Source organism: Spermophilus citellus (genome assembly GCF_964194105.1).
Source record: "Spermophilus citellus genome assembly, chromosome: 3".
Lineage (NCBI taxonomy): Eukaryota > Metazoa > Chordata > Mammalia > Rodentia > Sciuridae > Spermophilus > Spermophilus citellus.
Genome location: NC_138184.1, coordinates 8,962,440 through 9,102,600, shown reverse-complemented (window position 1 = coordinate 9,102,600; position 140,161 = coordinate 8,962,440). Strand labels below are relative to the sequence as shown.

The following is a 140,161-nucleotide window of genomic DNA, read 5'->3' as shown; positions in this document are numbered from 1 at the left end:
ATAGAACCCGGGCCGCACGCATGCCAGGCGAGCGCACTACCGCTTGAGCCACATCCCCAGCCCCTCAGTTGTATTCTTCAAAGGGAAATGAAATTACATTTCCATAAAAGCAATAATAAGAATGCAAGCCACCAAGATACCAAGTGGGTGCATGTCTCATTTCCAGCCAGGGGCTCAAAGGGCAGTACGCAATGGCTGGGAGGCATCTCAAACCCAGCCAACCGCAACCTGAACCCCTGACCTTTCATCTGCCCTATGGCCTTCCTGTCTCAGGTGCCAGAAACAACCCACGGTGCCTTGGGGACTCCTGATGGCCCATATTAAAGTGCTCAGAACAACCCATCCCACACTCTCCAGCTTGGCTGATAAGAGCAGTCTTACTCCTAGGCCAGGTGATTGCATGGTTACATGATCTGAGCAGGGCCAATGAATTCAGTACTGGGCACTTGGATGTCAGTTTGCTCTTGGTTGCTGAGTCAGAATAATGGATCCCTATTGACACCCAAAGAGAAACTTCATGGCTAAGCCAAGAGACAGCAACTTAGATTCCTGGAGACCTTGGAAATGTGTGCTGTTTGTGTGTGTGTGTGTGTGTGTGTGTGTGTGTATGTGCATGCGCGCCTGCACATGGAGGGCCACACCCAGAGTGTTGCACATGCTAGAGAAGCTCTTCCACTTCCACCGCAAATCACATTGGAACTTCTTCCTTTTCTTTTTTCTTTTTGTACCTGGGATTAAATCCAGAGGTGCTCTACTACAGAGCTACACCCTAGCCCCTTTTTAATTTTTAGTTTGAGACATTATCTCCCCTAAATTGGCCAAGCTGGCCTTGAACTTGCAATCCTCCTGTCTCAGTCTCCAGAGTATCTGGGATGACAGGCATGTGCCACTGTGCCCAGCTTCAGTTTTGGTTTTTTTTTTAATTTTTTCTTTTTACTTTATTTGTTTATTTATATGTGGTGCTGAGGACCGAACCCAGGGCCTCACACATGCCAGGCAAGTGCTCTACCACTGAGCCACAGCCTCAGTTCACTTTATTTATACACACACACACACACACACACACACACACACACAAATATTTGTAGTTGAACACAATACCTTTATTTTATTTATTTATTTATTTTAATGTGCTGCTGAGGATTGAATCCAGTGCATCACACATGCTAGGCAAGCGCTCTACCACTGAGTCACAAACCCAGCCCCAAGTTTTTTTTCTTTTTAATGAATTAACTCAATTGTTTAGCTGTTTTTGTTTTTTTACTCTTTCAACTAAACAAAACCCTATAAACGCAGCTCCTACTTTATACCAGACATTACATTAAAGAGTTGATATGAGGGCTGGGGCTGGGGCTCAGTGGTAGAGGGCTCGCCTAGCATGTGTGAGGCACTGGGTTTGATCCTCAGCACCATATAAAAATGAATAAATAAGATAAAGGTATTGTGTCCATTGACAACTAAAAAAAAAATTAAAGAAAGAGTTGATATGAATTGTCTCCTCCCTGAATCCACTGAGAAAGGGAATAATTGCAATTCTTATTTAACTGATAAAGAACTGAAGCTCACACCGGCAAATCCCCCTATCCAAATAATCAGAACCAGGGTTCCAAGTCACATCTGGCTGAGCCCAAAGCCTATCTGTCCTGAGCACCTGGAGCAGAGCACTGGCCAGACTTACCCATTCAGAGACAACACTGAGGGGACTGAGGGTGCGGACAAAAGCCAGACGACCTAGGCTGCTTGAGCTTTCTTTAGAGCACACCTGGGAACTTGGAGGGTTGTGAACAGGGGAGGACAGGAAGAAGAATGGATTGCAATGTAGACAGTGTAATAAATATTTTTTTTAAAAAGAGAGAATGTGAGAGAGAGAGAGAGAGGGAGAGAGAGAGAATTTTTTTTTAATATTTATCTTTTAGTTTTCGGCAGACAACATCTTTGTTTGTATGTGGTGCTGAGGATCGAACCTGGGCCGCACGCATGCCAGGCGAGCGCGCTACCGCTTGAGCCACATCCCCAGCCCCCAGTGTAATAAATAATAAAAACAGTAGCCATATGTGGTGGTGACCACTTGTAATTCTAGCTACTCAGAAGGTCAAGGTCAGGGATCACTGGAGCCTAGGAATTTGAGGCCCACCAGGGCAACATGGGGAGACCCCATTGCAAAACCAACAACAACAATGATAATAGTAACAGAAAATAGTAACTATTTAAAGCACAGTGAGATATTATCTCATACCCACTGGACGGCTACAACTGAAAAAAAAAAAAAAAAAACAGAAAATAACAAATGTTGGGAAAATGTGCAGAAATTTGAACCTTTTTATACTGCTAGTGGAAATATAAGAGACTGTGGATGCTTTGGAAAGCAACTCCTCCAGATGTTCAACACAGAAGTATAGAGTGCTTGCCCAGCACTCAGTGATAAAGTGCTTGCCTATCACTCATGAAGCCCTGGGTTCCATTTCTATATTCCTAGCCCCCCTCCCCCACCAAAAAAAAAAAAAAAAAAAAGCCAGATACAGTGGCACAAGTCTGTAATCCCAATGAATTGGGAGGCAGGAAGATTGCAAGTTCAGACCACCCTCCTGAGCAACTTAACAAGATCCTGTCTTGAAATAAAATATTAAAAGGACTAGAGATGTCCATCAGTGGAAAAGTACCCCTGGGGTCAGTCACCATTACCAAAGTTAAACATAGTTGCCATATGACCCAATAATTTTACTCCTAGGTATATAAGCAATAGAAGTGAAAAACATGCACACACATATGCATATACAAATATACACAAGTGTACGAAGGAGCATTATTCAAGATAGGCAAAAAGTAAGAACAACCCAAATGTTCATCAGCTCCCGAATGAATAAACAAAATGTGTGACATCCATCCATACAATGGAATATTATTCAACCAAAAAAGGAATAAAAATTCCAGCTACTCAGAGGCTGAGAAGGAGGGTCTCAAGTTTGTGACCAGCCTAGGTAACTTAAAAGACTCTGTCTAAAGCCAGGTGTGGAGGTGCACACCTGTACTCCCAGTGACTGGAGAGGCTGAGGTAGGAGGATTGCAAATTCAAAGCCAGCCTCAGCAATTTAGCAAGGACCTAAGCAACTCAGTAAAACCCTGTCTCTAAGTAAATTACAAAAAAGGGCTGGGGATGTGGCTCTCGGTGGTTAAGGCTCTTGGGCCCTGATTAAAAAAAAAGAAAAAAAAAACTGTCTCAAAAAAAAAAATTAAAATTAAAATTCAACTCAGGTTTTTATAAAAGAATGAAGTACTTATTCATGCAATAAGGATAAACCTTGAAAACATCCAGCTCAGTGAAAGAAGCCAGACACAAAGGCCATGTATTGCATGATTTCATTTCTAGGCAATGTCCAGAACAGGCAAATCCATCAAGATAAAGCAAAGGAGTGGTTCCCAGGAAAATGTTGGGGGTGGGGTGAGAGTGACTAGCTAGCTGAGTACAGGGTTTGATTTTGCAGTGATGAACTTGTTTTCAAATTCATCATGGCAATGGTTGTCTGACTCTCGGGATACACGAAAAACTATAGAATTGTATATGTTAAATATATGCATCTTTTTCTTTGTTGTTATTGCTTCATTTGTTGTTGTTGTTGTTTTGTGGTGTGGGGGATTGAACCTAGAGCCTTACATATGCTAGGCAGGTGGTCTACCACTGAGCCGCATTCCTAGACCACAATGTGCAAATTGTATGGTATGTGAATTATTATTATTATTATTATTATTATTATTATTATTATTGGTATGTGAATTATATTGCAACAGAGCTGATAAACTGTAGCAATGTTAGCTGGGCACCATGACACCTGTCTATAATCCCAGCTATTCCTAAGGCAGGAAGATGACAAGTTCAAGGCCAGCCTGGACAATTTAGGGAGACCTTGTCTCAAAAGAAAAGTTAAGATGGAATCCATCTCAGTGGTAGAGCATGTGTTTAACATGTGCGAGGTCCTGGGTTCTATCCTCAGTACTGTAAAAATAATAATATTAACTTTTATTTTATTTTATTTTATTTTATTTTATTTTATTTTATTTTATTTTAAGAGAGAGTGAGAGAGAGAGAGAATTTTTTTAATTTTTTTTTTTTAGTTTTCGGCGGACACAACATCTTTGTTGGTATGTGGTGCTGAGGATCGAACCCAGGCCGCACGCATGCCAGGCGAGCGCTACCGCTTGAGCCACGTCCCCAGCCCCTAATATTAACTTTTAAAATGTAATATTTGAAAAAAAAATTTAAAAAAATAAAATGTAATATTTGATCTTGTGGTTAGTTCTCAGCCAGTCAATGTGCAGAAGTTTTTAACCAATGAGCACATTCCTACTAAGATCACTGGGAGAAAGAAAGGGGCATTCATGTCTCTATTTTTCAGGTGAGGAAGCAGAGATCAGAGAGATTTAGCAAGTTGTCCATGGTTAGCAGTTACGACTTGGCCAGATTCCAGGGGCCTGGCTTTCAAGACCCCACCAATCCTTACCCTTATTCCATCCCAAACCTCACTTTTTCTTTTCTTTTTTCTTTTTTTTTTTTTTTTGGTACCAGGGATTAAACCCAGGGGCACTAAACCACTGAGCCACACTCCAACCCTTTTTATATTTTATTTAGAGACAGGGTCTTGCTGAGTTGCTTAGGGCCTCCCTAAGTTGCTGAGGCTGGCTTTGCACTCACATCCTCCTGCTTCAGCCTCCTGAGCTGGTATTACAGGCCTGCACCACTGCGCCCAGCCCAAGTTTACTTTTGTTCCTATTTCTTCTTCACCCTAAGCCAAGCTCATATGAGGCCCAACTGATTTCAGGATCTTCAATTAAAGGCCCCAGGCCTCAGCACGTGCTGATCCAATCTCTTGGCTGCCGTTTCCCTCTCCAAATTGTGAAATGAAGTGAGAAGGAGCAAGAAAGAAGGAGGAAGTGACTCCAGGGTTTCAAACCTAGAACCTGAGAGGTAAGGGATTACAGAGGGTCCCCTGAGGAGGGGATGCCTGAGGGAGCAAGGAGGGCACGGTCCTCTCCCTCCTGAGGGCCTGGCCCCAGAGCCACTTCCACGTTTGGAGCTCTCTCTATTCCTTGGCCTGGTTTAACCCAAGCTGGAATTGAGGACACTTGTGGGCGGATGAGGTCAGATTTTTCCCTGAGGAGTTTTCCAGGCCTGCAGGTGAATAGGTGGGAGCAGAAAGGAAGGCCCCACCCTAGGACCACCCAGCACCTGGGAGAAGGTGGATTCCCCAGTAGCACCCTACCTTCTCTTCCCTCCCCCTCCTAAACAAAGCTTATTTGAGGGAGCCCGCTGGGCTGGGGGTGTACATCGGTGACTGTACTTGCCCAGCCTGTGAGAGACTCTGGCTTGGATCCCTAGCACCACAAGAACAAACAAAACAAAACATTGCTGTGCTGGATTATGATTCAACCATAAAAAGAAAGGAAGACTTGACGGGGCTGGGGCTATAGCTCAGTTGGTAGAGTGCTTACCTTGCACGCACAAGGCCCTGGGTTCAATCCCCTGCACCACCAGAAAAGAAAAGGAAATGAAAACTTAAATCATGCGACAAAGGTGAACAACACCCAAAACACAAAAGACCACACAACATATGACTCTATTTCTCCAGGTGAGTAGAAGCTGGGTGCTATGGTGCACATCTATAATCTATCTCAGGAGGCTGAGACAGGAGGATTGTCAGGTAAGCCTCAGTAATTTAGCAAGACTCTCAGGAACATAGTAACACCTTGTCTCAATAAAAACCAAAAAGGGTCGGGGTCGGGGTTGTGTATTTGCCTAGATTTGCCTAGCATGAGAGAGGTCCTTGGTTCAATCTCCAGCACCAAGAGGGGGTTTGGGGGGAAAACAGGTAAATACACAGAGACAGAAAGCAGATTTGAGCCAGGTACAAGGGCACTACCTGTAATCCCAGCAGCCCAGGAGGCTGAGATAGGAGGATCAAGAGTTCAAAGCCAGCCACTAAGCAACTCAGTGAGACCCTGTCTCTAAATAAAATACAAAATGGGCTGGGGTAGGGGTTGGGGCTGTGGCTCAGTGGTAAACAGCTTGTCTCGCACATGTGAGGCACTGGCTTTGATCCTCAGCACCTCATAAAAATAAACAAAGGTTCTTTGACAACTAAAAAATATTTTTAAAAAATAGGGATGGGGTGTGGCTCAGTGGTGGAGTGCCCCTGGGTTCAATTCCCAGTATCCCACACACACACAAAAAGAAGATGAAGGAGAAGGAGAAGAAGAAGAAAGCAGATTTGGTGATTGCCAGCGGCCCAGGGAGGAAGCAATAGGGAAGAACCCCTTAATGGGTGTGGGGTTTTCTGGAGGGTGATGGTTGTAAATGCATTACATCCAATGCATTACCCTGAATTGTTTCTTGAAGAGAGAATTTTATGTTATCTTTAAAAATAAGACAGAAGGAAACGGGCCTGGCCTTTGCCAGTGCGGAGTCCACTGTAGGAACACCCTCTCCTCTCTTCCCTCTGCATGCTTTCTTTTTTTTGTATTGGGGATTGAACCCAAGGGTGCTCTACCACTGCACTATATACCCCATCCTTCTCATTTTATTTTGAGACAGGGTCTCACTAAATTGCTGGCCTCAACTCTGCAATTCTCCTGCCTCAGGCTCCCAAGTAGCTGGAATTACAAGTGTGCACCCCCAGATTAAACTTTATTCATTATTTATTGTTGTCGCTATTTTGGTTCTGGGGATTAAACCCAGGGGGGCTTTACCATTGAGCTACATCCCTCAGCCTTCCAAGTTGCTGGAATTACTGGCGTGCGCCGCGGTGCCCAGCTAAACTTTGTTTTTATTTTTGGTAAGGGGGATTGAACCCAGGAGTACTCAACCATTGAACCACATCCCCAGCCCTTTTTTTATACTTTTGTTTAGAGACAGGGTTTTGCTGAGTTGCTCAGTTTCTCACTGAGTTGCTGAGGCTGGCTTTGAATTCAGGATCCTCCCGCCTCAGCCTCCGGAGCCTCTGGGATTACAGGCTTGTGCCACGGTGACAGCTTTCCTTTATCTCTTCACACATGTATCCCCATATACACACAATGTTATGGTTTGTGTGAAGTTCAGGGTTGATCCCCAGTGCAACAATGCTCAGAGGTGGGACTTGCTTGGATCATGAGGGCTATTAGGTGGTGGGGCCCAGTTGGAGGAAGTAGATCACTGGGGTGTTAGCTTTGGAAGGTTGTATCTTGTACCTGCCCCCCTACTCCTCCTCCTCCCTCCCTTTCTCTCTCTTTCCCTTGTATACTGCCATGAACTGAGCAGCTGTCCTTCACCTCACCCCTTTGCCATGAAGTTCTGCCTCATCTCAAGCCCAGAGCCATGGAGCCTGCTGACTATGGACTGAAACCTCTACAACTGTGAGTCAAAATAAATCTTTACACTTTAAGTTGACTTTCTCAAGTACTTTGTTACAGTGATGAAAAACTAACATACACAGCCTTCCTCACTGAACATCCCCACCACGGTGGTACCTGTGTTAGTCAATGAACCTCCATTGATTCCTCAGTGATTTGGAACATAATTCACAAAGTCCATAGTTCACTTTAGGGGTCCTTCTTGGGTATATAGTCAGTGGTTTTTGGCAAATGTAGAATGACATGCATCCACCATTGGAGTTTCATACAGAATATTATTTCTGCCCCCCAAATTCTGAGTCCTCTCTCCTTCTCTGCTAATCTCTAGAAACCACTAATCCTTTTCCTGTCTGCATAACTTGTCTTTACAAAATGAATATAGTTGGGATCGTGTGGTGTGTAGCCTTTTCAGATTGGTTTCTCTCACATAGGTATGTACATTTAACCTTATTTCATGTCATCTTATGTCCTGAGACATCATTTCCTTTTTGCACTGGATAAAATTCCACTGTCTTTATGTATCACAGTTTATTCATTCACCTACTAAAGGTCATCCAGGTTGCTTCCATGTTTTTGTAATGTATTATTTTTTAAAAAATATTTATTTATTTATTTATTTACTCATTTTAGGTGGACACAATATCTTTATTTTATTTTTACGTGGTGCTGAGAATCGAACCCAGTGCCTCACGAGTGCCAGGCAAGAGTGCTACCGCTTGAGCCACATCCCCAGCCCCTGTAATGTATTATTATTATCATTATTATTATTAGATTTTTCTAGTTATACATAGTAGTTGGGTTCACACATGCATGGAAACTCATTTCAGTTCTTGTTCCCCTTCTCCCCAACATCTTGGCAATTATAAGTAAAGCTCCTACAAATATCAATTGTTTTCTTTTCTTTTCTTTTTTTTTTTTTTGAGAGAGAATTTCAATATTTATTTTTCAGTTTTCGGCAGACACAACATCTTTTGTTCGTATGTGGTGCTGAGGATCAAACCTGGGCCGCATGCATGCCAGGCGAGCGCGCTACCACTTGAGCCACATCCCCAGCTTGCTCCTACAAATATCTATATTAGTGTTTGTGTAGACCATATTCAGTTCTTTGGAAGTAAGGCACTCCAATCAAGAATGGTAGCACACGCCTGTAATCCCAGCAACTTGGGAAAGAGGAGGATTGCAAATTCCAGGCCAGCCTCAGCAATTTAGTGAGACTCTCAGCAACTTACGGAGAAACCATTTCAAATTAAAAAGGACTGGGGATATAGCTCAGTAAAGTGCTGGGGATTCAATCCCCAGTATAAAAAAGGAGGAGGAGGAGACACTGAGTCCTCAGAAGACGGGAACTGAGCTCCATCCTCTAGAGGGAGGAGTATCAAAGTATTTGTGGGCAAAAACATTAATCACCAAGGTGATTAATAAATGTTATAGGAGAATCTTTGAAGTAATGCAAATATCTTGCTAAAGTTTTTCTTTTTTTTTTTTTTAAGAGAGAGAGAGAGAGAGAGAGAGAGAGAGAGAGAGAGAGAATTTTTTTTATTGTTTATTTTTCAGTTTTCGGTGGACACAACATCTTTATTTTTATTTTATGTGGTGCTGAGGATTGAACCAGGGCCCTGCGCATGCCAGATGAGTGCATTACCACTTGAGCCACATCACCAGCCCCAGGTTTTTTAAATATGTATTTTTTTCTTAGTTGTCAATGGACTTTATTTATTTATTTTTATGCTGTGCTGAGAATCGAACCCAGTGCCTCTCACATGCTAGGCAAAAGTGCTCTACCTCTGAGCCACAACTCCAGCCCCAAATATTTTGCTGAAGTTTTGACAACCAATTTTATTTTTTAAAATTTATACTTATTGGGCTGGGGTTGTGGCTCAGTGGTAGAGTGCTCGCCTAGCATGCATGAGGCACTGGGTTCGATCCTCAGCACCACATAAATGTAAATTAAAGATATTGGGGCTGGGGATGTGGCTCAAGCGGTAGTGCGCTCGCCTGGCATGTGTGCAGCCCGGGTTCGATCCTCAGCACCACATACAAAGATGTTGTGTCCGCCGAAAACTAAAAAATAAATATTAAAAAAAAGTTCTCTCTCTCTCTCTCTCTCAAAATAAATAAATAAATAAAGATATTGTGTCCACCAAAAACTAAAAAATATTTTTTAAAAATTATACTTATTTATTTGTTTGTTTGTTTTGGTACCAGTGATTGAATCCAGAGGTGCTTAACCACTATGCCACATCCCCAGTCCTTTTTTCTGTTTGTTTGTTTTTTGTGGTACTGGGGATTGGACCCAGGGCCTTGTGCATGGGAGGCAAGCAGTCTACCCAGCTATATCCCCAGCCCCATAGTCCTTTTTTCTTTTTCTTTTTTACTTTTAATTTTGAGACAGGGTCTTGCTAGGTTGCTGAGGCTGACCCTTACCATCCTCCTGCTGGAATAACAAGCATGCTCCACTGACTCAGCCTAAAATAAAGTACTTTCGAGCAATGAAAGATGCTTCAGGCTCATTTTGTGTGTGTGTGTGTGTGTGTGTACATGTTTTTCTTTTCTTTTTTTTTTTTTTTTTTAAGAGAGAGTGAGAGAGGAGGGAGAGAGAGAGAGGGAGAATTTTTAATATTTATTTTTTAATTCTCGGCGGACACAACATCTTTGTTGGTATGTGGTGCTGAGGATCGAACCCGGGCCGCACGCATGCCAGGCGAGCACGCCACCGCCTGAGCCACATCCCCAGCCCCGTGTACATGTTTTTCTGCTCAACCTCTAGAATTAACCATTTCCCCGAGGAGAGCTGGTTCCTTACATCAGAAAATGGTACTTAGAAACCAAGATCAGGGTGCTGGGTGTAAACATTGCTCTTGGGGTGCCATTACATTGGATTCTCAGCAGAACTGGGAAGTATGTGTGTTTATGTGTGTGTGGTGTGGTTTAATCTATTTTATTTTGAAAATAACACAATATCACAGACTAGGTAATTTATAAAGAAGTCTATTTTGGGGCTGGGGATGTGGCTCAAGCGGTAGCGCGCTCGCCTGGCATGTGTGCGGCCCGGGTTCGATCCTCAGCACCACATACCAACAAAGATGTTGTGTCCACCGAGAACTAAAAAATAAAAAAAATAAAAAAAATAAAGAAGTCTATTTTGACTCATGGTTCTGGTCCAAGGTCAAGGGGCCCCTCTGATGATGGCGTTGCAGAGTCTCAAGGTAGTGCATGATAAAATGTGGCAAGAGACCTGGGGCTCTGAAGAAATGTAGCCAAACTGACTTTTATAGCAGACCCATTCTCAAGATAATTAATGGATTAGTCCATTAATCCATTAATTAATCTACTCATGAGAGAAGATCCCAATCACCTCTTATAGGTCCCACCTGATTCCAACTCTTAATATTTCACAAGTGGGAATGAATTTCAACGTGAGTTTTGGAGAGGACAAACCATAGCAGTGTCTCTGTATGTATGTACCAACCCATGTATACACAGGTATCTACATTTATTTTCTTCTGTATTAAGAGAAACATGATATACTGATAACTCCAGTCCAGCACCACATTGCTTATTTGTAACTTATTTGTAACCTTCCTTCTCCAATAGCATAAAACCTGGCTCCAATATCTACAACATAATTGTACTTGTTCAACTCTAGCATGCAAATATCTTTAGAATTGTTAAGTTGTACATCTGTGAGAAACAAATTTACTGACAAGAATACAGTTTTTCTGACTGCTGTTTGAGAGGGAAATCTGACTGAGCTGAACATATCGGCTTGTGGGTAGGAGCCAAAGTTGGTCCTCTGGCCTCCAGTTTGAGACCACCCCCCCACAAACCCTGTGGCTCTGATTTCTGGCCATGGGAAAGTTGTCAGTTCACACCTTCCTGCTGTCAAGTTCAAGTGTCAGGATTTCGTGGAGGAGGGGTGGGAATAGGAAGCTCTGAAGCTTCCTGCTGAAGCAGCCTACTGGCTCCCAGGGTGGGTCAGGGGTGTGAAGGGGCCATGCAAGACATAGACCCTGCTCTGCCAGAGAGTGGGCACAGACTGGGCGAGGCAGCCCCTGTGGGCGAGGGCCCAGCAGAACCTGCTGGGCAGGTGTGCTGGCCCAGGCAAGCCTTAGGCAGGCAGGCTGCAGCAGGATCAGGGAGGCCAAGGGTGAAACCTGACTGCCTGGTGAGTGGGAGTGGGGATGGGGTGGGGGTGGTGGTGCCCTGGACAGATGGGGCCTGAACCCTGATCCTTCCTAATTTGTCTGAGGGTTGGGGATATAGTGGCAATCAATGCTAACCTATACTAATATTTATGGAGCTCTCATAGTACACCCAATCTTTATTAAAACTCTTCATGCTGGGGGGGGGCACTGGGGTTGTGGCTCAGTGGTAGAGCGCTTGCCTAGCAAGTTTGAGGCCCTGGGTTCTATTCTCAGCACCACATAAAAAACAAAAAACAAACAAACAACAGCAACAACAACAACAAAACTTTTCATGCTCCACAGCCCTGGGAGTGGGCACTGTGATTATCTCAATTTTACAGATAAAACCACTATTTTACATATGAAACCACTAAGGCTCAGAGGGGTCCTTCCCAGTGTTCTAAATCACCAAGTGGCTGACCTGACTCCAGACTCTGAACCATTAACCTTTCCACATCTGGATAGCTGGACGGGCAGGGATCCCTGCCTTCTTGGAACTGAGTCTCTAGGGCAGAGACACACAGATGAACAAATGAACAAATTAACTGTAGATATGCCAACTGCCATTTGAGAATGGGGAGGAGAGGGACAGATTAGGGAAGGCCTCCCTGAGGAGATGTCTGCTGGGAAAAGCTTGGGGAAGGACATTCCAGGTAGATTGATCTTCAAATTCAAAGCTTTTGAGGTGTCTGAGGACCAAGAAGGCCAGTGGGGCTGGAACTAAGTGCGTGATGTGGCTGGGGTGTATAGAAGGGACAAGTAAAGAATTGTGGGCTCTCGGAGGACAGTTTACTCTGAGCAACCATGAGAGGATTTAGAGCTGGAGAGAGCCCAGTCTGTATATTAAGAACTGTGGCTTCATGGTGGAGCAGACATTAGGGATGGGAGCATCGTATCTCCAGGGGACTCCTGACATCTGCCCCATATGCCGCCGGAGTCCCCAGGGTCCCATTCCGTGGGAAAGAGGCACAAAAGGGAGGAGGCCAGAGTGGAGGGTGCTAAGCCTGGGGCCCACTGCCGGAAGAGCACCACTCTGCCCCACAGGGAGGTGAGATTGCCGCCTGGGAGGTGTGAAGGGGCCACCTCACTCCCCTGGGGTGCTGTTTCCCCTTGAAGAAGGAGGTCTTTTATTTATCGGGCACCTATTTGGTGCTAGGAGAGGCCACCACGGCCTTGGGGGATCTTCCGCTCTCATTTCGGCTGGTTAGGAGTCCAGGGCTTAGTTTTCGGGCCGAAGGACCTGGGTACTGAAGGGTTAACGCCCCTCCCCCAGGGATCCTATTGGTTGCACTGCCCCCGCGCGTGTCTATGATTGGCCTGAGCAAACAGGAGCTGTTCTGCCCACTCGGGAACAGTGGGGGCGGAAGCCGCCAGGATTCCCTAGGGAACACACCAGGGCGCGATCTGCGAGGATTCCTAAAGGGTTATATAGGGGACCTGACCTGGGCGACCTCATGATTCCTCCCACAGGGACACTGCTGGACCCATCCTCATCCTCGACTTCTGTCACCCCACCTGCTGCCAGCAGTGCCTGGAGAGACCAGGCAAAGGGCATGTCCCAAGCAAGGACAGACCCAGGCCCCTTCCCGGCTGTGGCCTCTGGTCTGAGGGCTGGGGAGCTGGGCCCTCCAGGAAGCTCCGGGAACTGAGGGGAGGACTGGTGTGTGGCCAGCTGGGACTGGCGGGTTGGAGGAGGTACGGCCTGGGAGAGGCGTGGGAGAGCGACACAGAGATGGGGAGAGGGAGAACAGAGACTTTGAGAGAATCGAGGAGAGACACAGAGGAAGTGAAGGAAACATTCATTCATTCACACTCCTCAGTGGGTACTTACTGGCTGTCTCTACAGTACCGATGACAGTACCAACCCTGCTCCCATGGAGGCCACTGGCTGACAGTACAGTGGGGACAGAGCCCAGAACAGTACAGTGGGGACAGAGCCCAGATTTATAAGTAAATCACCTCTTCAGGAGCGACAAGAATGTGTGCGGGGAATGCAGGAACCAGGAGGCTAGACGATTCACACCCTCCTTATTCCGGGACCGGGAAGTTCCCATTTGAATCCTGCCTGTGTCAGCCCCTCCCCCATTCTCCCCGAGCGGGGAGTTGGAGGGAAATGGGGAGGGGCCTCTGCTTGGGAGCAGTAGGGACTTATCCGCAACAGCAAGAGGACACAAGCTCGAGGACCTCCGCCCCTGCTCAAGACCCCTGCTAATCTGCGCTGCCTGGTCCTCCGTTAACGATCGGTCCTAGGGGCGCAACCCAGGAGGGTGTGGAAAGTGAGGAGTGGCGGTGCTGAGGCTCTAGAGGATCTCTTTGATGGGAGTGGGTTAAAGCTCTTTAGGTTGGGGCCGCCCGCGCTGAAGAAACCTTCCCTAAGCAGGGCTCCAGGTTCTCTCACCGCGACGGAGCGTCCCTGGGAGCGCAGCCCAGCCCCCGAGCGGGAAGCTGAGGGCTCGCCGGTGCCAGTCGCCGCCGGGGCGCTCTCCGGTGCCGCGGCGGGTGGCACAGGCTGGCAGCCACGGGCTGAGTGCCCAGGTCCCAACGGGAGGGGTAACCGCTTGCGATCACTGTCCCTCCCCGCCTGGGACCCGCCCCCTAGACTGCCAGCCCCAGACCCGCCCCCGAGCTGCACTTTCGGCTGTAGGCAGCACACTACCTGGGCACACTGGTGAGTATCCAGCATTAGACCCTTGAGGGCACCGGGCTCTGCATGCCTTGCCCACTCTGGGGCCTGGAACCGCACAGGGCTCCTTGCTGGGCTTTCCGGATCCTTTTCCCGAGGCTTCTGGGGAGGGAAAGCCGACGACTCCCTGGCGAGGTTCAGGGTCCGAGATGGGACTGGGGGCTTTCGGAAAACCTTGCCCTCTCCCTTTCCTGGACAGACTACTCCAAGTTCCGCTATTTCAGTCCTGGTCAAGGGGTTTGGTGCAGAAGCTAGGCGCCTCTGCGCGCCGTACGGGTCAGACACTGCGTAACCCGCGTCTCTGTGTATTTGGAGCCTCCCCCGCCCCCAGGGAGGCTGAATCAGTGACTCCCCGTGTGTTTGGCGGGTGGCTCCCGGTATGCGACTGAAGCTTTCTGAGATGCACTTATCCCTGGCGGTGTGCAAAAAATTCTGTTCCCCAGCCTTGGATTTCTTGTCTGTTAAGTAGGAGCCGCGAGACTGTGAAACCATTTCTGTGTGACTGTTTTGTGTTTTTTTCCCCTTATATTTAATTTTTATTTTTATGTGTTGCTGAGGATCGAACTCAGGGCCTCACTTGTGGTAGGTGCCCGCTCTACCGCTGAGCCACAATCCCAGCCCATCTCCGTGACTGTGTTTATGTGAGAGTCAGAAAACCTCTGCACCAGCGTCCATGTGAATTATTTCTTTTGAGCCTCAGTTTCCTCATCTGGAAATTGGGACTTAGTATAGAATTGTCAAAAGGATTAAAGGGCACACTCCTTAGTGCGAAGTATTATTTTGATTTAATGACATGTGGGTCTCTCTGCAAAAGCCTGTCTATGCTAAGGATTCTGACCACTGCCCTTGAGCTCTGCCTCTGACAAATGGGTGGGTAGAATTAGGTTTCTCACTGTCTTTTTTTTTTTTTTTCTCCAGGAAAGAACCTTGTGTGTAGCAGGGCGTGTGGAGTGTGGGGCTCTGAGTTGCAGGCTGGGTGTGGGTGGATGGAGGTTGTGAATTTGTGGCCTGTGCTACAGTGTGAGCCCTGTCTTCATGAGATTGAATTTTGTGTTCTTGCTTATCTCTCTCTGCTTTTGTCACTAGTCCCATGTCTAAATGTATTTTCGCTTTTTTTTCTGTTTGGTGGGGCAAAACTATTTTTGCCCTTGTCTGTGAACGTGTGTGCACACGTACTCCTGTTACTGTGTTTGTGTGTCTCTTTCTGCATGTCTCTTGTGTTTTGGGGTGTTCCTGTCATGATTAAATATGCCTCTGGATATTCCTGCTTGTGTTATTAGTGTTCCTTTTATAGAGAATTGTGCGTCATCCTGTCCCCTCCTGATATTATGCGTATCTTCTCCATAGATACTCCCCTCCCATCTCGAACGCTCTTTGAACCTCTCCTGAGCGAGTGTGAGAGAGTAGTGGGTTGGGGTTAGGGACCCTTTCCCTGGGCCTTCTAGACCTTGTCTGTTCCTACCTTGCTGGCTTTGGGACAGTCCTCAGAGAGAACAGCCCTACTGACACTGCCCTGTCTTCTTCGCAGCCTTGGGGCAGCAGCCCATGGAGTCAGGGCTGCTGCGACCAGCGCCGGTGAGCGAGGTCATTGTCCTGCATTACAATTACACCGGCAAGCTACGCGGAGCGCGCTACCAGCCCGGCGCAGGATTGCGTGCAGACGCTGTGGTGTGCCTGGCGGTATGCGCATTTATCGTGCTGGAGAACTTGGCGGTGTTGTTCGTGCTCGGGCGCCATCCGCGCTTCCATGCGCCCATGTTCCTGCTCCTGGGCAGCCTCACACTGTCTGACATGCTAGCAGGTGCTGCCTACGCCATTAACATCCTACTGTCCGGGCCACTCACGCTTCGATTGTCACCTGCTCTCTGGTTCGCTCGTGAAGGAGGCGTCTTTGTGGCGCTTGCCGCGTCGGTGCTGAGCCTCCTGGCCATTGCACTCGAGCGCCATCTCACCATGGCGCGCCGGGGACCCGCGCCCGCAGCCAGTCGAGGGCGCACACTGGCGATGGCCATCGCAGCTTGGAGCGTGTCGCTGCTCCTCGGGTTACTGCCCGCGCTCGGCTGGAACTGTCTGGGTCGCCTGGAGGCTTGCTCCACTGTCCTGCCGCTCTACGCCAAGGCCTACGTGCTCTTCTGCGTCCTCGCCTTCGTGGGCATCCTGGCGGCCATCTGTGCACTCTATACGCGCATCTACTGCCAGGTACGAGCCAATGCGCGGCGACTGCGAGCACGACCAGGGGCTAGCAAAGGCACCTCCACCCGCTCGCGCCGCACACCACGATCCCTGGCGCTGCTGCGCACACTCAGCGTGGTACTCCTGGCCTTCGTGGTGTGTTGGGGCCCTCTCTTTCTGCTGCTGTTACTAGACGTGGCATGCCCCGCCCGCGCCTGTCCTGTGCTCCTGCAGGCCGACCCCTTCCTGGGCCTGGCCATGGCCAACTCGCTTCTGAACCCCATCATCTACACCCTCACCAACCGTGACCTGCGTCATGCGCTCCTGCGCCTTGTCTGCTGCGGCCGCCGTCCCTGCAGCCGAGGCCCGAGCAGTGTCCAGTTATCTGAAAGCGCTCCTGGGGCTTCAGGCGGCCTTCGCCGCTGTCTACCCCAGGACTTGGACCCCAGCTCCAGCCGCTCTGAGCGCTCATCGCCCCAGAGAGATGGACTGGACTCCAGCGGCTCCACCGGCAGCCCCAATGTGCCCACAGCTCCTCGGACCCTGGTACCCGAACCGGTAGCAGATTGACGCCGTCAATCTGTCATTGACTTTCCCAAGAGTTCTTTTTCAGACTTTTTTTTTTTTTTTAAAGAGAGAGTGAGAGAGGAGAAAGAGAGAGAGAGAGAGAGAGAGAGAGAGAGAGAGAGAGAGAGAGAGAATTTTTATTTTTATTTTTTATTTTTTAGTTCTTGGCAGACACAACATCTTTGTTGGTATGTGGTACTGAGGATCGAACCCGGGCCGCACGCATGCCAGGCGAGCGCACTACCGCTTGAGCCATATCCCCAGCCCCAGACTTTTTCTTTTTTAAAAGAGAAATTTGTAGGAGACACAGCCAAAGACGGTGGAGACAGAAGAGACAAAGGGAAAATATAAACTCCCCAAAAAGAACAGACAAAAATTTTCCACCCTTGTGGAATTGACGTTCTGGTAGGGGAACGGACAACACAGTGATGTAATAATAATGGAGATAATTCCAGTGACCTTACAGGGACGGTATGAAACAGTGTAGAGGTGATGACACATAATGTGAGCTGAGATGTCATTGTCCTGGGGAACACCTGAAGGAAGAGTATTTCAGGATGAGAAAACAGCAAGTGCAAAGATCCCGAGGTTGGAATGTGCCCATGTATTCTATGAAAAGCTAGGATCTCCATGTGGGCAGAGCAGCAGATAGAGGGAGAGAATGGGAGGAAACAAGAACAGGAAGTGACTGGGCAGAATGTAGAAGACCCTGTGGATCCTGGAATTTTGCTCTAAAGGAAGTTAGAGTCAGGAGGGGTTCTATGCAAAGAAAGGACTGGCTCTGATTCAGGTGTTCACAGGCACCTTATGGCCAGTGTGGAGGGCAAAGGTGGAAGGCAGAAACAGGCGAAGGGACAGCACTGACCCATAGGAGTAATGAGGGAGACCCCCACTATGCTCACACATGGTGAATTCTAGATAGATTTTGGAGGTAGCAGACAGAATTCCTGAAAAATTGGGTGTGAGAAAGAGGGAAAGAAAGCTGTCAGGAGCAATGCCAAGAGCAGGGCATCCCAAAATTTGATTCTGGGAGACTCAGCCAAATCCTGACAACAAAATTTCTTTGAGTGTAGTGTCAGATAATTCATTAAAAATAAAATTGCAATAAAATGAGTGATTACAGTTTATAATGCTTGGCTAGTCCCCTCCACTGTGCTATGCCCGGGAATCACTTATTTTTTCACCCTATTGTAACCTTGTAAACTAGTTGTCCTTTTCCCCATTTTACAGATAAAGAAACTCCAAGCAGTGAGCACCTCTCCCCAGTGTCCTGACCAGATTATTAGCCCAGGCTGTCTGGCCCCCAGGCGGGAGGAGGCCAACCCCATTATCTGGCCCCTGGATGGGTCTGGCAAGACCAGGCCAATGCGCCCCCGCCCTAGGGTCGACATTCTTGCTTGGGGGAGATACAGGGCCCCGTTTGTGTCCATAAAAGGCTGTAGGCGCTCTGACCCTGGCCCCGGCTAGTCCCCAGGCACATTCCTGACCGCTGCATTGAGGGGGTTGGCCCCGGGGCGGAGAGGGGGCGTCTGGCTTGGAGTTTAGATTCACGTGCGCCATCTTCCGGGAGGCCTTGGTATTGCAGGCAGCCACAGAGACCCGTGATGTAGGGGTCGCTGACTGTCTTGAGGAGCATTTCTTTTTCCTTTTTTCTTTTCTTTTTTTTAAAGAGAGAGAGAGAATCTTTAATTTAATATTCGTTTTTTAGTTTTTGGCGGACACAACATCTTTGTATGTGGTGCTGAGGATCAAACCCGGGCCGCTCGCATGCCCGGCGAGCGCGCTACAGCTTGAGCCACATCCCCAGCCCTTGAGGAGCATTTCTGCCAGCCCTGCTCAGGCTGCTTCTTCAGGCCATATGCGTGTACAACTAACATGTTTCCTGGAACACGAGTATACCCCAAACCGAGGTCACAGTCCTAGGTCTCTCCCAGAACTCCTACCCGTAGGCTTCTCTAATCTTCAAGGAGAATCCAAGACCTCCTTGGACACCCCACCCTGGTTCCCTTTGTTGGTGGTATGATGATAGGGGATTTATAAATTAAAAAACAACCCCCCCAAAAAAAATACATTAGAAAAGCACTCAGCTCCCCTTCCGGGTTACCATCACTGTTGATCACTGTTGGGATTCCTGGGGAAATTTCAGACCTAGTCTGTGGATAAAAGAACTGAAATGCAAACATCTCTCTTCTCTCTCTTACACCAATTTATCACTCTTCAGTGCCGCCGTCTGGCTGTGCACAAATAACCGAGCTGCCACAAAGCCTTGTAGATTCAAACAGCAACTCTTTATTCCCCAACTCTCACCGGCACTGCACACACCACTCAGGAACACACTCCCTCCACCAGGCTCCATCCAGTCTCTCCGAACTCCCCCCACCCCCCCTCCCCCGCAGAACTGCCTGGGAACTCCAAAGTAGCGAGAGCCTAGGCAGCAAGAGCCGCCCTATTGCCCTACAGTAAAGGTCAAATATACAATTCAATCAATCCAGCATCACAGCAAAATTATATATAGCTTAATTCAAATCATCATCTCAATGGTTCTCTGGCAGTCACCTTTCAACCATTCCCTCTGGCAAATGTCAGGCGTCATTCTGACTGGGCTGTGGCTCTCAACACTTCTACATCTTGCTTTGTTCACTTAATAGCATGTCTTGGAAACATCATTTAACTATTTATTTTGAGACCAGTTCTTGATATGTTGCCCAGGCTAGCCCTGAACTGCTGGGATCAAGCAACCTTCCCACCTTAGCCTCCCCAGTGCTGGAGCTACAGGCTCTCATTGCTGCACCCCATGATCCACACATGTGGATCTTGCTGTTTTAGTCTGCTTGAACTGCCATAGCAAACACATAACAAATCCATAACAAACTGGATGGCTTAAATAACACATATTTATTTCTCTCAGTTCTGGAAGTTAGGAAGTTCAAGATCAGGGTGCTAGCATGGTTGAGTTCTGGTGAGAGCTCTCTTGGTTTGCAAATCAGTACATCCTCACCACATCTTCACATGGCAGAGACAGCAAGATCTCTCTCTGCAAGATCTGTTCTTAGAAGGGCACCCATCCACCAAACACAGTGGCACAGGGCTGTAATCCCAGAAAGATCATAAATCTGAGGCCAGCCTGAGCAACTTAGCAAGAACTTGTCTTCAACCCCCTTCCCCCAACAACAACAACAATAACTAAAAGGCAATAATCTAATCCCATCATGAGGGTGTCCCATCTTCATGACCTCATCAAAACCAAATTACCTTTCAAAAGCCCTATCTCAAAGTATCAAAATATCATTCCACTGGGTTAACACATGAATGGGCAGAGAGTGTGTAATTCAGTCCATGATACTTGGGTCTTTTCTTACATTTCCTTAAATAGGGATAAATGTCCATATAGTAAATGTTTTACTTCTTTTAAATGGCTGTGTACTAAGACTCAGCATGGATGTGTCATCTTCTATTAAGTCATTGTTCTGAAGGTACATAGAGGTTGAGTTCAATCCTGATACATTATACTGAAAATGTTTGTGCACATACAGTACTGGTAGACAAATGTCTACCGCTGGTTCACAGGGCTGTAGGTTTGATTTTTGAGTGATAACAAGATGTCCTGGTGGATGTGCCAGGAGCCTGCAGGTTCCAACTCCTGCCACTCGGCGCATCCGCTAGGTCTCCCCCTCTGTATATGTCAGGAACTGCAGCTTCACACAAGGAGTGTGCGATGGGGTGTGCAGGAGGTGGGACTCCACCCTAACCCCTGGGTAGTTTAGAGGTAGTCTCCGGGAGTACAGACAAATTGTGAGTCCACCAGATTCCCCCAGATGCTCCAGGAATACTTTTTTTTAAAATTTAAATCAGCATCTCTTATTCCATCTAACGTTTCCTTTTATTATTCTCTTCGTTTACATGATCTCTTTTAAGATAAATTCAAGTACTTTTATTACAAGTTAACTTTATAAGGATGGCCAATTGGCTCAGGGTAGCCCCATAAACGGCTACCATAATCCAGAATCTCTCACCATAAAAATATCAACCGTTCATATTTATTGGGCCTTAGCATTCTCACTTAGCCGATAGGTGCTATTATTAGTATCCTTTTATTAGGGAAGAAACTGAAGCACAGAGAGGTTAAGGAACGGGCGAAAGGCACCGAGCTGTGGAGAGGCAGATCTAGGGTAGACGACAAAAACCCAACAAGGTAGATAATTCTAGGTGGATCATGAGGCTCCCGGACTCAGGCCTGGGCTGTGTGGAGTACAAAGGAGAAGAGCAGGTGGTGGAGTTGCCCTGGGACGAATCTGGACGGATGGAAAGGACAACACGAAGTGGGCATAAGCCAGGCCAGCTTAGCTCGATGCCCGGCTCCTGGAGGACCGGCACCTGCGGGGAAGGCGGGGAATCGCCTCTTCTACCCCGCCGCGCCCTTTCCGCCCTCTCCCCGCCTCCTTCCCGCGCTTCGGGTGGATACCCCCCACCCGACGGCCACTGTGGAGTGGTTCCAGGACCTGGGTCCTGGAACCGAGGTCCCCCGACAGTTGGTCCCACACTGAGAAGTTAAGCTGGAGTCGCCACCGACCAGGCCTCGGACCCTCGGGTTTCCCGGAAACGCTGCGTGTGGGTGGCACCACTGTGCCCAGAGCCTCCGCCTGGCCTTGGGCATCCCTATTCCGAGGACATCTACGGAGGCGACACCGGGGGTAAGGTGGGCGAGCTGGCGGGGGCGGCGGAGAGGGGTGTCCACGGAGAGGGTAGGGCGCACCGGGCCTCGAACCCGGGGCTCTGACTCCAGGCACGCGGGTGGGTGCCAGTCTCTCCGAGGTCTCCCGCCCCGCCGCGTCGCAATGGCGGGCGCTGTGGTCGCAGCTCTGGGGCCGCGTAGCTTGGCGACAGCGGGCGGGGCGGGGGAGTGGGGAGAGGCCCCCTCCTGTCCCCGCCGCCCGAGGCCCGGGGCCGTGGGGGACTTTTATTGTGAAACGGCGTGCGCCCGGCTCTGCTTAGTCATGGTGACCTGCGCGCGCTCCGCGCCTCCCCCCGGCGCGCAGCGATGGAGGCGCTTGGGCCCGGGCGGCGGAGGCGGAGCCCGAGCGCGGCCATGGCGGGGTGAGTGAGGCGGCCTGGGCTCCGGCTGCGGCCACCGTGGGCGGCACACGCCCCTGCGGTCGTGCTGGGGAGTCGGGGAACCCAGCGCCGCGGCCACGGGCGCCCCCGAGTTCGCGCGGCCCCGCGCAGGGCCAGGAGGGCGCGGCCCGGATCTGATCGTTTTGTTGGACGGCGAGACTCGCGGGGTGGCCAGGGAGCCACTGAAACCCCGCGAGAGGCTCAGGGGGCGCCGCCTGGACGGAGGCCTGGGGACCCCGCGGCGTTAGGGGGCTGGATCTGCGCTTTGGGGTTGGCAGCCCTAGAGGCTGCGGCGGGGTCACTTCCTCCCGTCTCCAGGCCTTGGTGGCTGGGCTCAGGCGGGACATGCGCAATCCCCCACTTGTCGCTTAGTTGAGGAAAGTGTCCAGCGCCCAGGGGTCACCGTTGACCGATTGGCCAAAGGTTGAGAGGCAAGCCCGGGCCCTTGGCACGGGAAAGGAGGCCGAGAGGCACCCTGGGCCCTGTGGATGAGGGCGCTCTGGCAGACACAGTGGAGTGGGCAGCCGGCCAGCCACCCGCTTACAGGCTCCAGAGCAGTGCCAGGCCCGGGGCGGGACGCACAGAACCGCGTCGGGGGTGGGAGGACAATGCTGACCTACGCGGGTCTCCCTGCCTCTGAACCGCTGGGACTGGGGCAGAGGGACCGTCCGTCCTCGACAAACCAGCAAAGAAAAGCATTTCATTTCCTGACACGTGCTGTAATGGAAATAAAACAGGGAGGAGGTGACTGTGGGCTGAGCCCCAGAAAGATGAGATCCAGAACCCAGGAAACCTCTTGCAGATTCTACCCCTCCCTAACCCCCTTTCAAAACATAACTCTTTCCCTGGCTCTAGTCTTGAGGCATCTCCACGAATCCCTCTCTCTCCTACACCGGTCCTTGATTCTCCAGGCTGTCTCTTATCTGCCCCTGGGCCTTTGCATTGGCTTTCTTCTGCCTGGAACTTCTCCCTCCTCTTTCTATGTGCATTCTTGTCTCAGCTCCAGCCTCATCTTCTCAGGCCTGATTCATGGACAGAGTCACATAGTCACAGTGCTGTTGTAATTTTCTTCCCGACCCTGATTTCTGCTCAGAACTTGCTTGTTTTCTTTATGGTCCTTCCCTCCCTAAATGTCAACTCCATGAAGGTCGGGTTCTTGTCTGTCTTGCTCAGTGCTGTGTCCTCAGTGCTCAGAACAGTGCCTGGCACATAGTTGGTGCTCCATAAATGTTGGAGAGGTGAATGAAAGAATGATCTTGACCTGTTCCAGGCGGGGGAGGGCCACCAGCTGGCTGCAGAGTGGCTAAAGGGAAGCCGTGGGTAAGGACAGGCTGTATAGGGTCTTGCGGGCCATTGAGGAGTTTGGTTTTACTCTTTAGGGCACAGGAAGTGTAGAGGATTCCGAGTGGGGGAAGGACATCTAATCTGTTTTTAGAGGGGCCTTTGGGCCCTGAGGTTGGAGGAAGTTAGAGTACAAATGGACCCTGCTTCACCCAGTTTACTTGGCTAGGAGGCCCGGCAGGTGCTGGCCCAGCCCGACCTTGCCCCCAGCTGCTGTACTCTCCCTCCTCCAGGCCCCTGACTGCCAGCGGTGGTATTGCCCCTTGTCACCTGGAACCCCATGCAGCCAGAACCTGGGCCTAGCAGGGCTGGGGCCTGCAGCCGATTCCTGCCCCTGTGTTCACAGTGCCCCAAGGGGGCAGGGGACGCGGTGATGTACGCTTCCACTGAGTGCAAGGCTGAGGTGACACCCTCCCAGCATGGCAACCGCACCTTCAGCTACACGCTGGAGGATCACACCAAACAGGCCTTCGGCATCATGAATGAACTGCGGCTCAGCCAGCAGCTCTGCGACGTCACGCTGCAAGTCAAGTACAAGGACATCCCGGCTGCCCAGTTCATGGCCCACAAGGTGGTGCTGGCCTCATCTAGCCCTGTCTTCAAGGCCATGTTCACTAACGGGCTTCGAGAGCAGGGCATGGAGGTGGTGTCCATCGAGGGCATCCACCCCCAGGTCATGGAGCGGCTCATCGAGTTCGCCTACACAGCTTCCATCTCCATGGGTGAGAAGTGTGTGCTCCACGTCATGAATGGCGCCGTCATGTACCAGATCGACAGTGTGGTCCGCGCCTGCAGCGACTTCCTGGTGCAGCAGCTGGACCCCAGCAATGCCATTGGCATTGCCAACTTTGCCGAGCAGATTGGCTGTGCTGAACTGCATCAGCGGGCCCGGGAGTACATCTACATGCACTTTGGGGAGGTGAGCACAGAGTGGGCTGCGGGACAGTTGTCAGGAGACCAGGATGGATGGGTGGTCCTCACCATCTCCCTTTGAAATGGGAAGGGTCAGACTTTGCGGTACTTCCTGGCAATGTTCAAGTTCCTCCTGTAGTGGTTGGGACCAACTGAGATCTGGAGCAAAACTAGCTTCTGAGTTTTTTTCTTTTTGGTACCGGGAATTGAACTCAGGAGCACTAACCACTGAACCACATCCCTAGCCCTTTTTTTGTATTTTATATAGAGACGGGGTCTCCCTGAGTTGCTTAGGGCCTCATTAAGTTGCCCAAGCTGGCTTGAACTCTCGTTTCTCCTGCCTCAGTCTCCTGAGCTGATGGGATTTCAGGCATTCATCACCATGTCCAGTGTTTCTGAGCTCTTAATGCACACATCTGGAAAGACCCTGGTGAACAGCTCTGGGAGATACAGTGCATCTTTGTGGGTGTCTACGTTTCCTGATTTCTCTGGGGTCAAAGGTGGGGACAGAGGGTGGTGACTATGACAAGAGCCTATCCCCAGAGTGGGCTGAGCAGGCAGTCAGCAAATATTTATTGAAAACCCATGACAGGTGGCAGACTGCAGGTTTGACCCTTAGCTGTATTTTCTGGGTCCACGCAATGTTGTCGCTACAATTTTTGGTTTCATTTTCATTTTTTTAGTGCAGGAAGTTGTCAAGAAAAAATAATAGGAGAGTTCTCTTTAAAAAAAAATCACAAGCATGAGCCCTGATTCTTGGGTAGCAGTAATTAGAGAGATTTTACCCAGGAGACAATAATACATATTGAGCATCTGTAGTGTGAAAATCCCAAGCCCAATATGCTTAAAATCTAAAATCTTTTGAGCACTGACACCACCAGTGGAAAATTCCACACCTGACCTCATTCAATGGTTCACAGAACACAGGTGTACTAAACATAGTATGCAAAAGCCCTTCGGGCCATGTATATGAGGTGTAAGTATTTTATTATTTTTCTTAATTGTTTTTGCAGTGTTAGGGACCAAATCTAGGGCTCATGCATGACCTGAACTACTATATCCCCAGCCTTTTTTTTTTTTTTCTGCAGTGAGGGAAGGGTTGAACCCAGGGGTGCTTTACCACTGAGCTGCATCCCCAGTCTTTTTATTTTGAGACAAGGTCTCACTAAATTGTTGAGGGTCTCCCTAAGTTGCTGAGACTGTCTTGAAACTTGTGATCCTCCTGCCTCAGCCTCGTGAGTTGCTGGTATTACAAGTGTGTGCCACCACACCCGGCTGCAGCTCTTTTAATTTTTTTTTTTTTTTTTTTTTTTTTTTTTTTGAGACAGGGTTTCACTAAATTTCCCAGATTGGTTTTGAATTTTCCATTCTCCTGCCTCAGCTTCTGGAGTCACTGCAATTACAGGCATGAGCCACCATGCCTGGTGCTAAGCACAAGGAGTATTTATTGAACACTTACTTGCTGGGGGCTGGCCTCTGTTCTAGGTGACTTACATCCTTTAAATTATTGAGTCATCTTCTGAGGAAATACCCACCTTCTGTGCCCCAGGCTCTAAACCTTAAGAAGTCCTGTATTTTGAGGTGCTACCTGGAAGTTTTTGAGTTCCTCCTCCAGTAGTTGGAACTAATTGGGTAGATGCTACCCTGGTCCCTGTTTCTCTCCTTCGGGGTGAATGTTCTCCACTTCTATATGACTTGGGGTTGACCAGATTCCTTGAGGAGCTCCTGCCTTAGTCCTAGGGCTCATGGTTTCTGTGATGATGGGTCTGGCAAGTAGGTCCCTCCACTAGCTTGTCCCACGTTTCCTTTTTGGGACTACATGGGTTTGGGATGCCTGAACCAAAATTGTTTATACAGACAGGTTCCTGACAGGAGATATTTGTCTGGGCCCACCCTCCCTGTGTCCCCTCGGAGTGGCCTTGCTATGATGTGCCTGTTAATACAACCTCCATTCTGCAATAGAGGAAAATCAAGGCCTTGGGCATTCATAGGTTTTCCCAAGATGGCATAGAAAGTGGTAGGGTTGGCATTGCAGCTCAGGCTGACTACTTCAGAATCTTTATACATTTTTTTTTCCTAGACTATTACTATTGCTTTTTTTTTTTCTTTTCGTTTTTTAGTCAGTCTGCCCTTTTGAAAAAATGCAGTTTTATTTTTTTTAAAAAAAGCATATGTTTTTATAGTTCAGAAACCAAGTGATACAAAAAGGTATACAGTATGTTGTGTCTTTGCCTATTTGTCTTTTTGCCACATAGTATTAAGTTGCTTATTCATTTCACTCATCTGAAGTTTATCTCTGGTAGGTAGAGTGCTTTCTTAGATAGCCCTCCGTTCCATCCCCAGCACCAGGGTGTGGGAGGTGGGGAGGTGCAAAGCAGTTTGGTCTTTGCCCATTTACCAGAATGTGTACTTCAAGCCTGGCACATAGTATTAATTCATTTAATTCTCACAATTTATGAGGTTTCTGCTATTTGAATATCCATTTTACAGATGAAAACCAGTCTGTCAAAGGGACATTGAATAACTTGTTTAAGTTCATTGAGTACCTTGTTAATGGTAGTACAGCTAGTGCTTGGAGAAGGACTCGTGGGGGGGGGCGGGGGGGGGAAAGGATACACGTGGGAATCAGCCTGTCACACTAGCGCCCTCTGCAGGTGGCCAAGCAAGAGGAGTTCTTCAACCTGTCCCACTGCCAGCTGGTGACTCTCATCAGCCGGGATGATCTGAACGTGCGCTGCGAGTCCGAGGTCTTCCATGCCTGCATCAACTGGGTCAAATACGACTGTGAGCAGCGCCGCTTCTACGTGCAGGCGCTGCTGCGCGCGGTGCGCTGTCACTCGCTCACACCCCACTTTCTGCAAATGCAGTTGCAGAAGTGCGAGATCCTGCAGTCGGACTCGCGCTGTAAGGACTACCTGGTCAAGATCTTCCAGGAGCTCACGCTGCACAAACCCACGCAGGTGATGCCCTGCCGGGCGCCCAAGGTCGGCAGGCTCATCTACACAGCCGGCGGCTACTTCCGACAATCCCTCAGCTACCTGGAGGCCTACAACCCCAGCGACGGCACTTGGCTGAGGCTGGCCGACCTGCAGGTTCCACGGAGTGGCCTGGCGGGTTGTGTAGTGGGTGGGTTGCTGTACGCCGTGGGCGGCCGAAACAATTCTCCCGATGGCAACACCGACTCGAACGCTCTGGACTGCTACAATCCCATGACCAACCAGTGGTCGCCCTGTGCCCCCATGAGCGTGCCTCGCAACCGCATCGGGGTTGGGGTCATCGACGGGCACATCTATGCAGTCGGAGGCTCCCACGGCTGCATTCACCACAACAGTGTGGAGAGGTAAGTGACAGGGTCTGGAGGTGGGGACTCCCAGGGTCCCATTCCTAATGGTCCCATTGGGATCCAGGGATTCTGATGTGTGCCCCTACTCTTTTCCCTTGTCTTGGGGATGTAGAAGCCAAGCTGGCTGGAGATTTATAGCCAGTGACCTTGGTCATTGTGTATAGGTACCAGGGATTGACTCCAGGATCACTTTACCACCTAGCTCCATCCCCAGACCTGCTGACTGGAACTGCTGACTGGATTGTCACAAACCCATATGGCTCCTTTGATAGACTGGGAAAAAATCCCATCACTTTGAAATTGTTGTAATATGCTAATTATGTTGAAACATAACACCTGGCCGGGCCTGTAGCCGTGGTAGAGCCCTTGCTCTGCCTGTGTAAGGCCTTGGCTTCTGCCCCAGCACCCAGTGAAAAACAAACAGATGCCCTGCTGACTGAGGGTACCAGGATTCTGGAGTTGGTGGGTTTGGAGCCAGACTGAAAAATGAGAATTTTTAAATAGTGCCCCAGAGCCTTCTAATGTATGTGGTCTGCGAATAGGATGGGATGATGCGTCACCCTCTGCAGGCTACTTTCAAGAAAGAGAGGGACACTATTAATAACCAGCAACACAGGTATGAACTCAAAGTGCCATGCCAGCCAGACATGTGGTCACCCCATCTCTGATCATCACACTTTGAGGAAAACCACCCCGGAGTATTCTAGTTGTTAGGATTGGGGTTCTGGAATTGAACACCAGCTCTGCCGCTCTTCGGCGACCCTGGACATGCCATCTCACTGTTCCAAACTGACATCTCATCATCTGTGAATGAGGGACAGTAATGGGGCCACCTGTTCATCAGGCTGGTGGGGATGTGGTGAAGTCACATTTTTCCTTTGGGGAAATGGAGCTGCTGATCTGCCCTGGAGAATGGTTTTGAGGACTAAAGAGGTCAGACTTATAAAGAGCTAGAAGAGTGTGGGGTCCACGGGTCCCAGTGTCACCCACATTGTAACCTGAGCAACTCAGGAAGCTGAGGCAGGAGGATTGCAAGTTCGAGATCAGTCTGGGCTATAGGCAAGACCCGGCCTCAGAATAAGAAATAAAAAGGTCTGGGGATGGAGCTAGGTGGTAAAGTGATCCTGGAGTCAATCCCTGGTACCACAGTGGGGGGGGGGGGGAGTATGGGGCCCATCCTAAGTGTGCCAGGAAGGTCAGCTGTGATTACTGTTGTCACCATCTTTATTATGCCCTTCGCAGGTATGAGCCCGAGCGTGATGAGTGGCACTTGGTGTCCCCAATGCTGACTCGGAGGATTGGGGTGGGCGTAGCTGTTCTCAATCGCCTGCTCTATGCCGTCGGGGGCTTTGATGGGACGAACCGCCTTAATTCAGCCGAGTGTTACTACCCCGAGAGGAACGAGTGGCGAATGATCACCCCCATGAACACCATCCGAAGTGGGGCAGGTGGGCGTGGGCTGTGGGGAGGGAGCATCCAGGAACACCCCCAATTCGGGGTGAAACTCCACCAGGCCTGGGTGAAGCCTCTTCCTGTTTCAACCCTCAAACCTGCCATTCATGTAGAAGAGGTAGAATCTTCCAGACTCCAAACTTCCTGCTCCCAGCTTTGTTTCTGAGGGGTCCCTGGGAGAGAGGGAAGATGGTGGCTGGGCTCCCCAAGGCCAGGCCCCAAAGTGACCCTCCCTGCATGGTGTTGTTTAGGAGTCTGCGTCTTGCACAACCGTATCTATGCCGCTGGGGGCTACGATGGTCAGGACCAGCTTAACAGCGTGGAGCGTTTTGATGTGGAGACAGAAACATGGACTTTTGTAGCCCCCATGAAGCATCGTCGAAGTGCCCTGGGGATTACTGTGCACCAGGGGAGAATCTACGTCCTGGGTGAGGCCCTGGGGACTGGGTAGAAGAGTCCAGACTGCCCCCACCCCCTTGATGCTGGGGATCAAACCCAGGTCTTGAGCTTCACCCCCAACCCGACTCCATTTCTGGGGGACAGGTGGCTGCTTTTGCTGTGATCTGCATAGAAATGCTCTTCGTCTTGCTGCTGCTTTGTGTTTCCTCCCGCTGTCGCTGGCCCAAGTAGTGACTGCCCCTCCACTCTCCCCACAGGAGGCTATGATGGTCACACGTTCCTGGACAGTGTGGAGTGCTACGACCCAGACACAGACACCTGGAGTGAGGTGACTCGAATGACATCGGGCCGGAGCGGGGTGGGCGTAGCTGTCACCATGGAACCCTGCCGCAAACAGATCGACCAGCAGAACTGTACCTGTTGAAGCACTTTTGTTGTTTGGGGGAGAAAAGAAAGCATTGTATTCATACCCAACAACAAAGAGGAGGCTACGGAGTGGATACTCAGCCTCCACGAAAGGAGGCTGGATGCCTCCATATCCAAATGACACCGCTCCAGCAGACCAGAGTGGGAACCCACAAGCCCCTCCCTATAGCCCAGGAGTGTCCATCCAAGACAGACCTCTTGGGAGGGGAGTAGGAAGGGCATGCTCCCAGGTGAGGTCCCACCGCCACTTGGGAGGGACTAGGATACTACCAGCTGCCACCTCCCCTTGGGGTGAAAACAAGTGCCAGATCCGACTGGTTTTTGTTTCCTGCATCTTTGCAGTTGGTTCCCAGAGACCTCTAAGGGGCCAAGTGAGGCCACAGGGGCTGAGGTCCCTCAGGAAGTGTCCCCAGGGATGGGCCTGTACATAAAAGCCACTGGGTTTCTCTGCCCTGGACAGTCATTTTGTTGATAAGTAACCCTGTAACTTTCCAATGAGAATAAAGAACAAACTAACTAGTGTCTTCCACCTGGGCTCTTGCTGAAAGGGCTTCTACCGAAATGTACTTAAAAGTCTTCAATTTAGGGTTTGTATTTGAAACCAGTTTGTAATCTCTACTCACCACATTTTGCCCTTTCTCTCCCAGGTGAGCCACACAATTGTCTCTCAGTTTCAGCTGCTTTGGAAGCCAGTGACCTAACTCTTTGACACATCTCCCAGGATGCCCTGAGGTTTATTTCATACCTTAATGCAGTTCACCTTTTTTTTTTTTTTTTTTGGTGCTAAGGACTGAACCCAAGGATGCTCTACCACTGAGCTACATCCCTAGCCCTTTTTTTCTTTTTTCTTTTTGAAGATAGGGGTTCACTTAAGTTGCCCAGGCTGCCTTGAACTTATAGTCCTCCTGCCTCAGCCTTCCAAGAACTGGAATTTCACAAGTGTGCCACCGTACCAGACAGACAGTTCACATTTTAAAGACAGATGATCTCTAATATGCCTTCTAAATTTGAAAAAATTCTAGTCATTTTTCTGAAATTTTATTTGAGTGACTGAGTATTAAATGGATAAAAGCCAGAGGTGGTGGTGCGTAAATAAAATTCATCATGGAAGCAAAATTGAATGTTACAGAGAAAGCTGAAATCTCTCTATTCCAGCCTTTTAAAGAAAAAAAAACAGTTTAGTTATAGATGGACACAATACCTTTATTTTATTTATTTATTTTTATGTGGTGCTGAGGATCGAACCCAGTGCTTCACACATGCTAGGCAAGCGCTCTACTACTAAGCCACAACCCCAGTCCCATTCCAACCCTTTTAATCTTTTTTTGTGTGTGTGGTGCTGGAGATTGAACCCAGGGTCTTAGTGCATATGAGACAAGCACTCTACCAACTCTGTTATATCCCCAGCCCAACTCTTTTAATCTTTTTTTTTTTTTAATTAAAAAAATTTTTGTTTGTTTTGTTTTTTTGTGCTGGGGATCAAACCCAGGGCCTTGTGCATGCACAATTGAGCTATATCCTCAGCCCCTCGTCCCTGAAATTTTTTTTTGTGGCACCAGGGATTGAACTCAGGAGCACTTGACCACTGAACTACAACCCCCAGCCCTATTTCGTATTTAGAGACAGGGTCTCTCCCTGAGTTGCTTAGGGCCTTGCTAAATTGCTGAGGCTGGCTTTGAACTCTCAATCCTCCTGTCTCAACCTCCCTAGCCGCTGGGATTACAGGTGCACACAACTGTGCCCAGCTCCAATCCTTTTTTTAAAAAAAATCTTTATTTATTGATTTATTTATTTTTATGTGGTGCTGAGGGTTGAACCCAGTACCTCACCCATGCAAGGCAAGTGCTCTACTACTAAGCCACAACCCCACTGAGCCATAACCTTTTAATCTTAAGAAACAAAACTTAGCATTCATGCTCTGTGTGCTACATTCCACATAGAAAGTAAGGCATAATGTTGCCTGTATTCTGCAACTTGCTTTTTCCCTCTCGGTAAGACTTTTAATTAATCTGTGATGTGCCCAACCGCCGCTCTCCTGGGGATGGAGCCCAATGCCTGGCAGGAGCTGGGCAGGCACTCTACCTCAGCTCCACCCCCAGCCCTGCCACTTCCTTCCAACAGGACACCATGTTCTATTCTCTTTATCTCTTGGCTGTGGACACTGTTGAGGTTCCCATTTTTTGCTCCTTAGGCACGTGTCTTTAGGCGTCATTCCATTTCTCAGGGTGGATGCTAGAGGTGGGACTTATTAGATGGCAGGGCAGGCTCAGTTTCACCAGCCCTGTCAGAGCACTCTCCCAGGGGCTGTGACATCATATTCCTGAGGACGGGGTTCAGCTCCACATTCCTGCTGTTTCTAGTTCTTTATAATTCAGTCACATTTACACACTGATCGCCCTGTGCCTTGATGGATCTTCCCTTGTACCTGTCTCTTTCTTTCCTTTTTTTTTTTTTTTTTTTTTTTTGAGATGGGTCAGATCATGTTGCCCCAGCTGGCCTGGAATTGCTGGACTCCAGTGATCCCTGCCCCAGTCTCCTCAAGTAGCTGGAACCACAGGCATGCGCCACCACACCTGGTCTCCTTTTGTGTGATCTTAAAGGACTTTTTTGTTGTTCTGAGGATTTATCCCAGGGGTGCACCACTGAACTACATCCCCAATCCATTTTGTTTTGCCAAGTTGCGGAGGCTGGTCTCAAACTTGCAGTCTTCCTGCCTCTACCTCCTGAGTCGCTAGGATTACAGGTGTGTGCCATGGCACCCTGCAGGACTTTTGATTCTTGCTATTTTCTGCAGCATCCTATCCACTTGTTAACTTATTGTCTCCTGCCAATACATTAATTCCTTTTTTTTTAAATCAAAGTTAACAGGTTTTTTTTTTTTTTAGCTGTTATTGTTATTGGTTCTGTTAGGATCAAGAATCCCAACTAGTACAGTTATCAAGTTTTTTTCAAAATATATTTTTTCAAATATGTTTAAATTTTGTTTTTACTTTTTTTTTGGGGGGGTGGGGATACCGGGAATTGAACTCAGGGGCACTCAACCCCTGAGCCACGTCCCCAGTCCTATTTTGTATTTTATTTAGAAACAGGGTCTCACTGAGTTGTTTAGTACCTTTCTTTTGCTGAGGCTGGCTTTGAACTTGTGATCCTTCTGCCTCAGCTTCCCTGAGCCTCTGGGATTACAGGCGTATGCCATCATGTCTGGCTTTACATTGTTTTAAAATCCACTTGGCAGGCTGGGTTGTGGCTCAGTGGTAGAACATTCGCCTAGCACATGCAAGACCCTGGGTTTAATCCTCAGCACCACATATAAATAAATAAAATAAAGGTATTGTGTCCAATTACAACTAAAATATATTTATATATATACAACTAAAATATATATATTTAAATCCAGTTGGAATTTGCTGGTATACATGGTATGAAGTGTAGGAATTTGATTTTTTTCCCCTCTATAGATAACCAGTTGCTACCAACTACTTATTTCTCAAACTATTTTTTTTTTGTGTGTGTGTGTGTGGTACTGGGGATTGAACCCAGGGCCTTGTACATGCAAGGCAAGCAATCCACCAACTGAGCTATATCCCTAGCCCCTCAAATCATTTCTTGAACCTTTTTTTAAAAATATATTTTTAGTTGTAGATGGACACAAAGCCTTTATTATTTATTTATTTGTGGTGCTGAGGGTCAAACCCAGTGCCTCATATGTGTGAGGTAAGTGCCCCACCACTGAGACAAACCCAGGACCCATATCTTGAATCTTGAACCATAGTTTTGAAATGCTGCCCGTACCGTATAATGAACCCCCATATATGTATGGGACTCTTCTGTTTTGGGCTATTCTGTTTTATTGACGTAAAGTCCACTTTGCATCAAGTCCATTATTAGTATTACTGATTTGTAGCATGTCTTAATGTCAGATAGACAAAGTACCCTTTTTCAAATAATCTTGGGTTTTATTGCATATTTATTCCTCACTATGAAGAATGAATTTCCATGGGAAAAAATTTGGGGAAGGGATTGCTGGGAGGGATTGCTGGGGATAAAACCCAGGACTTTGTACATGCTAGGCAAGTACTCTACCACTGAGCTACATGTAGCTCCAGCCCTGTTCCGTGAAAAATCTTGAAACCTTGATTAAGTTGCATTAAAATTATTGAGTTGAAGAGAAATTATATTTTTATAATATTAAGTTTCTTTACTCATGAACATAGTATATTTCTCTATTTAAAGAAGTCCTTGATGTCTCAGGAAAGCTTTATAATTTTCCCCAAAAGGGCTTGCACAGGGGCTTCTAAAGGGGCATTTCATAGGTCTTGTTGCCATTATCAATGGGATTGTAGTGGTGCTGTGTGGAATCTCCATGAGCTGAAATAAGCCTCTCTTTATTAGTTGATCATCTCAGATATTTGTTATAGTTTAAACCTGAGAGTCATCTCTGGCATTTAAATGAAGCACACAAATCCTCTCTGTTCCTCACTTTCCTAATTTATAAAGTGGGTATCATCGTGCCTGGCACCTGAAACACAGTAAAGAATATAATTGTGTTAATCCGCTCTCCATCACTATAACAAATATTCAAGACAATCAACTGATGAAGACATAAGGTTTATTTCGGCTCATAGTTTTGGAAGTTCCAGTCCATGATTGGTTGTCCCTCTTGCTTTTGGGCCTGTGGCAAGTCAGAACATCATGGCATCAGTGGATGGCAGAGCAAAACCATTCACCTCATGGCAGAAAATGAAACAAAGAGGAAGAGATCAGGGTCCTGTAATTACCCCATAATTCCTACCAGGGCATGTCCCCAGTGATCTGAAGACCTACTCCAGGCTCTACTTCTTAAAGGCTATACTAAAAAGTGCCAGTTTGGGCACTTTTTTTTTTTTTTTTTTTTTTGTACCAGGGATTGAACTCAGGGGCACTCGACCACTGAGCCACATCCCCAGCCCTATTTTGTATTTTATTTAGAGACAGGGTCTCATTGAGTTGCTTAGCACCTCGCCATTGCTGAGGCTGGCTTTGAATTTGTGATCCTCCTGCCTCAGCCTTCAGAGCCACTGGGATTACAGGTATGTGCTGCTGTGCCCGGCCAGGACTTAAACTCTTAATATATGGACCTTTGGGGGCCACTTAAGTTCCAAACTATAGCAATAATAAATGAAGTGTTATTGATAGGAATGCTGAAAGTACTGGAAATCAAGGTCGTTAGGTCAGAATGCTCATAATAACCTTTAATGACAGCACCACACTTTGTTATCTAAATTGCTCACTGGCTGTCATTACCTGTGAAACATCAGAGTTTCTGTCAGCCATACCTGACTTATTCTATGAGGGTTTGTACCTCTGGAAGGATCCCCTGGGCTGTCTGGAAGTTTTCTCTAGAAGGAGCGCAGCAACCCCTGTGGGCATCCTGTTTGCAAGGAAGACAAGTTGGAAAAGGAACAAAACTGAGAGATCTCTGGGGTGTACAATACTCTGGCTAGTTGCTACTTTTTAAATTAGATTTCTTCAAAACTCATGAGCAATTTGTATTTCTTATAAGTCAAATACAACTTCCAAGGCGTTAAAAAGCTTCCTATTTAAAGGACTTGTCCAAATCCAAGTCCCAGCTCCATGTCCACTATTGATTGTTAACTTTGATTTTATTATACCAACTTTTTTTTTTAGTGTGCGGGATCAATCCAGGGCCTTGCACATGCTAGGAAAGTGCTCTACCAGTGAGCTACACTCCCACATCTTTTCATTTTGAGATAGGGTTTTGCCAAATTACCCAAACTGGCCTTGAACTTGTGATCTTCCTGCCTCAGCTTCCTGAGTAACTGGTATCATATGCATGTGCCACTTCAGAGGCAAACGTTATTCTAAGTTAATTGCTTTGTGTATTTCAGCTTAGTAACATGAAGCTGCCTAATACAGGCCTTAGGAGACTCCATAGCTTCTACTTTTGTCCTCTTAGAATGCCTCTGTCACTATGTGAAGATGCTTGGTCTAGTTAATGGGACAACAGGAGGCCATGCAGAGAGAGAGGCCCAGCCAGCAGTCAATGCCAGCACCAGCCAGCCTCCCGTGGGCTCCCCTGCTGATTATGAATGTATCAAGTCAATACCACTTGGAGTAGAGTAGAATCATGAGAAAATATAGCATGGTTGTTTTAAGTCTCTGGAAAAAATGCTGTAAGTTATTGGAGCCTGGGATAAAATGCTATAACTTATAGGGGATAGAGAGAGGATGGTTGGTGGGTCCAGGGTGCAATTGGACAGGAGGAAAAACTTATAGCATTCTGTAGCAGAGAAGGGTCACTATGGTTGAAATAATTATTTGTATATTTTAAAATAACTAATGTTCCCAATACAAAGAGGATAGATGTTTGAGATGGTGCATATGCCAGTTATTCTGGTCATTATAATTGTATACATTTATTTAAATTACAAATGTAGCCCATAAATATTTACAATTGTGTCAATTAAAATAAATTTTAAGTTATATATATTTAAATGTATAACTGAATAATTTCATTTACATATACACTGAATATTCACAATTAAGCAAACTAACATTCCACCCTCACCTAATTTTCTTTCTTTCCTTCGCACTCTTTGTTGTCTCATTCTCTTTCCCTCTTTTTCCTTTTTCCTCTTCCCCTTTTTCTTTCTTTGTCCCTTCCTTTCTGTCTCCTCCCTCCCACTCTCTCCTCCTCCTCCTCCTTTCTTCTCTCCCCTTCCTTTCTTCCTTTCCTTAAGATCTACCCTGTGGCTGGGTATGTGGCAGCTCAAGAGGCTGAGGTAGAGGATCTCGAGTGCAAGGTCAGCCTTGGCAACTTAGCAAGAGCTTTCACAACTTTGGGAGACACTGTCTCAAAACAAAAAATAAACAGGGCTCAGTGGTAAAGCACCCTTGGGTTCAATTTCCAGTAACTTCTGCCAAAAAAGATCTACCTTGAAGCAAATTTCAAGTATACAATATTGTTAACTATATTATTGTCCATGAGATCTCTAGAACCGGCTTGTTCTTTGTCCCCCTTGATTGTCCCCCATCTCTCCATTTCCCCATATTCTACTGTCAATCTATCTTGTTATTATCCACACATATTTGGTAAGAAGCAGCAATATTTTTGGTTGCTTTTTTGCAGTGCTAAGGATGGAGCCCAGGGCGTTGTGCATGCTAGGCAAGTGCTCCACCATTGAGCTACATCCCCAGCCCTGAACTTGGTCACAATGGTGGTAGAAATAAATGTGTGGCACTAAGTAGAACTGACCAAGTGTTCCAGATATTTCTGCAAGGGTGTGGATTTTGCCAGCTGTGTGGAAGAGTAGCTTTTCAGCCTGTTAGGATTTCAGTTCAACACAAGGGAGCCCCCCCATACACTTTTTATTTATTTATTTATTTATTTTTGGAACCAGAAATGGAACTCAAGGACACTTAGCTACTGAGCTACATCCCTAGCCCTTTTTATTTTTTATTTTGAGACAGGGTCTCACTAAATTGTTGAGGCTGGTTTTAAACTTGCAATTCTCCTGTGTCAGCCTCCTGAGTTGCTGGGATTTCAGGACTGAGCCACCACACCTGGCCACAAGGAAGCCCTATTATCAGATCTCTTGGGACTTTTCGGAACAAAGTCATACCTCTTCCAGGTGACAGCCCTGCACATATTCAACTACTCAATAAGTACCTGCTGATGATGTCAGGAACTGTGCGAAGCACCTGATAAATATATTTAAAGCAGCTGTAGATCTTTCTTGTGGTTTCTATTTCGGAAGAAACCGTTAAAGTTCCTTAAATGATTTCTCGTGGGACATGTGATATGATAAGTTCCTTTATCAGTTAGTTTCACTCCCCCTCCAACTGTAAGGAGTGAGCTTCCCCTTTCCCGACCTTGGGGGGCAAGACAGGGGAGAACCAGAGGGGGCTTTGAGACTTGTTACATCAATGGGGACCACCGAAGCCCTCCCAGGGGTCTGCCTCCAATCGGATGGGAAGAAGGGGTTGCTCTCCGAAAAAAAGGGGGATGATGGACCCCTTTCGGGTGTGGGGAGAGCCATGACAGGCAGCCCTCAGCAAACCAGGGGATAAGGCCAAGTCCTGCTCAGGAACAATGCTCCTGGGGTCCCCTCGGCAAGGAACAAGATGGGATGATGCCCGGGTCTCCTGTAGGCAGGAAGAACAGTGCTGGGGCCAGTAACCAGGGCTGACAGTAGGATCCCCTCCCGAAGAGCGGATGACGTCAGGATTCCCCCTTTCCCCAAGGACACCGGGAGCAACCCTGGGATGATACCAAGTGTTCCCCTCACGGGGACTGATGCCAGGGTTCTTTGCGGAAAGGAGGAGGACGCTGGGGTCCCTCTCAAGAAGGAAGTGATGCCAGGGTCAGTTCAACAGTCTCACCAACTCCGCGGCGTTTCTGCTCTTTTAGTCTTTGGGTTCTAAAGGCGTCTTCTCTGTTAATGACAACCATGCCAGCCAATCGTAGCGCGGGAGAAACCCTCTGGCTCCACTTCGCCGTGCTTCTCTGTTTTGCGCGTGCGCTGCTTCCTTATCCTGCTGTAGCTCCCCAGCTTCACTCTGGGGGGCGCTCGAGGGCTGGCGCTCTCAAGCCTACCCCCTCCCCTGATTGTCAATGACCCCCTTTTTTTTTTTTTTAAGAGAGAGAGGAGAGAGAGAATTTCTAATATTTATTTTTTAGTTCTCGGCGGACACAATATCTTTGTTGGTATGTGGTGCTGAGGATCGAACCCCGGCCGCACGCATGCCAGGCGAGCGCGCAACCACTTGAGCCACATCCCCAGCCCATCAATGACCCATTTTATTATAATAGTTACTACTTGATAGGGCTGTTTTAAAAGCGGAGTGATAATTTACACTAAAAACAAAAAGAGTCGGGCTGGGTGGAGCACGTCTGTAATCCCAGCGGCTCGTGAGTTCAAAGCCAGCCTCAGCAATAGCAAGGCGCTAAGCAACTCAGTGAGACCCTGTCTCTAAATACAAAATAGGGCTGGGAATGTGGCACAGGTCGAGTGCCCCTGAGTTCAATCCCCAATAACAACAACAACAACCAAAAAAAAAAAAAAAAAAAAAAGCCTGCCTCAGCAATTTACCAAGGTCCTGAGCAACTAGATTCTTCTGCTTGTGTAGCTTGTGTAGGTATCTGCCATGGCATCTGGTGACACTGATACTATTTTGATGGGCAAGTTCTTTTTCTGTGCACAGACTGTTTTGTTTGTGTGAGTTTTGTTTGATTTGGTACTGGGGATTGAATCAGGGGCGCTTAACCACTGAGCCACATCCCCAGCTCTCTTGATTTTTATTTTATGAGAGGATCTTATTAAATTGCTTAGGGTCTTGGTAAGTTGCTGAGACTGGCTTTGAACTTGAGATCCTCCTTCCTCAGCCTCCTCTATGCATATATTCTTATTTTTATTTCTTCTTTTCTTTTTCTTCTTCTTCTTTTTATTATTATTATTATTTTGCAGTTCCTATGCATGCACATATTTTAAAGTATGGTCATATAGTAAAGAATGTTTTGAAACCTGTTCTGGCAACATCTTGCATTTAAATAAATATAGCCATCACAGTGGTGCAAGCCTGTAATCCCAGTGGCTCCAGAGACTGAGACAGGAGGATTGCAAGTTCAAAGCCAGCTGAAGCAACAGTGAAGACCTAAGCAACTCAGTGAGACCCTGTCTCTAAATAAAATACAAAATAGGGCTGGGGAAGTGGCTCAGTGGTAGAGTGTCCCTGAATTCAATCCCTGGTACTACACCATATATAAATCATCTCTTTTTAAATATATTTTTAGTTGTAATTGGGCACAATGCCTTTATTTTATTATTATGTGGTGCTGAGGATGGAACCAACGCCTCACACGTGCTAGGCGAGTGCTCTACCGCTGAGCCACAACCTCAGCCCTCCAGCTCATCTTTTTAAATTTGTTTCTGTAGTTACATATGATTTTATTTTGTTTCAATTTTATGTGGTGCTAAGGATCGAACTCCTGTGCCTCATACATGCTAGGCAAGTGCTTTGCCACTGAGTTATAGCCCCAGCCCCAGCTCAGCTCATCTTTCTTTCTTTTTTTTTTTTTTTAAAGAAAGGGAGAGGGAGAGGGAGAGGGAGAGAGAGAGAGAGAGAGACAGAGAGAGAGAGAGGGGGAGAATTTTAATATTTATTTTTTAGTTATCGGCGGGCACAACATCTTTTGTTTTTGTATGTGGTGCTGAGGATCGAACCTGGGCCGCATGCATGCCAGGCAAGCTCGCTATACCGCTTGAGCTACATCCCCAGCCCAGCTCATCTTTCTTAATGACTGCATATTGAGCCAACATACAGGTGAAGAATAATTTAATGACTCCCTAATGCTGGATATCTGGGTTCTTATTAATTATTATTCTGACCAATACTACAAAGCAATGCCTTTTATTTTGGGCATTGGGCATTTTCCCTTTTAAATATTCATCCAATTGTTTCATTAAGGATATTTAATAAACCTCAAAGCTTGAGTCAAAATGCATGCATTGTTGCCATGTTTTTGATAAATATTGTCAGATAGTGGGCTGTGGCTGTGGCTCAGTGGTAGAGTGCTGGCTTAGCATGTGCAAGCCACTGGGTTTGATCCTCAGCACCACATAAAAATAAATAAATAACATAAAGGTATTATGTCCAACTACAACTAAAAAAAAAAAGTTTAAAAAATGTTGTCAGATACCCCTAGAAAGTTGTGTGTGTCAGCTCTTTTTTTTTAAAAAAAATATTTATTCTTAAAATTTTAGGTGGACACAATATCTTTATTTTTTTTATTTATTTTTTTTTTAAATTTTTAAATCTTTATTTATTTATTTATTTATTTTAGTTTTCGGCGGGCACAACATCTTTGTTTGTATGTGGTGCTGAGGATCGAACCCGGGCCGCACGCATGCCAGGTGAGCGCGCTACCACTTGAGCCACATCCCCAGCCCCCCACAATATCTTTATTTTACATTTACCTGGTGCTGGGAATCAAACCCAGTGTCTCATGCATGCTAGGCGAGCACTCTAGCACTGAGCCCCAGCCCCAGGCCCTGTGTGTCAGCTCTTACCAACACTAACAAGTGCCTGCACCACAAATGGTCCATATTTGTATTATTTGCTAATAGATGAGGACACCTGAGAAAAATAGTGTTTTACTTTAATTTGTACTTCATTATGCTTTTTCTTTCTTTTTTTAAAAAAATATATTTTTGTTTTCTGAGTAACAATCTCCCTATGTTTTCCAGGGTGGTCTCATCCTCCTGCCTCAGCTTCCCAGATGCTAGGACTATAGTTGTGCACCCCAGAACTCAGCTGTTTTTATGCTATTAAAGAGGGTGAAATTGTACCCATACCTCAAGGTTTTATGTACATAAAATAATAACATAAGTATCCGAGTTGAGCAGGGATCCCAGACACATACCAGCTACTTGGGAGGCTGAGACAAGAGTACACCTTGAGCCTGGGCAACAGAGTGAGATCCTGTCTCAATGAAACAAAATATCAACACTAACAACAACAACAAAAAACCCATAAAGCATTTGAGAATAAAAACAAGAATTTCACCCCATTCTCCTCACTCTCCCCAATAAAATCCATCTGTTAAATATTTGATTGTCACTCCATTCTTAGTGATTTGCAATTATTTCCCTCCCCTGCTATTAGGATCATGACCCAGGCCTCAATCTCCTCATTTACAATGAGGCCAGTGATAGTACACATCTCAAAGGCAGATGGAGTGTCCATGAGATAATCTCCTTAAAGAGTTTACCACAGCCTGCTGCACACCCATACCCCATCTACTTGGGAGGCTGAAGCAGAAGGATCTCAAGTTTGAAGTGAGCCTGGGCAACTTTTTTTTTTTTTTTTTTGATAACAGGTGTTGAATCCAGTGGTGCGTAACCACTGAGTCACATTCCCAACCTTTTTAAATATTTATTTTATTTAGAGACAAGGTCTTGCTGAGTTGCTTAGGGCCTCACTAAGTTGCTGAGGCTGGCTTTGACTCATGATCCTCCTACTTCAGCCTCCAGGGCTGCTGGGATTACAGGTGTGCAGCACCAAGCCCAGCACCCAGGCTGGGCAGTTTAATGAGACTGTGTCTCAAAATATAATTTAAGGAAGCACTGGGGGTAGAACTTTGGGGTAGAGCACTTACCTAGCATGCCTGAAGCCCTGGGCTTCAGCCTCAGTCCTGGGTTGGGTGGGGAGAGTTTATCACAAGCCTGAGCCCCCTGGGAGAGGGGGTACCACTTACCCAAGACTCAAGTCAATTTCAGAGAATGAACCATCTCCACTCCTTCCCCAGGTCCGTGGGTCCTATTTAGATTTCAAGGTCTCCTTGCTACTTTCTACTGACCTGGGTCACCTTTGCCTGAGGGACGGTAACCCCCTTCCCAGGGGCAATTTTAAGAAGCCAGCAGATGATTAGCACCATTCTCACCCTTTGACCCACTTTCTCAACCTGTCACCATGTCTGGACACAAGAAGTGTTTGGAACATCACAACTGCCCTTTTTACACCTGGGTAAACTGAGGCCGAGAGCAAAAAAGTTCACCCAAGTCCACTCAACCATTCTCTGAAGGCTGGAATTGGTGGTGTCACTCCTGACCCCCAACCCAATGCCCTTTCCCCATATCTGCCTCCTTTTGAAACTCTCTAGGGACAATGTCTGTGCCTCCTCTTTGCTTCTTGCATAAGTTCAGATTCCCTGGAAACTTCTACCTAGTTTTCCAGTTTTGCTTCTCTCCCCTGGATCCAGGATGGTCCCCCCTCCTCCGGGATTCTGCTGCCACAATCCTGCAGGCGAACTCTTTGTCCTTTACGTGAACTCCCTGGCTTAGTTCAAGAACTGCACGTCTAGCCAGTAGCCACTGGCCAAGTGTGACTACTTCATATAAAGGAAACATAAAATTCCTTCTAGTGCCCAACAGTCACATGTGACTAGTGGCTGAGTTGGATAACTCAGATATAGAACATTATCATCTGAGAAAAGTTTGATTGGACAGTCTCATTCCAGGGAATCCCTCCCCACAAGTCTGGGAGTGTGGTCTGCATTTGTGTGTTTGTGTGTGTGTTAGAGATTTAACCCAGGGCTTGAGAATGCTAAGCACATGCTCTGTCACTGAGCTTCATCCCTAGCCCCTCTATTTTACAGTAGACCGCTGAAGGTTGGAAAGATCACCCCCATCGCTGGGACAAAAACCTGAGTCTTGGTGGCTAGTGACAATTTAGGCAGGTCAAGCAGGTCAATCTTTCTATCTACCTTTCCTTAGACCCAGGCATGATGCCCTCATTCTCAGAACATTCACATTATACATATCTAGTGATTGATTGTATCTAATGCCGCATGAGTATCTTGGTTTATTAAAGCCCAGAAGCAGGGCTGGGGTGGATCACTCAGATATAGAACTGAAAGACAAAAAAAAAAAGAAAAAATCCAGAGACAAATCAGTATAATACTGACCACAAAACCACATCACAAACATTCTACCCTCCATATCTTTATCTATACCTGCAAATGTTGTTCATTAGTATGTAACCAACACCAGGACCCTTTTATTGATACCAGGGGTTTGTTAGCCTAATAAAAGTTGGAAAAATGACAATAAAAATTAAAGAAAAAAAAAGTTGGAAAAATGAGATCTGAAGCCAGGTGTGGTGGCACATACTTGTAATCCCAGTGGCTAGGAGGCAGAGACAGGAGGATCATGAGTTCAAAAGCCAGTCTCAGCAATGGTGAGGTGCTAAGCAACTCAGTGAGACCCTGTCTCTAAATAAAATACAAAATAGGGCTGGGAATGTGGCTCATTGGTTGAGTGCCCCTGAGTTCGGTCCCCAGTACCTCCCCCGCCCCAAAATGAGCTTTGATGGGTGGAATTAATGGTACAGTTGCCCCCTGGTAACGTTAGGCAATTGTTTCCAGGACCCTGATGGACACCAAAATCTGCAGATACTCAACTCAAGACCCTTATGTAAAATCACACACACAGTATTTGCACACAATCTGCACACGTCCTCCATAGACTTTGTCATCTGTCCATATCATCACCTGCACAGCAAAGGCTGTGTACATAGTTGCTATTCTACATTGTTTGGAGAACAGTGCCATAAAAACAGTCTATGCATATTCAGTACAGATTTTTGTTTCCCAGTACCGGAAGGACCCCAGTGGTGCTCTAACAGGAGCTACCCAGTCATTTTTGAGACAGAATCTCACTCAGTTGCTCAGGCTGTTCTCGAACTTGTGATCCTTCTGCCTCAGCCTCCTGCATAGCTGAGATTACATCCATGTTTATTTTTGTGGTGCTGGGGATGGAACCCAAGTCATTGCACGTGCTAAGCAAGTGCTTTACCACTGAGGTCCCCCACTTTTTTTTCTTCACTGTGAAAGGAACCAACATTAAAATGGACAGAATGCTGGGACTTTCATAGGTATACATTCTTTCATACTTGTTCATCAAATTTATTAGCTCAGCAGAATCTGGCCTGAGATCTTTTCTTAGTAGCCAGTGGAGGAGTTGTTTCCTTAAGGTCCCCTTGGAATTTTAGGGATGACTGCTGAGTACCAGAAGAACCCAAGCACCGTATCCTATTCACTCTGAGTGAGAAAAGTGGGGCTTACCCAGGTCTGTTGACTTTTAATGACTTCGTGGTTGGTGGTGGCTGGGGTGTGGCTCACAGTAAAGTGCTTGCCTTGCATGCACCAAGACAGGGTTGAATCCCAGACCCAGGGCCAGGAAGACTTCTTAGTCTGAACTTGTGTTGTTTGGGGCCAACCTGACTGAGTTCTATGCACAGTTCCATCCATTCACAATGTTCCACCTGCTCAGGGAGGGGTGGGAAGAGGACCCACCATCTCCGCAAACCAAGGGAGGCATGTCAACAAAGATGGGGAATGAAGCCACATCAGCCTGGAACATTGATGAAAGTCTCAGTTTAATTGGCGACAAGATCGAATGATCGATCATCCATCAATGGGCTGACAGACTGATCATCAAAGGGGACAACACGCCAGCAGCTCACAGGGGCCCTATACCACACTGGGGAGAGGATCCCTGACTGGGTTGGGGGTCTCCTACCAGTCACCCCTGCTCCTGGGGAAGGGGCAGGGGGCAGGCTCTGCCCAGCCCTTGCCCCTATGATGACACAACTTCCCATAAAATTGCAGAGTGCACCCTTGCCTGGGATTATGGTACAGTATGTATAATACAGCAGGGTGGGGACTTCTCCCTCGGGAGCCCCTGCCCCACCTTCCTGACTGGGTCAGCCAGGGAAGGGCAAGTTTATTTTCCCTTTTTGCCTTTGTAGAATAATTTACAAACCAACCTTACAGTATATACAAAAAAAAAAAAAAAAAGAAAAGAAAGAAAAAAGGGGGGCAGGAGGGGAAGGCCCATTCTGGTCACCGGCTGGGACAAACTACTTTCACTACAAAAATGAACCCTGTTAAGCATTATGGAGCAGGGGGAAATGGGTGGACAGACAGATGGAAGGCTGGAGAAGTGGGGGCTACAGTACCGTGTGCTCAGAATTGGGGGGACAGGCAACGAATGAGATAGGCCCCTGCCCCATCTGGCTGCAAAACCAGATTGAAGAACATAGAGGGGGAGGGGTGGGGTCCTTCCTTTCCAACAGTCCCCCATGGCTTGGGAAAAAAAATGGCCTTGCATCTGTCTGTCATATTGCTCAGGGATTAGATAGGGGAAGAGGCTTGGCAAGGTAGGGGGACAAAGGAGAAAATCCTTTGGTGCCAAGGTGGGAAGGATTGCCCAGGATGGGGGATGTGGGTATATACCATTATTGCTTCCTCCTAGGGCAAAAGGTGAGGGGCTCGAGTCAGAGTGTGGAAGTGGAAGGGGGTCAGGAGGACGCTGAGGGGGTGGAGTGTCTGTGGGCCTGGGATGGGGACTCTGGGCCTGGCCCCACCCCACCCACAGAGCAGGTAGGCGGGGAGCCACTGTGACCCTGTCCGCTATGGCCACAGGAATCATTAAGGCAGAAACAAGAGGAGAAGCAGCTGGAAGGAGGGTGTGTGCGTGTGTGTGTGTGTATGCGTGTATGTGTGCGTGTGTCTTCAAGTCTCGAGCGGAGCTGGCGGTGTGGCAACACCACCCTACAGTCAGCAGCTGTGCTGACCTCTCTGTGTGTGGCTGGACTTGTGCAGAATGAGTGGAAGACTTGCGATGGGGCAGTGAGTGGCTCCCACGGGGACACTCCCACCCCTGGCCCTGTCCAGAATGGCTATTCCCCGCTGGGTTCTAGAGACCCTCCAAAACTCCAAAGAAAAGCCCAGGAGGGGCCCCGTGCCTGTGCTTGGGTCTAAGTGGAGAAGCCCAAGGGGCCGGAAGACTGAGCCTGGGACTGAGGTGGGGCGGGAGGCGGGCAGGGGCTTGAAGGCGAAGGGAGAAACCAGGAATGGGGGCGTCTACAGTTGCTGTGTTTCATCCTTTTTTTTTTCTTCTTTTTTTTTTTGTTCTTTTTTCTAAAAATGTTACCATTAAAATTCAAAAAATAAAATCCCTTCTGGGACCTCAGCCCCTCGTTCCCCAGCCCCCATGTCCAAAAAAAGGCCCCATGGGTGGGGGCAGGGGGAAAGGGGAAAAAAAGAAAAGAGAAAACCCCCCACTTTTCTGTTTTCTTTTTTCTCAGGAGGGCCAAGAGTCTTTGAGGCATCGGAGGAGGTGGTTGCAGGAAGATGGGGGTGAGAGCGGACAGGGAGGGCCACAGGGTCAGGGGGCTGGGGCTCAGGTACGGTCTCCACCTGACCCCCACCCACCCAGAGCCGGGAGGATGGGGGGGTCCTCCCCTGGTGTCCCGGTGCAGGCACAGCAGGGCCTCTTGGCAGCCTGATGGTCTCTTTGGGCCCCCACCTCGGCCGCCGGGGAGGGGAGGCCCGGGAGGCCCGGGGCCTCTTCTGGGGTCCTCAAGGCAGGCAGAAGGGAGCTTTTAAGAGACAGGGCAGAAGAGCTGCAGCAGCTTACAGCATCCACGGATTCCTCTTGGAACCCAGCTCCATCCTGAGTCACAGGTGCATCCTGCGCTGAGTCTGCGCCCTGCGTCAAACATGCTTCTACCACTGCCTCTGAGCGCGCCTCCTGTCCCTGGGCCGTGGATGACCCCTCAGCTGGGGATACAGCCTGGGCCACAGACAATCCCTGCGTTTCCAATGCCTCCTCCTCCTCTTCCTCCTCCAGCGTCAGCTCAAACTGGAACTTATCTGGTGGGGCTGGATGGCCCAGCCCTGGGGGCTCCTCCTCAGGTGGTGGTGACGGGCTCTGTCGAATGGCACTGTAGTACCAGTCCCGGTTGTCCTCCAATGTGTCCAGGATCTCCTGGGCATCTGGGTGGACGAGGTCTGCCCACGTCTCCCATAATGGGTGCACAATGTAGTCAATGAAACCCACCTGGGGGAGGGAAGAGGTAGAAACAGGTGGCCCTTGCGGCAGATGGCACCATCGTGTGGTGAGAGCTAAGAAAATCAAAAACATTTGACCTAGCAATTTTGCTTCCCCAAACCCTTGCACAGGCCAGAAATTAAAACCACAGGAGATATAAACGGAAACTGGATATAAATGAAACACTTCCATATACACATCAATTGGGGGTTGAACCCAGGGGCGCTTACCCACTGAGACACATCTCCAGTCCTTTTTTGTATTTTATTTAGAGACAGGGTCTCCCTATCCCCCGCCTCAGCCCTGAGCTATTGGGATTGTGCCGTGGATGACCCCTCAGCTGGGGATACAGCCTGGGCCACAGACAATCCCTGCGTTTCCAATGCCTCCTCCTCCTCTTCCTCCTCCACCTAACCCTAACCCTAACCCTAACCCTAACCCTAACCCACCTTGCCTGGCTGGTATGTCTTTGAGAGAGAGATTAACAGATTGATTTTACACCACCAGGCCCATGGGGCGAGGCCTGGAGGCATTTTTAGTTGTTATATGTGGAGGGTGGGGTCGATGTTCTCTGGTAGAAACCAGGGATGCTACTAAATATCCCATGATGCCCAGGGCAGCCTCCACCACCAAGGATTGAGAAGCCCAGGTTGAAAAGGACAGAGACACCAGCTGGGGTTTCACCAAAGAGAGCAAAGTGAGAAACACTCCCGTCACATGTTGGCCGCGAGCCTTCACCAGTCCGTGTTCTGTCTCCCTCCATGTTAAACTAAACCAACACACCACCAATCACCTCTAAACCCACTGAGATGGTACTGGTGGGGTTCCAGGGAAACTGAGGCAGAACCGGCATCAGGTCTGTATGCAAGAGCCAGGTAAGAAGCATGGCTGGGGCTGGGCTGGGGCTCAGCGGGAGAGCATTTGCCCGGCATGTGTGAGGACTGGGGTCGATTCTCAGCACCACATATAAATAAATAAAGTTCCCTCAACAACTAAAAAAATATTAACAAGAAAAGAAGGCGGACTGAGGTTCTGATGGATGCTGTCAATCATCTGGCAATGCCTGAGGGCATGCGACTGCAGGGGCTCAAGTTGCCCTGCAGGGGGGCAGACATGGCCCATTTCCCATCAAGAGAGAAAAGGAAAAGGAGAAATACTTGACATCACCGCCTCCCTCCCCTCCCGGATGTGAGAGCTTCAGGTCAAGAGCGGAGGGGGAGGCCTGGCCTGGCCCCTGTCCTCACTGCCCTCACCACGCACCTGAGACTTCTCCACGGAGGCTGTGTGCTTGTCACACATGGGGCTGATCTCCATGCCCCGCTCGCGCTCGCGGTCACCCTGTTGGAAGAACTCGGCCATGATGCGGTCCGTCCACTGGCGGTACAGCTCCAGTGGCTTGGTGGGGTTGCTGAGGTCTGCACAGTGCACCATATTGCGAAGGACCTGCATGGGGGAGGGGAGGGGGACCCATTAGAGCCTCTTCCCCATCTCAGTCTGGAGAGGGGCCCTGGTGCAGGCACAGGGAGAAAAGGTGGGGAGAAGAGGAAGAGAGGAAGTAGAGGGAAAGGTGTGGGAGGGATGGAGAGAGGTGGGGAAGGAGTGGGGAGAGGGGAGGAGGAGATGGTGCAGGAGAGAGATGCAGGTGATGAGGAGAGAGGGGAGGAAAGGGGCCTGGGAAGGAGAGGCGGGGTTGGAAAAGAAAGATGGACAGAGAGAAAAAGAAATAGACGATGGGTAGCACAGGAGAAGGGGGCTGAGGCTAAGGCCGGGGCAGCTACCCAGACCTAAAGGGCTGGGGGAGTAGAAGGGTCCCGTCTCCTTGTAAGGTGGTTGTGGGGCACCTGGATGCGGTCGGCATAGTTGTCCAGCAGGAGAACCCCTGAGCTGGTCACTTTCTTAGTTTCCACCATGGTTTTTAGATCAGCCAGGAGCGTCATGTGCTTGGACATGTCTGTGGCCAGCACCTGTGGGGCAACGGGGCGTCACAGGGGCCGCCAACGCCCACCAGCTGCCCACTGGACCCGCCCAGGCCTTGGCCGTTTTCCCTCTGCAGAACCCTAAGGCTCAGACCAGGTTTCAGGAGGTTCCTCTGAGACTCAGACCCCCTCCTCACCAGAGCCCACACCTCAAAGGCTTCCTTTCCCACTCTGTCCCCACACCCCGCCCCGCCCACCATGTCGATGACCATCTTGCGCAGGCTCTGCCGCTGGCGCTTGCTGAGGTTCTGGAAGATGTCACAGTTCTCCTCCTGTAGCAGCTTGAAGCCCACGGCCAGGTGGTGGTTCTCGAGCACCGACTCGTCATTGTACATGAGTGCCAGCTCCGAATCTGCAGCCAGGCCAGAGAGGTCAGCGAAGGGAACCATGGGTGCCACCCTGCCTTGTGCCCAGATGGCCCTGGGTCAGCCCAGTGGGCACTGCCTCCAGAGTGCCAGCCCAGCGCCCCCGTCTAGCCAGTTCCACTTCCATTTGGTCCCGTCCTGCTCCCAGCCCAGCTGTCTCCGCCCCAGGAGGGCCACTCACTGGTGTTGATGAGGAACTGGTTGGAGACCCCAGGGTGGTCGACATCATGGATGGCAGCTGCAAACAGGGCTGCGAGAATCTCTAGGTCAGTGAACACCGCCTGGGGGCAGGGAGATGGGGGCAGAAGGACCGAGATTAGAATGAAGGGGATGAGCGACAGGACAAGAAAGGGACAGGGGGTCAGAGGGAGATGGGAGTCAAGAAAGATGAGGGTCAGAGAGAAGGATGAGGGTTAGAGAGGAACAGAGTCAGAGAGAGACGAAGGTCAGGGGACAGAGTGGAAACGGTAACCAGGGCTGGGGCTCGAGCTCAGGTGATAGGGTGCCTGCCTGGCGTGTGCAAGGCCCTGGCACCACTAAGAAAGAAATGGAAAACCAGAGGGAAACAGGGACCTGGGAGACGGGGGAGGTGGCAGGTTCTCACATCCAGGGCAGGCGTGGCCAGCAGCACGTGGGTGGACTGCAGCACGTCAGCTGCATGCAGGCTGTTGTGGTAGGCCACGTCGGCGTGGTAGTGGTCCTCCAGAGTCAGCATGTAGGTCACCATTGTGTCCACGGGGATGTGGAATTTCTTCAGCAGGTCCCGCTCCTGGGGGCGGGCAGGGGCAGGGCGATGACCCCTGCCGGCCCGGAGCACCTTGTCTTGTGCCCCTCACAGCCCGGCCCACTCCCCACTGCCCCCATCACCTGGAATATCGTGTACATGATACAGCTGAGCGAGCGGCCTCCAGCATAGTCAGACACGCAAAAGATGTTCAGGCCCCACTTGCTCAAGTTCTCAAGTTCCTAGTGGAGATGGAAGTTGGCGGTCAGGAGCCTGCCAGGTCCAAGGCCCTGAGACCCTTTCCTAGGAATAACGAACCCTGGTCTAAAGGAAGCACCGTCCCTGTCACAGAGTGGCCAGGAGCACAGAGTTTAACCCACCCACTGTTTCGGAAGTGCTTATTATCCACCAAACACTATCGGCAGTTGAGGGAACTGAGGTGTGACTTCTCTACGATCGTGTGGCTCACAGGGGCAAGGCCAGGATGATGGGAACCCAGCTCAGTCTCTAAGCTAAACTGCTCGGGAGTCCCCCACCTCGAGTTGGAGGAGGAAGGGACACTGGCTCATTTTCTGACTACCCAGCCTCTAGAACAATCCTGATGCACAGTAGGCGCTCAAGAACCCCAAGGTGACTGAATGGTGAGCACACAGCACACCAGTGGCAGCCTCAAAGAGGGTCATGATAAACACCACCAGAGCGAGCCACTAAGGGTTCTGGAAGCGGCAGAAGCCAAAGCCAGTTCTTGCCTGTAGTAGACACTCTTGGGGCCCTGTCCAGATCCACGCCACTATTCCCCAGCTGCTGGGGAGTGTTGCTTGCTGTGTGGCTTATGGTTGACCCTTTCTCTAGAAAACTGCTCTTGCCCCCAGGGAGGGGGTGATGCCATCCATCCCTGGAGGCAGCCCTTAGCCAATAGCTGATTCAGGGCTCTGAAGGCCCAGGGCACGGAGTCAGGGTGGGCTCAACTCCTCAGATCGCCCTGTGGACGGAGGTTGAGGCCACCTCTGCTCCTCCTTTCTATCCTCTCCATCCTCTCTTGAGATCATTCAACATCTCAGGCTCTGCTTCTAGGGACCCTGGCTTAAGATATGACCCCACATGGAGTCCTTCTTTGGGCACCTAGAGGCCTCTGTCCCCACTGAGCCCCCACCCACTTGGGCCAGGAGGTCCTCTTGGTCAGTCTTCACCCCAAAGCGTGGGACGCTAGTGTTCGGACTCCTGCTGTGCATCAGCTTCTTCACGCCCGTGATCTGTGACATGGGCTGGAACTGTGGTCCCAGGGGCAGGGGCTGCTGGGAGGGTCTCTGTCGCGGCGCTTCCTGGGGTTCTCGCTCTTTCATTGTGGGTGACGGAATCTCCACTTCATTTTGTTTGTCTGCAGAAGATGGGGGACAGGCATGACCAGACCTCCTGGGGAGGCACCTCACCCCACCCCATGTCCTCAGAAGCCTCACCCAAAAGAGTAAAAGCCTTCTGGGTGTCAGGCTGATGGGCACTCGAGGGCTGAATACCAAAGGGACTATAAGAATCCTTTTGGGAAGTGGTGGGCTGGGTCAGGAGCCCTGGCACTGGCCCAGGGCTATGGGGTGTCCCCAGCTCAATTGCTAGGTTTGGTCTCCAGGTAGTGTGAGAAGTCAGGAAGTGGGGTGACTTCCCAAGGGAGAGCCACTGCCTGCTCTGGATACTCAGGGAAGCTTCTCAGCCAGGGAAGACACCCCCATGTGGCTGAGCGCAGTGGTGGGAGGGGGCATCACTGGGAGGGAGGAGGGAAAGGGAATCTCTGGCTCCATGGTTCCCTTGGCAACCACCTGCCTGGGGGCCAGTCCCAGGAGACCTCCTAAGCTTTCAAAGCCTTCCAGAGCCTGGCCATGGACACCTATTGTGACCTGAGACCTCCAGTCAATGATAGAACCTGACGGGGTCATCTGCATGCCAAGCTCCCATTGGCAGGATCCTCGGAACTCTGAGGCCTGCCACACGCTCACTGGCAGACACTCCACAATTCTGAACCCTCTCTTTTGAGCTGGAGGTATCTCCTGAATTTGGAGTTGATGAAACACTGTGAGAATGAAATTATCCTGAGTGTGCAGGAATCTCCTTAGTTTGGGGGCCTTTGGGTTCAGAAGTCAGAAGGGGTTTGAGCTCCCCATGAGCTTAAGGGTTCCAATGAACCCTTATGTTTTTTTTTTCTTCTTAATATTTATTTTTCAGTTTTCGGTGCACACAATATCTTTATTTTATTTGTATGTGGTGCTGAGGATCGAACCCAGTGCCCCGCACATGCCAGGCGAGCGCGTTACCGCTTGAGCCATATCCCCAGCCCCAAACCCTTATGTTTGGGGATCCCTTGCAGGTTTATTTTACCTCTGACCTACATTCCCAGACCTTCTTATTTTTATTTTTTATTTTGAGACAGGGCCTCACTAAATTGCTGAGGCTGGCCTTGAATTTATGAACCTCAACCTGGAATTCAGGCCTCAGCCTCCCAAGTCACTGGGGTTACAGGTGTGTGCCACCGTACCCAGCTCCTTACAGATCTTCTGAAGTTTGGGGATATAAGGTTTGGGAGGATCTACTGAATTTGGAAGGATGGCCAAATCAAATTGGAAGAATCTATTGAATTCAGAGGTTTTTCAGCTTGAAGATTTTTTTTTGGCGGGGGGAGGGAGTACTTTCAGAGTTCTGAAGCTCAGAGGTTCCTTAAGTTTGAGAACTTACTGAGTTTGGGCAACTCTTGATTTTGGGGGGTCTTCTAAATTTGGGATGTTTAATCCAAGTTTGTAGGTTCTGTTGATTTCCCCTCTTTTTTTATTACTTTTTATTCCAATTTGTTATATATGATCTATTGACTTTTAAAGTTTAGAAATTCTATTTGAATTTGAGCAGGGGGGCGTGAATATTCTCTTGGGGTTTAGAGTTTGAGAATTCCATTGGGTTCCACTGAGTTTGGAGGGGCTTAGAGATTTTTTGGTGCTGAGGATGAGACCTAGGGCTTTGCATATGTTGACCACTGAGCTATTCTCCTAGCCCCCCCCAAGATATTCTCATTCGTGGTTTCCACAGAAGTTGTGGTCCCAATAATTTAGGGGCCTCATGAGTGTGGGAGCTCTTAAGCCTAGTGACTTGACCTTTGAGGAGTTAAGGGGCAGGGATAACATCAACAGGGTTGGGCCACCCCTCCAGCCCAGGTGTCCCCCCTGTTCCACATGCTGCCCTTCACTCACCCAGGAATGTGGTGGAAATGTACTCTGAGACCTGGTTTCCTGACCTGCTCATTTCTGACAGGTGTGTGAGTTCTCGGTTCAGCATCCTCTTGAACTAAGGTGAAGGAGCCAAGAAGGAAGGGGTGATAGGGTGTCATTGCTGTGGTGCTGTGTGTGTGCCAGCCCTTCCCACAAATTCCTGAAGACCCCATAAGCCCCTCCTATTTCACGCCTCAGACCTTTACCAGGCTGCTAGAGGGGAGGGGGTCAGCCCTTCCTCTCCTCCCAGCTCTGAATGGGGGACCCAGGCCCAGGAGGGTGGTGCTGATATCAGCATAATCCTCTCTGCTTGAGGAAAGAGGGGCTCCCCTTCCAGTCCCCTCCCAAAGAGGAGCCAGAGGGGCACCTGTGGAGGGGAGGGGCTCCTGCCTAACAGGGAACCAATGGGGTACTAGGAGAATCCCGTCACCATGGTGATGGGAGTCTCCTTAGCAACTCCCCCTCCAACCAGCTGCTAGCAGGGGAAAGGGGGGCAAGCCAGAAGCCCCTTAACCCTTGCCTTCCCACAGACACCCCTGGCCCAGGTCTCGTCAGACACAGATCCCAGTTCTAATCCCTGTGGGATCCCTGTCCTCAGTCCCAGCCAAGACTGGAAGGAGGAACGTAGTGCCCAGTCCTCAGGGAAGAGGTCTGGCCATGCCAGGGGATGGGAGAATGATTAGCTAAAGAAACCCCAGCTCGGTCACCCAGGGAAGGGGGAGAGGGGCTCCCATCATAGCCCTCTCCCCAACCCCAGAAAGGTGAAGAGATGCACAGATGAATGCAGCATACCCAAAAGGGGGCTTGGGGGCCCCACCTGGTCCCCCCATGCTACTTCACACAGGCCTCTGCTGTGACATTGTGCATGGAGGAGAAAGGGCATCGGCTCCCCGCCCCCAAGCTCTGCCGAAGCATCCCCGAATCAGGAGCAGACTCTGTCCAGCAAGGCAGGGGGAACGCCAGCCAGGAAGGGTGGCCCACACTGGGGCAGGGTGGTCACTTCTCCCAGTGCTGACCAGAGACCCCGGACACAATAACACACACGCGCGCATGCACACACACACAAATATCTCTCACAACTGCACAGTGTCCCAGACTGCCCCCGTCCTACACAGCGTCACAAAGCCCAGACAGGCAAATCAAGGGGCACATCCAATAAGGCAGTCAGTGATATTTGGGGTCACATGCCCTAGAAACATCAGGTAGCTATGGCTCACAAATATAGTCCAACACACGACATCACGGTCAGAGACATGGAACTGCAGACGGGGAAACACCATGACCCAGGCAGGACACACTCCACTGCAGACACATATACATCCAGATAATGCCACAGTCACACCCAGTGAGAGATCCGCTCTCCCAAGGGAGGCCACACACCCCCAGCTACCTGCCATCCACGCCCAGTCCTGGTCACACTAGAGACAGTCATAAGCCCTCAGGTCTGGGCCACACATGTGCACAGCTGTACACACAGCCCATCCAGGGGGCCAGAGGGTCCAAGGTGGAAGGTCTCCTTCCCACCCTCCACCCTGCGTTCCCCTACCTGGTCCCACCAGCCCACCAGCCACGGCTTGGAGCAGGTCTCGCAGAAGAAATCAACCAGGGGCATCTTGGAGCCTGAGCCCCGCTCGGGGCTGCCGCACACAGAGGCTGAGCTTGGCGAGTCCTGGGCTGAACAGCCAGGGGGGGGGGTGCCGGGCAGGGGGGGCAGTGGAAGAGGGAGCCGCGGAGGGGCCTGGGCCGGCCCAGCAGGGCTGGGGGCTCCCTTCCCCTCCGCGCTCCCTGTGGCAGCCCTGGTTACATGGTCTGCCTGCCACTGGCCCTGATGGGCCCCCCTGCGGCAGTGGCTGGAGGCAGCGGGGGGCCCCTGCCCATGGGGGGGTGCCGGGCCAGGGTCCCAGGAGGAGGCTGCGGAGGCTTGGGGCTCTGTGTGTGCACCGTGTGCGTGTGCTCACTGCAGCACTGGCAGGCTGCATGCGGAGTCAGGTGGTGCTGGGGGTGGGGGGGCGTTAAAGGGGCACCAGAGCCCACGGGCCTCAGCCAGGACTTGGGGAGGGAAGCAGGACACAGCCCTTCCACGTACACACCCGGAGACAGAAACACACACCTGGACACACAGACACACAAATGCCCCGAGACACACCTTCCACAGACACTATCACACACCCCAGGCACTTGCCACACGGACACCCAAAGGCCCTCAGTCCTACACATACATGACACACATGTGCACACAGAGGAGACAGTCAACTCTGACGCCCAACACGTTCATAGGGGTAGAACGGAGCACATGGACACACCCCTTCCAAGAACGGAGACTCACACTCAGGAGACACAACCCTAGGGACAGACACCCAGATACTAGATATACTTATAGCCACACACTCAACACGCCCACACATTTCAACAAACATAAACAGCCATCTGTCCTTGGACAAAATCATACCCTGACAAATCCATAAGGGGATGTTCACACTCTCACCCAGAGATGTCCAAATACACACACCCCTTCACGGAACATCCACATACCCCTACCCAGAGACACAGTCACATTCTCAGTTGCCTGACCCCCCCTCAGGGACACAATCACCCTCACATTCACACTTTTCCAGACGAGCGTCCACCCACAGACATGTGCACTCCCCAGCGAACACCTGCCTGCACACTCACTTCCTGAAAGCACCGCCCACGAGGGCTGCCACCAAGCTGCAGCACTCCAGGAGGCATCATTCATACTGTCTGCTCTCTGAATGGCGCCCCCTGGGGATGTGCAGTGGGCACAGCTACAGGGAATGCTTGCCCCCTCCCCTGCAGCACTGCAAACACAGTCCCACTTAAGAGACAGCTTAACCAACCGGATATCTGCATGGCCTAAGTGTCACATAGCCTCACATAATCACCCGTGCACACCCAGACACCCCTCAGAACACACTCCAAACTTGGAGCCAACAAATCAACAACTACCCAGACCCTTATCCACACACACAGCTGCAGACAGTACAAGTATACAACACCTCCCAAGACAGGTAAGTCACTACCGACAGATGTAAAACCAGACCCCCACACAAACACACCAGGTTCTGCCATTCCTGGGAAAAGTCAGAATCTACAGGAACTGCAGGCCTTCCAACTACCACCCAAGGGCTGACTCCACCTAAAGATGGGCCATCCCCTAAGTCCTTACCCAGCCCCGCCCTCACCTGCCTCGCCTAGAGGTTGAGCCCGCCCACTGACTCTACCAGAGGTTGGCCCCGCCCAAATATGAGTCCTTGGTCCCACTCCACAAACCCTACTAAGGAGTTGGCACCACCCCTGCCGTCCACATTGCTGTTGGTACCACCACAGGCCCCGCCCACAGCTTGGCCCTTGGGCCAATTCCACAGGCTTACATAGGAATTGGCCCCGCCCACTTCCCCATCAACTACCTGGCCCCACCCAAGACTCCACCCCCACCAGATCCATCCAGGGATTCGCCCCACCCCACCAGCCCCGCCCTGGCCACTAGCCCCGCCTGGCCACCAGCCCCGCCCATCAACCCTGTGCGCCCACCTTGTGCGAAGCCATCTCGCTGACAGAGCGGTAGGTCTGCATGGTCTCCAGCTGCTCCAAGCACCAGTCCAGCTCCTCCAAAGTTTCCCGGGCCAACTGCTGACACGTCTCCTCTAAGAAGGGGCACCCAGGATGGTGACTGAGAGGTCCGCAGGCAGAGCCCCAGCCCACAGTGACAGGGGTTTGCCAGGTGGGTGGGGTGCCAGAGAAAGGGTGAGGCAGCCACCGGGGTTGAGGCACCTCCACTGGGGCAGCAAGATGGGCCCTTGCCCACCCCCTAATCTTAGCTACCTGACAGTGTGGCCTTGCAGACGGGGGTTGGGCCTCCCAGCGGGGATCGCCTGTAAAGAAATGGGGCTCCAAAGTCACTGTGGGACTCTCGGATCCTTGCCTCCCTCTCTCCATAAATAAGGCCAGTTTTCCTGTTTCCGAGTGCTCACTGCATCCAAACGTGCTGCCATGCACACGGCCTGCAGCCTCTCAGTGAGGCCCGTGAGAACCCATTTTTCAGAAAACCGATTCAACCAGGTAAAACTGGCTTCTTCGAGGCACATGGCTGATCAGCAGTAGGATCAGGTACTTGGCTCCTTTGGATACCCTTCTCAACTTCCCCAATCCTCTGAGGAAGGCTCTGTCCCCAACCCCTAGAGCAACTGGCAATTCTGAGCTAGACCCACCTCCCAAAATAACAAGAACTGCTCCCATTTATTGGGCACTTACTATGTACAGAGCAATATTCTTGTACTTTCTATACATCATCTTCCGGACTCTTCACAACAGATAGCTATCGGAAGTACTACTGTAATTCCCACTTTACAAAAGGGAAAGGAAGGGACCACAAGAAGCCATTTGCCCAGCAGGTGAGGCTATGGCCTCACCACCATGCATGCAGACATCCAGTCTGTATTTATAAAAGTTTATGTCTTAGGCCCTTCAACTTCAATAACTCTTTGGCTCCAAAGAAATTGTTACATGACCAGACATTCAGAGAAGTCAAGTGCCTGTCTGAGGTCACACAGCAGGGCTGATAACTGAACTCACTATGCTTAACCCTCATGATCATGGGTGCTGGGGCCCAGCTTCAACGTACTTGTTGCTGGGAATAGGTACATTGGTCAGGAGCGAGAAGTTGCTTCGAACACTGCGGAGACTGGCGAGCACCTGGAATGGGGGTGGCAGTAAGTAGAGGTGTCTACCTGGAGGGGCAGCTGGGGCTGAGCCCCTTCCCCAGTTGTGGAGGGGTGCGGGGGTCTCACCTGGGCAAATGGTGTAACAATGAGGTCCTCAGCATGCCTGTGATAAAAGATAGTGGTAGGTTAGGGATCCCCAGAGAAGCAACTCTCTGGGGAGGACATTGTGGGAGCTGGATGGAGGGAGGCTGGGGGCGGGGAGTGGGGAGAGGCCACTTACAGCACCCAAGGGCGAACATGCTGCCAGGGCCGGTCCTGAAGGAAACGGCTGGGGAGGGGGTGCAGACAAAGGGGGGGTGGGAAGTGGATATGCCAGAGGGGAGTGCTGGGAGGGAAGGGTTGGTGGAGGAAGCGCAGGAACAGGGTATGGGGCTGTGGTGGACACTTGAAGGGAAAGGGCAAGTCTGGTGGGAGATCTGGAGGGCTCCATCTCAACAGGGGCTCAAGGGAAGTGGCGCTGGTTTGGGGTAGGCTGGGGGACATCAGAATAGGGCCAAGTAGTGGGGCTTCCTCCCTGGAGGGACAGTTCCCGTAGAGCCTGGCCCAGAGCAGGTGATGGTAAGAGAGGGCTTGGTAGGTCTGGAGAGTAAGGCTGAGCCCTTTATAGGGGACAGAGCCTATTAGACGTAGGACAGGGGCTGCTGACTCTGCCCTAGGGAGGGCAGGTATGGGGGGTTGACCAAGGTGGGGATGGGTGCCCCCATGCCCTGCTGGGAAGGACAGCTTGTGGCAGGACCAGGCCCGGAGGAGTGGCAGGTGGGGAGAGAGGTGCTCACGCCTCGCTGGTGACTGATGAGTTCCGGGACATGGTCTTGGGTGACATGTCATAGTCACTGTCAGAGCGGTAGAGGAAGGATTCCCGGCGCTGGCTGGTGGCTGCCCCAGCATGCAGCACGAGCCCTGGGCTCGCCTGCGAGTCCAGGGGGCTGCGGCCAGGTGATGGTGTTGGGCCATTTTCTCCCTCGAAGCTGCAGGAAACGGGTGGGAAGAAGATCAGGAGGTTGAGACGGTATTGAGGAGTTCAAGAGGAAGAGAGACCAAGGGAGTATCTGGAAAGATTGGGGGATCATGTGGAGGATCCCAAATAGACTGGAGACAGGGAGCTGCAGGCTACGGACTGTTGGTGGGTACTTCTGGTGCCAGGACCCATTGCAGGGACCGAGAACACTCTGGGCCAGAAGTCCAGGGTCATCCTTGCCTTTGCTCTGCCCTGCAAATCAGCCTGTCTGCCAGGATCTTTCCAAATCTGTCCACTTCCCTCCTCCCATTTTTTTCTTTTTAAATATTTTTAGTTGTAGATGGATATAATACCTTTATTATATTTATTTTTACATGTTACTGGGGATCAAACCCAGTGTGTCACATGTGCTAGGTGAACACTCTACCACTGAGCCACAACCCCAGCCCCTCCCCTCCCCTTTCTTCCAGCACCTCCCTTCTTTGGCCTGGACAGGTGAGTTGTCAACAGCCCTGGTCTCCAGCTCATTGTTGTCCACACTCTATTCCTCCAGAAGCCACCAGAGGGAGCTAATTAGCACGTGAATCAGATCCAGTCATTCTGGCTACGAACTTTCTATAGCTCCCACTTCATGCAGAACAAAAAGCTAAAATCCTCACTGGGGCACACAGGTCCTGCTCTGTGACCTCCGGCTTTGCACCTCATCCGCTCTACTCCACCCACAATGGCATCCTCCTTGCTCCTGATCAATGTGCAGAAAAGTTCAACCCCTGCCTTGATATTTTATATTTTTCTTCCTTTAAAACCATATGGAGCTCTTCCTGTAAGGGGCCTGAGGTGATCTGTGAAAATGGTCCGCTACTCTCTTGATCCAGAAAACCCCACAAAATCATGCAAATCAAGAGGCTCAAATCTTTAAGAACACCCGTGATACTGTGCAAGTCATCAAGGGTATGCATATCCGAAAAGCCACCAAGTACCTAAAAGATGTCACATTAAAGAAGCAATGCGTGCCATTCCAGCGTTACAATAGTGGAGTTGGGAGGTGTGCCCAGGCCAAACAGTGGGGCTGGACACAGGGCCGGTGGCCCAAAAAGAGTGCTGAATTTTTGCTGCACATGCTTAAAAATGCAGAGAGTAATGCTGAACTTAAGGGTTTAGACGTAGATTCTCTGGTCATTGAACATATCCAGGTGTTGAACAAAGCATCCAAGATGCGCCGACGTACTTACAGAGCTCATGGTCGGATTAACCCATACATGAGTTGCCCCTGCCACATTGAGATGATCCTCACTGAAAAGGAACAAATTGTTCCTAAACCAGAAGAGAAGGTTGCACAGAAGAAAAAGACATCCCAGAAGAAGCTAAAGAAACAAAAATTTATGGCATGGGAATAAATTCAACAAAAAATAAATGCAAATAAAAGAAAAAAAAAACCATATGGAGGGCTGGGGATGTGGCTCAGGCGGTAGTGGGCTCGACTGGCATGCGTGCGGCCCGGGTTCGATCCTCAGCACCACATACCAACAAAGATGTTGTGTCCGCCGAGAACTAAAAAATAAATATTAAAAATTCTCTCTCTCTCTCCCCTCTCTCACTCTTTAAAAAAACAAACAAACAAACAAACAAAAAAAACCATATGGATGTGGTGGCGCACACCCATAATCCTAGTGACTTGGGAAGCCAAGGCAAGAGGATTGCAAGCTCAAAGCCAGACACAGCAACTTAGCAAGTAGCTTAGTGAGACCCTGTCTCAAAATAAGGGCTGGGGATGTGGCTCAGTGGTTAAGTGCCCCAGGTTCAATCCCTGGTACCAAAAACAAAAACAACCCCCCCCTAAAAAAAAAAAAAAAACTCATGGAGAACAAAACCCACACAATTTGCCTGGAATAATTTGTATCTTACATTCCTTTTTCACTGTTAGCCTGCCCTTCTCAACCTTTGCAGAGAAGGGTTTTGGTCTGTTTTTCTCACCACTGCATCCCTAGAACCAGAACAAAGCCTAGTGCTGTTCAGCCATTCCATAGTGATCAACATGGTGGATGTTCAATAAATGTTGAATTAATCATTAAACATATTAATGAAACATATTCAACTTTTTTTTGGTTTATTTTTTTGTTTCTGGCAGTACTGGGCGTTGAACCCAGAGGCACTCTACCGCTGAGCTATACTGCAATCTTTTTATTTGCTTGTTTTTTATTTTGAGACAGGGTTCTCATGAAGTTGCTGAGGCTGGCCTCAAATTTATGATCTTCCTGCCTCAGCCTCCTGAATCACTGGGATTCCAGGTGTGCGGCACAGCACCTGGCAACATATGAATGAATACATGAGTGGATTATGCCATGCTGTGGTCAGGACAGGTCGATCTGAGGAGGTGACAGCTCAGCAGGGCCTAAGGATGAGAAGCCAGCTATGAGTCCGAAGTGGGAGAGGAAGGGGGGGTGGGGGTAAAGGTCCTCAAGCAGGAATCCTTGTTTTATTGGTTTGTGAAGCCAGGGGATTGAACCCAGGCCTTGCTCATGCTAGGCAAGCACTCTGCCCCTGAGCTAATCCCCAGCACTTTTTCAATTTATTTGTTTGTTTATTTATCTATTTATTTTTGAGAACTCTTTAGTTGTCCAGGCTCCCAGTCCTCCTACCATCTCCTGTGTAGCTGGGATTACAGGTGTATGCTGCTGCGCCTGACAAGATTTGTTTTTTTGTTCAAAGACCAGCAAAGAAGCTGGTGTGGCTGGAGTAGAGTTACAGGTCAGAGACAAAGACATAGCTATGGGGCAGGCAGGTGGGGAGCAATGAGACGATGAGACAGAGACTCCCCAAATGAGTCAGGAAGACCCAAGGCTGCGCCATATCTCAGCTGTATAAAACTGGGGCAGGGATGATGCACCAGCTGCCTTATCCACAAAAGGAGTCAGCCCCTTCCCTGGGTCATTGAAGTTACCAGCATTAACACAGAACAATGCCTGGCGTGGAGCTCAAGAAAGATCGACAATTGTGAGTTTATCAGTCTCAGATAAAGCACCCGGGACTGGACTCAGCCAAGATAGTTGATATGAAGAGCTGAGGGTGACAGGGCAAGTTGTGTACCTACAGCTTGCACCTTGTGCTGTGTGACCTCAGGAAAGTTGCTGCTCTCTCTGTCTGCCATTCCATTGTGAAGGCAAGGGGGTTAGACTGGTCAGTGGAATTCAGACTATATTCTGAGTGGGAGTAAAGTGGACAGGAGAGAGAACAGAATATGTACTAGGGGACAGCATAGGTTGTTGTTGGAATGGGTCTTCCGTTAAGAAATAAGTGAAATACCCTAGACCAAGACAGCAATATTGGTTTCTGTATACTGAGTTTTTTTTTTTTTTTTTTTTTTTTTTTTTTTGGTGGGCTAGCCCTGGGGCTCATTTTATAGATGAAGAAACTGAGGCTCAGGTTGGAGAACAGGTAGTTCTGGGTCACACAGCAAGATTGTGGCAAGATCAGAATTTGCACTCAGACTAAAATCCCCACAATCCTCTGCCTCCTCTACTCAGTAGAGCCCATGTCCCTGGGCACCAGGCAGCCAACGTAAAAAGAAACGTGAGGATGGGTCCTTGATCAGCCAGAAAGTAGCTCAGTAGTAGAGCATCCATGGGTTCAATCCCCAGTACTGGGAAAGAAAAAAAGACTTTAAAAGACTCCAGATTCACTGTGAAAGTTCAGCTCTGCAAGATACTCTCAAGAGAATAAGAGTAAGTTATAGACTAGCAGAAAAGTACGAAGACCTTTGCTGTGTCAGATGTCAGAATATGCTTTGAGTGGTGCACCCCTGTAATTTCAGTGGCTGGGGAGACTGAGGCAGGAGGATCGCAAGTTCAAAACCAGCCTCAGCAACAGTGAGGCACTAAGCAACTCAGTAAGACCCTATTTCTACATAAAATACAAAATGGGGCTGGGATGTGGCTAGGTGGTCGAGTGCCTCTGAGTTCAATCCCCAGTACTCCCCCACCAAAAAAGTGTCCTCCAGAGGTTCATGAGTTGGAAGTTTGGTCCTCAGTGTAGAGGTGTTAAGAGTAGGGCCTAGAGCCATCCATATTGGGGTCCCATCTGACCCCCTCAAGAGTTCTATTTCTATCTTGTGTGTGTGTATGTGTGTGTGTATGGTGCTGGGGATTGAACCAGTGCCTTGTGCACGGGAGGCAGGAGCTATAGCCCCAGCCCTCTGTTTCTATATTTACATGTGAGTGAATCCTACTCCTTTCCCTCTTGCAAAACAAAACAAAAGAGATGGGACCTAGGGCCCTGTTGTAGGAGCCAGCCTTGGGCTGGGGTGTGGCTCGGTGGTGGGGTGCTTACCTTGCTGCACAGGCCCTGGGTTCTAGCCCCAGCAGCAAACAGAACATGGATGACCTCTTCACACCTACCAGGAGGGCTAAAACAGATGGCAAACACAACTGACAATGCCAACGGTGTGGAGCCACTAGACCACAATACATTGATGGTGGGAATGCTAGGTGGCATAGCCACGTTTGAAGACAGTTTATCAGAGTTTGTTTGTTTGTTTTTTCTAGCACTGGGAATTGAACCCAGGGCCTTGCACATGCTAGGCAAGTGCTCTACCACTGAGCTGCATCCCCAGCTCTTTTTATTTATTTCTTTATTTTGAGACAGGATCTCACTAAGTTGCTGAAGGCTGGCCTCAAACTTGTGATCTTCCTGCCTCAACCTCCCAAGCAGCTGGGATTACAGGTGTGCACCACTGTGTCCGTCTGGTTTGTTATTTTTTAAACATACATATGCCAACAAATCTACTTCTATATATTTACCAAAATAAATGAAAATATGTCTGCCCCCAAACCTGCACATACACGTTAATAGCAGCTTTGTCTGTAACCACCAAATATGAAGCTGAAATGTCCAGCAAGTAGTGAATGAAAAAGCTGCAGCAGATTTATACCACAGAGTGCTATTCAACAATAACAAATGGACTACTAATACATAAAGTCAATAACTGAGCAAAACGGTAGGATAAAAAGACAGGGATGAGGCCAAACCCAGGGCCCTGCGCAGGCTAGGCCAGCGCTCTGCCACTGAGCTAAATCCCCAGCCCTATGTTGTTTCTACACACTAACAAGGAACAGTCTTAAAAGGAAACACAATTCTATTTACAGTAACATCAAACTAATAAAATACTTAGGAATAAATTTATCAGAAGAGGCAAAAGATGTGTATACTGAAAACTACAAAATATTGCTGAAAGAACACCCCCCCAAACACACTACTGGGAATTGAACCCAGGGATGCTCTACTACTGAGCCACATCCCCAGCCCTGGGTCTCACTAAGTTGCCCAGGCTGTCCTGGAACTTGTGATCCTCCTGTCTCAGCCTCCAAAGTAGCTGGGATTACAGGCTTTAACCACCATGCCCAGCTATTACTGAAAGAAATTAAAGAAGACATCAATAGGAAGTCATCCCATGTTCGTGATTAGAAGACAACACTGTTAAGATAAACACTAACCAAAGCAATTTATAGATTCAATCTGATTCCTATTAGATCCCCAAAAACCTTTTTTTTTTTTTTTTTTTTTTTTTTTGTAGAAATAGAAAAACTCATCTCTTTTTTGTTCTTTTCTTGGAGTGGGGAGGTACTGGGTTTTGAACTCAGGGGCACTCAGCCACTGAGTCACATCCCCAGCCCTATTATGTATTTATTTAGAGACAGGGTCTCACTGAGTTGCTTAGTACCTCACTTTTGCCAGGGCTGGCTCTGAACTTGCGAACTTCCTGCCTCAGCCTCCCAAGCCTCTGGGATCACAAGTATGTGCCACTGCGCCCAGTGAAAAACTCATCCTAAAATTCACACAGAATTTCAGGGGGCCCTAAATAGCCAAAACAGTCTTGAAATAAGAGAACAAAGCTGGAGGACTCCTGCTTCCTGATTTCAAAATGACTATACCACAAAACTACAGTAATGCTGACAGTGGTACTGGAAATAAAGACATAAAGACCACTGAAATAGACTAACGGGCCCTGAAACAAGCTCTTGCACATATGGTTAAATGGTCTTTTAATGAAACCATTCAATGGAGAAAAGAGTCTTTTCAACAGTGGTGACTGGAAAACTGGATATCCATACACACACACAAAAAATGGAGTTGACCTTTAGCTTATATCATGAACAAAAATGGGGCTGGGGATGTGGCTCAAGCGGTAGCGCGCTCGCCTGGCATGCGTGCGGCCCAGGTTCGATCCTCAGCACCACATACCAACAAAGATGTTGTGTCCGCCGAGAACTAAAAAATAAATATTAAAAATTCTCTCTCTCTCTCTCTCTCTCCTCTCTCCTCTCTCACTCTCTCTTTAAAAAAAAAAAAAATGAACAAAAATGAACTCAAAATGGATGAAATACCTAAATGTAAATGCTGCAACTATAAAACTCTTAGAAGCTTTATGACACTGGTCAGGTGCAAAGGTACATGACTGTAATCTAAACTACTTGGGAAGCTGAGGCAAAAAGACTGTAAGTTCAAAGCCAACCTGGGCAATTTAGGGAGATCCTATCTCAAAAAATAAAAAGTGCTGGGGATGTAGCTGAATGCTAAAATGCCACTGGTTTGAATCCCCAGTACTGAATTTTAAAAAAAAAAATTTTTAAAGATTTATGACAGGGGCTGGGGTTGTGGCTCAGTGGTAGAGTGCTCGCCTAGCATGCATGAGGCACTGGATTCGATCCTCAGTAGCACATAAAGGTAAAATAAAGATATTGTGTTCACCTAAAACTTAAAAATAAATTAAAAAAAAAGCCTTATGACATTGGATTTGGCAATGGTTTCTTGCAATGAGACCAAAAGCACAGGCAACAAAAGAATACATTGGACTTCAACAGAATAAAAAACCTCCATGAATAAAAGGACAGAATGGAGAAAAATGTTACAAACCATATATCTGATAAGAGATGAATATCTACAATATATAAAGAACTACTACAGGGGCCTGGGGATGTGGCTCAAGTGGTAGCGCGCTCGCCTGGCATGCGTGCGGCCCGGGTTCGATCCTCAGCACCACATACAAAACAAAGAAGTTGTGTCCGCTGATAACTAAAAAATAAATATTAAAATTCTCTCTCTCTCTCCTCTCTCACTCTCTCTTTAAAAAAAAAAAAAAAGAACTACTACAACAACAAAAACTTAACACAATCCAATTTAAAAGTAGGCAAAGGAGACAGGCTAGTGGTGCAGGCCTATAATTCCAGTGGCTTGGGAGGCTGAGGCAGGAGGATCACAAGTTCAAAGCCAGAATTCAGCAACAGTAAGGCCCTAAGTAACTCAGTGAGACCCTGTCTCTAAATAAAATACAAAATAGGGCTGGAGATGTGGCTCAGTGGTCAAGTGCCCCTGAGTTCAATCCCCAGTATCAAAAAAAAAAAAAAAAAAAAGACTTGAATAGACATTTCTCCAGAAAAAACAAGTGAAAAGATGCTCAACCCCCATCAGCCATCAGGAAAATGCAAGTCAAGACAATGGGACGCTACTTCACACCCATTAGATGGCTTCTGTAGGCTTTTTTGTCTTTAAAGATCTTGGGGATCCCACTATCTTTAAAGATGTTGGGGATTTCTCTGTTCTCTGTAAGCAGAATATATTTTGAGGGCTCCTGAGCCACTGTCTTTCCTGGATGCTACTTGCAACTGGCCTTTACCCCTGGCCTATTCCCCCTTGTCCCCATTTCATGCAGCTGATTTCTTTACTCTAAGAGAAGGGTCTAGGGGACCAAGTGGGCACTACTCCCTCCATCCACCCCATGTCTGGCCTCTGGCTAGCCTCCTGGGTCTCTGATCTGAGCTTCAGAAAAGGACCTTGTTAAAAGTCTTGGTGGTGCCCTACCTTTGCTCACTCTTCCCATCCCTAAGGTCGCCCACCTCCTGTCTTACCTGGAGTGCCCCAGCCAGTGCCACTTACACAACCAGCTCCAGCCCGTGCTGCTCTGCTCTGCCTTCCCAAGCAATACACCTTCCACCAGTTATTGAGAGCAACTAAACTCAAATCAAAAGTATTTTTAAGCTGGGTGCGGTGGCGCATGTCTATAATCCCAGTGACTCGGGAGGCCGAAGCAGGAGGACTGCAAGTTCACGCCAGCTTCAGCAATTCACCATGGCCCTGAGTCACTTATTGACACCCTGTCTCAAAATAAAAAATAAAAATGGCTGGGGATGTGGTTCAGTGGCTAAGCGCCCCTGGGTTAATCCCTGGTGCACCCCAAAACCCAGTATTTTTAAGGGCCACACATAGCTCAGTGGTAGAGTTCTTGCCTAACAACATCTTTATGCTTGAGGTCTCACACACACACACACACACACACACACAATTGTGAATAAAAACATTGTAAATACTATATCTGACAAAGGGTTAATATTCCAGATTATAAATTATTTCTAAAACTCAACAACAAAAACTCCATTCAAAGATGGCATAAGCCAGGTGCAGTGGCACAGGCCTGTAATCCCAGCAGCTCAGGAGGCTGAGACAGGAGGGTTGCAAGTTCAAGACCAGCCTTAACAACTCAGTGAGACCCCAAACAATTTAGTGAGACCCTGTCTCAAAATAAAAAACAATAAGGGCTGGGGATGCAGCTCAGTGGTAAATTACACCTGGGTTAAACCCTCAATGCCCCCCTCAAAAAGGCTTAAGAGAAAGACAGTAGAATGAATCCGATGTAACTTTCTATGTTCATATATGAATACACCACCAGTGAAACTCCACATCATGTACAACAGCAAGAATGAGATCCCAGTTAGAAAAAGATACACTCCATGTATGCATAATATGTCAAAATACACTCTACTGACATGTATACCTAAGAAGAACAAACAAACAAACAAAAGGCATAGGCTTGAATAGACATTTTTCCTAAAGATGTGCTCATGGCTAAAAAACACAGGAAAAGATACTCAACATCACTAGCCATTAGGGAAATGCTGACCAAAACCACAAGGTAAACTGGGCTCAGCGGCAGGTGCCTGTGGTCCCTCATAATGGGGAGGCCAAGGAAGGAGGACATCAGGGCCAGCCTGGACAACACAGCACGATCCCATCTCAAAAACAAAATAACCCCACAATGTGACACCATTTGAATGGCTCTTATTCAAACAAAAACAAAAACCAGAAAATGACAAGGTTGGTGAGGATTTGGACAAATGGGAATCACTGTGCTCCTCTGGAGAGAATGTCAAATGGTGCAGCCGCTGTGAAAAACAGCTAAAGTTAGATTACTGCACAACCCAGCGACACCACACCTAGGGAGAGTCCCCAAAGAACTGAAAGCAGGGATTCAAAAAAATTCAGGTGCACACATGGTCATAGCAGCACTCTTCACAAGAGCCAAAGGGTAGAAACTGCCCAAATGTCCATCAAGGGATGAATGAAAAATCAAATGTGCCACATCCTTGCAATGGAATTTTATTCAGCCTTATAAAGGCTGGGCCTGTATCCCAGGAGGCGGAGGTAGGAGGGTCCCAAGTTCAAGACCAGCCTGGGCAACTTAACAGGATCTTGTCTCAAAATTTACAAAAAGAAATGAAATTGTGATACAGGGCAAGACATGGATGCCTTGAAAACATTATGCTAAGTGAAATAAGCCGGTCACCAAAGGACAAATATTGTCAACCGCACTTATATGACACACTTAGGATAATCAAGTTCATAGAGAAAGTGGAATGGTGGTTGCCAGGGCCGGGGGAGACAGGGGACATGGAGGGTAAGAGTTTGTAGTTTCAGTTTGGGAAGAAGAAAAGTTCTGGAGATGGATGGTGGCAACAGCTGCACGAGAGAGGATGCCAATCACCTGCTCATTAAAAAGGGTTAAAACGGGGGCTGGAGTTGTGGCTCAGTAGTAGAGCACTTGCCTGGCATGTGTGAGGCCCTGGATTTGATCCTCAGCACCACATATGAATAAATAAATGAAATAAAAGATTCACTTACAACTAAAAAATATTAAAAACATAAAAAAAGGGCTGGTGGGGGCTGGGGTTGTGGCTCACTGGTAGAGCACTTGCCTAGCACATGTGAGGAACTGGGTTCTATTCTCAGCACCACATAAAATTAACGATACTGAGCCCATTTGCAACTAAATGTGTGTGTGTGTATATATACATACATATATATATATATATATATATATATATATATATATATATATATAATTTTTTTAAAGGGCTGGTGATGTTGCTCAGTGGTTAAGTGACCCTGAGTTCAATCCCTGCTACCAAAAAAAAAAAAAAAAAAAGAAAAAAAAAAAGAAAAAAAAGGGGGGGCTGGGCTGTGAGTATAGCTGGTTAGCAGAGCAAGTGCCTAGCATACATGAAGTCCTAGGATTGATCATTACCACAAAAACTTAAAAAAGGAAAACACCCTCAAGGAGGAATGCTCATAGATCATTACTGTGGCCTTCGAGGATGATGCCCATTATCATCTACTTACGAGGTGACAGGTCATATCCTTTCAGGGACATAGTGCAGGCTGAGTATCCCTTACCAGCCACTGTCATATCCCTTATATTTTGAAGCCAGAAATGTTTCAGAATTCAGACTTTTTTTGGATTTTGGAATATTCACACATACCTAAGAAGCTGTCCTGGGGAGGGAACCCAAGCCTAAACACAGAATTCATTTATGTTTCATATATACTTTACATACACAGCCCGAAGGTCATTTTATATGTTTTATAAATTTTGTACATGAGATAGTTTCATGATGTAAAATTTTCTATTTGTGGTATGTCAGCAAACAGCTTTGAATTCTAGAGACTTTCAAATTTCAGATTTTTGGATTAGGGAGATTCAAACTGCACTAAGACACTTCTTTTTTAAATTATTATTTTTAATTTTTTTAGTTGTTAATGAGACCTTGATTTTATTTATAGGTGGTTCTGAGAATCGAATCCAGTGTCTCACATGATAGGCGAGCGCTCTACCACTGAACCACCCCCAGCCCCAAGAAGACACTTAAGTTCTTGCTGGTGCCTGGCACCATCAAAGCACTTAGTATGCATTTATTTCTGCCACCAGTTCTTAAGGTGGGTCCTGTTAACTTCCTGTTCAATGAGGAAACTGAGGAACAAAGGGAGGTTGGTGGCCTCACATCCAGAGAACTATGTCCTGTCTCCTGAGGCCTAATCTGCAGTTCTGGGCCCTGATAAGTACCACCAGGCAAGGGAGAGGAACATAGCTATACAGAGGCCCCCATCCCTCTACCAGGAACCTAAACTGCAGCCCAAGAGGGTGCTCAGCTAGCATAGAGGTGGCAAATACACCTGCCCCAGGAGACTCTGCTCACGTAAGCAAGAGCCCAGAGGCCTGGATGGGAAGAGGATGCTCCCCAGGGCTTAGATGTTTGTACTTCAAGAGTGGATGTCTCTTGGGCTGAGGGCAGCAAAGGGGAGGGGATTGCTGAACTGTAGCCTGGGGGTGGGGAGCTCTGCTATCCCAGGGAATCAGATCCCTGGACTTTCCTGGCCTGCCACTGACTGCTCATGGTGGCCCAAAGTCAGCCAGAGATGTCTCAATGGAACCCAAAGTCACCACTACACTCAGGGGCCATTGGCAATAAGCCCACATCATAGCCACACACCGGCACTCCATCAGAGGTCAAAGACTGGCCTGCTTTTCCTTCAGTAGGCTGACCACCTGGCCCTCTCCAGTGACCATGCCACCTGCCTCCACCTTTTCGGGGCCCCCAAGCCTGCCTCCTGGGTTCCTGGGACATTAAATTAAGCCTCTAGAAGACCATAAGTCCAGAAGCAGATCTTGGCTGAGGGAGTTGGGCTGTGGGATGGTGGGAAACAAACAGGCTAGAGGTGGTGATGGGCAAGGGGGACATGTCACAGCTGGGAAGGACTATAATAAACATGAATACAAACAACCGCAGTCGAAAGCCCAGAGCCAGGCACTGTGCTGTGCCCCATTTTCATGACAAAGAAATCCTGGCACAGAAAGGTAGAATATGGACTTGAACCCAGGTAGTCGGCCTACCAAATTGCTGATAAATCACAATCAGTGGGTGTTTGTCTCCCCCCAGGACAGACAAGGAAGGCAGGCCTGGTGTCTCCCTGCCCCTCTCCACCTGACTGCTTGCAGGAGGTGCCAGGCAGCCTTTATGGAATGGCCTGGCATTTGCTCTGTGAAGGTCACAGGGAGGTTGATGGCGGGTGCTGGCGTGTGTCTGCCAGACGGGTGCATGGTGCCAGCTGACACGGCTGTTTGTGGGGCTGTGTGTGGAATGAGTGTCAGTGTGTATATCAGTCTGGGGAGGAGGAGGGGGAGGTCTGTGTGCACACAGGTGTCTATGTGGAATTGTGCATCTGTGTGTGTGTGTGGGCATGGGGTTGGGTGTTCATGGGTGTCTACCTCTTTGGGTTTCTGAGTCTTGTGACCTCATGAGTGGTGCCTCACGGATGCTGTGACTGTGTGGGTATGAGGCACATGTGGAAAATCAGCCTGCAGGAACTTGTGTAGAGTCTGGGGCGAGTGTTTAAGTGACAGTGTCTTCCTGGGGAATGCAGTGTGTACAGGACTGTTGGAGGCGTGAGCAAGAGTTGCTGTGGTTTGTGTGTCACCTGTGTGTGGCTGTGGGTCACTTGAGGGTTCTCTTGGTGCCCTGACTAGCCAGGAGACCCACACCTAGTATAGTAAACACAGGGTGACCCCGATTGCCCTGCATGTGGGTGTGTCTGTGTGTTTCTGAGTTCGGCTGTGTGTCCCCACGCTGGAGACTGTGTGGTGTCCAGGTATCTGAAAGGGTTGGTGCTGGGTGGCAAGGACAAGTCTAGAAAATCCAGAGAACTTAAAGGCCACTTCCTGGCCCCAGCTCTACCCAGCCTATTCTAAATACCCTCCAGGCATCCAGGAACCTCCCCTCCCCACCCCCGCTGCTCCAGCTTGGTTTTCAGCCTGGCAGCCCCAGTAAGAAGGAGGGGGTAAGGCTGGAGACACAGCAGCATAGGGCCTGAGGGACCTGGCTCCAGGCCAGTGGCCTGGGAGTGGAGCCCAGGTGACGCTAGACACCCATATTTGCTGCCAGGGTGAATGCCAGAATCCCAGGTTTGGGGGCACAAAGAGGGTACAGGGATCCGACTTTGGGCAAGTAGGAATGCGCAGGATCAGGCACCAGCTTTGGGGGCCACCACCTTCGGGAAGCCCTCGGTAGCACTTGTATCTTTAGGGAGAGGGAAGGAGGTGGGACCCCGACCAGATCCTGGAAGCCACCACAAAGGGGACTCCCCAAATCACACTCGGGGGACCCCTTTCCCAGCACAGCCAGAGCCCTCAGGTCGCAAAGAATGCTACTGGCCAGGGGCCACCCACCTGACAGATCTACCCGGCGGGTGCCGATGAGTATCTTCATCGCTGAAGGAGAAGTGGGTCAGGGACTCAGGGCTGGGGGGCAGTGCCAGGGCAGGGGGCCGGGCCCGGGCCCGGGGCGCTGCACTGGAGCGCATGAGAGCCAAGAGCCGTCGGGGTTCGCATGGGGACGGCTGCCCAGTGGTGTGCTGCGCACAGCTCGCCAGGTCCGAGGTGTCTGCGGCCGCCGGCAACGCCGCCTCCGCACCTCGCGGCACCCCGCCTCAGTGACCCTCCCCTGCCCGAGCACACCCCCCCATCCCCCCGCAGGACGGCCCCGGGCGGTCCCAGAGCGTCCGCAACGCCCGGGAGAGTTCAAAGCTTGCCTGCCCCTGCAGGGGCCCAGAGGAACTGAGCGCACGCTTCTTCCTGGCCCCCTCCCGCCCTGGGTCGTAGGGGCGCCCGGGACTCTGCTTTACCCTCCCACCCCTCTCCAGGCCGGTCCCGCCTCCCGCGCTGGCTCTGGCCCCGCCCACTCCCCTCAGCTCCTGCCCTGACGTCGAGCGGTGCGGGCTGCAGGTCTCAGATCGCCGTGAGCGCCCCAGGGGAATGGGACTTGTCCCAGCCGGCGGAGTGTAGGGCTGGATGACAACAACCCCGGGGAGGGTCGACGGATGCAGGGAGGTGGAGCTGGGGGAGAAACAGAGACAGGAGAGACAAAGGTGAAGACGGGAGAGAAACCGGAGAGACGCTGATCCCCACCCCTCCGGACCCCGCGCCGGTTCCCAAAGGCCCTGGCTCCACCCCCTCTTCTTTCCCCGCCCCATCTCTCCCCTCGGGCCAGCTGCTGGGCTGTGTCCTGTCCCACAGTGCCTTCCCCAAGTCTGTGTCCTACACAAGTAAATGTGGAGAGTAGGGAGCAATGAAGGAGGCAGACGACCGGGAGAAGCCCCGGCACCACCGCGTGCCCACCTCCAGACTGTCAACCTCGGTGTCTAGGGGAAACACTGAGAAGCCAGACCGGATGTGGCCTCCTGCCTGTCACCCCCGGCTTCCTGCCCCCGTAGCCCACCCCAGGTCTGGCAAAGCAGGGAACTTCCATTTACCCTTAGTGCTCTGTGCAGGCGGTAACATCCCTGAGCCTCCCAGCAAGTTAACCCCCAGAGGACGCCGCTGGATCCATTTCACGGGCCATAGACTGAGGCTAACAGAAGTGAACACATGTCCCCAGGTCACCTTGGATGGCAGGTCGGCCTCAGTCCCCCAAAGCGTGACCGCAGCTTCAGGTTTGCACAGGAAGTGGGAGGAATGTAGTGTTTATTGAGCGCCTACTGCATGCCCTATCAGATGTCTCCACGGCAACCCTGGCGGGCAAGGATGATTTTTATCTGTGCCTTGTGACGGAAGAATAAGACTGAAGAGAGCAAGTCACAGACCCCAGAACCAAGGGCGCGCCAGGTGGCCAGAAGGGCCTCGAACTCATGACCATCAGCGCGCACTTACCCGGCCCACGGCTGGCGGCCCAAATCCTGGAAGCTTCGGAAAAGCCGAAGGCGCCTGCGGAAAGTTGGGGACGGGCTAGCGAAGAAGACCGGCGAGGAGGGCGGAGAACGCGGGCGGCGGGGCGCGCGCGGGGCCGGGGGCTCTGGCAGGAATGCCTCGTCCTCGGCCGCCGCCGCCGGGAAGGCGGCCAGCTGCAGCTCGGGGATGCGGCCCAGGCCACGCGGCCGCGCCATGGCCGCGGGGGCGCGGGGCGGGCCCGCTCGGCGGCCGCTGGGGAGCTGCGCCGCCCGCCCGGCGCGCGGCCCTCGCAGGCGGGCCGCCCAGCCCTGGGGCCGCGGGCCCCACCCCGCCCCGAGGCCGCCTCGGCCCTTCCGGCTTCGCGCTGGGGCCGCCCCCGGGGCGGGGCGGGGCCGGGCGGGCCTGGGGCGTCCGCACCACAGCGACGGGGACTCCCCCCCCACCCGCAGACCCCAGGGCCTCCCGGCAGTCCTTCCGACGTCCCCCAAATAGCCGGAAGCGTTTCCACAAACCCCAGCGACGCCCCTCAAATCTCGAGGTGTGCCCACAAACCTCCCATGGTGTTGACAGGCCCCACAGACCTCAAGGGAGTCCTCAGATGTCTCCACAATCCCTGTAGGGCCCTAACTGTCCCTGAGGTCCCCACACAACCAGGGTGCTCCCCAAATCCCCGTGTTTCCCCACAAAACCCAGAGGTACTCTAAGAGGCCCCATAGACCGTGATGCTCTGTCAAGATGTCCCTATATTCCTAGCAGTGCCCTCCTTGTTTCTGGGACATCCCAAGAATTCCAGGAGGCAACCACAAACCCAGTGGTGCTGAGGGCCCACAAGAGCACCCTTCAGATCTCAAGAGCACCAGCACAGTTCCTTGGATGTCCCAAACTCCCCTAGAGCACCACCATCACCCCTCCTCAGTCATGCAGAAATGCCCCCCCAGAACACCCCTAGCAGTCCACACAGACCACATGTGAAACCCCCAAATCCTAGATTCCTTCACAGACCCCAGGAGTGCTTCCACAGTCCTTCAGATGTCCCTTAATCCCAAGTGGCTCCACCACATCCCCCAAATCAAGTGTTGAAACCCACACACACTCTCAAGGATATCTTCCCTACTCAGGGCATGCCTCATAGCCATGAAGATATCACCAAAATCCAGGGGTGCCCCTTAGAGCTCAAAGAAGTTAAATTCCTCTATAACTCTGGGAATAGTCCCAGATTCTAGGCCAGAATCTAAGATTTACCCCCAAATCCTTGGGGACATTCTAAAATGCCACCCACAACTCATAAGATGTGCCTCATACCTCTTAAGATATGCCTAGAAGACAGGAGGATGAATTGAACATGACTTTCCCGTTTCTATCTGAATACATGACCACTATAACCCCACGTCATCATGTATAGCCACAAGAATGGGAACTTACACTCCATGTATGTATAATATGTCAAAATACACTCCACTGTCATGTATAACTAAAAAGAACAAATACAAAATTTTTTTTAAAAGATATGCCTAGAAGCCTCTGGTGTGCTCACAGCCACTAGGGTGGGGGTCCTAAGGCACCACCCATTCCTGCCAATCCTTAGAATCCCTGAGGCACCTTTTAGAATTGGGCCCCCACAGCTTCAAGGTAGTCGCAAGAACCCCATCTCCCCATAGCAGGCACATAGTACACTTAGATGGGGACTTTCTGGAGCCCAATAAGGTTTCTCCATGCCCAACCACTGTGACCCTGTGGGGCACACTGCCCCCTTTTCTCAGATGATGAAGAGGCTCAGAGAGGGGAAAACCTGAGAACAGCCAGTCAGCTGGTTAGAATCCCTCAGCCTCCCCCAACCGGTGTGTGGTTCTTTGGGACCAAGGAAGGGGGAGAAGCTTGCTTTAAATGAGAAAGGGGGACCAATCTATTTCAAGGTTCCACCTCCCTTGCTATTGGTTGCAATGCTATGGGGCCCAGTCAGGTGGGCTAGACTTGAGTCTGATCTTTGACACTTCTTAGCCATTTGACCTTGGGCAAATCCCCTCTTTTTTCTGAGCCTCAGTTTTCCCCAGGTGTAAAATAGGTGTAATAGGAATACCCAGCTCTACTGGGCACAGTGGCACACGCCCATAATCCCAGGGGCTCGGGAGGCTGAGGCAGGAGGATCGCAAGTTCAAAGCTAGCCTCTGCAATTTAATGAGGCACCAAGCAATTTAGAGAGGCCCTTTCTCAAAAAAAAAAAAAAAAAAAAGGACTGAGGATGTGGCTCAGTGGTAAAGCACCCATGGGTTCAATCCCCAGTACTGAAAAAAAAAAATAGATGTGCACTAAAAATTTGCTACAATTATTTGACAAAGCATTTATTGAGGGCTTATAGTGAGCAAGCCAGAGTACTAGCTGGAGAACAGGGAATGACTATGACAATGATGGTGGTGGTGGTGACAGTGGTAATCCTTTACCCAGCAGCTACCCCTTTAGAATGCTTCCTATGCATTCAGTATCCCCAGGTAAAATCTCATTTAATCCTTAAAAAACTCCCAGGATGGGGCTGGGGATGTGGCTCAAGCGGTAGCACGCTCGCCTCGCATGCGTGCGACCCGGGTTCGATCCTCAGCACCACATACCAACAAAGATGTTGTGTCCGCCGAGAACTAAAAAATAAATATTAAAAAAAAATTCTCTCTCTCTCTCTCTCTCCTCTCTCACTCTCTCTTTAAAACAAAAAACAAAAAAAACTCACAGGAAGAGCTCAGTGGCACACACCTGTAATCCCAGGGCTAAGGAGGCTGAGACAGGAGAATTGCGAGTTCAAAGCCACACTTGGCAAAAGCAAGGCACTAAGCAACTCAGTGAGACTCTGTCTCTAAATAAAATACAAAATAGGGCTGGGGATGTGGCTCAGTGCCTGAGTTGAATCCCTAGTACCAAAATAAACAAACAAACAAAAAAACTTCCAGGAAGTGCTACTATTATTGTCCCCACTTTGCAGATAGGAAAACTGGGTGTTGGAGAGAAATGACCTGTTCAAGGTTGTTTCAAGGTCACATAGCCAGTGAGTGGCTGAGTTGGGCTCTAGTCCAGTCTTTGCCACCCTCTATTTTATTACTGTCTGCTTAAGAGATAGCCTGAGTGGACTCTTTATTTTTTCCTAATTGCCTTCCCCATGAAATGTTAATGCCTGTTTAAGCACTGTGTGTACAGTCCTGGAGCTTCAGGTTTTGCATCCTCAGATTCAACCAACTGCAGATCGAAAGGGTTTGTCCTGCACACGTAGAGACTTTTTTCCTTGCCATCATTCCCTAAACAATATAGTATGACAACTGTGTACAGTGCATTTACATTGTATTAAGTGTTATATGTCATCTAGAGATGATCTAAAGTCCACGGGGGATGTGCGTAGGCTCTATGCAAATACTGTGCCATCTTATATAAGGAAGATGAGCATCTGCAGATTGGGGTGGTTGGGGAATCCTGGAATCACCCCCAACATGCATACCAAGAAACGGCTGTATATCTGTGCTTTATGCATAAAAGTAAAATGGGGGGCTGGGGATGTTACTCAGAGCTAGAGCACTTGCTTAGCATGCTCAAGGGCCTGGGTTCAATCTCTAGCACCCCCCCCACACACATACACACACGATTTTTAAAATTGCCCCACTCCCAGCAAGAATCAGTTTTCATCTCCTTGGAGAATCACCTTGCTGAGAATTCCAATTTTCTCATCCTTGGCATTGGGGACATTTGGGATTAGATAATACTTTGTCCTGGGTGGGCTGTCCCATACTGTTAAGCAATGTAGCAATATCCCAGGCCTCTATCCACTAGATGTCAGCAGTACCCTTCACTTATGACCACTAAAATGTTTCCAGCTGCTTCAGATCCCTGGGAGGCAAGACTATCTCCCAGGGGAGAATGCCTGTCCTAGTCCTACCAAGATCCCCGCTGCACTGCCCTCCAGGACCCACAATAGGAAATGAGGGTTTTCTTGTTCACTGGCCGGTAAGCTCTTTGGAATAGGTTTCTTCCTAGGTCAACTTCAAAGATAGAGAAACCAAGGCCCAGAGAGGGGGAGTGACTTAGCCAGGGTCATCCAGCCCAAAAAGAGCAGAGCTGGATCATGAATCTAGTTGTTTGGCTCCAGAGCTTGGGATTTTAGCCCTAGACCACACAGGGTCTTCACAGATCAGTATCCTTCCAGTCCAGTGACTTTTGTCCCCTCCTAGGAAGCCAGATATAAACTGAGACCTGAAGGCCACACTAACCATGGCCTATGAGCCACCCATCACTTCCCTTCTTCATTTCCTTCCACTCACCCCTCACTCTGCCCCAGACACACTTGTCTCCCAGCTCACATTCCCACCACAGGACCTTTGCACTGGCTGTTCTCTCTAGCAGGCACTCTACCATCAGATACCCACATAGCATCTCTCTCTATTTACTTAGGTATCTGTTTAAATGTCACCTCCTTAGAAAGGCCTTGATTGACCTCAGGATCCCTCTGTTCTTCATATTCCATGTGTCACCATCTATAATTATCAGATGGTTTTACTTGCTATTTCTGCTTCACCCACTAGTCTGAGAACTCCAGACAGTAAGACTGGGTCGATTGGATTCTAAGCTGTAACCTCAAGGATGCATGTGTAGAATGAATGGTCCTGTTTCAGATGAGGAAACTGAGGCTCTGGCAGATGAGGTTCACAGAGCAAGCAAAGGGCAAAGGCTGGCTCCAAACACATATCAGACGTAAAACAGTGGGTTCCGATGCCCCTCAAAATTCTGTCCTCACCAGGCCAGCCTGTGGCTTCCTCAGCCCAAAGCCCCAGTTTCCTGTAACTCAGGAGAGTGAATCTGTTACCAGTGAAAGATGGCGCTGGCTTTGTGGTTTGAGGGACACCGGCTTTCTCTCTGCTGATGTCATTTGAGGAAATGCTTTCTCGAAACAGGTCCTGGCTTCCCAGCCCGTACGTCAGCCATCTCAGCCTTACCACAGCCCTGGGGTGGGAACTTCTTATTTTTCAACCCCATTTTATTGATGAAAATAAAGAGGCACGGACTCTGGTCCCAGGTCAGCAAGTGAGGCTTCAGTTTGAATCTTACCCACTGCTTGGCAGTGGAGGAAACCTCATTTTAACCCTAATTTTGCCCTTCCTCGTTGTGTGACCTTGGACAAGTCATTTCGTCTCTGTTTTCCGGGTAGGGGTGCGCATCCAAGGATGCTGAGCGTTAAAATGCAGGTTGGTGTTGGGAGGCTCTGGTGCTGGCCTGGGGCAGGAACTCCGCGTCCACAACTTTACCGTCAAGTTCCTCGCGGTCCACCAGGCGGCGTCTCCTCCGCACTTGGCGACCAGGTGGAGGATGGGGGCAGCGATCAGGTCTCAACCCGGGAAGGAGAGGACCTCACCCGCAGCCTGCGGTCGGCCGGCCTGGCGCCCGCTCTCCAGAGCGCTCAATAAGCATAAAATAATAATACGAGACTCTGCGGCAGTGGCGCGATGACTTGGTGCGACCACAGGTGAGGTCCTGGAGCGCACACTCAGGCTGTGCCTTTCTCGCCGTCCAGCAGAGGGCGCGCGGAGAGAGAGACTTTCCGCCACACATCCAGGCACGTGGGAACGCCAGGGACAAGAGGAGGCGACGGCCCAAGTGGAGACAGAGACCGCTAGTCAGAGATAGACCTAAGCCGGGCAGCCTACACCCGCTCCCGCGGCCAGGAAGCGCTCTCCAATGGCGAGACTTTGGGGGTCCAGGGAGAGGGGCATATCTATATTTTGGCCCCCAATTCAAGCAACCCCTCTTCTTCCCTCCGGGTCCTCCTCTTCCTCCCGCTCCATCTGCCTCTTGACAGATCGCAGCGGTGCCGTGACTCAGCCTAGCAGGGCGCGCCAGGAGCTCTGTCTCATGCATCCCATGTGGGGAGTGTGGATGGCATCTCGGCTGGGGGACAGTGCCTCCTCTCTGGGGGTCCCCAGGACTCAAGTCTAGGGGGATGGCTGGACCCTGTTTCTGGTGGGTGGATGAACTTCAAAGTGGGGAGCGCTGGAATCCCCTGTGTGTACAGTGGTAGAGCCCCCTTTCTGGCGAAATGCCCCATTTCAGAAGAGAGGTTCCCACTGGAGGTCTCTCTTTCCCCTTCCTCCTTTTGTGGGGGGAGGTGGAGAAAGTGCCCACACACGGCCCCTCCAAACCAGCTGTAGACTAGCTCTGCCCGCTGGAGACTGCACAGACCCACAGTGAAAAGGAAACCGGAGCCCATGCAGGGATGTGGTTCAAGTTCCTGTTTTTTGTTCTTCCCACTCCAAAAAAGCAATGTCTGCCACAGCCTCAACTCCTTGAGCAATAACCTAAGCACTGACTTTGTCAAATCCTTCACAACATCTTGAACTCACAGAACTCTCAAACTGAGCCGCACAGGGCAGTGCCAGCAACAGCCCCACTCTTCGGGCAGGAAACAGGCTCAGAGAGGATGAGATGCTTACAACAAAGACACAGGCGTCAGGCAAATCGGAACTGAAATCCCAGCTCTGCCACTTCCTGGTATTATGAATTTGGAGAGGGGGAAGGAGAAGGAATTTCACCTCTCTGGCCAGTGTCCCTATCTGTCCAACCAGGGATACCTCACAGGGCCACTGGGAATAAGGACTTGTGAAAAAGTCCCTGGCATGAAGCCTAAAAGTGAGCCACTAGAAGATGGACACCCTGAAATGACAATAATTGTTACCACTCAGCCACTGTCCCCTGAGAGCTAATAGCCGGGAGACCAGGGTAGGGAAGTCCCTAGAGCCTTAAAAGGGAATGGGGCCTAGTTCCTAGCACCCCACCCCCTCCTTGGTCTCTCAGGACAGTGACTTGAGCCAGTTTGGCTCCCTGCCCCTGGTCTTGGCATTTCCTGTTGATCCTAGCTCTGTTTTCCTTTAGTTTTTCTCTAGTCCCCTTTGGGAAATATCACGCTGTGTGTGCTGGGCCCATGACACTTGTTTCTTAGTGGGGACAGAGGACTGGAGCTGGGGGTGTCCAGAAGGGAGGTGGAGGTGGCCTGGGGAAGTGTGGTGGCTGGTGGGGGCCTCCAGAAAGACCTAGGAAGACTAAGGTGACAGCCTAGAGACCTCACTGGGGAACTCCAGGGATGAGAAACCCAAATCTGACCATCTGAGCGATGTGATCATCTGAACCATGTCCCAAGGAGAAGGACACCCATGGGTGGGGCTAAGTTATCAGTCCCCATGTTACCGAAGCACACACAGTCAGAGCCTGGGGCACCATCAGAGTAGATGCACTCACTAAGAATGCCAAGTAAACAGGGGCACAGCTCCAGAGTCAGAATACCAACCCTCAGACATGTGCTCACAGGACAGATGAACGCATGTCACATTGTGTCACACATAGTCCCAGGGAGCACAGATAGTTCCACTGGCACAAACACATTGTCCCCGAGAAGGTACACATTACAGTACCAGACATACATCTATGGAACATTCTCTGTTATTATCGCTCTGACCCTGGAACAGAGACACCACCTCACAATCAGTGTCCTGGGAGTAAAGACAGTCACTCTGGAACAATCACTATGTCCCAAGAGGAAAAATAGTCACCCTGTCACAGCAACAGCATCCCTGAAGCACACGCAGTTACTGTAACAATCACTGACCTGGAAGCACAAAGTCATCGTGTCTCAGCCACGCTATCCTGAAAGCATACACAGTCTTGTTGTCACAATCACTGTTCCAGGATCAGAAACAATCACCCTGCAAAAATTCTGTTTTCCTGGAGCACACACAGTCATTGTCACAATGACTGTGTCCCATGAGGACACAGTCATCCTGTAACAGTCACAACATCCCAGAAGCACACAGTCACACTGTCACAATCACTGTGCCAGGAATACACAGTTACCATGTTACAATTACATGATCCTACAAGTACACAGTCACCATGCCACAGTCAGAGGACCCCGGAACGGAGCACATAGCCAAGGCAGCTGGGGCCGCTGGTCATACACCAAAAGCTGGAGCAAAGTGAGTTCAGCCAGAGGATACCACCAGAACAGCCCAACATACACACCCTCACTACACTGTCACCTCAAAGAGGCAGGGACTCCTTGACCTATGTTAGGACTGTGTGCCCCCTCTGCACTGTTCCCTGCCGCAGGGCAGCTGTGGAAACTTAACACTCCAGTGCTGAGATGGGGGACTCCAACTCAACACAAATGCCCCAATACAGTGCTCCTCAAAACAGCCTCTCTGGATTCCTGACCTCAGCTGCTATAAGGCGAGTTCACCAATGCCCCCTTTGCAGAGTCCTCCATCCGCTAAGAGGACCCCGAGCATCCCTCAATCTGCAGTTGCCCCTACAGAGTGCTCCCTAGGATACCCCAAACACAGTCAATCTAGTTCTCAGTATAGTGGCCCCAGGAACGTCGCTCCAAGTACCACCCAGTCTAACGCTGGCCTGCACTGCCACTGACCAAGAATACTGACCCTGAAGCTGCAGCCCCTTTCCCACCCCAGACCCTGTAAATTCTACATGCAGCATGGCGCCCCCTAAATAGACCCAGGAGGCTTCAGTAGGAACCCTTCTGTTGGGTGCCCAAGTAGGGACCGGGTCCCAGACTCCCCCGCAGCTGAACTCCCCCCAGCTCGGCCCCCTCCAGTCACACTGACCCCACCCGCATCACAGCGCCCCCTGCGGTCGGCGGGACGAGTTGCGTTCTCTCTGCGCGCCTATGCGCTCCGCGCGCGTCCTCAGCCCAGAGTCTTACCGCCTGCAGCTGCCTCCGCCCGCGCCGCCGCCGCTGGTGCCGGTGCCGTGGAAGGACGAGGGCCAGGACATGCGGGTCGTACGCAGGCCGGGCCGGTCGCTGGTGTCCACGGCGTCGGCGCGCTCTATGGGCCGGTGTGGCGGCCGCTCCGGCTCCGCGCGCTCCGCACTATCTGAGTAGCCGCGCTGCTGGATACGGATGGGGGTCCGCGGCTGCCGCCACAGGTGCTGGGGGGGCGGCTTCAGGGTGGCCTGGCCCTCCCTGGGCCCGGGCAGAGACAGAGACAGGCTCCTCTCCGAGGGGGCGGCCGGGGGCTCCATAGCGCCGGCGGCCACCTGCACCCTGGGAGTCCCGGCCCTTTCAAGCTGCACCTAGCTCAGCTGCGCTCAAGCGGACGCGCCAGCAGCCCCGCGGGTGCGCCCGGCCTCAGTGGGGCCATGGCGCCCCGGGGACAGACCCGGGGGCGCTGCTGGCCGATCGCCCCCGGGCCGGGCGCCGTGGCTTCCTGTCGGCTCCTGGAGCTCTGCTCCGATCCCGGCTGCGCTCTCAATGCTCGGCGCCCCGCTCCGCTCCAGCCCCGACTCCCCCGCCCCGTCCCGCCCCTCCCTGCCCCCCGCCCGCCGCGATTGTCAGCGCCGCCCCCCTCCTCCTCCACGGTCCCGGCCAGTGGGGGGCAGCCACCCAAGGAGGGGGGCCCTCCCCGCCCACGCAGAGCCCCGCTCCCGGCGGGGAGGGGGCGCCGGAACTCAGTTCTCTCTAGAGCGCCCAGCCTAGCAGCGGCGCGCACGGGCACGAAGGAGTTAAACGGTTAATCCGATCGGGAAGAAGACACCCGACTGGTTGCCCGAGTGTCAGTCAGTCCGTCCATCATGGCGGGGGCGGAGTCGGGAGCGGGCCTGTCCTCGCCTCTACCCCTAGCCCGCCGGAGCTTTTGGGGAGTGGTCCTAGTGCCACACGAGCGGTTCCTGGAGCGGGCAGTGGCGGTGTGCCGGGACTCTCCCGTCCGTGGGTCGGAGGAAGGTGACGATGCGTTCCCCGGGCGGGATGTGAGCGCACGTGGCCCCTCCGAGGGTTGTCTGTTTTCAATGTCGGCTTGAAGTGTGTGTGTGCACGTGGTTGGCTGCTACTGTCTGCCAGTTTCTCTGTCTTTCCGCTGTGTGTGTATCTTGTGTATATGCGGGTGAAGGATGTGTGCGCACGTGTGTTGTCTGTTTGGAGAAAGGACGCCTCTGCAGGGTCTTTTCTCGTGGCCCGGGGGCTGCGTATGTGTTCCCACGAGCATGGGGTGTGTATTGTGGTCCGTGCGTGCTTGCCGAGTTGTGCACACAATTCTTCCCCCGTAGTCTGACTGTGGTATCTGAGGGCGTATATGGGTGTTTTGTGTATGTGTGTGGTCGGCCTGGGGCCTCTTTGGGATGTTTCTGGGGTGTGTCCCTTTAGTCCCCGCGTGGTTTCAGGAGGGCACCCAGTGTGGATACTCCGGCTGCCCACCCACCGCTCGAGGTACCATGTACGGCTGTCTCTTCTAAAGCGGTTCTACTGGAGGTAAACTGAGGCAGATCCTCAGTAGCCGCGAGGCGCACCCCGTGCCCTTTTCAGGCGAGTAAACAGCCGAGCCTCGTCCCCCCGGCCCCCGCGGGCAGAACCCCCCTTCCGGCACCTAAATCGGGAGTTGCCGTGACTCACGCTCCCGCCTCCCCCAGCGCCGCGCCGAGCAAGCGAGCACAGAGCGAGCGGTATCCGAGCGCGCCCCCATCCCCCCGGGCCCCGACCGAGCCCCAGTGGCTGCTGGGTTGGGGGTGTTCATGCGCCCCCGTGCCCCGCCCCCAAGGCGGATCCTCGCTCAAACCTGAAAAGGTTTTTTTGGTGCTGGTTGCAAGAACCAGACCCTCGCCCCCGGTGCGCCCCTTCTCACGGGCTCCCCAGGGCAGGCAGTGCCGTCTGCCAATCCCCTCCCCCTCCCCCCAGAGCTGTTCTTATTTAAAAGAAAAGAAAAGAAAAGAAAAGAAATCCTTCCCGTTTCCAACCTCCACAGCCACTTTTCTTCCCGCCAGAGGGGGCTCCGGGCGTAGGCGAACGCGGAGCAAGAACTGGCCCCCTATCAGCAGCCGCGGGGTATCCCAGAAGCCAGAACTGTGTTCCCCACTTCTTTCAGCAACCTCCCCCAAAGCTTCTAAGGGATTTGTAAGGGCTGCGGGTCCTTCTCAGATAATTTGAGGGTCCTGAGCTGGGCCAAATTCTTGGGTGTAGGTGGGGTTTGTGGCCTTTCACCAGAGCGCCGGATGGAGGATGGGTAACGCGGGGAGTGGGGGCCAGGTCATAACTGGGGTTTCAGAAGAAAAAGAGCACAGGGCAGTGGGCCAGGGCTGGTATTTGGAGCTCTGATGAGCCCTGAGCTGGATCAAGCTGGACCTGAACCAAATGGAGGCTAGAGGAATGGGGGAGGGGAAATACACCTCCGTTGGCCTCAGGGAAAATTAGTCACTTCTCCCCCTATCTGGAAATAAGCTCTATCAAGACCTAACCAGGGACCCTGAAGCCCTCCAATTTAGTAGATGGGGAGGGGGGTCCTGGGGCTGCAGAGAGCAGAGTCCAAGGGATGCGGAAGGGGGCAGGGGCAGGCCAGCAGCCAGGCACAGCTCAGCTCTTTGGCTTTCCGACTCATCCTTGGTCCAAGGGAGTGGAGCTTTGGGGGTGCCCAGGGAGGTTCCAAGACGAAAAATAGGTAGAAAATACAGTGTAAAGCTAGAGCTCTCAGATATTACTCACATCTCCCCAGAAGAAAGAAAAAATTCGAGCCCCAGCCTCCTTCTAGATCCCACTATCCCCTTTTAAATTGTGGGAGATCAGAATCTTCCCATTAGGGGAAACAGAGCTAAGTGCCCCCACAGACTGGTCACAGACAGACCTGTTCCTCAGCCTGTCTCAGCTCTGCATTTGGGGGGCAACCTAGGGTACTGAAAAGCTGAAACCCATTTCCTCTGTCCTGCCTTTTGCTGACTCAGGCAGCTTGGAAAATGGGAAAAGGGGTTTCCCAGCGACTCTAAAGGGTGCCTGGAGGAGAGTTGTCACAGCCCGACCCACCAGAGTACAGAAGTTTCAGCTAGTTTTGTAAAGCGCAGGGAGCCCAGTTGGCCTTGTTCTTCCACCCCACCTCCCAATCTGGTCCCGCTCCTGCCTACCTGTTGGCCTCTGCCCCGGTGATGGATATCCGTGGTGGGATCAGAAGCGGCAGCGTAGCGGGCCGTGATGGTAGTGGGACCCCAGGGTCGGAGGGCTCTGGTTCGGCCCAGCCCAGCCCAGGACCAGATGAGAGGCGGCGGCGAGGACGACGCAGGTCAGCCCCTAACATGTTGGCTCTGCCCGACTCAGGGGTCTCCCGGGGCCTCTGTGAAGGGACACCGGTGGGATGGGGGCGTGGCCTGGACTGCAAAACCTGAGACCCTCCCTCCAGGAACACTCCCACCAAGCCACCTGAGCGGTAGCTGATGGAGGTATAGGGTATAGCTCCTGTGTCCTCCTCGTGTCTGAGCCTCCCACCCCTTGAGCCACAGTATCTTCTGGGCCACTTTTGGATTCCCAGCCCTGGGCTCTGGGCCTCGCATCTCAACCATCTTTCTCTCTTGTGAGACTCTGATAAGACATCATCCTTTTAGGGTCTCTTCCCACCCTCCGCGTATAAGAGGCCCCTTCTTGGCCTTATGTTCTTGGCCCTCTCAGTTCCTCCACATCTGAGACTCTCAAGATCCCAGCCCTGTGCCCCTCCACTTTCTGGCCCAAATCCTTCCCCCCATTTGGGAAGCTCCAAGAAGGTCCTCTACACCCGTGCTGAATGTCTCTTAATCTGGGCAGCAGGAGAAAAGTGGAGTCAAGGGAGTAAACTGAGGCATAGGGGATGCGACTCCAGAAGAAGCTCAGGAAACAGCCGTGGTCAACAGAGGCCGCCTCCCTCCCACTCCCCTGTCGTAGCCTAAGCTTCGCCTTCAGCCCAGGCCCCGCTTCTCGCACCTCGTCCCGGGTCCCGGCCACGGACAGGACACTGCGACTCCTCTTCATCCCTCCAACCTAGCGTGTCGTGGGGGCTTCGGGGGACATGTGGGCCCAGGTCATGGCCACCTGCAGGACCAAGCGAAGGATCCGCCATTAGCTCCCCGGGGCTCCCCCTGCCGGCCGGGCCAGGAACCCGCCCCTCGCCTATTGCCTCTCTCGAGGCGTGACGTCAGCAGGCTGCTGACGCACTGCCATTCAGTGACGTCGCCGATCGGTTGTCAGACGACAGCTGACGCACGGCCCGGCTCTGGGCAGCGTCAATGCGCGGTATGGCCACTGGGGGGCCGGGAGGCTCGCGGCCCAGCCGCCCCAGCCCCCACCCTTCTTCCCGCGGGGGCTTCCCCGCCCGGGGATCCCACAGAGAAGTCCGGGAGCTCCCAGAGCTGGCCGCGTGCAGCGCGTGGTCCGAGCCGGGGACCGGAGGAAGCGTCTCCTCAGAGCTGTTGGGTTTTTATGCCTAAACCCGAAATAGCTCCGATGTGCGGGGGCCGGCCGCAGGGAGACGGCGGCTTTGGGCACAGATGGGGGACGCACAGGCAGAGGCGCGCTGAGACAGACAGGGACGTGTGGAAATAGAAACAGACAGACAGGGACACAGCTCGCGATGATGGGTGCGCTTTGCTGCCGCCGATCCTTGTCTAAAGGCTTGGGGGAGGGAGAGGCCGGCTCACTCAACCTTCACACCCAGGCACTGAAGATTTTTCTTGGTGGCCATGAGTCACTGACTTAGAAACTCTTGAGTCTCAGTTTCTCATCTGTGAAAATGGGATGACAATGTGTATGGGTTCCACGTGAGAATGAACTAACAGCTGAGCTTGTGGAAGCCTTTTGGAACCCAAGTCAGATCCTGGCCTTCCTCTGCTGAGAAGCCTAGATGGCTTGCATAGCTTTGGTTTTCCTTTTGCTGTACTGAGAATTGAACCCAGGTGTGCCTTACCACTGAGCTACATCCCCAGCTCTTTTTTATTTTATTTTGAGATAGGGTCTCACCAGATTGTCTAGATATTCTTCCTGCCTCAACCTCCTGAGTAGCTGGGACTCCAAGCATGCAATACTGCCCCGCTAAAAATTATTGCAGATTAGCTGGGTGTGGTAGCACGTCTGTTCTCACTGCTACTCAGGATGCTGAGGCAGGAGGATCACAAATTTGATGCCAATTTAGGACATTTTAGTGAGACCTTGTCTCAGAATTTAAAAAAAAAAAAATTGTTACAGACTATAGTTACCCAACTTTGCTATAGAATACCAGAACTAATTCTTCCTAACTGTACTTTTTTTTTTCCTTGCCTTATTGCAATATCTACGCTTCAGTTTAAGGTCTACTAGAAGTGAATGTAAACATTATCCCACTGGATGACAAAACAGTATCCATTAATCATGGGCCCCAAGTACAATTTCAAAGAATGCTGAAGGGAGGAAGGGAAAAAGAGGACACAGGGAGAGAAGGTGCAGAGAGGTAGAGAATAGGTCATGAATGTAGACAGGCAGAGAATGGGTTATGTATAAAATGCCCAGGTTCCAAAATTATGCTTACAGACTCGCATTAAAATCTGCCTCTGCCATTTCCTGGTTGTATAACCTTGGAAAAGTCACCCAGCCTCTCTGGGCCCATTTCATCATCTGTAAAACAGGGATAGTATTTAGACCTACCTGCTGGGATCATTGTGAGGTGCAAACTCATCTCCTCCCATCTTTGCCCTTACCCCTCCAGCTTCCTTGCTGTTCCTCACTTAGAACATATTCAAACCTCAGGGCCATTGTACATGCTTTCTTCTACCCAGAAAGTCTTGTTCTCTTCTCACTCCCTGAATCCTCTTGATGCTGCTTTTGTTTCATCTGTATACTTTAGACTTATAATATTCTAACAAGACATATAATTCATTTACTCCCTACCACCCCACCCTTCTTTCTTTCTTCTGTACCGGGGATTAAATCCAGAGCCTCACACATGCTGGGTAAGTATTCTACCAATGAGCTATGCTTCTGGCCCTATCTATTGCTATTTTTTGATGCAATAGCGATTTTGGTCAGTTTTGTTCCCTGCTGGGACCCCAGAGGACCTAGCAGGGAACAGTACTTTGTATTGTGGCTACATAGTAGATCCTCAAAAAATATCTTTTGAATGAATGAATTTATTTTACTTCTTTTGGGGTCTCTGCTTCCCTGACACTGATGCCTCCCTTCACACCATCACCTTCTGCCCCATTCCCAGCTTTATCTTTCCTATCAACATTTATTATTATTATTATTATTATTATTATTATTATTATTATTATTATTATTATTATTATTTGGTACCAGGAATTGAACCCAAGGGTGCTTTAACTCCTGAGCCACATCCCCAGGCCTTTTTATTTTTTGAGAGTCTTGCTAAGTGGCTTAGGACCTTGCTAAATTCTTGATGCTGGCCTCAAACTTGTGATCCTCCTGCCTCAGACTCCCAAATAGCTGGGATTACAGATGTGCACCACCACACCCAGCCCTCTTAACTTTTATTGTCCGCATATATATTTATCTGTCCCTCTATCCCTCAGTTCCACAAGGGGAGGGGATTTTCTATCTTGTTCTAGGTTGTGTCCAGGGTCAACTTAATGGACATACAACCTGTGAAGTCACACATGTCCCCATGCTTAGGTTTAGTGAAGTCCCATATGTTCCCATGCTTAGGTTTAGTGCGCTGTACTTGTACTTGTTCACTCTGGTACCAGTACCTTGAAACTCTTGATAATTTTGAACAGGGACTCTGTATTTGCATTTTTCTGGGTCCTGTGAATCCTGTAGGGGGTCCTGGCTATATCCCAAGTCCCTTGAGCAGCCCAGGTAGATATTCAATGATTTATGGGATGAAGGAAAGAACAAAGGAGTGGACACAGGCCCCACAGGCCGTGGAGAGGCAGAGACATGCATTCTACTGTCCAGAAAAACAGCAATTCTACAGAAATCAGCCTGCAGAAGGAGGGAGAGCCTCAGGAACTGGGTGGAGGGGCTCCTCTAAGCCTGCCCTCTCCTCCTCTGGACAGCAGGCTGGCTGGGAAGGAGGGTCCAGATGGCAGAGCAGGCTGCTCTGGGCAGCTGGCACCAGGCTCAGGCTGAGTGAGGCCTCTTCCCCCACTCAGCCAGCCCATCAGTGTCCTCAGCCACCAGCTCAGCCTGGGGGCCTTTGTTCACACCATGGCCTTAAGCATTTGCAACTAACCAAGCTCCACACCCAGAGCTAAAGCAGGCCTGGGAAGCAATCCCGAGGGCTTCAGACATGTGTGCATACACATCGGTGCATATGTAATTGGACAGGCAGACTTTCCAGGAGTCTAAATGTTATATAGTTGAGATCAGATCATAGCTGGAGAAAATGACAGCAGCGCCACATCAGTGTATGTGGGCATGAGGTTGGACGTGCCTCTGTGTGACTGTGAGTGTGTGTGTGCATGTGGAGTGGGTATGTGCATCTAGATGCAGCAGGAAGCAATATTCACAGAGGTTAAAAATGCAGGTTTTACTGTAATCCCAGTGGCTCAGGAGGCTGAGGCAGGAGGATCATGAATTCAAAGCCAGCCTCAGCAACTCACTGAGGCCCTAAGTAACTTAGTGAGAGACTCTTCTCTAAATAAAATATAAAAAGGGCTGGAGATGTGGCTCAGTGGTTAAGCACCCCCGGGTTGAATCCCTGGTACCAAATCAGAGCATGGTGACATACACCTATAATCTCATTGGCTCTAGAAGCTGAGGCAGGAGGATAGCAGGTTTAAGGCCAGCCTTGGAAAATTAGCAAGGCCCTAAGCAACAAGATATCTGAGAATTGTGGCTAAGAGACCCCCGTCTCAAAATTTAAAAAAAAATAATAATAAAAGGGCTGGGGGCTGGGGATGTGGCTCAAGCAGTAGTGCGCTCGCCTGGCATGCGTGCGGCCCGGGTTCGATCCTCAGCACCACATAAAAACAAAGATGTTGTGTCCTCTGAAAACTAAAAAATAAGTATTAAAAATTCTTTCTCTCTCTCTCCTCTCTCACTCTCTCTTTAAAAAAAAAATAAAATAAAAGGGCTGGGGTAATAGCTCAGTGGTAAATCGCCCCTGGGTACAATAAAATAAAATAATGCATAAAATAAAATAAAAATAAACTGGGTGCAGTGGCACATTCCTGTAATCCCAACCACTGGGGAGGCTGAGGCAAGAGAATTGCAAGTTCATGGCCAGCCTTTGCAACTCAGCAAGATCTTCTCTCAAAGTAAAAATTAATAAAGGGGGGCTGGGAATGTGGCTCAAGTGGTAGCGCGCTCACCTGGCATGCGTGCGGCCCGGGTTCGATCCTCAGCACCACATACAAACAAAGATGTTGTGTCAGTCGAAAACTAAAAAATAAATATTAAAAATTCTCTCTCTCTCTAAAAAAAAAAAAAAAAGTCTGGGGATGTAGCTCGGTGATAAAACACTCTGGTACCAGTACTTAAGGAAAATAAAATGCAGGTTCTGCACTGAGGATGTAGCTCAGTGGTAGAGGACTTGCCCAGCTCGTGGTTCTATCCCCAGTACAAAAAAAAAAAAAACAAAACAAAAAACAACTCTGCTCTGCTACTCAATAGACAAGGCTCTCAGGCTCCACACATAGATAGTGCTCAACTGCACTGTACTGATTACATTTGTCTGGATTTGAATACTTTTGAAAAGAAATTCAGTTCCTCCCACAGGTCTTCCTGGACATCCAACCTGAAATTCATCTGCCCATTTTTCTCTCCTGGCACAAGTCCTTTATTGTCATTGCAGTCTTAATCACAGTGGAACTCGGGGCTAGCACTTGCTAAGCATAGGATCAACCACTGGGCTGTACCTCTTAATCACAAATGTTGTTATGTATTAATTTGTTTGCTTATTTTTTCTGTTTCCTCCTCTATCAGCTCCATGGGTAGTGTGTGTGGTGGTGGTGGGGGGGGTGTAGGGGTGTTCACCACTGTGTCCTCAGCTCCTGGATGAAATAGGCACTGAATAAATACTTGTTGAACAGATGAATGCAGGGCAGTGTCTGAATCTTATGTGGGGTGGGGTGGGCCCAGCCTGGGTATTAGGAGTGCCTTGAAGGCCTTGTGCTCAATTCTGATCTCCACATGTCCATTCCTTTAGCTGTTTGCAAACAGTCCTTCATCCTTCTTCACTTTTACAGGAGTGATGACATTTCAGGAATCACTCAATCACCATGTAAAATGGAAGGGGGACTGGACTGATTTCATGATAAGCCTCTTCTGGGATCTCAAATTCTCTGAATCTATTCTGAATCCAATCCCCTCTCAAACTCACTTGGCATTTACTGAGCACCTACTATGTGGCCAGCACTGCTCTATACTTGATTCTGCCTTCATGGAGCTCAAAGTGAAGGAAGAGAGCAAATATATATCAGAAATATTTCATTTTATCTTGAGTGCCCTCCCTCCAATCACTCTGCCTGGCAACAGAATTTTAGTTTTCACCGACGGAAATCATCAGGGTTTTTTTGTTTATACACTGATCTTGCTCCTTCCTCAGCCAGGAGCTGGTTTCATTGGTTGCAGCAGCCCTATGGTCTAGCCACAGTGCCAGGCATACATAGGTATTTGGAAAACAGGCATGAAATGAGCCAGGAAATAAATGATGGAGCAAAGATAGCTCACTCGGCATGCAGGACCTCGTGGAATCCTCGGGGTGTCATTATCCACTTAGCAGATGAGGAAATTGAGGCTGGCGAAGGAAAAGCGGCTTGCGGGGTCCCAACGTAGCTACGTGGTATATGGCTGTGGGATACACCAGTAGAAGCAAAGGCAGCCCCTAAAAGCATTCCCAGTCCTCCCTAGCCGCAACCCACAAAGAGCAAGACACAGCAGGGATGCACTGATGGGGGGTGGGGGGCTGCTGGGGATGGGAGACAGGAAGAGTGCAAAGTAACTGAGGGGGGGGGGGTCAATTTCTCCGTCCCCAGGGGCTGGAGATGCAGTACTGGCGGCAGATTAAGAAAAACGTTTGGTGATGATGCGGGAAGCTTCCGCCTTCCTGTCCCCACTTACCGAATCTGGGGCTCCTGGAATCCCATTTCACTGGGGCCAGGCAGCTCGTCTACGAAGCTGGGGAGAGACACCCCCCACCCTGCGCCTACCTGGGAATCCTCGCATCCGGGGTCCTCCCCGCACACCTTCATCCCAGCTGTGGGGCCAAAGCCCTCAAAGGTCCCTGAGGGGGACCCGTCTTTCCTGGGGAGCCAGGGAAGCCCCACCATCTAGATTCCCTCCCTCCAGGGAGCCTGGTCCCCCTACCCACCACACCTCGCCACCCAAAGCTTACCTTGTTGGGGGTCTGGGGAGGGGATGCCCCGCCCTCTCCGGCCTTGGGGGTGGGAGGGGACAGGGGTGTCCAGACCCTTTGTTTGCTGGTGTGTGAGTGTGTGTGAATGTGTGTGCGCGATTGTGAGACCTGCTGGATGTAGGTTCGTGCGCGCGCGTGCCTGGGCCGTGGCTGCCGCTGGGGCTGGACTGACCGGGCTGTACCCGGAGGGGAAAGAGAAGGGGACTCCCCCGCCCGCCCACTCGCGGGTTTGAATGGAGAGCGAGGGGAAGGGGTGACAGTGGGAGGGCGCTTTTGTCCCGATGGCCCCGCCCCCTCCCTGAGCTGGGGAATCCCTCCTTCCTTCCCCCTGGGGCCCAATCTGGAGCCCTTTACTCCTTTTTCTCCAGATCCGCCCCCAACACCCGCTTTGGGGAAGGCCGGGAAGAGGCACCCTTCACCCAGGTGACTGAGCTCCTCCTATCCCACCTGCACCCCGCGGACACCTTTTAATCTGAGATAATCCTGGCCCTAGGCTACAACATGGCTTTTTATCCCGTTATCAAAGCGTGGGTTGGGATCTAGAAAAGTGTACAGCCGAGGTCCCCCAAGTTAAGAGTAATGGAATCCCTCAAGCTCCTGCTGGGGTTGAGGGCCCCAAATGAACAGGGAGGGGCTATGAGCAGCCAGAGACTGCGACAACAAGGAAAGCCCCCCTCTGAGCCTCCGTGATCCCGGACTGGGCGCGGGGCCAGAAGCATTTGTAGCTAGCTAGACATTAGCGACACTCAGCGGCAGTGCGGGGAGATGCAGCGGACAGGCGCACGAGACCCGTTAGGCGGTCTCGCTGATGTCGGAGGCGGTGCTTGAGCGCCAGTTGTCTTCTAGGTGGTAGGAGATGGAGGCGGGGTTAGAGGTTGTGGTCAAAACATGGGAAAAACAAGTTCCCAAGGCAGGACTACAATCACCCCTCCACCTCTGACCCTTCCCAGGGGTAGAGCCATATCACTCCACACTTAGACCTTCCCAGGACAGAATCATGTCACCTTCGGACTGGGAAAGTTCCATCAGATCGGGTACCCCTCTCCAGAACAGGGTTAACTCCTGTTTTACCAGGGGTAGGTTTCTAGCCGAGGCCCCGCCCCATGCAGTGAGCCCGGGCTGATGTCATTGCGGCGTGGCTAAGGGGACAATCCTCTTCCTCTATCTCAACTCACCCCGCATCCCCGCCGCTGCCCTGAACGTCCACCGCAAGGCGGCGGGAGATGAAGAGGGCTCGTGGTTGGGGTGACTATCCGTATGCCCCCAAGAAATGCCTAGCGGAGCCCCAAGGCCCAATGAAGCAGGGTCTCGGCGGGAATTCTCAGTGCTCCGGAACACGTGCGCAGGGCCCTTTAAGGCGGGCCTGGTTGCCAGTGCCGCCGCGACGGTTACTAAGGATGTGACGTTACGCGCTGGTGGGGGCTGAGCGTCCGGACGGAAGCGGAAGGGGCGGGGCTCCGCGGCCCGAATCTCCAGCACTGCCGCCGCCTCTGCTACCAGAGCCAGAGCGGGCTGGGCCGCCGAGGCAAGATGGTGGACTACAGCGTGTGGGACCACATCGAAGTGTCTGACGATGAGGACGAGACGCACCCCAACATCGACACGGCCAGCCTCTTCCGCTGGCGGCACCAGGTAGCGCCTGCGCGCCTATCTTCTTTCCCCACTCCCGGGACCCTGCTCCAGAGTTCTGACCCCCTAGTACTGCCCAGGGACCCCGCTGTTGACACTTGGGATTCCTGCCACACAGTTTGGGCTTTCAGGATCCTCGATTCAACTCTGGTACCCAAGTATCACTGGGCCCCCCTCTGCTTTCTGCGTGAGACTTCCTATTGACCTTTAGGGCTTTATCATAATCTAGACTCCCAAGCCGAACCTTGGGCGTCTCCTTAATCTAGTCTGCGACCTTTCGTTTACACCCAGAAGTTTGCCTTAGTCTGGACCCGATTTCTGCTAGATGATCCCTGAACCTATTCATGTACCCACTTCTGATTTGGGATCTCCCTTCAACATCTCCCCAATTTCTGGAGTCCAGACCCTCAATAAGTTGATTATATCCTGAGACTCTCCTTGAGTCTTAGCCAGGGATTCCAATTCGGATCCAGACACCCCACTTCTTTTCCAAACCGAACAAGATTCAGAAACCCTTTCCTAGAGTGTAGACCTGTGCCCCACCAGGGTCTTCAGTCCCACCTAGGACTTAAGTTTTGGAACCTGGTTCCCTTCCATATTCAGTTTCCAGCTCCACCCTCATGGCGAGTCCAATTCCAGCTGTACTCCTTTGGCCTCACCTCCTCTAGACCCCGTTTTCCATTATACCAGGAAATCCCGCCCACTTAGTTTCCGGCCCTGCCATGCCCCTTGTGTAGTGTTACAGATCCCATCCGTGCCCACCTCCAAGACCATAACTTCCTGTATTAACTTTCCCCATCACTGGAAACTCATGCAACCCAAGCCCAGGACCCCAAACTGCCCTGCCTTACTTGTCTCCCAGCCTCTTGGGCTGCATTCTAGCATCAGGATTGTCTATGCTCTCACCAGTGACCCTCTGGGTCTGATTCCATAGTCACTGACCCTTCTATTTACCTACCAACAACACCCTGCCTCCATTCATACCTTAGATCCCAAGTTTGGATGAAATCTGTACTACCACCCCTCCTCTGTCCATCAGAGTTCACAGATCAATAGGGTGCTCTAAAGCCTTGATGGCCTAACTTCTTGCTCCCCAAATTAGAGAACCTACACCCACAAACCTGTCCGCATTATGCCTTCAAATCGAAACTTCCAGTTAGGAATCTCTCACCCACCCTCTTTTATGGCAACTTCCAGTTATTTGTCCAGAAACTCCTAGAAAGCCCTTGGGATATGGTATTAGTCTCTACATCTTAGTGTCAGTCTTTCCTCCAGACTTATTCCTTAAAACTGCAGCCTCCTTGGTAGAGTACCTGCTGGGCAAGCCCCTGGAGTGTGGGAAGAAAGTTCTAGCACTTCTATTTCTTGCAGTGTGTAACATTTTATTATGAAATATTTAAGACCTCCGCAAAGCTCTAAAGACTATTCTTGGGAACACCTATTTCTGTCACATAAAGAGGTTAATTTTACTACTGCAAAGAGAACAGTTTGGTCCTGCTGGGTGGGAGGCCTCCCCTCTCCTGGCATAGAACCATTTCCTGTCCTGCTGCTGTGGCTATAGTAGAGAGTAGGGGAAGCAGCAGACCTCAGCAGCTCCAGCACAGGTTCAGGGATAGGCAGGCTTGGGTTCTAATCCCAGCCCTGTCTGTTCTTGCTTCAATGGAATGACACGCAAGTTTTCAGAGCCCATGTGAAACTGGGCTAATATGGCCCCACTGCTTCTGTGAGACCCTTTTAAGAATGAAATGAGACTAGTTATGAAGAGAATTTGGGCCAGGGCCTGGGAGGACTAAACATTCTGGAGGGGGAGTGGACATTAGTAAGAAGGTAGCATGATAGTATTGTGTTTTCAAGCACAGGCCTGACCACCTGGGTTCAAATTCTGGCTCCTTCTATATTACTGACATACCGTGTGACTTCCAGTGTGTTTCAGTTTCCCCAGCTGAGATTCATCTATCCTGTAGGTTTGTTGAAAGGGTTACTGTATTTGCTGTCTGTAATCTCCTAGGGCACTAGCTCCTATTGTCATCATTATTTAGGTAATTCTTGCTCACAAATTCCAAAGGTTTGAGACGGGATATATGAGTCTCTTCACAGCCCCATCTTTCCAACTTCCTTCCCCAGAGATAGCTGCCATCTGTGGCTTCTTCTGGCTCCTTCCATTGACATGCTGTGAGCCTCTGTTTTCCTAGCTGTAAGGCAGGACAGTGACACCTGGAGAACTTTCTTGCTCCCAGGCCTTCTGTCCTGCCCAGCCTGCTGTGGCCCCTCCCACACGGGAAGTGTGAAGCTCAGTCGGGGCAGACTGCCGCCCCCCCAACTCCAGGCCTTTTTTAGCTTTGGCCTCCCTGGCAGCCACTGTAGAGGATGCTGGGGAGAGTGGTGCAGCCCAGCAGAAGCCAATAGGATGGTCAGTTCCTGCTGCTGCCCAGGGCCAGCATGGTGCCAACCTGAAAGAACCCCTTGCCTCTAGAAACCAGGAGGGCCCCAGGGTGACAGACCCATTGTGGGGAAATGGAGGCCAGGGCTGCTTTCTGTGGGAAGTGGGGATCATCTTGATCTGTTATTCATATGCAGAAAGCAAGGCTCAGACTTGGCTGTGTGGCATTAGAATAGGCTCCAGGTATTCCTATTCTTACCTGTGGTGTGCCTGGCCCTGGGCTATCTGGGCACACTGCCTCAGTAAGGCATAGAGTGAATCAGGTCATTCCAGTGGCTTTGACAAGGACAATGATAATAGTGGGACACCAAGTGCTGTGTTGGAAGCATTTTCTGTGCAGTTACTCAATGGGTCTCCTCTGTGAGGTTCCGTTTCACAGAGAGGAAAAAACAAGACCATGAGAAATTTAAGGGACTTAGCCAGATTACTAGTACATGGCAGAGCTGGGTGCTGTGATGCAGGGGTAGTGACCACTCCTAGTCACCCCGCATTTCCCCTGGGCCAGAAAGCCAGTAGAACACTTGAGACACATTTCCTTGTTTAAGTCTCAGAATAGTCCTCAAAGAGACAGGGAAAGATTGTCCCCTTGGACAGTTGGTTGTGACAGTAGCCAACTTAGAAATGGTGCTTGCTGAGCATCCAGCAGAGCCCTGGACTTTTTTTTTCTCTCCCTTTGCTGGGGATTGAACCCAGAGGCGCTGTACCACTGAGCCACTCACTAATCCTTTTTATTTTATTTTGAGACAGGGTTTCACTAAGTTGCTGAAGCTGGCCGTGAACTTGTGATCCTCCTGAGTAGCTGGGATTACAGCTGTGTGCCACCATGCCCGGCTCACAGCTCGAGACTTTTAACTGTAATCATCCTTTTTGCTCCTGCTGGTACAGACAGTCCCTGACTTACCTTGGTTTCACTTTGATTTTCCCCCCAGTGGTGTGAAGTATTCCTGTGCAGCCGTTCTATTCTTCACGCTATTTTAGCGCAGTATTCAATAAGTTACATGAGAACCAGAGCAATGGTGCACACCTATAGTTTCAGCCACTTGGGAGGCTGAGGCAGGAGGATTGCTTGAACCCAAGGGTTCAGGGCCAACCTGGGCAACATAGCAAGACCCCATCTCCAACAAATAAATAAAAACACGAGATAGTCAATGCAGTGTTATAAAATAATTTTGTATTAGATGATTTAGGTGATTAGATTTTGCCTAACTGTAGGCTCAGGTAAGTGTTCCAAGCATGTTCAAGAGGCTAAGCTAGGATATTCTGGAGTGAGTTGTATTACATGCTTTTGTTCTTTTTTTGCGGGGGAGGGTACCAGGGATTGAACCTATGGGGTGCTCTACCACTGAACCATATCCCCCATTTTATTTTTCATTTTGAGGCATGGTCTTTCTTAAGTTGATGAGGCTGCCTTCAAACTTGTGATCCTCCTGCCTTAGCCTTCTGACTTGCTGGGATTACAGATGTACACCACCATGCCTGGCAGTATTCATGCAGTTTTTGACTTACTGATGTTTTCAGCTTATGGGTTTATTATGATATGACCTCCATTGTAAGTTGAAGAGGATCTTTATAACCTTACGAGGTCAGCTGTTGTTTTCATTGACCCATGAGGAAACCCAACTTCCCAGAGGCTAGTGGATACCCAGGGATAACCATCTGGTATACAGTAGCCATGGGATATAACCCAAGGTCCAGCACCTCTTCACATCATCTGATGGTCACAAACAGTCTTGGGTGGAGTCCAGCAGGGGAAGACCCATCTGAACACAGACCCTCCAGGATGAGGTGGTAGTGAGGGCTGCCTCAGATAAAAGGGTTTCAAAGGCCCTCCTGACAGGCTTCAAGCCTGGCTTGGAGAGGGACATAGTATGAAGTGGTGGCACCCCTCAGGGCTCAGTCAGTGACTCTGGCTAGAGCAGGCACTGTTGAGCAGGAGAGATGGCACTGGAGTCGAGCAAGGATAGAGTAGAGAAGGTGGGAGATCTGAGGGTGGTCTGGATAGGGGTCTGATCAAGAGGGCAGTAATTGAGGGTGGACACAGCACTGGGATCTGAAAGACTTGCTGGCCTAGAGCCAGCTGAGGGGGCCTGGACAGTAAATCCACTGCCAAGCTAGGGTGGCAGGAAGTGGATAAATGTCAAGAGTGAAAACCTCATGGCAGGAGGGCAGGGCCTGCGCTGAGTGAGGGCACAACAGAGGACCTGACTTGGGGGAGTAAGGGCTTGAGTTCTGTTTTGAGCTTGGAGTTGGAGATGGCTGCAGCACTCTAGGCAGAGTTAGCTTGAGGGGATTGTTGGCAGGGCTGGGAGCCCTGGTGTGGCTGAGGGCAGGTCCAGTTCAGAGGCAGAGTCTGAGAGCCAGGGGTGGGGTGGCATCTTATTACTTTATTCACCTGACCAGACCACCCTTCCCTGGACTCCTACCATGTGCCAGTCCCAGTCTGGCCCTGGAGATACAGCAGTGAGCAAATCCCAATCTCATGAAGTCAATATCCTTGGAGGAGGACTGCACCCAAAATATGAGAGATAATTGTCACAAGATACTATCAGGCGGCCAGTCCTGAGGAGGAAGACAAAGCAGGGCAAGAATGCCTGAAGGCTTCTACCTTCAGTGTAATACCAATAGCATTCCAGTCCAGAGGGTGAGGACATGAGGCAGCAAGCTTGGGGGGGGGGGGGTATATGGGGACTGAGCATTTAGTGCAAAGGTCCTGAGGTTCAAGGGAAATGAGCTCAAGAAAAAGAGAGGCAGCCACTGTGACTGGAAGGAGGAGGTGACAGGACAGATTGTGCAGGGTCCTGGGAGCTGCAGTGAAGACTTGGGCTTTGTTCTGGGTGAGGTGGGAGCCACACAGAGAGCTCTGAGCAGAAGAGGAACCCAACATGACTCAGGTGGCCCCAGCACCCACGGGACTGAGGGTGGAAGCTGGGATAGCAGGGCATGGAGATTGCTGCCCATGTTTTCTGGGGCCATCTCCAGTGGAAGTTCCAGGCTGTAATGAGGCCAGGGTCAAGGGACAAACTGTTCCCGGAGTGACGGACTGCCCACTGCCTGTCCCTACCTGCAGGCCCGAGTGGAACGCATGGAGCAGTTCCAGAAGGAGAAGGAGGAGCTGGACAGGGGTTGCCGTGAGTGCAAGCGCAAGGTGGCCGAGTGCCAACGGAAGCTGAAGGAGCTGGAGGTGGCCGAAGGTGGCCAGGCGGAGCTGGAGCGACTGCAGGCTGAGGCACAGCAACTGCGCAAGGAGGAGCGTAGCTGGGAGCAGAGGCTGGAGGAGATGCGCAAGAAGGAAAAGAGCATGCCCTGGAATGTGGACACGCTCAGCAAAGATGGCTTCAGCAAGGTGTGTGGGGCACTGGTGGCAGGAGGCCAGGACACGTGTGCAGAGGAACGGGACAGCCATTGCCACTTGGGTTGTAGGTGCCGCCCAAACCAAGTCTGAGGATGGGATAGGGGTTGGGTGTGGCTCCATGGCAGAGCAGTAATGTGAGGACCTAAGTTGTATCCCCAGCACCACCAAAAAAAAAAAAAATCAGGGCTGGGGCTGGAGCTCAGCGGTAGAGTGTTTGCCTAGTATATTCAAGGCGCTGGGTTGGATCCTCAGCACCACGTGTAAATTAATTAATTAATTAATTAAAGGTATTGTGTCCAACTACAACTAAAAACAATATTTTTAAAAAATCAGATGTCGGGGGGGTAGTTTGGGGGACTGGGTGAATGAAGCACCCCACCGGTCCCCTCTGATCTGCCCGAAGGCCCACGCCCACGCTCCTGCCACCTTGATGCACATGGCTCTGAGGCCACCTCCGCCGTTGATGGGATGGGCACTGCGGCCGCGGCCCCCGCGCTCCAGGCGCTCCGCAGCCTTGCCCCAGCCCATTTCCCCTCTCGCCCTGTCACAGAGCATGGTCAATACCAAGCCTGAGAAGGCAGAGGAGGATTCGGAGGAAGTGAGGGAGCAGAAACACAAAACCTTTGTGGAGAAGTACGAGAAACAGATCAAGCACTTTGGTGAGTTGGGCTGGGGATGCCACGGGGGAGGCAAGGCCAGGTAGGGGCCGGCCCTTTGCCTCCAGGCCCTTTTCAGCACCTTGCCAACACTTTTCTACAGGCATGCTCCGCCGCTGGGATGACAGCCAGAAGTACCTGTCAGACAATGTCCACTTGGTATGTGAGGAGACAGCCAACTACTTGGTTATCTGGTGCATTGACCTAGAGGTGGAAGAGGTGAGTGGAGCCTGGCTGCAGACTGGGGAAACGGTCATTCTGAGGCTGCCACTTGGAGACACCGTGCCTCTTTTTCCTGGCAGAAATGTGCACTCATGGAGCAGGTGGCCCACCAGACCATTGTCATGCAGTTCATCCTGGAGCTGGCCAAGAGTCTGAAGGTGGACCCCCGTGCCTGCTTCAGACAGTTCTTCACTAAGATTAAGGTATGGTCCCTGAGCAGCTGGGTGATCAGAGGCCCCTCTATAAGGAACCATTCCAGAGTCCTCTGGGGGAGGCAGGGAGTATGCACTCAGATTCAAGCTCCTGTGGGTCAGAACATCATGTGTCAGGAGAGCCCAGGGTCATGGTGGGTGGGAAGTGGTCCAGTGGCAGCCACATTTTGAGCATGGAGCATCCTAAAATGGGGCGAGGGACAGAGTTATGCCTACAGGGTTTTGATCTGAGCACCTACAGAAATAGAGCTAACCACACTGATGCTGGGAAGGGCAAGGCAGGCTGGAAGGAAATCCAGAGCTGGGATGTGACCATGTTGAGTCTGAGATGATGGTAGAACCCCACTATGAAGACACTATGCTGCTATGGGTCTGTGGTTAGGGAGGGCAGAGTGGACAAGGTCCCGGGTAGGGAAGCCAAATGAAGGACAGGTGAGGAGAGACCCAAGCCTAGGGGTGCCCTTCATGCAGTTTAAAACCCACCTGGATGTCGGGCCCATGTCCAGTGAATGCCCCTGTGTTCTCTGCAGACAGCCGACCGCCAGTACATGGAGGGCTTTAACGACGAGCTAGAGGCCTTCAAGGAGCGTGTGCGGGGCCGCGCCAAGCTGCGCATCGAGAAGGCCATGAAGGAGTATGAGGCAGAGGAGCGCAAGAAGCGGCTGGGCCCTGGTGGCTTGGACCCTGTCGAGGTCTACGAGTCCCTCCCTGAGGTGTGGCTCCCCAGCCCTAGGCGGGTGGCAGGCAGACAATGAGCAGGCCCCACTGGGATCTCAGGGACCCAGCCCTGACTCCGGCCCCTCTGCACCCCCAGGAACTTCAAAAGTGCTTTGATGTGAAGGATGTGCAGATGCTGCAAGATGCCATCAGCAAGATGGACCCCACTGTGAGTACCAACTGCGTCTCAGGCTCTTTGGGGCAAGCCATGTGTCCCCTCCCAATCCTGCTCCTGAGTTTCTGAAGCAGACTGATAAAAGTGTCCTTCCTGGGCTTCTCCAGGGAGTAAGGAGGGGGTCATGTTACTGTGCCACATGTGCACTTAGGTTTATTGAGCACCTATAGTGTGCTCAGCATCCAGCACGAAATGTGGCACTTCTCAGCCCTGTTCCTATGATGGCTGATCGCTGTCATGGTGGGCCATTTGTGATCCTAGCCTTAGTTTCCTCATCTGAACCAGTTTCTCAGTATCAACTTGTAGAATGCATGTGGGGAAGAGCTGGTCAATAAGAGGTCTTAATGTTTATTATCTGGAATAGTGACAGTGCTGGTGGACAAGGACTGGGAAATGCCTGTGTGGTGCTGAGGATTGCTCCTGGGCCTCAGACATGCCAGGCAAGGGCCCTGCCACTGCGCTGCATTCCCAGCCAGAGGCTTGAGCCTTAGTCAGCCTTCATTTGATGTTATTCCTGCCACCTGGCTTCCTGTTTGTCCGTGTTGGTTTCCTTGTCTATAAAATGGGTCTAGTCACAGGACTGGACCAAGGGTGTCTAGAAACTTCTTTGGGGATAAACATCTAGACCAGGGTCTGCAAAGTATAACTGGAAGGCTCATTGTCTGCCTTTATGAAATAAAGTTTTACTGAAACATAGCAGCTGCACTCACTTGTTATCATATTGTCCACAACTAATTTTGCACTATGACTACAGATTTAAGGAGTAATGAGTTAAATCATTCTGACAGAGACCATATGGTCCACAAAACCAAAAATATTTACTTATTAGCCCTCTACAAGAAATTTTGCTGAGGCTGAGGTTATAGCTCAGAGGTAGGAAAATTTCCTAGCATGGTTGAGGCCCTGGGTTCCATCCCCAGCATTGGAAAAAAAAAAAAAAGTTTGCTAACTTTTATTCTAGACTGACACTATAAAAATTTAAAGTTGAAGCCAGGCATGGGGGAATGCCTATAATCCCAGTGACTCCAGAGGCAGAGGATCACAAGTTTGAGGCTAGTCTCAGCAACTTAGCAAGATCCTGTCTCAAAATTTAAAAACATAAAAAGGGACTGGGATGTAACTCAGTGGTAGAGCACCCCTGGGTTCAATCCCCAGATCCAAAAAATAAATAAAACAAAAAGGCTGAGGATATAGGTCAGTGATAGGGCATTCCTGGGTTTAATCCCCAGTATTACAAATAAAAGAAAAAGGTTCCATTCCTCATCTAGACCGCCCACATTTAAAGGGCTCCGTAGCCCTATGTTGCTGGGGTGGTAACTGGACAGTGTGGCACACAGGACAGATATTTCCTTCATTGTGGACAGCTCCGATGAGTAAAGTAAGTGGTGAGCAAGTTTGAGGATATGCAGGGGACAGCTGGGCCACCAAGCAGTAGCAGCCCAGCCTTACCTGCTCACCCTTCTCCCCACAGGATGCGAAGTACCACATGCAGCGTTGCATCGACTCTGGCCTCTGGGTCCCCAACTCCAAGTCCAGCGAGGCCAAGGAGGGGGAGGAGGCGGGCCCCGGGGACCCATTGCTGGAAGCCGTTCCCAAATCGGGTGATGAGAAAGATGTCAGCGCGTGACCCACCCTAGGCACTGCCACCACCCGCCCGCCTGCCTGCAGGCCTATATGCTCCCCTTTACAGAAAACAAAAAATAGACACCATCTCTCCAGCCCCTGGCTTCCTCCACTTTTGCTGCTCCCCCCAGTCCTGGGGGTCTGCCCCGCCTTCCTCTTCCACTGCCCTGTTCCCAGTGCTCATCCAAGTCTCTGCTTTGAGTAAAGGGGCTTCACTGCCTGCAGCCCCCCCAACCCGTCAGCATTATGCCAAAGGCCCAGGGGTCCAGGGAGGGGCAGAGGTCCTCCATTGGGCAGAGGGTCCCCAGTCAAGGGGCCGGTCACTGTGGGTCTGTCTGTCAAGTCTTCTATTTGGTAAAGAGCAATGATCTTCCAATAAAGGATTTCAGATGCTTGTGGTGGCCATAGCTATTATTTTGGGGGCAGAAGGGGAACCCGGTGGAGTACTAATGGAGCCCTTTGCTCCCCAGGCTTTCTTCCAACTGTTTCAGTCCTCACTCTTGGCCCTGCCACATGCTGTTCCACTGTCTAGAACAATCTTCTAGGTGCCATTGCATCAGAAAAGTCCTAGATCTTCACTTCTCACCCCTACAGGGCACCCCTCAGTGCTCTCTTGTTCCTCCCAGCCCCCTTCCACCAGTCCGCCCACTCAGGAGTGGCCTCCTCAGCTGCGCCTTCCCTGTCCCCTTATTTGAGAGCAGCTTGTCCCCAGAACTGATCTGGAATCAGACCCCTGCCTTCATCTCCACCACAGTCTGGGTCCCTATCACCTCTAACCCTAAAATGCTGACCTCCAGGGGCTGGGGATTTGGCTCAAGCGGTAGTGCGCTCGCCTAGCGTGCGTGCGGCCCGGGTTCGATCCTCAGCACCACATACAAACAAAGATGTTGTATCCGCTGAGAACTAAGAAAAAATAAATATTAAAATTCTCTCTCTCTGTCCCCCTCTCTCACTCTCTCTAAAAAAAAAAAAAAAAAAAAAAAAATGCTGACCTCCAGGGCCCCTACCCACTTCCCAGGAGCTACCGGAGGGCCTTTGTGAACACCAGTCAGGGCAGCTTCCCCCTTAGAGCTGAAGCCAAAGTCCTCCCTGCGGCTCACCAGGCTCTGCACCATGTGGCTATCACCTCCACCCTCTTCTCCCTTTCTGCTTTCCATATTCCTTCCATCCCTACTCCCTCCATGCTGATCTGAGTGCTTGAATTACCTCCATGCTGATCTGAGTACTTGAATTAGTATACGTTCTGTGTTGAGGTTGGAACCTGAGGCCTCACATGTAACCATGCTCTCTACCACTGAACTACATACAACCCCAGCCTTTAAAGTTTCTCTTTATCACTGTGGCCTTAGATGACTTAGTCTTGGTATCTCCCTTTGGACAGCAAGGGTCAAAATGGTTCTTGACACTTGCCTATCCTACCTGGAACACCCTTCCCTGCAAGGGGGTGCTGCTTTAAGAAGTCATGAAACATTCAGCCATGGAAAGGACTTAAAGAGTAACACAGGCCTAGGGTGTAGCTCAGTGGTAGAATGCTTGCCTATCATGGGAAAGGCCCTGGGTTTAATCTCCAGCACTGCAAATAAATGAGTAAAGAATAGTATGATAAACCACTCAATCAGCCCTAGACTTGGATATCCATCTCCAACCCAGTGGAGCCCTCTGCCTGTTCCAAGAGACACCACTCACTAGGAGCCAGTTGTCCCTGAGATCACAGCTTGGTGCCACCTTCCAGAAGTACTTCTTGACCCCCCTTTCTGAGTCACCTTCACACCTAGCCACCCAGCCTGCCTCACCTGACTGTGTGCCCTGCTTTTGCTGACCTGTTTTGTCAACTTTTGGGTGCTGTAGGTGCCAACAGGGCAGAAACAGTCATTTTTTCCTATAATATCTACCATGCTGCAAAGGGATCCTGGCACACAAGTTTAGGAAAACTGCCGGAGCAGGGGATGAAAGAGGCCAAGCTGCTGTTGTGCCCAAGCCAATCACCACCAGGGGGAAATAGTGAGCTGCAAAATGGAGTGTGGTCCCCTGATGCTTTGTATCTGGGTGAGAAGCAGAGAAGGGGCTTTTTTTTTTTTTTTTTTTGGATATTGGGGGTTGAACCCAGGGGCTTTCTTCCACTGAGCTACTACATCCCCAGCCCTTTTTTTATTTTTTATTTTGACATAAAATTTAAGTTGCCGAGGTTAGCCTCAAACTTGTGATCCTCCTGTCTTAGCCTCCTGAATCCCTGAGATCACACCTAACTCATAAATTTGTTTTGAATTAAGTAATGAGCTGGGTGACAGGAGACCACAAACATAGTGGGGATTTACTCTGAAAATCTTTTTGTGCCTTTTTGATTTGGAACCATGGAAATTAATTAGTTGTCCGAAAATAAAGATAAAGGTGCTGTTGTCCCTCCCAGGTGGGCTGCACCCAGATGTTCTGAGATTTTCCTTCACCTTCCTTTTTAATAATGATTTCTTCCTTAAAAAGAAAAAAATGCTGAAAAGCAAAAGAAAGAGGTTTCTTGGAGCCACAGAATCTCCCAAACTGAAAACCACATCAATATCCTCCCACAGGAGAAGGGACAAATTGCAGCTTATCAATTTGTACAATGCTGGGAGATAGAACGGGGCAATTGATTGGCATCAGTACCTGTGAGATTCATAATGTGGACAGAGCAAGCAAGTTACAGATCCCAGCAAATGGATGACAATTACATTAAGTTCAAGGATAGATTTTCCCTCAAGGCGTTTGCCTTAGATGTTCCCTGCCTGGTACAGTCTTTGTTAGATATCATTTGTTTCCCTCCTCAGCTCCCTCAGGTCAGAAAGGTGGTCCCCAGCCATTCAACCTCACTGTCCATCTCCAGAACTTTCTCACCTTCCCCAACTGAAACTGTCGCTGTTCAACACTAAATCCCTATTCTCTTCCCTGGCCCTGGCACTCACCATTCTACTTCCTGACTCTGATTGTGACAACTCTAAGGACATCCTGAGTAGAACCATACAGTATTTGTCCTTTTGTGTGGCTTATTTCACTGAGCATGATGTCCTTAGGATTCATCCACATTTTAGCATGAATGAATTTCTTTTCTTTTTATAGTCGTCTAATATTCCATGTGTGGATATATCATATTTTATTTATTCATTCATCTCTTGGACATGTGGGCTTTTACTTTTTTTTTTTTTTTTGCCTAGGTGATGTTTTTATTGATTTATATGCTTTTTAAAAATTTGTTAGTTGTAACTAGACACAATATCTTTATTTTATTTATTTTTATGTGGTGCTGAGGATCGAACCCAGGCCCTTGCACGTGCTAGGCGAGCGCTCTACCTCGAGCCACAGCCTCAGCCTCTTGATTTATGCTTTTTAAGTGTTTGAAATATTTCATGATAAAACAATTCCATAAAATAGATCTGTGTGTAGTATAAAGGAATTATAGCAAAGAAATATCATTAAATGAAAAAAAAAAAAAAGTGCCAGGTACAGTGGCTCACTTGGAATCCCAGAGGCTTGTAAGGCTGAGGCAGAAAGAACACAAGTTCAAAGCCAGCCTCAACAACTTTGTGAGGCCCTAAGCAACTTAGGGAGAACCTGACCCAAAATAAAATAAAATAATCTGGGGATGTGGCTCAGGGGTTGAGGGTCCCTGGGTTCAACCCCTGGAACCAAAATCAACCAAAAAAAAATGGCAAGGGGGAGAATGTTCCCTCCACTTTGGGCTCCATTCTATTAACTCATCTGATGCCTGAGCCACAACTCTGATGGTGGACCTGGAATAGCAACCCCATTTTACAGAGAAAGAAACAAGCACAGCAAGGGCATATCTGGGATTTGAATTTGGTGCCCGCCTTGGTTCATGTAACTGCCATTTCAAACCAACTATCTGCGGTTGCTGGTGTGAATTTTTTAGAGAATGTAGGTCCTCACACGTGCCCAATGTGGAAAGGAACCTTCTTAGAAAGATTTGCAGGAAATTTACCTCACGGCTCTTAGGGGTGGGAAGCTGTTTCTTGAACTCTAACATTTAAAAGAACACAAAGGGATTTTGTTTTCAATTCACCAATCCTGGCTTTTCCCAGGTTCCCTGAGAGCTCTGGGGAGGCCCCTCCCTACAGACCAGGCAAGGTCAGGGGAATCCCCCAGTTCAAGCTTCTTCCTGAAAAGTGGCCAACTGTCACAGTGTGCCCAGGGCTGTCCCCAATTTAGCATGGAAAGTCCCTTGTCGGGGAACCCCCCCAGACCCCAGCAAACCCTGGCCACTTGTGGGGTTTGAGGCCTCCCAGCTGGGTGTCCAGATCTAATATCAAAGTTCTGGAAGGAGGCTTCAGGCAGTACATGAGCCTTTCCACCCCACCCCAGACCCCTTTTCTTTACTGTCAAGTGGGGATGTTGGTCCCACTTTGAAAGAACCTGGGAAGGCTGTGGAATGCTGAACACTCAGCCCTTGGCTTAGTATTCTGGCTGGGAACGTGTGAGCCATTGTTTATTATTAGTAGTAGGATTATTACCTTCATTGTTATAATTAGTCACTCCATCTGACATTTCCTGTCAGTCACTTTTGGAGTGGCTATTGCTGGATCCCAAGTCCACCAGAAAATCTGTAGTTTAGTCCTAAACCTGGAGGAGGCTCACTTGAGCTGGCTGTTGAAGAATTTGGCACCCTCAGTTTCCTGCTACTGAACTCCTAATGGCAGGGGTGGCAACAGAAAAGGAAGCTCAGGCCGGAAGGCCACGGCCAGCCCTTCCGCTACAATCTGGGCCTCTGGCTCCCAGGCAATTCCCACATTCCCACACTGTTTTTACCTGCACCTACTAGGTGCCAGACACAATTCAGGTGCTGAGCACACAGTGGAGAAGTAGACAGACCTTCCTTTCCACCCTCCCTCCTGGGGCTGACATTCTAGAACAAAATGTCAGGTTGCAGTAAGGCCTGGGAAGAAAATTAGAGCAAGCAGAAAGGACAGAGACAGGCTGGCTGATTCAAAACAGGAAGTTTATAGGAAGCAGTGAGGTTTTATTTCTTGGCCTGAGAGCTTGGTTTATTTTATTGTTTTTTTAGAAAATTTTAAGCTGGGTGTGTGGTGTACACCTATAATCCCAGCAACTCAGGCTGAGGCAGGAGGATCATAAATTCAAGATCACCCTCAGTAGTTTGGTGAGATCCTGTTTCAAAACAAAGAACTGCCTGTTTAGTGCAACGGTAGAGTACCCCTGGGTTCAATCCCCAGTATCTCTCTCCTAAAAAAATGCAAACTTTTTTCTTATGAAATGGGAGCCAGGTGCTGTGGCACACACGTGTAATTCCAGTTACTGGGGAGGCTGTGGCAGGAGGATCACAAGTTCAAGGCCAGCCTGGATAACTTATTGAGACTGTCTCAAAAGAACAAAAAGGGTTGAGAAAGTAACTTAGTTGTAGAATGCTTGCCTAGCATGTGCATAGCCCTGGGTCCATTTCCTGGTACTGAAGGGGTAGGGGAGCCAGAGAGAATGATGGGTTCTTGCTATGTTGCCCAGGTTGGTCTAGAACTCTTGAGCTCCAGAGATCCTCCTGCCTCGGATTTCCAAGTTGCCCAGAGGAAGCACATAAGTCAAGGAACTGGGACAACCTCAGGCCAATAACCACCCAATTCACTACTGGGCCCAATTCACTACTGACTGTAAAATAATCTTTTTTATTTCCTTCTTTTTATGGTGCTGGGAATTAGAACCCAGGACCTTGTGCATGCAAGGAAAACACTCTACCAACTGACCTATAGCCCCAGCCCTAAAAACAATTGTTTTTTATTGTTATAAGGAACAAAGTTTTGGGGTTATTTATTATGCAGCAATAGAAAATTAGTAATTCTCCATATCCCTGTGGCTACTGGGCTGGAACCCAGGGACACTCCCTGTTTCCACGGGCCTTATTTATTTATTTATTTATTTGCTATGGGGTATTGAACCCAAGGGGATTTCACCACCTCACCACATCCCCAGCCCACCACCACTTTTTAAAATTTTTTATAAAAGTTTTAGATGAACACAATACATTTGTTTTTATGTGGTGCTAAGGATGGAACTAGTGCCTCACACGTGCTAGGCGAGCGCTCTATCACTGAGCCACAACCCCGGCCGCCCCCCCCCCCAACTTTTTTTGTATTTTATTTAGGGATCGGGTCTCACTGAGTTGCTTAGGACCTCGCTAAATGCTGAGGCTGGCTTTTAGCTCCCTATCCTCCTGCCTCAGTCTCCCAAACGGATGGGATTAAGGGCGTGAGTCACCGCGCCAGCGCCTTTTTTAAAATTTTGAGACAGGGTCTCATAAAATTGCCCCAGCTGGGGGCTGGGGTTGTGGCTCATAGGCAGAGCGATCCTCAGCACCTCATAAATATAAAATAAAGACATTGGGTCCACCTGTGACTAAAAAAAAAATATATTAAAAAGGAAAAAAAAAAAAGTTGCCCGGGCTGGCCTCAAATTTGCGATCCGCCTGTCTCAGCCACCCAGATAACTGAGGTTACAGTCCTGTTGTTTTTTGTTTTTCCCCCTCTTCCTGAGGAGAGAACTCAGCCAGAGAAGTAGAGTTGGTCAGGCAGAGATAAGAGAAGTCACGGGGGAGAGTCCATGAGCCGCTTTCCCAGGGTCACGACCGTACAATCCGGACTCGAGCCCTCAACAATCCGATCAATCGACTCTTCAGTCGTTTTGCGTACAAACTCTGCTCTTCCGCCCGCCACTGTAGGCCACTCTCTTCCGCGTGTCCACGCCCACGCCCACGCCCATGTCAGCCAATCGCAGACGCTGTGGTGCATCCGGACGCTCACCTAACCAATCGCTGGCCCACGAAGTTAGGCCAAGGACCAATCGGAGCGGCATCTTCCGGCGGGGCGGAACTACGGCCCACGGGCATGCGTGTTTCAGGGTGCCAACGGGAGGTGGAGTCCGGGCCGCCAACTAGCGGGGGTTTCCCGCAGTGGCGGAGCGGGGTCTAGGGTTCGAGACTGAGTCCCGGGAAAGGGTGAGTCTGGACCGGACACCGAAGCAGCGCGCCCGGGAAGTCATCTGGAAGAAGGCTTGAGGACTGGATGCACTTATCAGAATGTGGGCGGGAGGGAGCCCCCACTCCCTCCGGGCTGGCCAGATATCCAGCGGGTGCACAGCGCAGATACTCCCCTGACCGGGGAGGTTTGGAGGTGGTAGAGGGTCCGGGGGTGCTGCTTCCTGGGTACACACCTCACTCCGATTCTATCTTCAAAGCTGGTCCTGGGTCCAGTGGAGACGAGGAAGGAGGAAGTGGCCACCTCAAAAGTTTCATTCTCAAGATGTCATCCCAGACGGTAACGCGAACGTTTATTAAGCGTTTGCTGTGTGCCAGGCTCTGTGCCAAGCACTTTTCCTGCCTCCTTTCGTTGACTCTTCCCAGGTAGACGTTGGTACATGCCCATTTTCCAGGTGAGGAATCTGGCTCGGAGGGGAGCCCAGGAATCTGGCAGTTAGAACATTCTTCTCTTTCCAGCGCTGTCTTATATCAGTAACATCTCCAGAGTCGCTGACAGTCTGGTGAAACTGGAGACCTGGGCCAGGAATCGGGGGTACCAAGCTGGACACAAGTGTGTGTCTTTCTCTGACCCCATGCGGGGGGGGGGGGGGAGTCAGCAGGGACTGGGCTCTCTCGCAGGGATAGATGCAGGGAATGGGAATTACTGGGATGGCGAAACCAATTGTAATGGATTTATTTATTTACTTATTTTGTGGTACTGGGGATGGAACCTAGAGGGTCTGGGGCATGCTAAGCAAGCCCTCTACAACTCTGCACCCTCAGCCCCAATAATACTTTTATTCTCATTTGGGTGATGTTCGTTCATTTTTTCATGCCAATGTCCATGTTTGTGCTGAATGTGCAGGACTGCATTGAAGCCTCACAGTCATCTTTCCACTCAACATTCTCAGCACCTCCACTTTCCAGATGGGGAAACTGAGGCCTGCAGTGGCTAAAAGAATTGCCTGAGTTGACATAAGAAGTCCTAGGATGCACACCCAGGTTTGTTTTATCACAGTCTGCCTGCCTGATTATTTCAGGGAAGTTGGTTTAGAGTGAGTTGTTGTTGTTGTTGTTGTTGTTGTTGTTTTTTTCAGTGCTGGGGATTGAACTCAGGGCCTTGCACATTGTAAGCAAGTTCTCTACCACTGAGCTACATCCCCAGCTCAGGGTGGATTTTTATATTGGTGCAAATTTGTCAAAATAAGGGAAAGTTCAAGCCAGGCGTGGTGGCATACACCCATAGCCCCAACTACTTGGGGGTTGAGGCAGGAGGTTGCTTGAGCCCAGGAGTTTTAAGACTAGCCTGGGCAACATAACAAGACACCATTAAAAAAGGAGGGGTAGTGTTACTAGTGTCAGATGTAGTGGGTGAAGAGGCATACCACCCTGTCAAAAAAATGTGGAAACTAAGGTTCAGGGAGGGGAATTGGGTGCCTAAGGTTTCACAGCCAGGGAGCCAGAATCTTCCCCCCTTGGGCCTCAGCCTGGGTGGGTGCAGGTAGAGGTGCTAAGGGGGCCTGCAGAGAGAGGCCTGGGAGCTAATGTGTTGTCTTCTCCCAGCAGAGTCAGCTTTGAGGAGCATGCCTCTTTGTCAGAAAGGGGCTGCTGCAAAGGGCAGCAAGCCCCATAGGGACAGAGCTCAGCCCATGGCTGACATGGGAGGTCTGAAGGTACTTCTGCACTGGGCTGGCCCTAGTGGTGGAGAGCCCTGGGTCACCTTTAGCAAGACCTCGCTGACGGCTGAGGAAGTCTGCATCCACATTGCACACAAAGTCGGTAAGTCCAGGGCACTGATGTGATGGCCAGTGTTGGGGGATGAGAAAAGCCAAGCCCATCCATCCATCTGCAGCTTCATTCAGCAGATACTGAGTGAGCACCAACTGTATGCTATCACAAAATCAATGCACTTGTGTAGCTGGTATTCTAGGAGGGAAGATGGCAGGAAATAATTTTTTTAAAAAGACAAGACTGTATCAGAGGGCAGAGATGATGAGAAAAATTAAGCAGAAAAGTGACTGGTGGTGAGAAAGTTGCTCTGAGAGGATGCTTAACAAAAACTTAAGGAGATGAGGGAGGGAGCCATGGGAATATCTAGAGGAAGATGGTTCCAGGCCGAGGGAACAGCAAGTACAAAGGCCCTCAGGTGAGAGCTTGCCTGGAACAGTGAGGAGACCAGTGTGGCTGGAGTAGAGTAAATGAAGGGGAGCTGGGAGGTAAGAGAAAGGAGGCGTCAAGACAGTGGTGGAGCCTCTGTGGACCATGGGAAGAATTCTGGATTTGACTTGCAGTGTGGTGGGAGCCATGGAGGATTCTGCACAGAGGAGAGCTGTGACCAGGCTTGGGCTCACAGACGCCCTCTGTCAGCTGCTGGGGCAGATGAACAGCAGGAACCCGAGACCTGGGCAGGGATGATCTCCAGAAGGGATCCATCCACAGGCCGTACCTCACAGGCCTTATATGTCATGGGAAGAAGTTTCAAGGTGACACTTTCTCCTGAGGGAAGCAGGGATCAGAGCCATGGAATGATGTGAGAGTACCCAGTGGATGTTGATTTGAATCATGGTTCCGGAGGCTGGGAAGTCCAAGAGCTTGGTGCTGGTACCTGGGAGGGCCTCCTGTGCATCATAGTGTGGCAGGGGTGAGAACAAGTGAGCAGGCCAGCTCAGGCCTTTCTTTCTCTTATAAAGCCACTAATGCCATCACAAGGACCCTCCTGTCATGACCTCATCTAATTCTAATTACGTCCCAAAGGTCCCACCTCTAAATGCCATTAATAAATGACTCTGGATCTGGAGATTAAGCTCCAACACAGGAACTTTCTTTCCTTTTTTTTTTTTTTTGGACTGGGTATTGAACCTAGGGGTACTTAACTGGGTTATTTATCTATTTACCTGTTTATTTATTATACTGAGGATTGAACCAGGGTACTTATCCACGAGCCACATCCCCAGCCCCCTTTATATTTTATTTTGAGACGGGGTCTCGCTAAGTTGCTGAGACTGGCTTTGAACTTGCCATCCTCCTATTTCAACCTCTCAAGTCATTGGGATTATAGGCATGTGCTACCGCACTAGCTCCAACTTATGAATTTTAGGGGGACACCTTCAGACCATAGCATGGGATGTAAGGGTGTTCTGGCTGTGACATCTGTCACCTCATTGAACTCCAGGGTTGATTTGACTGACATGGCTAGCTAGGCAGGTGTCCCCTTCCTCCCTCACTACTCCATGTGTGCCCCCTTGAAGTGGCAGCTAGGTGGAAGAGGACGTTACCCCTTCAGAGGAGGACTGCTCTTCCATCAAGTGTATGCAAGGAGCTGGGTGTGCTCCCCTGCTAGACCCTCCAAACCACAGCATGGGTGATGGGACCCCTGCCCAGCAGAGGGAACAACATGCATAGAAGCCCAAAGGGCTTGATCTGTTTGAGGAAGCAAGAGACTAGACATCAATTTTCAGAATCTGGAAAGAGAAGTAAGAATTAAAACCAGAACATAAGCAGAAACCAGGTCATGGTTACTCATTGCATAAGTATTGGTCTTTCTTAGTGCAAACTGGAGAGCCATGGAAAGTTTAAGCTAGAAAGCAAAGCACTAAAGAAAAAAAAATTGAAAAAAAAAAAAAAAAAAAACGTACTGAGGCTGTAGCTCAGCAGCAGAGCGCTTGCCTAGCATGCGTAAGGCACTGGGTTCGATTCTCAGCACCACATAAAAATAAACAAATAAAAGGCATTGTGTCCATCTACAACTACAAAAGAAATTTTAAAACAAACAAACAAACAAACAAAACAACAATCTCACTGTAAACCTAACTTCTAAGCCATGCAAGGCCTGGGCTTTGGATTTGAAAGAGGTTGCCTGAGATCATCAATTTTGAATAGGTTTATTTTGGTTCCCAGTTTCAGGCATCCCAGTCCATGATTGGTTGGTCCTGTTGCTTTGGGCCTGTGGCAAGGCACCATATCATGGCAGGAGCATGTAGTGGAACAGAACCCCTTACCTTACAACCAAGAAGCAAATAGAAAGGCTCAAGGATCCCATGGTCCTCCTCCAAAGACAGCCTCCATGACCTAAAGACCAACCATTAGACCCCACCTTTTAAAGGCCCTGCCATCTCCCAGTAGTGCTACCCTCTGGCTAAGGCTTTGAGGAACATTTCATTTTATTTTTTATTTTGTTATTTTTAAAAATACTTTTATTTTATTTATTTATTTTTATGTGGTGTTGAGGCTTGAATCCAGGGCCTCGCACGTGCTAGGCAAGCACTCTATCACTGAGCCACAACCCCAGCTGAGGAACATTTAAGATCCAAAATACAGCAGAAGTAGATGGGTCTCAAAAAGATAAAGAATGTAGAAAGAGCAGGACTTGGTGACTACTTTGATATGGAAGATGTTCAAGAAGTTCTTCAAGTTCTGGCTTGAAGAACTAGGCAGAGGAGGTGCGGGTTTGGGGACTGTAGATGAGATCTATTTGGAATAAGGCACATCTGAGGAGGCCTTTGATGTCCGAGGAAGACAGCAGAAGGTGATTGGATATATCTTTTGGGCTGGAATTACCAGCACATTGCTAGCTATTTCTAGAATTGTGTTAGTCTGGGATATGTTTTGCCACTGTAGAAAGCAACCCCCAAATCTTCTTGGCTTAAGGTAATCAAGTTTTTCTAAAATCAGATGCAGGTCAAATGGCTCAACTCCCCTTCAGAGATTCGCCACTCTGTATAAGGAACTTTCAGCCCTCTTAGAGGATAGGAAGATGGCAAGAGGGTTTATTTCCAGACTCAGTAGGGTACCTATACCTTCAGTTTACATCCCACTGGCCAGCACCCAGTCCATAGTCTCATCCTAGCTGCAAAGGAGACTAGGGAATATAGTGAAACAGGGTCAACAAATTGCCTTGTCCTCTCCACATGTATAACATAAGGCCAGCTGGAGGCCGGGAAGGAGACCCGGGGAAGGCATGTGAAAGGAGATAGCAGGCCTGAAGGTCCTCAGGGCTGATGGCAGCAAATGACATGGCTCCTGACCTCCTTACTCCCCTGTTCCAGGCATCACTCCACCCTGCTTCAATCTCTTTGCCCTCTTTGATGCCCAGGCCCAAGTCTGGCTGCCCCCAAACCACATCCTAGAGGTCTCCAGAGATACAAGTCTTACACTGTATTTCCGTATGAGGTAGGTGGAGGCCCCTTGAAAACCTTTTCCCCTTTTGTTCTGGAGCTGCTCAGTGCCTCTGCTAAGCTGCAACTGTGTCCCTCCCCTTCCTGCAGGTTTTATTTCCGAAACTGGCATGGCATGAATTCTCAGGAGCCAGCTGTATACCGCTGTGGACTCCCAGGGGCTGAGACTTCCTCAGAACCGACAGAGCAGGGGGTGCAACTCTTGGACCCAGCCTCATTTGAGTACCTCTTTGAACAGGTGTGAGCAGGGCTGGAGGACAGAACCATTTGTGTCACGTTTGGGAGAGTCAAGGAACTCCCACTTCCCTTTCCAACTTGATATAACTAATACATTTTGACTCAGGCCATCTGAGTTTGGGCTGAATGAGAATAAGTGCTGGGATAGACTGGGAGGAGCAGGTGTGTGTGCTGTGTATTTAGGCTTTCTAGCAAATGGTGGTCTCTCCTTCCCCGGATGCCCAGAAGCAAGGAACTAGGTTTCTCTCACTAGGGAATGAAATCATTCTCATACTTCCCTTTCTGCCTGATTCTTACTCCCAGGGCAAGCATGAGTTTGTGAATGATGTGGTATCACTGTGGGAGCTGTCAAGTGAGGAGGAGATCCACCACTTTAAGAATGAGAGCCTGGGCATGGCCTTTCTGCACCTCTGCCACCTCTCTCTCCAACGTGGCGTCCCCCTGGAAGAGGTGGCCAAGGAGATCAGGTGTCTGGGAAGGGAGTGGGGCTACTGAGTAGCATTGAGGGCTGGATGGGCCTTGAATATTGCCATGTCGGGCTGGGGATGTGGCTCAAGCGGTAGCGCGCTCACCTGGTATGTGTGCCGCCCAGGTTCGATCCTCAGCACCACATACAAACAAAGATGTTATGTCCACCGAAAACTAAAAAATAAATATTAAAAAAGAAAAATTCTCTCTAAAAAAAAAAAAAAAAAAGAATATTGCCATGTCTTTCTTCATTCAGCAAATGCTTACTGAGCACACCCTGTGCTAGCACTAGCTCTAGGTGTTGTGGACACAACTCCAAACACATCAGACAAAAATTACCCATCCTCTGGGAGCCCACATCTTATGAAGTAAGCAGGCAATGAACAAGATACAAAAGGGAAATGTAGAGTGTTTTAGATGGCGATCAATGAAATGGGGGAAATTAAGCAGGAACCCAATGTGGTGTCCACGCCTGTGATCCCAGCGATTTGAGAGATTGAGGCAAGAGGATGGCCAATTCAAGGCCAGCCCGGGTAACTTGGTAAAATCCTATCTCAAAATAAAAAATAAAAAGGGCTAGAGAATGTAACTCAGTGGTAAAGTGACTTTGGGTCCCAATTCTAGTACTAGAAATTAAATAAATCAGGATTGAGTATAGCCCAGGGGTTGGACACTTGCCTAGCATGTGTAAGGTCCTGGGTTTAATCTCCAATGCTACAAAATACTACAAAAAATAAAAAATAAAATAAGTAGGAAAGTGGAACATGAAATATCAGGGGTGAGAGGTTTATAATTTTATTTCTGTATTCATTTGTTTAGTTAATTTTTTTTGTGTGTGTGTGTGTGGTGTTAGGTGCTACGTAATTGCTCTACCACTGAGCTATATCCCCAGCCCTTTGTTTATTTTCTGAAACGGGGTGTCACTATGTGGCCCAGGCTGGCCCTGCACTCCTAGGCTCAAGCCATCCTCTACTCAGCTTCCAGAGTAGCTCAGAGGACTTAGTTTATATTGTTAAATTGGTTAAGTTAGGGGATTCTTTTTTTTTTTTAAGTTTTTTTTAGTTGTAGATAAATACAATACCTTTATTTTATTTATTTGTTTTTATGTGGTGCTGAGGATTGAACCCAGTGCCTCACACATGCAAGGCAAACACTCTACAAACTGAGCTACAATCCCAGCCCCAGTTAGGGGATTCTTCATTGTGAAGTTTTGTAGTCAAGGAGGTGAAGGAGGGAGCTATACACATGACTAGGAGGAAACCATTCTATACAGAGGAACTGCCTGTGCCAAGGCTCTGAGGCTATTTCATGCCTGATGTGTTGGAGGAGGTGTGGCTAGAACAGCAGGAGCCAGGGGTTATGGGAGGAGGTTCCAGCAGGGAGGTGGGGACTTGGCAGATCCTCAAAGCTCTTGGCATTAAGAACTCATTAAAATTCAAGGGAAGGCAGGGCATGGAGGTGCACACCTATAATCCCAGTGACTGGGGAGGTTAAGGCTGAGGATTTCAAGTTCAAAATTCTCAGCAAATTAGCAAGACCCTGTCTCAAAATAAAAAAAAGAGGGGGAGGCTGGAGATGTGGCTCAGTGGTTAAGCACCCCTGGGTTCAATTACCAGTACAAATAATAATAATAATAATAATAGTAAAAATTCAAGGGAAGGAAGAAGGCTGGATTCTGGGGAGCTGGAAGCCAGCTCTACTGACTGAGCCTTGGGGGATCCCTGCATTGCAGTAAGGGCTCAGATCATCAGGACACACTGTCTGGAGGAGGCAGCACAACAGTTGTGTCTTTCAGGATCAGCTTGTTTTGGAATTTTTTTGCTTCCCAGTGCTGGGGGGTTGAACCCAGGGCCTTACACATAATAGTATACCACTGAGCTACATCCCCAGCCCCCAGCTGTTCTTGAAGCACATATTTTTTAGTTCCTGTTATGGTATCACTCTGAAGGACTAGAAATGTGACAACAATGTACAGGAGGAGGGAACACATCCAACCTGGACATCAGGAAGTGTTTCCCAGTTAGGGAACGTCTCTGCTGAGCCCCAAAGTTGAGTTGCTTTATCCAGTTGAGTTGGCAGTATGTTCTAGGCACAGGGAACAGCGTGTACAAAGGCTCAGAGGCAGAAGGTGCCAAGGCTCCTTTATAGGCAAACTGGATGCAGGTGATTGCCTGAGTGAGTGTGGAGGTTGGCCATGCCCTTTTCAGGGTACTGGTGAGCCCTGGGAAGCTTGGAAGTGGGGGAGGGAGAGAATATCTCAGGAGATAGAGACCAAGGCAAGGAAACCTGTGATCTAGCCATACTGGTGGTCGGTTGCAGGCAGGCAACAGGCAGAAGGGGGTGGATTGAGAGAGTGAGGAGTTAGGACTCTGTGAGCAGCAGAGAGACCTCCCAGAGCTGGGTTGTTTATTGATGGTTATAAAATGAATGATTCAAATAATAGCGAGTTCTCCTGTGATGGCAACAGCCACACTCTGTCCTTACTGTGTGCTGGTCCATAGTCCAAGCACTTTGCAGGCAGCAGTTTGTTGAATGCTCTCATCCGCCTTGGAGGTGAGCACCATTTGGTCCCATTTCAAAGATGATGCTCTAAAGGAAACGGAGCCCTTTCAAGCTTTCAGAAGTTGCCAGAGACCTGGGATTTCAGCTCCAGTGTGTCTTTGGGAGGTCTGGGCCCTGGACCCCCACAGCACCCCACTTCCCTGGGTTGGTCCTGTGTCAGGTCTCTCTATCCACTTTTTTTTTTTTTTTTAATTTATTTTTTAGTTTTCGGCAGACACAACATCTTTGTTGGTATGTGGTGCTGAGGATCGAACCCGGGCCTCACGCATGCCAGGCCAGCGCGCTACCGCTTGAGCCACATCTCCAGCCCCTCTCTATCCACTTTCTTGCCAGTGTGCATATTCTCTCACTGAGGCAGCTGAGGCTCATAAGCCACTTGTCCTACATTCAGCCAAGCCTGCCAACCAGGTCCCTTACCAGCCCCTTCCATGTCAACCCCACAGCTTCAAGGACTGCATCCCGCGCTCCTTCCGGCAGCAGATCCGGCAGCACAACGCCCTTACACGGCTGCGCCTGCGCAATGTCTTCCGCAAGTTCCTGCATGCCTTCCAGCCATGCCACCTCTCTCAGCAGATGGTCATGGTCAAATACATAGCCACCCTGGAGCATCTGGCACCCCGCTTTGGCACTGAACGCATACCTGTGTGTCACCTGGAGCTACTGTCCCAGGCCGAGGGAGAGCCCTGCTACATCCAGGACAGCAGGTGGGCCTCCGCGGACCACAACCTGGAGCCTGCCGTGGGATCCCCCACCCATGAGGTACTGGTGACAGGCACTGGTGGCATCCAGTGGCGGCCAGTACAGGTGGAGGTGAGCAGGACACCTCCTGCCTTCTGTGGGTGCAGGCAGGCCTGGTGGGTGGTCTTTGCTCACCTCTGCTGGTGGGCTGCTGAGTTAGCAGTGGTGAGCCCTTTCCCTACCTACCTCGGGCTGTGTCCCTTGTTCCCTGGGGTCTATCTCTTGGTGAGCATCCTCTGTCTGTCTGTCCCCTTGGGACCTGATTTCTGGGGCTTACACCCCTAGGGAAACTTTCATTGTTTGGCAGTTGGGGATGGGGCAGGATTCTCCTCTCTGTCCTCCTTGAGGTCTGGCTTCATCCTATGTGTCTCTTGGGATGAGTCCCCATCCTGCCTGTGGCAGAGGGACTCCTAAGAGAGATTCCAGAACAGGTGACTGGCCCTCCATCTCCTGACCCCTGGGGACGGTGCAGGGGATAAGTGGGCTGTGTCCCGCTTTGTCTTGTGCCCCACTCGTTGGATTTGCAGGTTTCTAGTGACGTCAACGACAGCAGCAGGAATTCCCAAACCCACCTGTCTGGGAAGAAAGCCAAGGCCCGTGAGGCAGGTAGCCAGCCAGCAGGCAGGCCGAGGGAGCCACCCTGGACCTACTTCTGTGACTTCCAGGACATCACGCACCTGGTGCTAAAAGGGTGCCGTGTCACCATCTACCAGCAAGACAACAAGTGCCTGGTGGGGCCTGGGGCAGCAATCGGGTGGGGGGAAGCTCTGGCCTATGTCACCTGCCTGACATGCCCCTGGCCTGCAGGAGCTGAGACTGCCTTCCCGGGCCACGGCCCTGTCCTTCGTGGCACTGGTGGACGGCTACTTCCGCCTGACAACAGACTCCAGCCATTACCTGTGCCAGGAGGTGGCTCCCCCACGGCTAGTGATGAGCATCCAGGAGGGTATCCATGGGCCCCTGCTGTGAGTGGCCAGGGCGAGGAAGGTGGCCAGGATGGGTGCCCCCCCCAAAGCCGCTCTGCAGGAACTGCACGGTGTGCAAGTGCCCGCTGTGTGAGAGAGCACCCCCTGCGGTCCTCTAGAGTGTGCTCGTGTTTGTGCACATGTGTTGGCTGTGTGGCACAGGTGTGCACATCTCAGCGAACACGTGAGTTTGTGTCTGTGTGCATGGGACGGCAGGCACACTTATGAGTGCATCCAGACCTGCGTGTGAGTTCAGGCACTACTTGTGTTCACCTGTGTGTGTGCACAGTGAGGGGTACATGCAGCGAGGGTACCTGGGATGATAGAGGTGCATTTGGGACTGTTACCCTGTATGTCTGGATGTTTATTGTGTAGCTGTCACTGCTCTGGTGATAGCATTTGGGATTAGCGTCACATGTTGACATTGGCATTGCACAGAATGGGTGGTTTTCATGGGACAGTGTGTTGCACCAACCCGTGGTCATTCAGGGGCATATTGGGGGTGTCCACCTGTGTGGGGGTGTCCACCTGTGAGGTGTATCTCTGCTAGGATTTGTGTGTCCCTGTCCAAAGGATTCTGTTGGTGACCTGGTGCTGAGGTATGAAGTATCCGTCCCCACGTAGGATGAATGTGGAGATGTGTGTGTGGTTTTCTGCATGCTGTGAGGTTTGTGACTGTGGCTTCTCTAGTCATTGGCCCTGTGTCTGGCTGTCCCTTGTACCACCTGTGATGCTGGGGCTTAGCACCTGGGGGTGTCTGAAAAGGGTCTGACCTCTCAGAGGCTTGTCCCTCTATCAGGGGAGGTGTAAGTGGCCATTTTGCTTCCTGTGACTGTCATCACAGGTGTGTGCTGCCACAGTATGGGTGTCTCTGGACCTGGTCATTATGTCAGCCACTTTGTGTGTAGCTTCTTGCCCTACATGGCTGACACCTTGTAGTGTCCATTTGTTCTAGTCTTTATTGTCTGTGATGTCAAGGCCCCGTATTAGTCCATTTTTTGTTTCTGTAAAAAAACGAGTTCTTTTAAAGAAAAGAGACTTAATGTGGCTCATAGTCTGGTCCAAGGTTTGAGGGCCCATATCCGGTGGTGGCCTCCTTGCTGGCCACAGACAGGCAGCACAGGAGTGTCTCTTCTGGTCTCCCCCTCTCTTCTTTTTCTTTTTTTAAATTTAATTTAATTTTATTTTTTTAGTATTTGGCGGACACAACATCTTTGTTGGTATGTGGTGCTGAGGATCGAACCCGGGCCGCACGCATGCCAGGCGAGCGCGCTACTGCTTGAGCCACATCCCCAGCCCCCTCTCTTCTTTTTCTTTTCTCCTTCCAACACTGGGGTTTGAACCCAGGGACCCACACATTAGGCACATGCTCCACCACTGAGCTACACTTCTGCCCTTTTTTATTTTGAGACAGGGTCTTACTCAGTTGGTAAGGCTGGTCTCAAACTTGTAATCTTCTTGCCTTAGCCTCCCAAATAGCTGAGAGTGCAGAGAGGCACCACCACACCCAACTTTTCTTCCTCTTCAAAAGCCACCAAGATTCAATATGGGGCCCTACTCTATATTATTCGGCTTTCTAATACCTATAATGAAAGACCTGAGACAATCAACTTATAAGAAAAAAGATTTGACTCCCAGTTCTGGAGGTTTTGTCTATGGTCAGCTGGCCATGTTGCTTTGGGCCTGTGGAGAGGCAGCGCATCATGGTGGAGTACATGGGAGCAGTACTGCTCATCTCAAGACCAGGAAGCCAGATGGACACAACACAATGCCTTTATTTTTATGTGGCGCTGAGGATAGAACCTGGGTCCTGCCAGTGCTAAACGAGCGCTCTACCACTAAGCCACAATCCCAGCCCCTCAGAATCCCCTTTGAGGGCATGCTTCAATGGCCTGGAGCCCATGAGCCTCTACCTCTTAAGTTTCTACCTCCTCCCCAACAGTACCAAACTGGGGACCAAGCCTTTGGGGGGACACAGAAGATCCAAATGATGGCATACCAACATGAGCTCATCCATTCCTAATCTCTGTCCCTAAGGCCCCACTGTTACAATTGTCTCTGGAATGTTCCTCAAGGGCTCCTGCGCTGAAGGCTTGGTCCCCAGTGCAGCAGTGTTCAGAGTGGGGTTTGGATCATGAAGGTTCTCACCCGCTCACAGGTTCGACATTGGATTTTCGGGAGGTGGTGGGAACTGTAGCAGGGAGGCATGGGTGGGGGAGTTGGTCCCTGGGGGCATGCCCTGCAAGGGTATATCTTGTCCCAACCTCCCCCTCCCCTGGCCACCTTGAAGTGAGCAGCTTTTCTGCATCAAGCCCTTCCTCCATGACGCATCCGCCTCACCACAGGCCTAGAAGCAATGGAGCCTGCTAACTATGGAATCAGTAGCCAGAATCAACCTTTCCTCCTTTAAATTGATTTTCTCAAGTATTTGGTCAGAGTGACAAAAAGCTAATGTGTCAAGGGGATTAGACTCCAACATGGTTTTCGGAGGGGACAAACCCTATTCAAACCAAAGCAGCACCTTTGTTGCTCTGTCACATTATGTAACCAGATGTATCAGTGGTCGCTGTGTGCTAGACTATCCGTGTGTCCCCATGCAGGTGGCTATGGGTGGTGTGCATCTGTCCCCCATTTGATGGCTATTTCCTGTCTCAGCCTGTAAACCATCTTGTTAGTGGCTGTCTCCAGTGTTATGTACCAGTGTGTGCCTGTTCCCTGCTCTCATGCTTATGTCTCGAATGAGTAGCCGTGTGTGTGTGTGTGTGTGTGTGTGTGTGTGAGAGAGTGTGTGTGTATGTGTGACTTTTATCCTAGCTGGTGTCTCCAGTGTTATGTACCAGTGTGTGCCTGTTCTCTGCTCTCATGCTTGTGTCTCGAATGAGTAGCCGTGTGTGTGTGAGAGAGTGTGTGTGTATGTGTGACTTTTATCCTAGCTGGTGTGTGTTCCTCTGGGCAGGTCTCATGTTGTCCAGGTGTAGGTCTATCAGTGGCCCCAGGTGGCCTAATGGCACCCCTCTGACCCCCCCTAGGGAGCCCTTTGTGCAAGCCAAGCTCCAGCCAGAGGAGGGCCTCTACCTTATCCACTGGAGCACCGTCCACCTGCACCGCCTTATCCTCACGGTGGCCCAGCCTGAGCCGGTGGGCCTGGAGCTGGGGGGTCCTGGGCTGGGGTGGGGCCTGAGCCCTACCTGGACCTCTGCTCAGTGCCCTTTCCACCCACCCAGGCACCTGGAGTGCAGAGCTTGCGCATCCGGAAGTTCCCCATCGAGCAGCAGGACGGGGCCTTCATGCTGGAGGGCTGGGGCCGCTCCTTTGCCAGTGTGCAGGAGCTGCGGGGAGCCCTGCAGGGCTGCTCCTTGCGGGCTGGGGACGACTGCTTCTCTCTGCGTCACTGCTGCCTGCCCCAGCCCGGAGGTACAGGGTGAGCCATGGGGTAGGCAGAGCTTCTCTCCCCCATGCCAGTCTGTGTCACCCACTTCTCATCTGCCCCCAGAAATCTCCAACCTCATCATCATGCGCGGGTCTCGGACCAGCTCCAGGCCACTTAACCTCAGCCAGCTAAGCTTCCACCGCATCCACCAGGATGAGATCACCCAGGTGGGGTGTGGTAGGGACAGGGTCCCTGGGGATGTGGTAGCTGGGGCCCTGGGAGGTCAGCAGGCAGCTGGCATCACAGCAGTATTCTATGCTACTTCCTGCAGCTATCCCACTTGGGCCAGGGCACAAGGACCAATGTGTATGAGGGCCTCCTGAGAGTGGGGGGCCCTGAGGAGGGCAAAGCAGATGGCGGAGACTCCCCCAAACCTGGAGGGGGCTGTGGGCAGCAGCTGCGAGTGGTGCTTAAAGTACTGGACCCCAGTCACCATGACATTGCCCTGGTGAGTGTGCAGGGTGGCCTGGCGTGTTGTGCAATGGGGACAGGGTGCGGGGTGAGGTTCACAGCCCCCCACCTGCCTGGTTCCCACAGGCCTTCTACGAGACAGCCAGCCTCATGAGCCAGGTCTCCCACGCACATCTGGCCTTCGTGCATGGTGTCTGTGTGCGTGGCTCCGAGAGTGAGTGGACCCCATTATACCCCGTGGCACACTGGAGTCCCCACTGGTACCCACGACCTCAGCTGTTCCTGACCCCTGACTACAATCCCAACGTAGACCTCTTCTCTGCTCTCCTCTGTCCCCACCGCCCCCCAGGCTATATCTTGACCATCAAACTATGCCCCACTCCTGACCACATGCCAACCTCAACTTGTATCCAACCCCAGATTACACCTTGGCCTCACCTATACCCCTCCCACGGCTGTGGCCCAGCCCTCAGCCTAAACCCTGACTGCTGACCCCATCCCAGTCTCCATCCCATCCCAGCCCCCTCCACAGCCCAGCCTAGTCCCCTCTGACCCAGCAGTACTCTGGCCCCCAGCAGACTCCAGCCCTGTTGTGTCCCTTGGTCCTCCCAGACCTCAACCTCTGAATATCCAGCCTTGTCTAGAACCTAAGGCCACCTCTGTCCTTCCTCTACATGTCCCTACTTGTACAGGATGACCCCAGCCCCACCAGGACCATAACCCCAAGTGTATGTCTGTCTCTCTTTTTTTTTTTTTTTTAAGAGAGAGTGAGAGACAGAGAGAGAGAGAATTCTTTTTTTAAAGAGAGAGAGAGAGAATTTTTTAATATTTATTATTTTTTAGTTCTCGGCGGACACAACATCTTTGTTGGTATGTGGTGCTGAGGTTCGAACCCGGGCCGCACGCATGCAAGGCGAGCGCGCTACCGCTTGAGCCACATCCCCAGCCCGAGAGAGAATTTTTTAATCTTTATTTTTTAGTTTTCGGCGGGCACAACATCTTTGTATGTGGTGCTGAGGATCGAACCCGGGCCGCACGCATGCCAGGCGAGCGCACTACCGCTTGAGCCACATCCCCAGCCCTATGTCTGTCTCTCTTGCTGTCCCCAGCACTGGCCTTACTCCCACCTTGCCCACCTCCACTGTTCTTCTATCCTGACCTTGGTCCTGCCCTAACCTCCTCCTCCACATTTCTCCATGCTCCACACCCTCTGCCTCACCCCATGCTCCATCTTTTTTGGAAGGGCAGATACTGGGGATTGAACTCAGGGGCACTGGACCACTGAGCCACATCCACATCCCCAGCCCTATTGTGTATTTTATTTAAAGACAGGGTCTCACTGAGTTTCTTAGCACCTCGTTTTTGCTGAGGCTGGCTTTGAACTTGTGATCCTCTTGCCTCAGCCTCTCGAGCCCCTGGATTACAAGAATGCGCCACATTACTCCACATTCATCTTGCATTTCTTCTCTCCCCAGACTCACTCCCAAACCTGACCTAACCTTCTGTCCCCACACCATCCCCAGCCACAGGCCCAGCCCCCAAGTTGGCCCCGGGCCCCATGGAGGTGGGAGGCCCACAGGAGGTGGGACAGCCTCTGCAGCAGCTAGGTCTTTTCAGACATCATGGTGACGGAGTATGTAGAAAACGGGCCCCTAGACGTGTGGCTGCGGCGAGAGAAGGGCCATGTACCCATGACCTGGAAGGTGGCAGTGGCTCAGCAGCTGGCCAGCGCCCTCAGCTACCTGGTATGTGGGCTGGGCTGGCACCTGTGTCAGTGAGGGAGGCTGGATGGCTGGGCTTCGGGTGGGTGGCCAAGATACATCTCTTGGACCACATGCCACACCTGGGAGATCTGTCCATGAGTCCATCTGTCCTGTGCTCACTGTGTCCCAGGTCCCCTGGGTACTATCCTTAGATGCTGTCTTCTGTCTCTGGCCTTTCATTGCCCAACCCTTCCTGTATGATCACCCCACTTTCCAGAGTTCCAACTTCACCTTCTTGTTCAGTGGGCACCCTCTGCATGCCAGGCCTAGACCTAGACCTGCAGATAACAGAACAGAACCGGCAAACCCCTACCCTCAAGGCATTTTCACTGGAAGAGTGTCTCTGGGGGATTGGTTCCGGGACCCCCAAGAATACCAACTACACAGATGTTCAAGTCCCTTCTATAAAATGGAATAGTGTTTGCCTGGAACCACCTACACCCTCCCAAAGGCTGTATTTATTTACTCACTTATTTTACTTATTTAGGACCTGGGGACTGAACCTAGGGGCACTTAATCACTGAGCCACATCCCCAGCCCTTTTTTATTTATTTATTTTGAGACAGAGTCTCACTGAGAAAGGTGGAACTTTAGGTAGGTAGGTTGGAAGGCCTTACTAAGGCCACCTGGGAGTTAGAGAGGGAGCCAAGAGGACATCAGGCAGGGAACAGCAAAGGCACTGGGAGAGGAGTACACCTGACATGCATTTAAGGAAACTGCAGGGGCCTCTGGCCTTTCATCCCTGGCCACAAGCCTTAACCACCAAGTTTGGGAGAACAAGAGGGACCCACTCAGCCCCGTGCTGCCTAGCCCTGTGCTGCCTGGTCACGATAACAGTGTATTGTCTTGGCATCCCAGTAATGACCAGGACATCCTTTTCACATGCCTGTCCCCATGAGGGCCTCATGGGATGGGGGTTGTGGATAGTCGGTGCCCCTGCCAGATGGCCATCCCCCTCCTCTCCTTGTCTGCCACCCCAGGAGGACAAGAACCTGGTTCATGGTAACGTGTGTGGCCGGAACATCCTGCTGGCACGGCTAGGGCTGGCAGAGGGCACCAGCCCCTTCATCAAGCTGAGTGATCCCGGTGTGGGCCTGGGTGCCCTCTCCAGGGAGGGTGAGTACCCAAGCAGGGCTGGCCACAGGGACAGGCTTCCCTACTCCTCTGCACTTGGTGACTCTGAGCATGGCCTGCAGAGAGGGTGGAACGCATACCCTGGACGGCGCCCGAGTGCCTGCCTGCTGGGGCCACCAGTCTGTGCACTGCCGCTGACAAGTGGGGCTTTGGTGCCACCCTCCTGGAGATCTGCTTTGATGGGGAGGCCCCCCTGCAGGGCCGCGGTCCCTCTGAGGTATGACCAGGAGATCCCTGGGCCCAGGGGGTAATCGCATCCCAGCTTTTTACAGTCCTTGTGGAAATCAGTAGTCCCCAGCAAGCAGCGGGCTTCAGCTTTAGGCAGTGACAGACAGAGATGGGGAAGCGCAGGCTGAGGGAGTGGGTTCTGTTCCTTCTTGTCCTCCCAGAGCTGGTGCTCAAGGCTCTTGACCAGGGACAAAGGGCATCTGAAGAGTCAGGCAAGGCTTCCCAGGGGAGGTTTGATCTAAGTGCAGAATTAGGCCAATGAGCCAGGCCTGGCACTGCAGCGGCGGCAGAGGGCCTGGCCTGGGCAAAGGCCTAGAGACTGTGCTACCCTCAGGGAGCTGCAGTCTGAGAGATGAGGGGCGAATAGCAGAGGTGGGTGACAGCCACAGCAGGATGTGCTGGTGGTGAGATGCAACAGCTCCCCAGAGGCAGCTGGGCGAGGCTCTGCAAAATGGGAATGACAACAGCAGGCACCAGTGGGCTCCACCTCTTTTGAGAGGGGCAGGACTGGGGCCACGCTGAATCCCATGGGTCCCCACACACACAGAAAGAGCGGTTCTACCAGAAGCAGCACCGCCTGCCAGAGCCCTCCTACCCAGAACTGGCCACCATCACCAGCCAGTGCCTGACCTATGAGCGGGCCCTGCGACCTTCGTTCCGCACCATCCTGCGCGACCTCACTCAGCTGCAGCCCCAAGGTGAGCCCCACCTCGGTGCTGGCACCCCAGTGGGTAGGAGAGGGCTGGGGTCCCTGCTGATGCAGACATGGTGTCCTCAAGGTCTCTGTACAGAGGCAGGGCCGCTGAGTCAAAAGTCAGAGTCTTGGGGGAGAAGTTCAACTTCTTTGGACGAATTGGACCCTTGCAGTTTTTTTCTTTTCTCTCTGGTGTTTTCTGCCCAATCTCACTATATCCAGGTGTTTACTTTTGGTTTCTCTTTGTTTTGCGGGCTGGGAATGGAACCCGTGACCACCTGTGCTAGGCAGGCTCTCTATGGCTAACTGTGCACTTTGTACAGAAAGTGGACTCTTCGGGCTGTTAAGGGGGAAGTTTCCTTCCTGGGGATGCTGGGGAGCAGTGTCCCCCGCCTGCTGGGGAGAGGGCCGGGGTTGAGCCTCACCTGTTACGACTTCCAGATCTAGTGGACGTCTCCACTGTAAATCCAGACTCACCAGTGTCAGACCCCACGGTTTTCCACAAGCGATACTTGAAAAAGATCCGGGATCTTGGCGAGGTGAGGGCAGAGCCTGGAGAGCTGGGGGCGGGGCCCACCTGTGGAATTAAGGGAGGTCCTGCCTAAGGATAGTTTTGTGTTGTGGATGGGAACACCCTCGGCTTTGAGAGAGGTCCCCGGATGTAGGGCCAGGAGACCCATCAACACAGTAGGTAGGGCCTGGGGCTTTCTGAACAGGTCTGCTAGGAGGTGTGACTTAGAAACACAGGAGTGGGGTTTATCTTCTGTGCACTGCGGCCAGGGTCACTTTGGCAAAGTCAGCCTGTACTGCTACGACCCGACCAACGATGGCACAGGCGAGATGGTGGCCGTGAAAGCCCTCAAGGCGGACTGCGGGCCCCAGCTCCGTTCTGGCTGGAGGAGGGAGATCGATATCCTGCGCACGCTCTACCATGAGCACATCGTCAAGTACAAGGGCTGCTGCGAGGACCAAGGTGGGCCGGACTGGGTGAGGCTTAGATGTGCAAGGCTGGGCTTAGTATTGAGGCCTTTGGGGCAAGAGCCTCTGGTTTGTTCAGTTAGAATCTTGCAACCTCAGGATGGGGTGCAGCCAGGCAGCCTCCTTTCCAGCGGGGGGTTGCCACCTGCTGAGACCAAGAGGGATGAGAGCACTGGTCCTTCCCTTGCGCTGGGACAGGAATCAGGATGGGTCCATCTTGTTTGAGGACTGGGCCCAGAGTGTGCGGGTCCTGGCTTTCCTCCACACCTAGGAGGGGACTGTGTAGGGCTAAGGGCGGGTACCCCTGGCCCGTCCCTCTGCTTCCCCTACGAATCCTTTTTTGCAACAGGCGAGAAGTCAGTGCAGCTGGTTATGGAGTACGTGCCCCTGGGCAGCCTCCGAGACTACCTACCCCGGCACAATGTTGGGCTGGCTCAGCTGCTGCTGTTTGCTCAGCAGATCTGTGAGGTGGGAGGGCTCCCCACCCCGTTTCCGTTTCCCAAACCTGCGGCTGATTTGGCCCGCCCTGAACGACTCTGTCCTGTCTGCTAGCCCTCTCCTGCGCACTGGGCTGGGTTCCCTTATCCTTGAACTGACTTCCCTCCACCAGCTTCTTTGTGTCCAGTTCGCCAGGACACACCCCCTTGGCTCCGCCCCAATCCACCTGCTCAGTTGGCCACGCCCAGAACACTCCTTCGGCCCAGCTTTGCTCTTGACCCTCACCAGCTTCCTAGCTCCTCCTTTGCTTGACCCCCACCTGCCACCCTGCTGTCTTCAGCTGGGTCCCCCTAAGCCTAATCTGACTGTTCCCCAGCCATCCTGGTCACCTATCCTCAGGCCCTGCTGTTGGGGGCTGATCTCCACCCCACTGATCCTGACTCACCCCACCCCGCCCCCAGGGCATGGCCTACCTGCACGCGCAGCACTACATCCATCGAGATCTAGCTGCCCGCAACGTGCTGCTGGACAACGACAGGCTGGTCAAGATTGGGGACTTTGGCCTAGCCAAAGCCGTGCCTGAAGGCCACGAGTACTACCGCGTGCGCGAGGATGGGGACAGCCCTGTGTTCTGGTGACCAGGAGGAGACACAGTCTCGGGGTGGGAGGATGGTGCAAGGGTCACTGGGAATAGGCAGGGTCGAGGAGACTGGGTCTGAGGGCAAGACCTAGTCCCAGTGAGGTTGGGCGGGACCTAGAGATGCAAGGAGGTGGGGCTAGAGCTCAGCATTGCCTGGAGGGTGAGGTCAGCTTGGCTTGGTCAAGTAGATCTTCATTCCTCTTAGGCTGAACCCTTAAGAGTGGGATCCCAACTGGGGCCAAAGGGGTCCTTCAGTTGTACCCACCCGCATGAGGGTTCTAGCCTGGTCTGACTCCCAAGCCCTGAGTCCAGTCCCTAGACCTGAGTGTTGCCTCTCTGCAGGTATGCCCCAGAGTGCCTGAAGGAATGTAAGTTCTACTATGCGTCTGACGTCTGGTCCTTCGGGGTCACCCTCTATGAGCTGTTGACATACTGTGACTCCAGCCAGAGTCCCCCTTCCGTAAGTCCAGCCCCACACCCTCACCCTAGAGTAGGCTAGGGGAGTTAGAAAGGCAGGCATTCACAGCCCAGCTCCCACCCTAGTAAGTACTTCACCTACCTGAGCCTCATAGTCCTGACCTGGAAAATGGGCCATTTGCAGTGCAGGGGGCTGTGACTGTGATGGAAACTGTGCTCAAATGGACACAGGCAACATAGGAGCAGTTTATCCCACTATTTGCAAATGCCACTGGGAATGGGGCCTGAGTCATCAGGAGGCACATACATCTTCTTGGTTCTGTACTCTATGGTAGCATCGCAGGCTGGCTCTCCCTCCTCTCTGGCAACTGTGCCCCCAGCCCTCCAGGTACCCACGTCAGCCCAGGGGACCAAGGGTCCTCTTTCCTGCATAATTCCCAGGACTTCCTCTGATTGGCCTAGGTTGACGCATGTATGCCTGTAGCCAATTACTGTGTAGATGAGGGTCTCGGGTTGGTCAGGTCTGAATTGAGGGGCAGAGTCAGGAAATTGTTAGATTGTCCGCAAAGGCAGAATGCCTTCATAAAGTCAAATAAATAATTTTGATTTGGGCATTTTGGGCAGACCATATCGCAGCTACTCCAGAGGCTGAGGCAGGAGGATCACTTGAGTCCAAGAGTTGGAGACCACCCTGGGCAATACAATGAGACCCAGTCTCAAAAAATAATAAAAACTTCATGACAGGTAGAACCAACATGTCGCAAGACTTAAGAACAGTGAGCCCCTGAAGGAGGCTTAGCATGAAGATCAGATTACCTAACTTTTATAGTAACCCCAGTGGAAGATGTTAGCATCCCTTTTCAGGGATGAGCAAACTGAGGCCCATAGAAGCTTAGTGGCAAGTCCAAAGTCACAACCTAGAAGTGTCAAGGTGGGATTCGAACTCTAGCAGTCTAGTGCCAAGTTTTTGGCTAGTCTTACCGGCTTCTAGGAAAGAGCTTGTCTTGATTCTACCGTAGAAATTCCTGGAGCTTATAGGCCTCACCCAGGGACAGATAACTGTGCTGAGGCTCACTGAGTTGCTGGAACGAGGGGAGAGGCTACCACGACCTGACAGATGTCCCTGTGAGGTGAGAGCCTCCTGCCTTTTCCTCTGCTCCTGCCTTCAAGCCACAGAGCCAGCAGCAGCCACAGCCCGTTTCTCCTTCCCTAGATCTATCATCTCATGAAGAACTGCTGGGAGGCAGAGTCCTCCTTCCGCCCTACCTTCCAGAATCTCATACCCATCCTCAAGATGGCCCATGAGAAATACCAAGGCCAGGCTCCTTCAGTGTTCAGTGTGTGCTGAGGCACAAGGGCAGCTCTGCTTGGGGGATGTGCCCAGGCAGTACCCATGGAGAGGGCTCCTACTCCCACCCCAAGAGGAGGAAGCTGACCTCACACACCCCTTGTGCCTTACTGCTGTCTGGAGACTCCATCTCTGTGAACTGACTTCACTTCCTTGGCCATGAACCTGACCATGACCCTGAAAGACCCAGGATAGGCAAGGGGCTAATCATGTCCTTGGATCCCATCCTTTTGCCTTCCCCCAACTCCCAACTTGAAACCCACCATCTTCACTGGTAGTGAAACTCATAATTCCTTGCTGCAGGCTGTGGCCTTTGGGGCCCATCTTCAGCAAAGTGGGTTTGCTGGGGTCTACTTTGGCGGGCATGCAGCTAGAGTGAGACTGAAGAGGTAACAGGATTCAGCTATTAAACTTCTGCTTCTGTCTGAACCATTCTGGTCGGCTGGGGTGGAGCTCAGTGGTAGGGCGCATGCTTACCATGAGGGGGGCCCTGGGATGTCTCCAGCTCCAATAGTAAAAAGTTAAGTCACCCGCTCAGTCTGTGCCTGGTACACAGAAGGCACTAAGTAGCCACTTGTTAAATGTACAAAATACTGGGGGGGGGGGGCACTTGTCACACAGACGTGACCTAGCTAGTTTCACTCTTTCCTTCCTGTGCGGCCACAGGAAGAAAATGTATTCACCTCTTTGGGCTTCATATCTCAGCTGTGGGGATGGTGGTGCTCAGTACCTCATAGGATGGAAGTGTAAAGAGCTGACGAAATGGTGTGTGTGAACTGCCTAGCAGGGAGACATGCAGATGTGCTTAATAAACATTTGATATTATTGTTGTTCTGGTGTTTGTCAAAGTGTTTCTGCTTAACAGGCCTGATTTGAGGTGGATTATGAAGTCAGACACATTTGTGAAAGGCAGGTAAGTATTTTCCTTCTCCATCTCCATACAGAACTTCTTCTTTTTTTCTCCCAGTACCAGTGATTGAACCCAGGGCATTTACCCATTGAGCTGCACCCCGAGCCCCCCCACCTTTTGTATTTTATTTAGAGACAGGGTCTCACTGAGTTGTTTAGGGCCTCACTAAGTTGCTGAAGCTGGCTTTGAACTCATGATCCTCCTGCCTCAGCTGCCTCAGCTACCTCAGCCACTGGGATTACAGGCATGTGCCACTGCGCCCTGCTCCATCAATAACTTTTGAAGACTTGTGTGTTGGCCTGGGGATGGCTCAGTAGTATGCTTGCCTGGCATGCACGAGGCCCTGGTTGGATCCCTTGTACCACACACACTCTCAATGCTCTCCTGACTGAAAATTCCATACTATTCCAAAGCAGTTTGGGTTGTTTGGTAGTTTGTTTTGGCAGTGCTGGGGATTGAACCCAGGGACACTCTACCACTGAGCTACTTACCTAGCCCTTGGTTAATTTAAAGGTAAATAAATAATTTTGATTTGGGCATTTTGGTGCAGACCATATCGCAGCTACTCCAGAGGCTGAGGCAGGAGGATCACTTGAGTCCAAGAGTTGGAGACCACCCTGGGCAATACAGTGAGACCCAAAATGTTGAGAGAGGGTCTCATTAAGTTGTCCAGGCTGGCCTTGAATTTGTGATCCTCCTAGGAGTCTCAGCTTCCTGAATAGCTAGGCTTACAGGTGTGCACCAGCGTGCCTGGCCAAATCTTAATTTTTTGGGGGGAGGGGTACTGAAGATTGAACTCGGGGGCACCCAACCACTGAGCCACATCCACACCCCCAGCCCTATTTTGTATTTTATTAGAGACAGGGTCTCACCAAGTTGCTTAGCACCTTGCTTTTGCTGAGGCTGGCTTTGAACTCTCGATCCTCTTGCCTCAGCCTCCTGAGCCACTGGGATTACAGCCATGCGCCACTGCACCTGGCCCCAATTTTAATTTTTTAAAAAGTAGTCTTTAGGGCTGGGGATGTGGCTCAAGCGGTAGCGCGCTCGCCTGGCATGCGTGCGGCCCGGGTTCGATCCTCAGCACCACATACCAACAAAGATGTTGTGTCCGCCGAGAACTAAAAAATAAATATTAAAAATTCTCTCTCTCTCTCTCTCTCTCTCTCTCTCTCCCCTCTCTCACTCTCTCTTTAAAAAAAAAAAAAGTAGTCTTTAAGGCTGGGGTTGTGGCTCAGTGGTGGAAAACTTGCCTCACATGTGTGAGATCTTCTTCAGTACCACATAAATAAAAAAGGCAATGTGTCCATCTACAACTAAAAAAAAAAAAGTTTTTTAAAAAAAAAAAGCAGTTTTGGGCTGGGGATGTGGCTCAAGCGGTAGCGCGCTCGCCTGGCATGCGTGCGGCCCGGGTTCGATCCTCAGCACCACATACCAACAAAGATGTTGTGTCCGCTGAGAACTAAAAAAATAAATAAATATTAAAAAAAAAATTCTCTCTCTCCTCTCTCACTCTCTCTTTAAAAAAAAAAAAAAAGCAGTTTTAGGTTTCACAGCAGAGTGTAAAGTGCAGGGTTCCCACAGATCACTGCCCTCTCTGGCCACATCCTCCCTCGCTATCCACATCGCATCCACAGAGGTACATTTGCTAGAATCAGTGAACCAGCATTGACATTACCATCCCCCAGAGTGCAGTTAGAGTTCACATTAGGGTTCACTTTTGAGTTTTTACAGTCTGTGGATTTAGACAAATGTGCAATAACATGTATTGTGTCACTGTCCTAAAAGTCCTCTCTGTTCTACCTGTTTATCCCCACTCCTCCCAAGACCGATCGATCTCTTCACTGTCTCTAAGTTCACCTTTTCAGAATGTCATTAAGTGGGAATCACACAGTACGTAGCCCTTTGAGATTGGCTTTTTTCCCTTCGCCAAATGAATTTGTTTCCACCATGTCTTTCTGTAGCTTGAGAGCTCATTTCTGAGGTTTGGTTGGGTTATTTGGTGATGCTGAAGGTGGAACCCAGGGCTAAGAGCTCATTTTCCTTTTTTTTTTTTTTTTTTAAGTTGTAGATGGACACAATATCTTTTCAATCATTCATTTTTTTGGTGGGGTTCTCTTTCTTTGGAACTGGGGGTCAAACCCAGTGCTTTGTGAATGCAAGGCAAGCACTTTGCCACTGAACTACATCCCAACCCTTGTTTATTTTTATGTGGTGCTGAGGACCAAACCCAGTGCCCCATACATGCTAGGCAAATGGTCAACCACTGAGCCACAAGCCCATTCTTTTTTTTTTTTTTTTAAACCTTGAATAACTTTACATCATCTGAACATACTCCAGTTTATCCTTTCAGCTACTGAAGGACATCCTGGTTCCTTTCTACATTTTGACAGTTATGAATAAAGCTGTTATAACCATTCATGTTCAGGTTTTTGTGTGGATGTGTAAGTTACTTTTTAAAACCTTTTATTATGGACAATTTAAAACATATTCCCAACTAGAGAGAACAATGTAAAAAATCTACACTTTAAAACCAGGCAGCATCAAAGGGGGCCAGTCTTTTGTTTTTTGTTTGAGGGGAGGTCTTGCTATGTTGCTCAGGCTGGTCTCTCAAATTCCTGGGCTCAAGAAATCCTCTTGCCTCAGCCTACAAAGGAGCAGAGACTGTGGGCTCAATCTTGTTTATTTATTTAGTTTTGGTGCTGAGGATGGAACCCAGAGCCCCACACATGCCTAAGTATGTGCTCTACAACTGAGCTACACCCCCAGTCTTGTGTTAAATATACCCCATCCCCACCCCCAGTATCTGGGAGAGGCTGGTACTGGGATTAAACCCAGGGGCATTTACCACTGAGCTACATCCCCAGTTCTTTTTATTTTTGAGACAGGTCCTCACTAAATTGCTGAGGCTGGCCTGGAATTTTCTTTTCTTTTTTTCTTAAATATTTTTTTTTAGAGAGAGAGAGAGAGAGAGAGAGAATTTTAATATTTATTTTTTAGTTCTCGGCGGACACAACATCTTTCTTTGTATGTGGTGCTGAGGATCGAACCTGGGCCACACGCATGCCAGGCGAGCGCGATACCACTTGAGCCACATCCCCAGCCCTGGAGTTTTCTTTTTAAGTTTTTTTTTTTTTATTAATTTATTTATATTCGGGAAAATCAAACCCAGGCAAGTATTCCACCACTGAGCCACAACTCCAGCCCTTTGACTGGAACTTTCGATCCTCCTGCCACAGCCTCCTGAGCCATTGGGACTACAGGTGTGCACCCCTGTGCCTGGCTAACAGTAAGTAATTCTGAAACAAATCCTGCACATTATATCATTCCATCTGTAAAAACTTCAAAAATGTATCTCAAAAAGATAACTGCAAATAGTAATCTCAGTGTCATTGACACAGAGAAAAAGCTTAAAGATAATACCTAGTATCATTGTATAGCATATGAAGGTTTAGATTTCCCCAACTGATTCTTAAATATTTGTGTTTTGTCTGTTTATAATTTGTTCAAATCAAAATCCAAATGAGGGATGGGGTGGTAACTCAGTGGTAGAGCACTTACCTGACACGCATGAGGCCCTGGGTTCAATACTGAGCACCACATAAAATTAAATAAATATAAATAAAGATATTGCGTCCATCTACAACTAAAAAAATAAAGATATTGCGTCCATCTACAACTTGGATCTTATTTGGCTGTTTTAGCCAAATAAGGTCCAAGTTGCATTTAGTTGAGGGCAGTTTCCTGAAAGTCTCTTTGAGTCTCTGGGTTCTGCTTTCTCTCTTTTCTCACCCCTTGTAACATATTTGTTGTTGAAACCAGGTTTGTTGTCCAATAGATTTTACTAGTATGATGTCATCTCTGTGGTTAAGTTTAACACATTTCTCTTTCCACTGAACTTGACAAACTGTTTGCTTTCGTTTTTTGGTGGTTTTTTTTTTTTTTTTGGTGGGGGGCCAAGATTCCTTCTCTGGTGGCACTGTGTTCTCAGCAGGAAGCACAGATCTGCTAGTCCTGGTTTTAGTGACAGGAACAGCTGCCCACATCCTTTGGGGATCAAACCCGGATTGGTACTGGGGTTTGAACCCAGGGGCTCTTCACCATTGAGCTACATTCCCAGCTCCCCCCCTTATATTTTTTTAAGTTTAAGAGGGTCTCCCTAACTTGACAGACTGTGCCTGGCAGGGATGCACAGGGTTTTATTGTTGTTTTGTCTTTTTGTGGTGCTGGTGATCAACCCCAGGGCCTCACACATAGTAGGCAAGCCCTCTACCACAGAGCTGCACTTCCAGACCTGCACAGATGCAGTTTTTATTTTCCAACATTTGGAAAATTTTCAGACATCCAAAAAAGTTGGAAGAATTGTTCAATGAATACCCTAAATTCTACAATGAATGTCTGGGCCACATTTGCTTTATAATGCTAGCTCAATTCGCCTAACCATTCCTTTGCCCATCCATCAGTCCATCTCATATTTAAGATGTAAGATAGAGCTGGGATTGTGGCTCAGCAGTAGAGCGCTCGCTTAGCACGGATGGGACCCGGGTTCAATCCTCAGCACCACATAAAAAAATAAAATGCATTGTGTTGTGTCCATTTCCACCAAAAAATTAAAAAAAAAAAAAAGATGTAAGACAAAATAGGTGGATGCCATTTTTTTGGTGTGAAAATTTATATAATACTTTTTCCTGTTTTATTTTTTAATATTTATTTTTTAGTTATAGTTGAACACAATACCTTTATTTTACTTATTTATTTTTATGTGATGCTGAGGATCAAACCCAGGGTTCACATGTGCTAGGTGAGCGGTCTACCGCTGAGCCACAACCCCAGCCCCTTTTAACCATTTTTAAATGTACTGTTCAGTGGCATTAAATATAATACCACTATAATTTCTAGAACTTATTCATCTTTCCAAACTGAAATTCTGTACCCATTACACAATACCTCCTCCTATCTGAGCTGCTGGTAGCTTCTGTTCTACTGTCTCTATGAATCTGCCTATGTGAGGGACCTGGAATAAGTGGAAGCATACAACATGTGTCCTTTGTGACTGTCCTACCTCATTTCACATAATGTCTTTCATGTTTATCACATAAGCCAGGCATGATAGTATACCCTTGTAATCCCAGTAGCTCAGGAGGCTGTGACTGGAGGATTACTAATTTGAGGCCAACCTGGACAACTTAGTGAGACTGTTTCCAAAGAAAAAAATAAAAAAGGCTGGGGAGCTGAGCACAGTGGTGCACACCTGTAATCCCAGTGACTCAGGAGGCCGAGGCAGGAAGATCGCAAGTTCAAAGCCAGCTTTAGCAAAAGCGAGGTGCTAAGCAACTCAGTGAGACCCCATCTTTAAAAATAAAATACAAAATAGGGTTGTGGATATGGTCAGTGGTCGAGTGCCCCTGAGTTCAATTCCCAGTACCAAAAAAAAAAAAAAAAAAGGCTGGGGATATAGCTAGGGTAGTGTGTCCCTGGGTTCAATCCCAAGCAGTGGGAAAGAAAAAAATAATAATAATAAGATTTGTGTTGTAACCTTTGTCAGAATAACCTTCCTTCTTTTTTTTTTTTTTTTTTAATTTATTTTTTAGTTACTGGCGGACACAACATCTTTGTAATGTGGTACTGAGAATCGAACCCGGGCCGCACGCATGCCAGGCGAGCACGCTACCGCTTGAGCCACATCCCCAGCCCCCTAACCTTCCTTCTTAGGGCTACATAATATCTCCTTCTATGGACAAACCACATTTTGTTTACCCATTCATCCACTGATGGGTAAACTGATGGGTGCTTGAGTTGCTGTTCGTTGGTTACTGTTCGTAATGCCACTGTGAACATGGGTGTACAGATATCAGAGTCCCTGCTTTCAGTTCCTTAAGGTACACACAACTAGAGGCAGAACTGCTGGGTCATACAGTAAATCTATGTTCTTTTTTTAAATTTTATTTTAGTTTTTTTTAGTTGTTGATGAACCTTTATCTTATTCATTTATTTATATGCGGTGCTGAGAACTGAACCCAGTAACTCACACATGTGAGGCATGTGAGGCAAGCGCTCTAACACTGGGCCACAACATTGAATCTGCCTATGTGGGGGACCTCGAATAAGTGGAAGCACACCGCTCTATGTTCAACTTTTTTGAGAATCTGCCAAACTGTTTTCCATAGCAGCTACACCATGTTACATTCTACCAATGAAGGGCAAGGATTCCCGTTTCTCTAATCCTCACCAGCATTTATTATTTTCTCCTTGTTGGTTTTGGTTATGGCATCCTAATGAGCATGAAATGG

At 50.2% G+C, this 140,161-nt stretch overlaps 5 protein-coding genes and 1 pseudogene across 20 annotated transcripts; 5 read left to right on the top strand and 1 right to left on the bottom strand.

Annotated features, from left to right (window-relative positions):
- The first annotated feature begins 13,506 nt into the window (after nt 1-13,506).
- Nucleotides 13,507-17,043, top strand: S1PR5 (sphingosine-1-phosphate receptor 5). The gene is made up of 2 exons (XM_081287332.1): nt 13,507-14,229; nt 15,773-17,043. Exon 2 carries the CDS (start codon nt 15,790-15,792, stop codon nt 16,984-16,986), a length of 1,197 nt encoding a protein of 398 aa, XP_081143458.1. The 5' UTR covers nt 13,507-14,229; nt 15,773-15,789; the 3' UTR covers nt 16,987-17,043.
- A 4,881-nt stretch (nt 17,044-21,924) lies between these two features.
- Nucleotides 21,925-30,485, top strand: KEAP1 (kelch like ECH associated protein 1). 3 transcript variants are annotated; one of them, XM_081285817.1, is made up of 6 exons: nt 21,926-22,077; nt 23,670-24,355; nt 26,991-27,688; nt 28,934-29,139; nt 29,395-29,571; nt 29,800-30,485. In XM_081285817.1, the coding sequence occupies exons 2-6, from the start codon at nt 23,717-23,719 to the stop codon at nt 29,964-29,966; spliced, it is 1,887 nt and encodes a 628-aa protein (XP_081141943.1). In that variant the 5' UTR covers nt 21,926-22,077; nt 23,670-23,716; the 3' UTR covers nt 29,967-30,485. The 3 variants fall into 3 exon arrangements, with proteins under 3 accessions (XP_081141945.1, XP_081141943.1, XP_081141944.1); XM_081285818.1 differs by having other exon boundaries at nt 21,927-22,077; nt 27,003-27,688; XM_081285819.1 differs by lacking the exon at nt 29,395-29,571 and having other exon boundaries at nt 21,925-22,077.
- A 14,401-nt stretch (nt 30,486-44,886) lies between these two features.
- Nucleotides 44,887-83,496, bottom strand: PDE4A (phosphodiesterase 4A). 5 transcript variants are annotated; one of them, XM_081284089.1, is made up of 17 exons: nt 82,933-83,496; nt 73,236-73,367; nt 72,702-72,743; nt 59,193-59,384; nt 58,483-58,519; nt 58,317-58,387; nt 57,518-57,567; nt 57,227-57,339; nt 53,657-53,750; nt 51,587-51,807; nt 50,573-50,671; nt 50,310-50,474; nt 49,887-49,986; nt 49,538-49,692; nt 49,206-49,328; nt 48,625-48,807; nt 44,887-47,373 (listed from the first exon to the last, which is right to left on the bottom strand). In XM_081284089.1, exons 1-17 carry the CDS (start codon nt 83,250-83,252, stop codon nt 46,714-46,716), a joined length of 2,757 nt encoding a protein of 918 aa, XP_081140215.1. In that variant the 5' UTR covers nt 83,253-83,496; the 3' UTR covers nt 44,887-46,713. The 5 variants fall into 5 exon arrangements, with proteins under 5 accessions (XP_081140215.1, XP_081140216.1, XP_081140219.1 ...); XM_081284090.1 differs by lacking the exon at nt 82,933-83,496 and adding an exon at nt 74,181-74,536; XM_081284093.1 differs by lacking the exons at nt 72,702-72,743; nt 73,236-73,367 and adding an exon at nt 74,181-74,234 and having other exon boundaries at nt 82,933-83,495.
- Nucleotides 59,407-60,800, top strand: LOC308643827 (large ribosomal subunit protein uL22-like; annotated as a pseudogene). Its single transcript has one exon. The product of its transcript is annotated as a large ribosomal subunit protein uL22-like (transcript).
- Nucleotides 83,497-94,738: 11,242 nt separating the features above from the next.
- On the top strand, nt 94,739-104,724 carry CDC37 (cell division cycle 37, HSP90 cochaperone). Its single transcript, XM_081286356.1, has 8 exons — nt 94,739-94,936; nt 100,441-100,716; nt 101,276-101,384; nt 101,485-101,600; nt 101,684-101,806; nt 102,346-102,528; nt 102,630-102,701; nt 104,179-104,724. Exons 1-8 carry the CDS (start codon nt 94,835-94,837, stop codon nt 104,332-104,334), a joined length of 1,137 nt encoding a protein of 378 aa, XP_081142482.1. The 5' UTR covers nt 94,739-94,834; the 3' UTR covers nt 104,335-104,724.
- A 6,445-nt stretch (nt 104,725-111,169) lies between these two features.
- TYK2 (tyrosine kinase 2) lies at nt 111,170-133,603 on the top strand. 9 transcript variants are annotated; one of them, XM_081283970.1, is made up of 27 exons: nt 111,170-111,318; nt 111,558-111,637; nt 111,817-111,910; nt 112,205-112,341; nt 112,906-113,118; nt 116,385-116,508; nt 116,604-116,751; nt 117,054-117,217; nt 120,224-120,590; nt 121,046-121,249; nt 121,326-121,483; nt 124,513-124,621; nt 124,708-124,897; nt 124,977-125,080; nt 125,185-125,361; nt 125,451-125,538; nt 126,942-127,069; nt 128,068-128,203; nt 128,284-128,438; nt 128,997-129,147; nt 129,585-129,682; nt 129,924-130,116; nt 130,471-130,589; nt 131,021-131,193; nt 131,542-131,659; nt 132,636-132,746; nt 132,830-133,603. In XM_081283970.1, exons 5-27 carry the CDS (start codon nt 112,923-112,925, stop codon nt 132,962-132,964), a joined length of 3,546 nt encoding a protein of 1,181 aa, XP_081140096.1. In that variant the 5' UTR covers nt 111,170-111,318; nt 111,558-111,637; nt 111,817-111,910; nt 112,205-112,341; nt 112,906-112,922; the 3' UTR covers nt 132,965-133,603. The 9 variants fall into 9 exon arrangements, with proteins under 9 accessions (XP_081140096.1, XP_081140095.1, XP_081140097.1 ...); XM_081283969.1 differs by having other exon boundaries at nt 111,558-111,723; XM_081283971.1 differs by lacking the exon at nt 111,817-111,910.
- Nucleotides 133,604-140,161: the final 6,558 nt, after the last annotated feature.

Excerpts from the sequence above, each read along its gene's own strand:
- S1PR5 (XM_081287332.1), top strand. The coding sequence starts at position 15,790 with ATGGAGTCAGGGCTGCTGCGACCAGCGCCGGTGAGCGAGGTCATTGTC.
- KEAP1 (XM_081285817.1), top strand. The coding sequence starts at position 23,717 with ATGCAGCCAGAACCTGGGCCTAGCAGGGCTGGGGCCTGCAGCCGATTC. Across the intron at positions 24,356-26,990 it reads TCTACATGCACTTTGGGGAG|CGCCCTCTGCAGGTGGCCAA; the intron begins GTGAGCACAGAG and ends CTGTCACACTAG. Across the intron at positions 27,689-28,933 it reads CACCACAACAGTGTGGAGAG|GTATGAGCCCGAGCGTGATG; the intron begins GTAAGTGACAGG and ends TGCCCTTCGCAG.
- PDE4A (XM_081284089.1), bottom strand. The coding sequence starts at position 83,252 with ATGGAGCCCCCGGCCGCCCCCTCGGAGAGGAGCCTGTCTCTGTCTCTG. Across the intron at positions 72,744-73,235 it reads TGCAGCCCGCACCGCTCGAC|CGATGAAGATACTCATCGGC; the intron begins GTCAGGGCAGGA and ends CTTCTCCTTCAG. Across the intron at positions 48,808-49,205 it reads ACTATGCCGACCGCATCCAG|GTCCTTCGCAATATGGTGCA; the intron begins GTGCCCCACAAC and ends TCCCCCATGCAG.
- CDC37 (XM_081286356.1), top strand. The coding sequence starts at position 94,835 with ATGGTGGACTACAGCGTGTGGGACCACATCGAAGTGTCTGACGATGAG. Across the intron at positions 101,385-101,484 it reads GAAACAGATCAAGCACTTTG|GCATGCTCCGCCGCTGGGAT; the intron begins GTGAGTTGGGCT and ends ACTTTTCTACAG. Across the intron at positions 101,807-102,345 it reads AGTTCTTCACTAAGATTAAG|ACAGCCGACCGCCAGTACAT; the intron begins GTATGGTCCCTG and ends TGTTCTCTGCAG.
- TYK2 (XM_081283971.1), top strand. The coding sequence starts at position 112,923 with ATGCCTCTTTGTCAGAAAGGGGCTGCTGCAAAGGGCAGCAAGCCCCAT. Across the intron at positions 130,590-131,020 it reads TTGCTCAGCAGATCTGTGAG|GGCATGGCCTACCTGCACGC; the intron begins GTGGGAGGGCTC and ends CCCCGCCCCCAG. Across the intron at positions 131,660-132,635 it reads CCAGCCAGAGTCCCCCTTCC|AAATTCCTGGAGCTTATAGG; the intron begins GTAAGTCCAGCC and ends ATTCTACCGTAG.